The sequence below is a fragment of the Vitis riparia genome, chromosome 8 (assembly GCF_004353265.1).
Source record: "Vitis riparia cultivar Riparia Gloire de Montpellier isolate 1030 chromosome 8, EGFV_Vit.rip_1.0, whole genome shotgun sequence".
Classification (NCBI taxonomy): Eukaryota; Viridiplantae; Streptophyta; class Magnoliopsida; order Vitales; family Vitaceae; genus Vitis; species Vitis riparia.
Window position 1 is genome coordinate 16,884,222 of NC_048438.1, and position 120,859 is coordinate 17,005,080.

At 35.3% G+C, this 120,859-nt stretch overlaps 13 protein-coding genes across 27 annotated transcripts; 7 read left to right on the forward strand and 6 right to left on the reverse strand.

Annotated features, from left to right (window-relative positions):
* Positions 1-3,549: 3,549 nt before the first annotated feature.
* Positions 3,550-7,719, forward strand: LOC117920011 (cytokinin riboside 5'-monophosphate phosphoribohydrolase LOG7-like). The gene is made up of 7 exons (XM_034837352.1): positions 3,550-3,774; positions 4,744-4,841; positions 5,716-5,746; positions 6,109-6,208; positions 6,364-6,434; positions 7,145-7,288; positions 7,428-7,719. The coding sequence occupies exons 1-7, from the start codon at positions 3,667-3,669 to the stop codon at positions 7,524-7,526; spliced, it is 651 nt and encodes a 216-aa protein (XP_034693243.1). The 5' UTR covers positions 3,550-3,666; the 3' UTR covers positions 7,527-7,719.
* Positions 7,720-9,625: 1,906 nt separating this feature from the next.
* LOC117920744 (2-Cys peroxiredoxin BAS1, chloroplastic-like) lies at positions 9,626-15,451 on the reverse strand. Its single transcript, XM_034838351.1, has 7 exons — positions 15,148-15,451; positions 14,348-14,422; positions 13,521-13,602; positions 13,303-13,382; positions 12,201-12,326; positions 10,125-10,238; positions 9,626-9,988 (listed from the first exon to the last, which is right to left on the reverse strand). Exons 1-7 carry the CDS (start codon positions 15,373-15,375, stop codon positions 9,872-9,874), a joined length of 822 nt encoding a protein of 273 aa, XP_034694242.1. The 5' UTR covers positions 15,376-15,451; the 3' UTR covers positions 9,626-9,871.
* A 1,329-nt stretch (positions 15,452-16,780) lies between these two features.
* LOC117919811 (transcription termination factor MTEF1, chloroplastic) lies at positions 16,781-18,185 on the forward strand. Its single transcript, XM_034837073.1, has one exon. It carries the CDS (start codon positions 16,909-16,911, stop codon positions 17,914-17,916), a length of 1,008 nt encoding a protein of 335 aa, XP_034692964.1. The 5' UTR covers positions 16,781-16,908; the 3' UTR covers positions 17,917-18,185.
* A 3,281-nt stretch (positions 18,186-21,466) lies between these two features.
* Positions 21,467-28,480, forward strand: LOC117921166 (transcription factor E2FA). 3 transcript variants are annotated; one of them, XR_004652295.1, is made up of 15 exons: positions 21,467-21,846; positions 23,441-23,633; positions 23,853-23,906; positions 24,017-24,102; positions 24,180-24,268; positions 24,393-24,447; positions 24,666-24,718; positions 24,828-24,878; positions 24,978-25,026; positions 25,150-25,218; positions 25,313-25,389; positions 25,580-25,802; positions 26,538-26,604; positions 26,688-27,901; positions 28,091-28,480. XR_004652295.1 is itself a non-coding variant. In XM_034838975.1 (14 exons), the coding sequence occupies exons 1-14, from the start codon at positions 21,646-21,648 to the stop codon at positions 26,822-26,824; spliced, it is 1,404 nt and encodes a 467-aa protein (XP_034694866.1). In that variant the 5' UTR covers positions 21,467-21,645; the 3' UTR covers positions 26,825-28,059. The 3 variants fall into 3 exon arrangements, 2 of the variants coding, with proteins under 2 accessions (XP_034694866.1, XP_034694867.1); XM_034838975.1 differs by lacking the exon at positions 28,091-28,480 and having other exon boundaries at positions 26,688-28,059; XM_034838976.1 differs by lacking the exon at positions 28,091-28,480 and having other exon boundaries at positions 21,468-21,846; positions 25,153-25,218; positions 26,688-28,059.
* A 5,127-nt stretch (positions 28,481-33,607) lies between these two features.
* LOC117921304 lies at positions 33,608-34,961 on the forward strand. Its single transcript, XM_034839162.1, has one exon. It carries the CDS (start codon positions 34,132-34,134, stop codon positions 34,684-34,686), a length of 555 nt encoding a protein of 184 aa, XP_034695053.1. The 5' UTR covers positions 33,608-34,131; the 3' UTR covers positions 34,687-34,961.
* LOC117921303 (HVA22-like protein j) lies at positions 34,861-37,300 on the reverse strand. Of its 2 annotated transcripts, none has more exons than XM_034839160.1 (8): positions 37,135-37,300; positions 36,929-37,013; positions 36,762-36,805; positions 36,537-36,635; positions 36,002-36,058; positions 35,859-35,922; positions 35,565-35,780; positions 34,861-35,206 (listed from the first exon to the last, which is right to left on the reverse strand). In XM_034839160.1, the coding sequence occupies exons 3-8, from the start codon at positions 36,791-36,793 to the stop codon at positions 34,964-34,966; spliced, it is 711 nt and encodes a 236-aa protein (XP_034695051.1). In that variant the 5' UTR covers positions 36,794-36,805; positions 36,929-37,013; positions 37,135-37,300; the 3' UTR covers positions 34,861-34,963. The 2 variants fall into 2 exon arrangements, with proteins under 2 accessions (XP_034695051.1, XP_034695052.1); XM_034839161.1 differs by having other exon boundaries at positions 36,929-37,045.
* Positions 37,301-39,978: 2,678 nt separating this feature from the next.
* LOC117921049 (lipid droplet-associated hydrolase) lies at positions 39,979-52,465 on the forward strand. 7 transcript variants are annotated; one of them, XM_034838809.1, is made up of 13 exons: positions 39,979-40,014; positions 41,125-41,226; positions 41,323-41,396; positions 41,612-41,683; positions 41,787-41,815; positions 42,907-42,957; positions 43,460-43,510; positions 44,107-44,166; positions 44,279-44,361; positions 46,070-46,217; positions 47,809-47,859; positions 48,407-48,511; positions 52,065-52,465. In XM_034838809.1, coding segments are annotated over exons 1-13 (972 nt in total). In that variant the 5' UTR covers positions 39,979-40,012; the 3' UTR covers positions 52,209-52,465. The 7 variants fall into 7 exon arrangements, 6 of the variants coding, with proteins under 6 accessions (XP_034694700.1, XP_034694705.1, XP_034694699.1 ...); XR_004652283.1 differs by lacking the exon at positions 39,979-40,014 and adding an exon at positions 40,357-40,718 and having other exon boundaries at positions 48,414-48,511; positions 52,065-52,151; XM_034838807.1 differs by lacking the exon at positions 39,979-40,014 and adding an exon at positions 40,370-40,718.
* Positions 52,466-54,684: 2,219 nt separating this feature from the next.
* On the forward strand, positions 54,685-55,773 carry LOC117920859 (transcription repressor OFP6). The gene has a single exon (XM_034838522.1). It carries the CDS (start codon positions 54,837-54,839, stop codon positions 55,395-55,397), a length of 561 nt encoding a protein of 186 aa, XP_034694413.1. The 5' UTR covers positions 54,685-54,836; the 3' UTR covers positions 55,398-55,773.
* A 6,633-nt stretch (positions 55,774-62,406) lies between these two features.
* Positions 62,407-63,367, reverse strand: LOC117920024 (transcription repressor OFP13-like). The gene has a single exon (XM_034837370.1). It carries the CDS (start codon positions 63,240-63,242, stop codon positions 62,559-62,561), a length of 684 nt encoding a protein of 227 aa, XP_034693261.1. The 5' UTR covers positions 63,243-63,367; the 3' UTR covers positions 62,407-62,558.
* An 11,775-nt stretch (positions 63,368-75,142) lies between these two features.
* LOC117921275 (probable CCR4-associated factor 1 homolog 9) lies at positions 75,143-76,143 on the reverse strand. Its single transcript, XM_034839128.1, has one exon. It carries the CDS (start codon positions 76,050-76,052, stop codon positions 75,216-75,218), a length of 837 nt encoding a protein of 278 aa, XP_034695019.1. The 5' UTR covers positions 76,053-76,143; the 3' UTR covers positions 75,143-75,215.
* A 2,240-nt stretch (positions 76,144-78,383) lies between these two features.
* Positions 78,384-84,800, reverse strand: LOC117920531 (ubiquitin-conjugating enzyme E2 variant 1C). Of its 2 annotated transcripts, none has more exons than XM_034838128.1 (4): positions 84,594-84,800; positions 80,897-81,036; positions 80,112-80,237; positions 78,384-78,805 (listed from the first exon to the last, which is right to left on the reverse strand). In XM_034838128.1, the coding sequence occupies exons 1-4, from the start codon at positions 84,625-84,627 to the stop codon at positions 78,665-78,667; spliced, it is 441 nt and encodes a 146-aa protein (XP_034694019.1). In that variant the 5' UTR covers positions 84,628-84,800; the 3' UTR covers positions 78,384-78,664. The 2 variants fall into 2 exon arrangements, with proteins under 2 accessions (XP_034694019.1, XP_034694020.1); XM_034838129.1 differs by lacking the exon at positions 84,594-84,800 and adding an exon at positions 82,834-82,908.
* A 7,235-nt stretch (positions 84,801-92,035) lies between these two features.
* LOC117920441 (serine/arginine-rich splicing factor 4-like) lies at positions 92,036-101,554 on the forward strand. 5 transcript variants are annotated; one of them, XR_004652246.1, is made up of 3 exons: positions 92,036-92,209; positions 93,450-95,642; positions 101,473-101,554. XR_004652246.1 is itself a non-coding variant. In XM_034837976.1 (2 exons), the coding sequence occupies exon 2, from the start codon at positions 93,450-93,452 to the stop codon at positions 95,505-95,507; it is 2,058 nt and encodes a 685-aa protein (XP_034693867.1). In that variant the 5' UTR covers positions 92,036-92,215; the 3' UTR covers positions 95,508-95,733. The 5 variants fall into 5 exon arrangements, 2 of the variants coding, with proteins under 2 accessions (XP_034693867.1, XP_034693865.1); XR_004652248.1 differs by lacking the exon at positions 101,473-101,554 and adding an exon at positions 99,221-99,362; XR_004652247.1 differs by lacking the exon at positions 101,473-101,554 and adding an exon at positions 98,747-99,166.
* Positions 101,555-101,965: 411 nt separating this feature from the next.
* LOC117920442 lies at positions 101,966-103,233 on the reverse strand. The gene is made up of 2 exons (XM_034837977.1): positions 102,886-103,233; positions 101,966-102,784 (listed from the first exon to the last, which is right to left on the reverse strand). The coding sequence occupies exon 2, from the start codon at positions 102,725-102,727 to the stop codon at positions 102,365-102,367; it is 363 nt and encodes a 120-aa protein (XP_034693868.1). The 5' UTR covers positions 102,728-102,784; positions 102,886-103,233; the 3' UTR covers positions 101,966-102,364.
* Positions 103,234-120,859: the final 17,626 nt, after the last annotated feature.

Sequence of the window (120,859 nt, forward strand, 5' to 3'; positions counted from 1 at the left end):
GAATATTGGAATTACTTTAAATGAAGCAAACGACAAATTCTTATCATTCTTTTGAAAGTAGAGATTTAGACTTATATATATACAGTGAAATCTTATCATTCTTTGGAGGATTTTAAATTGGGTTTGACCTTTTTACCTTAAATTTCATTATTTTGGGCTATAAGAGTAAATTGGTTTGAATTTAATTATGGACCACGGGTCTAGGTCTAGTTTTGAATTTTCATATTGTTTGGGTTTGGGTCTGAGTTGTCATTTTATAAAATGGAGTTGTTTTATCTTGGTAGGTTTGTTTCTATTTCAATTAATCATGGTCCGTTTAGATTTGAAGGACTGACCTAGTTCAATTAGTGGATTTTAATTTAAGAGGCTTGAACTTGTTTATTTGATTTGGGTCTTGGGCTTTATTTGTGGATATTGGATTTATTTTTATATAAGTTTATTTGATTTGGGTCTTAGGGCTTTAAGATTTATTTGGACAAATTTGGACATGGGTTTTGGGCTTGGCATATGATTTTAAGATTGGTTTTTGGTTAATTCAGAGTATTTCATGTGGATAATTGAATTGAACATTGGGCTTTAATTATTTAATTTGCGATTTGGTTGTTGATTGGTTTTGGGTTGTAATTTTTTTGGGCTTTTCATATGCCCAAAAGGATGGCACTATTTCGAAATGGCCTTAATGCAAACTATCATATCCGAAAGGCCCGGCCCAATTTTGGATTGCCCAACCTAAATAATCTCTTAGCAAACTTAGCAAGTCACGGGCTGGCCTCAAAGGCTAGAAAACCAGGGCCCATAGTTCTGAACCCAAACATGGAGCCGCACGAGGAACTAACGAACCTTCAGAAACAGGACGGGAATCAATAAGTTTGTTCCACCGGAACGTAAGCCGGAATGGATTTGCAGACGCACAATTCGAATAGGTGAGCAATTTTCCCTTTTCAATTCAAACAAAATAACAAGTTATAATGAGTCTCAGATTCAACTTCAGGTGATGGGCTTTTTATATTATTAATATTATTGCTATTATAACATATGCGCATATTTGGAAACCGGGGATCAAATTTGGGATCTTGACCGCTGAGTATAACGATGTCCACTTCACTTGGAAGAAAAACCCAAAAATTTAAAGTTGGGGTGTGCTACCCAACAGCAGAATGTTATGTAGCTTTCATGTCCAATTGAAGGCCCCAGGGAGTCCATAGGAGCCACATTGCATGTTTTGCCTCGATTGTCCTTTCATTCTTGAACCACGTGTGAGGAGTGGTCATGTCGTCCCCTTCCCTTTCAAAATTCATCATTTAAATCACTTCACCTTTTCATTTTTTTCTTTATATTTGTGTTTAATATATGTTTTATAATTTTCCAAAAAATTGAATACGAGTTGGGGAATGAAAACACGGAATAAATGTGAAGAGATTGGGGGAGGAGAGGGGAGTTTCGAAGTGGATGCGAATCTGGAGAGAGAGAGGGTTGGATCACCACATACTTGAACGTTAATCACTGTAGAGGGTTGAGTAAGGAGATTAAGTGACGCAGACGTATCTGGTCTGATTCGTGTGGCGGCCTTGGGAGAGAGACGCGACGCTGTTCCTCACGTCGGTTGTCCCGCGGCGGCTATGTCGCACGTGCGGCCCCCAACCCCACTTTTGCGCCGCTTATATTAAATGCATGTACACATCACCCACCTGCTTAAAAGTAGAGCCTACTTGCTTCTACATTAAACAGTGTCGGCACCAAGTCCAGGGCATACTGGCAAAATGGTAATGGCCCTGTGTTTTTTCATTTTACTAGCTACATATTATTTTCACTCGTGTCCAACGTTATCAATTGAGTCATCTACATGTGTTCTCGGTGTTTGTCTGCTGCGCAGGTGTTTGGAACCTTCATTCGGTTATAATTCATATCCACCCTCCACACGCAATCTCCCACCGCCGTCTCTACCAACCATCATCCTCTGTTTTTATAGCAAGACCCTCTCCCTACAGCTTCTCACTCGGTGATATCCTCTCTCCAGATGAGGAAAGGCACTTTCTGCTTCAATATTGGACCCCCGTGGCCTATATGTCTCCCCCATGCTGCTGCTGTCATCTTCATTTTCTCTGCTTATTTATTTTTTACTTTATTAAGAAAACGTCGAATTTTGAATTTAATTTATAAAAAATTAGCGAAATTTGAACCAAATGCATTTTAAATTGAGTTAAAATAACGAAAGCAAATTGGGAAGAGGCTGCCACATCGTCGTTTGGTCCAATCCAATTCGACGTTTCAGTTAAAACAGTCGGGAGGAATAGAGAGTGGAGAATATAGGGGATAGGTCGCAGAGAGGAAATCAAGTGCTTCGAATGTGTTGAAAAATGTGAAAATGTTTCTGACTTAAGTGGTAGTCGGGTGAGGCGACCCATATTTGGCAGTTTTAGGATACAAACAAAAAAAACAAAAAAAATAAAAAAAATAAAGAAAAAAAAGGCATAGAAGAAATGTAAGGAGAAAAGGGGGAAGAACTGAGAGAAAAATCAAATCAATCAGTCAAAACGCATAAATCAAGCAAAAGGGAAATGATTACATGTCAGTTAAGAAAGAAGAGAGATCATTCTTTCATTTCCCAAGACAGGCTCGACTTGCTCAGTGGTTGTGTCTCACCAAATCCCCATCTTCTCCTATTTTTCCAACCCATAATATGAATAATAACAAAAATCAATCTAAGAGTAAATGGATACATTCCTTACAATTCAAGTGGGAGGGTTCACACGTGACCTGCGTGTCCTACAAAGAAGACAAAAACCAGCATTCTCAGAGGAAGTACTTATTTATTTACTTTCTAAGTGAAACCAACCAAATTCAACACAAAACCAGGAAAGCCTGGTTGATTATCGAATCACACCCTGCATTGATCCGTTTGGTATTCGTTTTCTCAACGGTATATCAAACACTTTCTATTTAATTATCATCCAACATGTGTACAGTTCAACCACACATTTTTATTATTTTTTTAATAAAAACAATTAAAAAAAAAATTTGCTTTCGTATTTTTATTGTTTCAATTTCAAGTGGGTAGCGCCACCCAAATAGGGGTGTTTACATGTGAGCAGCATGTTTCATAAATAACACCCAATTAGTATATCCTAATGAATAAGACATAAGCTAGAAGAAGCAGGACTCAAATCTTCTCCTTTTATTAAATTGCAATGCAAATAATTGTGATTATGGTCCAGCTTTAGAATTGATTTCTGTTGCCATGACAATAAATTTTTTTTTTTTTTTTCCCATTATGGTGTCTTAGAATTAAAAAGGTAGATCATGTGACACATTGCATGTGATGAGAAATGTGTCTTATTTTAAAAAAGGGAGTAGGATGGGGGTGTGGCTTGTAAAGGTGGAGTGCGAGACAGGGTATCTTTCCTCTTAAGTCGTTTTAGAATTGAAGGACTCCTCCCAGAAAGGAATCATATTTTAAATTTTAATGATATATAGAGGTAAAAAGATATATTAGGACTTAGGGGAGGGAGATTGGGATTAAGCTATAAAGGCTTGAAAGTAGGCTTTGAGGGGTTATTTATATATTTAAACAAACACTCCCTTTATTTTTCATTCTCAAACCCGCCCCTTCTTCCAGGAGTTTGATCGTTGAGAGAGAGAGAGAGAGAGAGAGGAGGAGAGAGGGAGATGGAGGACACCAGGTCTAGGTTCAAGAGGATTTGTGTGTTTTGTGGGAGTAGTTCTGGGAAGAAAGCTAGCTACCAGGAGGCTGCGGTTGAGTTGGGGAAGGAACTGGTAACAATGGGCTTCTTCTTTTTATTTTTTATTTTTTTTCTTGGTTTTTTGTTTTCCTTTCGTTCCAGTCTTGAATTAGATGGTTGGATGAGCAATGGGATTGATGCTTTTCCCTTTTTTATTACCCTCTTTGGTTTGGAAAATCCGGTGTTGTTTTTGAAGATATGGATTCAGAACTACCCTCCAAACAGGCTCGTATGGGTCGCCATTGATGATTTCTGGGACTCCATCACATCGTTCTTTCTTTGGTGTCTAGGAATAGATTCAATGAGAAATATTTTCGGAGAAAAATGTCGGTTCTGAATTGGGTGCAAATTGACTTCTTCTCTCTTTCTTCCTTACCTTCTCTTAAAAAGTAAGGAAAAAAAATTGGTTTACTGTAAACTTTTCTTCTCTTCTGCGTATTCTTCATATGGTTTTTCTTCGAAATGATCTTGTATAGTGTTTTGTCTTCCTTCTCAAGTGGGTGTGGTGGTGGTGTGTTGCAACAAACCAGCTTTGAACGTGGGCTTATGATTGTTGGGGAATTAGGGGGAAGGTTTAGGGTTTATGTTTGGCATGAGAGATTGCTAGCTGTAACCTGGCTGTCAGTTGAGCAGCCTTCTTGCATGATCTTTGTTTTGGTTTTTAACTGTTTTTTTTTTTTTTTTCTTCTTTTATTTTTGCCCCTCATGCTTTTCCCTAGGGAACCAAACGTGCTTCCTTGGTATAATGACTCACTAAGCGTGTTCTAACCTTGGGCACTTCCACAAGCCACCATCACCCTAAAACCTCCATGATTTTTGTTTATGGGGTTCCATGAAATATTTTTATACCAACCATTCACTCACCCACTGCCCCCCTCTATCACTGCTAGCCTTCTAATCTGATCTCACTCCTTATTGTCATCATTTTCATTTTCATTTCCTTGTTTCGGTGATGAGGTCTCTGACACGTGTGTTGCTTTTTCAATGTGTGTGTTTTTTTAAGGTGGAGAGAAGGATTGATTTGGTCTATGGAGGTGGGAGCGTGGGACTGATGGGTCTTGTTTCTCAGGCTGTTCATGATGGTGGGCGCCATGTTCTAGGGTTTGCTCTCTCTCTCCCTCCCTCTCGTGAAGTTTCAAAAGACAAGCATCATTTCATCCCATATTTCTCTTTCTTATCTGGTTCTATAAAATGGGTTTTCATTTTTTTTTCTTTCTCTTGAAACCATGCACAAGTTTTCAATTTTCTAAGAAGTCTGTTCTCATACCACTCAAAGGCAGACATCATGGGATCAAATGCCGGGTCCTGGTGAAAAGGGGATTTGTGCATTTTTTTTTTCTCCTCCTCCTTCCGGGAAAATACGCCTTTTTGGAGGATCTGAGCATATGTTTCTAATACATGAAAAGCATGTTTATCTGCTATACAGAAGAATCTAAAAGTATGCCTTTACTAATTGTTTTTGGAGCTTTTCTAGCAGTTTTGATCAGAAGGCTAAAGTGAATCCATTTGGGTCTTTGTAATGTCAGTACACATACTGGAATTCCTAGTTGGAAAGAATGGAATGGAAAAAGGAGTTAAAAAGTATGGAAACTTTTAGCCAGTGATTGGAGCACCTTCTATTTTGAATAAAAGGGGCACCCTCATATGTGAAAAGACATTGACCATTGGTTTGTCTTGCCTACAAAGGGAACCTTGGAATTTCTTTCTTTTTTATGCACTTCATTAACAAGTGGTGCCCACATCACTGTCCCAGGGTTCTTTGTTTCCATTTTCTCTTCACCCAACCTCTGAAACTAACACTTGATGCTTCTCCTCCTTTATTATATTTCTTGGGAATGTTATGTCTTGTTCAGTTCTCCAACCTTCGCATGTAGGGTGAATCCATTGGGAGTATCATCATATGTCCTAAAGCTATTAAAAAAAGATGATGTTGTATAGGATTGTGACTGAACGGTGTACCTTGGGTTGTTTGCAGGGTTATTCCAAGGACTCTAATGCCTAGAGAGGTATATTCAGAAACTTAAAAACAAATCTACCCTATTTTTTTCCTCTCTCGTTTCAGTTGTTGAATGCAATATCTTGTGATAAGACTGTTTCGTTAACTGCATTTATTTATCATTTTCTTTGCTTGTTATTCACTTGTCCTCTATTTTCTTTGCTCTTCTAAATTCCTTGAGGCACATTACAAAAACCACTTTTTTCCTTCAAAATAAAGATTTTTTTCGTTTATTGATCATGCTCTTTTTAAATTTATAGAGGGATTCTCTCTCTCTCTCTCTTCTTTTCCCTTTCTTCGTTTTCCTTTTTATTTTTATTTTTGGTCTTCATCTTCAGTTTCCCAGGTTCACGTTATGTGTTATTTTTGCAGATTACTGGAGAGACTGTTGGAGAAGTGAGGGCTGTATCCCATATGCACGAAAGGAAAGCTGAGATGGCCCGTCAAGCTGATGCCTTCATTGCCCTCCCAGGTATATATATATATATATATATATATATATATATATATATATATATATATATATATATATGATCCATGGATCAGAATTTTGAATGTAGAGCTCTGCAGTAATATGTCATCAGACTCATTAGACATATTTGTAACTTCTCCATTTGTTAATGTCAGGTGGGTATGGGACCCTTGAAGAGCTGCTTGAAGTCATTACATGGGCACAACTTGGAATCCACAAAAAACCAGTGAGATATATTCTCCTTGACTTCCATTCTCTTTTGGAAGTGAAGATTGACACATTTTTCATTTCTGATTTGCTTTAAATGGAAATTACAAAGTGGATGAGCCATAAGTCTTTGTAGCACTAACTGCATATATTAAGAAAAAAATTTGCTGGTATGACGCAAACTCTTCTAAAACCAGACTTCCAGCTGGTATTATGCATTAAAAAAAGTGTTCTTTAATTGATATAACTAATTTTTGTAAGATTGTATAGGAGATTTTACTTCCCTAATGAACTAATTTAATATCATAGGCAGTAAGATTTTTGTTTTTTAGTACCTCCAAGTTTATAATGTTGAGTAGGTTATTTTTAATTCAATATCCCTGGCAAAGCCAAGGAGGCAGGAGCTTTGGTCAATAGTGTGTTTCAAAGTGGATGGATAAGAAGGGGGAAACCACAGAATCGGTGCATGTGGGCATGCTTTTGGATTCACATGGAAAGATAGCACAAGATTTGCTACTCCAATCAAAGTCACGCATTGTATGATGTGGGGAAGTATCTCCGTTTGAATGGGAGAGAAAAGCTCTGAATAAAGGCTTAAAAAAGTAGAATTGTTGGTCAAAGATATTCTGTTTGTATCATTGGTCACCTAATGAAAATTAATAATAATAATCCAAGATTGTGATTTTGATATTACAAACTTTCCACTAACATAATCATGAACTTGTGTAGGTGGGTCTGTTGAATGTGGATGGATACTACAATTCCTTGTTGTCTTTCATTGACAAGGCTGTCGATGAAGGCTTTGTTTCACCAACTGCTCGCCGCATTATAGTGTCCGCACCAACAGCCAAAGAATTGGTCAGAGAACTTGAGGTACAGAGACTAATGCCTTTTTGTTTTGGACCTGTTGAATTCAAATTTAAAGGAGTTAAACGAGCAACTCATTAAAACTTAATGGTTGGGTGTGGATTTCAGATCTTAATTTTGATGTAGTTTGGATGTTTTATGGCAGGAATACGTTCCGGAGCATGATGAAGTGACATCTAAGCTGATCTGGGAAGAGGTGGAAATAATAAGTTACGCGTCAGAGAAGCCTGGTGTGGCCACATGATTGCTACACGGTTTTACTCTCTGTAATTTTTTTGGGGTTTTTAGCTTACTTGGTGTATAGGTATATACGGTCTATACCGTACAATTTCAGCACAGAAACCTTTTTTTGCCTTTCTTCGAACTGCGCCAATATCACTGTGACTCAGGAAGTTTTGATATACATGTTCACCTTTTCCCTTTTTTTTTTAACTTAATTATATAGCGTCTTTTTTTTTCTTTGTAATTTCTATAATTTTCTTTCATTTATTTTAGCTCCAAATAAGCTTAGGAAATTAAATATCAAATGAAGAGGCGAGGCGTATTCATAACTTCGAACAAAATATTTTTTATAAGGGGTTGTTAATCTTTGTTAAATGTGATGAAGAGGATGTCAAAGGGGGGCAGTTAAAGAGAATATGGCATAACTACTGCTAAAATACTGTGTTGGAAGGTGGGCCACCATGGAAATAGATAGACGGAGAGAGTGCAAGTGCTTTGTTAGGTGGTGGGTCACATTTGTTTCCACCGTCTGCTGTCTTGACCTCTTCCTCAAACCCAGTCTCCAGTCTCTTCAGCGTCGTCAGGGTATTCACTCCAATCACTCCCCGTATTGATGGGGAAAGCGTTGTATAATGAGATAATATAAGCATGACAAATGTTTCGACTTTCAACATCATTATCTCGAGTCAGCCAGAAAGCTCATACTCCTAAGTCTTCTGAATTTTCCGTTTCCACCGCAAGCTAGCATGGTTTCACAGGGCTCAGCAGTAAGCCTTCATGGTCAGGCCTTGCAGCCAAATAGACTCATCAGACTCTCGGGCCCCCATCTCTCTTTCCATGCCTGTTCCTTCTTGCGTATTTGATTTTGGTTCTCACCCTTATGAAAACGAAATATCAAGCTGGTCTTACTATTTCAGCAGATGCATTATTAGAGAATTGTAGGGAGTTGTGGTACCATGCCGCGGAATCTTGGGCCTTATATAGACACGTATCGATTATATATTTTCAATGAGATATATCTCCTTATCCTTATCCACCCTGATTTTTCTCCACATGAACCTCCTAGAATCATTAGCTTATAGTTTGCGTTATTATAAGATCTAAATAATTATTATCTGTCTTTTTTAAGGATTTGGACTTCTGAATCATAATAAGCAATGAAATGATATTTATACGGATTGAAAAGAAAGACTTGCATAATTGTTGGGAGTGAGAAAAGAGGTATTGTTTTCAAATGTCAAAAGAAACAGCGGCATATTGCAAGTTGTCTTTCTCATCCAATACTAGAATAAATAAAGATTCCACCAACTTATTGAAATTTTAAAAATGGAATAAATAACGGCAAATCCGTCTCACAATTTCAGTGCTCAAGCCTCAATAAAATGTTAATGATGACACTAATAATTATGTGCTTTATTTTATCCATGAGAGCCACATGGCGTGGACATGTGAGGAATCAGATAGGGCCTAATTGAATTTGATTTGCTTAGATCTGGCGCAATCCGCAGAGGATTCTTCAAAACCAACCAAAATACGATCAATCCAGCTAAATCTCCAACCTATATTTACAAAGCATCCACCAAGATACTAAAAATCAATCTGAAACAATAACAACTAGCGCCCTCGTCCTCTGTTTGATGACTTTATGATCGTTCAGTTAATTAGTTAATCAATACTGTTGAAATTGATAATTTTTCCAAAATAAGTGCACTAAATTGTCTATTTTTGCCACAGCCACCAGGGAGCAAAGAAACTAGCCAATAAAAGAATTCATGTTCAATTTTTCAGACAGTCCTTGAGAAGAATATCTTGGTATCATAGGTGATATTTATGGCCATTCAGATAGTATTTGAATTGCTGGTGTTGCATTTGATATATTTCTGCAATTCTGTATTTCAATTGATAGGGAAGAAAACAAATGCCTTACAAGATTTCTGGTCTGCATCGCTTGTGCCGTGCCACTAGTAGAAGATGCAACATAGAACCAAAACCCACCACCATGAGCCCCTCCCTCCTTTCGAAAAACATCAGCTGGCACATTCGTTCTGATACCGGCCATAAGATTGTATTTCAATCTGCAACTTGAGCTATAAACTACCTATACTACCTGCCAAAAACAAATACTCCAAATAGCGTTTTGACCTGCCTGGATTAGCCCAAAACATAGTTTAAAAAGAGGCAACAATGGGAGGCGATACTGTTTTATACATGAATGGATTAAAAAAAGAACAGGATAGATCATACATGCTGTCTGATATGTTCATTCCCAGGAAGTACTTCTCAAAACTCAACTAAATGAACACTACATGAGTAAAAAACTCTTTCAAACCTCTCCAAACGACAATTAATATGCTAACAATATCCCCTTTATATTGCTGCAAAATATTCCTTGCTGAGCTTGGGATCTGGCTTCATGGACTTCTCTCCAGGCTTCCACCCAGCTGGGCAAACTTCATCTGGGTTCTCTTGCACATACTGTAATGCCTGTAGGACCAATACACAGAAGACAAGGTAAGAAAACCAACTATTAAACGGTCAAACAAGAGAACACTTCCAAATCTTAAAAAAATGGTAAAAGCTTCAAATCTTTTATGCCTCAACCATCGTTGAAAATAAATACCTGGAGTGTTCTCATTGTCTCATCAACGCTCCGCCCAATGGCAAGATTGTTGATAGTGGCGTGCTGAATAATTCCTTCCTTGTCAATAATGAAAAGCCCCCTGAGTGCAACTCCCTGACACATCAAACCCAAGATAATCAGACTATAATACTGATTATAGTGACACCAAGTCCATAGCTATGAGCTAATATAATGGCAAAATGAAATGAAGCATCACTCCAACATTTTATCTTTGGATAACAGTAATATGTGTATTTCCCTGACATGTTGAAAACAACCTAATGACAGACAACAGCAAGGTTACAGCTATAAGCTAATAAGGCAAAAGCATAATGGAAAAATGGGGTAAAGAATCACTCCTAACTTTTTATTTCAGAAAAACAGTAACAAACATGCAAAATGGAAGTGTGTATAGCACTCCCTTGAAGCCACAGAAGCCCACCATCAGCTTGTTCATCCAGATTCATAACATTCCTTGCAATTACTCATAGGCTTATGAGCATCTGTGCACTGTGCAATGTGCAATGGTAAATAATAGATACCAAGATGAACCACACCCACAAAGTATAAAACCCAACACTTAGGAAATATTGGTGATTAGATGCCACGGAAACCCACTATCAGGTTGTTATCAATTTTAGCCTCTGCAAAACCATGACACCAGATGCAACATAGTTACATAATAAATTTCTTTAAGTACAACATTTGATCAAGAATGCTAGCACTCTACCTAAAACTAGATTTTAACAATCGCATCCTTAGAACCCTTGCAACCAATATTGTCTCATTAACAGCAATATAATCTTCGATTTTATGAACAGCCCATCATACTTGTATTGAAATCATAATACATATCTCTTCACAAATTCAAAATGAAATACCTTAGGATCAACCAATCAACCCACAATCCAATCCGCAGCATACTTATTAGATTCAAACTGGAAAACACCATATTATCTGAAAATACTCAAAATTCTCACGACCAGACAAACTGCAGTTCTGATTACCAATCACAGAGATTACCCATCCTTTTTTCCCCAAATATAACCAGTATGCTCTACAAATATAACATGCTGAAGATGGGAGGAAAAATCCCTACATATCACAAAATCTTTGGCTTTCACAGAGCTCCATTCCCAGCAGGCTAATAGCATCAACAAAGAGAACAGCTGGAATCCTCTTCTTCAGGGTTGAGGAGTTTATGGCTCATTTTTGTATCTGGAATGGATAAATAAATAAAAGATTCCCAAATTTTTCAAAACTTATATGTTTTTTATTTTGAAAATATTCAAATTTAGCCTAAATAGCAAACATGTGTGTTGTAATTTTAAAACTTGTAACTTCCCTTTTTATTTCATAATTGGAACTGCAGGGTATTCATTTTTTTTTTTCAGTTTTTCTTTTTGGCAAAAGAACCCTAACTATAGGCCATAGGCTAGGCCAGCCCACATCCCCTATATATGGATGCAAGTAATGCTTCTAGGATATATATCCAATTTCAAAATTTCTTATTTATTTATTTTAAAAGAAAAGGTTGGCTTCCAAGTACCATCCTTCCAAGCTTTGTCATCTCCAAAAAATTGCATCAAACACTAGACCAGCAACCCCCACATGTAGAAAAGGTAAATGCAATATAAATAATAATCAGGAGAACATAAAAGAAAAAATTACAAGAATATCAGTTTAGCTAAGCTAAGACCAAATTAATTTATTTTGTTTGTAAAAAGTAATCATGAAAATGATAGACCAAATGAAAGAATCAGGGGGGTCAACATCAGAAATCTATTGTACATGCTACTCTGACAGGAGTAATCTGCATACAGTACTTAGCCAGTATATATTTATTTGGAATCAATCACACTACTTTTTTATTTTTTTAATAGGTAAAAGATAGGCATATATAAATTAACAATAGAAAAAGTACACCAAAGTACACAAGATGTATACAAGGGGCACCTAAAGGAAGGCCTCAAAAGATAAGTCAATCATACTACATTCTCCAAATATAGTCTTTAAGATAAACAAGACAGCAATATCGTTCAAGGATAAAGTCATAGAAAATGAGTTAGATCATACCTGATCTGGAATCAGCACATCATAAGATTTTGAAATTGACTTAGTGACATCAGAGACCAGGGGATACTTGAGATCACCAAGGCCACCTGACTTTCTATCTGTTTGGACCCATGCAAGGTGCGAGAACTACAGCAAAGCTAATGTTAGACCAACAAGAAGTATAAACAATAACAGATCTAAGCATAATGTTAACCTAAATCATAACACAACAAACTAAAGTTCCAAACACGAGGACACATATCATTCTGACACATTCAGGTTGAATTCCACAGTAACTTGAGAAATTATGTTATAGACTAATTGATAAGCAGTAATTGCCTCAATAAAAACCACTTGTCGATTTGTCAAATAAAATAAAATCATGTAGATGATGGACCAAGGTCATAGCTGGATTAGAAATAGATTCACATTTGTTAGCATTATCTCCCTTCTAAATAGCACTTTCACTGTGTCACTGAGTAAACCTGAACCAAAAGAAATAACATATTTATTCCCAATCCCACCCCAGGTTCAACTGCAGTTAGTAGAGTCAAAAGTATGATGCATCCAAATCTAGTCCATTGATGCTCGACCATGTGAACAATCAAAATCTTCTAAGATGTCAATACCACAAAAGAATAATAATAATTTATAAAGTATAATTGAAAAATACAATTTATTATGTAGCTTAATGGGAATATAGCATGTGCATGTGAGTGTGTAGACATATACACACAGGGGCAATCTCAGCTCACATTTTGTGCCTATAGCCCCATGATACTGCAAGGTTTGGCAGGTCTAGTTCAGCTTCTCACTGGAAAAACATGTCATCAAAACCATGTATATAGAATGCATTATTAAGCACCAGCACTCAATCTCCCTTTCTAGAACCTGCAAACCAAGCAAAAGGGAAACAAAGCTCCAATGGAGACTAAACCACATCTATAGAACCTCCACCAACAAATTTCATCTGCTAAACTAGGCATATGACTTTACCATGTGAACAAAGACACATTCAAATTACCAATGCATCAAAAACTAAAATGTAAAAAGTGAAAATTATAAAGGTCACAAGTGTTGGGGCATAAACATCATAGAATAAATAGAATAGAAAACAACTTACCACACTGTCAATAGAAACACCCAATATTTCTGTGTTTAACTTCTCAAACTCTTCATAGCGGTCACTGAAAGCAGTGATCTCTGCAAAATGGTTTAGGAAGGGGATAAAATAGATTCAGCATCCCCCATGCGAATGCGAGAAAAAGAAAAAACAAAAAGACGAGATTCAGTGCCCACAACTATCAAATTTCAACTGACATTTTCATACATCAAACTGACCTGTAGGACAAACAAATGTGAAGTCCAGTGGGTAGAAAAAGAGAATCACATATTTCTTCCCAATATACTCTGAAAGTGTAACCTGAAAGAGCAAGTCCTTAGTCAGGAAAAAATGGATATATATGGTACTACCAACCATTTGGTGCCCGATAGAACAACTTGGACCCAACAAAACAATCTAATTTTCCCACAGCCAAAACTATTACGCAAATTCAACCAAATATCTATATTGCATTTTCAAAGACAGGTGCAGTTCAATACAGGTGTACAAACCTGATTCAGCTCACACTAGTATCAAGTGTGCCGAATCAACTAAAGTTCAGAAAATATGAAACAACTAATTCAGTTACAATGGCACATGTGCATGCACACACACTGCACAACCATATGTATATGTATATATAATGAAATAAGCTACAACAAAACTAAATTTCATTTTACCTTATAAAAAGTGTGTGCACGCTTATATCTATATGTGCATGTATACATAATGTAACAAAATAAAACGAAAATAGATATCGTGTTATCATGTGAATGAGTGAATAATTATTACTAAGAAAGTAATACTTTGTAGCCCTTAGTATGAGAATGAAATTGTAGATATGTAAGCTGCCAATGAATCTCTCTATTTATATTTACATCCCTCCACAAGCAAAACCTGTACCTCAGAAAGGAGATAGAGCACATATTTAATAATCTAATTTGCTGCAGACAATTCAATGTGCTTTCAATAAAAAAACACCCAATGTATAGAAACCTTTATAGTAATTGTGGCTTGCGACTTTAAATGTTACTATATTTTCACAACATTGCTCTTCTATAGATACCTTGATGAACTCCTGATCAAAAACAGCTTCTGCCTCAAAATCCGGTGCCTTATTCCCAACCAGTGGAGCTTCACTCTGTAAAACAAGAAATCAAATGGAACTAAAATAAAAATTAAAAATAAAAGTTACACAGTAGCCAAGTCAGCTGACAGATGTGATAAGGAAATTGAAACTCTGATCATTTAAGTAGATCTATTTTCCAATCTAGTTTCAAGTTACATTAATGATTAATGCTTAGCAGAGAAAATCAGCCATTATGTGAATGTGATTCACATATGATATGTAATCCCATAATTCGGAATATTAGGAGCCTGAGTAGCCACATAATTAACTTAAAACTCGTGTCAGAAACCTAATTTAAGGGTTTAGTGGTTTAGATCAACTCTGATGACACGCTGTTTTTTATCCCAATTAATGCAGCATATTAACACTGCAAAGTTGAATGGAATAAGCTCATAATGACATAAAAGTTATAGACCGAAAGGAAGTAACCCGAATGCATAAACGCATTCTACAAAACCTCGATTCTTTGTTTGTTTGTCGAGAAAGCGTAGGGAAACGAGAGAAACATAAGAAGAACCTACTCTCAGAGGAATTACAGATAAGATTTAAATTTTGACATAATATGGTTTTCAACCATCGTATCCGCAACCAAACAAGGGGCATTTTCACGAGAAGTACATCCAAATGGAAATCGCAAAACCTCGGAAGCTAGTGAGTCTAAACCGCATTGACGGAAGTACCAAAAATCCACCACAGGTAGTGAAAATAAGAGCAATAGAGCCAAAGAAAATACTTACAGCCCTGACAACGAGGCTACGTCTGGCGTGAGAGCCACGGGAGGAAATGGAGCGGGGGACCGGAGATTGAAAGGGCTTGCGCAGAGGATTGAAGGAATTGGGGATGGTTAGGGTTTGGGGAGAGAGGGGCTTGGAAAATGAAGCCACGGTAGATAGGGATTTGGAAGGAAAAGCCCTGGGGTTGGAAGAGAGGAGAGCGGTAGGGGTTGAAGGAGCTGAGCAGGCCATCGGAGATAGAACTAGGCAGTAGCTTCTCTCCTCTCTCTTACAGTTTAGGGATGAGGAATGGTTAGACGAGAGGATAAGTAGGCAGTGTGTCTGTGGTTTGGTGGGGGTTTTAGATGCCGGCTGACCCGCACCCTATGCTCTGGATCTTCGGCCCAACCGGAAATACAGCTTTATTCCTAATATTACCTGCCTTTCTAATTTACATTTCTAACCTCTCTCCGCTCCAATTATTTATGTCTACCATGGGAAGAGACAAAAAATTTCAAAATGCCAAAAAAAATTTTGGAAGAAAAAATATAAAACTTCTCTCGTTCAATTATGACCCAAAAAATAAATGGTCGCAAGAAGGGGAAAAAAAATCTTGAACAATAAAAATTTAAACACTTCTATATTTTTTTTCTTTTTCTTTAACATTTAATTTTCTTACCTTATCAAGAATCAAATATATTCAAAATTATGGAAAAAAAAAATGACAAGGAAAATATTATTTTATTTTTTTTAAAAGAGGTTTAAAAATATTTAAAAATAAAATTTTTTTCCAACTTTTGTTTTTTTTTTTTTAATAAAATTAGAAAGAACAAACGGTTGATTTTTTACACTGATAATATGAAAAAGGTATTTAATTTTTAAAATAGTAAAATTGTATTCATAAATAATATAATTATATTTCTCTCTCTCTCTCTCTTTTTTTTTTACATAAACAATCAAATATAAAAATTTGTATGATTTTTTCTTTCAACTTTTCATTCATTTTATTTTTCCTTCTAATTTATTTATCCTAAAAAAAAGTTTAAAACGTATTTTGTTTTCTTTTCCTCAATTTTTTTTCATAGCAAATAAATAAATTTATAATTATTTTAGTAATTTTCAAATATTATAATATTAAGATTATGATTGTCAAGCAATGTATATTTTACTTCATGGCATTTTTTTTCATAAGGCAACTAAATAAAATAAATAAATTTATAATTATTTTAGAAATTTTCAAATATCATAATATTAAGATTATGATTGTCAAGTAGTGTATATTTTACTTCATGGCTCATAATGTCTAATATTTCAAAGATGTGAAATTTCTTAGATAAATAAAATACATCTAAAAAAGAGTGAATAAATTTATATCAAATGTGTATTATTTATTTTAAATCGTATTCATTTGAATGGAGCTGAAATTGATTTTTTTTTTCAATTTATTTTTCAACAACAAAATTTCTTATTTTAATGTGAGTTGTTTTCTGTCACAATTAATCAAAACTTATAAAAACAATAAATAAATATTAATTATAAACTAATTTAAAGTTGGGCTGATCTCTAGGCGGCCCAGAGATGGAAATTGCAGGCCCATTAATTAGGAAAATACGGGCATGGGTGGAATCCTCAAATTGGAGATACCATTTTTCTCTCTCAAATCTCCAAATCTCCAGATCATCGTTGAAGCCTTATCCATCTCTTCTAGACTCACACCCACTTCTTAAATTTTCTTCAACCAGTATACAACACTTTCCCTTCAGCCAAACATGTAGCAATCAGACAATGCAAGAAACCCTCCACCTTTCCTCCAAACACAGCTCCTTTCCCAAATCCCATGTTCTCCATTCCCACCATGATTTTTCTACACTTTCCCGCCCCAGAATCATCCACTTCCCCACCCTTTCCTCAAAAACTTCAATCACCATCCCACCCAAACCCTCCAAATCCCCAGAACTCCCTTCCATATCCCCACCTTCCTCTCCCGACCCTCCCGACCCTCACTCCCAATTCGAAGAAAAAATGCTCTACCTCGACTCCATCGGCCTCGATCTCTTCTCTCTCATCAACGACCATCCTCCCATCGTCTGCGCATCCCTCGACAACATCAAATCCACTGTTGATTTCATGTACTCCATGGGCTTTACCGCGCTAGAGTTCTGCCGCATCTGCGGCATGTGCCCGGAGATTCTCAACTCCCGCGTTTCGGACATCGTTCCCGTTTTCACCTTTCTCCTCCGCGAAGCCCGAGTGGACGGCTCCGATTTGCGCCGCGTGGTTAACCGGCGCCCCAGATTGCTCGCTTGTAATGTCAAGAACCGCCTGCGCCCCACCCTCTATTTCCTCCAGAGCATAGGCATTTCAGAGGTAAACAAACACACCAATTTGTTATCATGCAGCGTTGAAGAAAAGCTGATACCCAGAATTGATTACTTAGAAAAAATTGGGTTTTCGAAACGGGACGCAGTTTCCATGGTCCGGAGGTTTCCCCAACTATTCAACCACAGTATTAAAGATAATTTGGAGCCCAAATTCAATTACTTCGTGGTGGAAATGGGTAGGGAACTGAGAGAGCTGAAGGAGTTCCCACAGTACTTCTCATTTAGTTTGGAGAGTAGGATAAAGCCTAGGCACCAGTGTTGTGTGGAAAAAGGGGTGTGCTTTCCTCTCCCTATAATGTTAAAGACCACTGAAGCCAAGTTTCATGGTCGATTGGAGGTATGTTGTAATTCTTCGGGGCCTTTGAGAACTTCTCCTCTGTGGTGTACAAATTGTGATGTTAATTCAAAATAGAGTCTTTCCGTTTATATGCCTTCACTTTCAGTAGTCTTTTCGCCATAGACTTGATCACGTGTTTTAATCCATTGATGATTCATAGTTTTTCTAGCAACAATTTTCAGGTGTTCACGTCCTGAATAAGTACTTTTCTTCCTTAGGTTGACAATTGCATGAATGTTGATGTCCCTCTTCCTTTTTGGTGAGATCGAAGGGTTCACTCTTGTGCTGATTTTTGCTTTTCTTTTTAGTTTAACCTAATGTTGGTTATTTAGCATTTCAGGCTACACTTGGTCTATCTAAGCACATCTTTACTAAGCTTTCGAGTAATGGAGAGGAAATGTAATCATTTTAATTAAATTATAGATTATAGATATGAAATGAAATGACAAAATTATCCTCCTCTTCGATCTTTCAGCCTAGCCAATCCAAACCGAAATCCTCTTCTTCAACTTAATTTCGTGGTTTTTATTTATTTTTTCAATATTAAAAAAGAATTTGGAAAGAAAATGGAGGGGAAGGAGAGAGTTAGGGTTTGGATGGGTGGGTTGAAATTTTTAAGAAAATGTTAGTTTTGTTATTTTATAGCTACAATTTATCGAAAACAAGAAGGTTATAAAGAGAGTTTTAAGTGCAGGGATGGAGCCAGAAATGGGATGTAGGAGGGGGCAAATGTAAACCAAAAAGTAATATTTGGCTTACTGATCAGTTGGTTTGATTTTTTTCAAAGTTCAAGTCATGTTTTATTTTTGCGTGTCCCATAGCTAAATCCGCCACTGTTTAAGTGGGTGTGATCTACAATTTTTTTAAGAAACATTACCAAAAAGAAGTTAATTACCTTAAATGCTTTTATAGCATTAATTTACTATTTGTGTGGAGGCCTCACTTTTATGATATTATTTAATACATGAATATCCTATATTTATTAAGAAAAGCAATGTTGAACCAATAAAATATGTAATAGGTGCATTAACGTACACGGTAAGAGAATTAACTGCTTTTATCATTATCTCATTATATTTAATTTTTTATAAAATATATTATTGTTTTAATATAATATTATGTTAAATTAATACAAATATATATATATATATATATATAATACAATCATTACATTAATCTCAGAGGTACTCTTGTCCCATTTTTATCAAGGAAGTGAGATGTGTTTGGGTAGAGGGTTTCAAAGGATTTCGTTATCAAGAATGTCAAAATTGATATTTTTTATTAATTTCAAATTCAAGTAAACATTTGGAAGGAAATAAAAGATAATCATTCCTATTCATTTAATTCGTCAGTGATCAATAAGCCGTAACTTGTCGAAGATATGATACTCTTGTCACATTGAATTTTCACTTAATTTTTTTTTTAAATATTCCTTAATTTTTATCTTTCACCTCATGTCTGTTTTATTTATTGATTTGTCAAAATTCTAACCATAAGAATACAACTTCATGTTCGCATTCTTATAAATATAATCTAATGGTTGTGCTTGAGCATGAACTCCTAATCGCGTTCATGAGAGCACAATCTATCAATTGTGTTATAAAGAACACGGTTTTTATTAGGTTAACTCATGTTGACATCCCCAAACAACTAGCTTATACTTCTTTGTATTCACTATAGTGTCTACTTGAGTGGTCAAACTTAAAAGTATTATCTATAGTTGGAACATGCAAGAGTATTTAACTTTTTACTCACTTATATTTTAGGGTGGATGTCGTATGTTTGTTCTTGTTTTCCATTTATCTTAATCATGTGTTTGATCTTATACCGACTTTAAAACACGAATTCAAAAGTGGGTTTTTTTTTAAATCAGTACAAAAGCAGGACATGAATACCTCAGCACATTCAGAATTTGACACACCCATAAGGAAGACATGCTACCGTGTTTATTCAGCCATTCCGTAGTCGAGGAAGGGTAGCCGCTCAAATACATGGGTATGTCGAAAAGATCGAGTGCTTGATTTGGATGCATTATCATGGGGGCTCTACGGAGGAAACTTCCTAAACCATTTTTATGCTTTAGAGTAACTTGAGTTAGGAAAAAGGAAATCCATGAAAGACCGGAGCTCCCACGTGACCAATTGCAATTTTTTTTTTTTTGAAGTTGTGCTAGATTGTCAACTTCACATGGATCATGGGTCTGTTCGCGCAACTCTTTCCCACTTCTCACAAACCTCCTCTTTTTTTTCCATGGTAATGCTCAAAGGTCGAGACAAGGTTATCGCTTTCATTTTTAAAAAGGTCATAAGCTGGTGTTACTCCAAAACAATTTTTTTCAATTGCATCAAATTTGCTTCATCCTTGCATTGCTTTCATCATAGTTAGAGAAATGCCAATAGTGGCATTTGGGTGGATGCCACGTCATGACCTGCGCAATCACTCTTACGCCTGAGCCGTGGCATCTTCCATCACTATCTAAGTTATTGACAATATGAATAATATGACTCGTTTTTAATCAAAGCCAAGTAATGCAACTTTAAATGCTCATGGTTGGAGAGACTCTAACAATGAAGGCGACAACTAACAAGGGCTTAACGCCACATGTCTCATATCGGAAGCGATGGCACCGTTTCTTTATATGCCCAACAGTAACCTCATTTTTAGGGTTTGATGGGACGTGGGGGAAAAGGAGGTGAGTGCCAAATAATCGGCAGCCGTTTGAGACAAATAGAAGGCGCGTATCGCCGATTCGAAGCAACATATTTTGTTTTTTCTACCCTTCTTTCTATCATTTTAAAACTGATGCCCCTAATTTTGCTCTAATTTTTATAACGTCACTCACTTTCTTTCCTTTGTAGTTTTTTATTTTTTATTTAAATAAATAAATAAATAACATTCTCTTTGAACCCATGCTCCAGGAAATCAACCTACACCAGGATTTTTATCCGTTTCCGACCATTGCCACATCCTAAATAAAAAATCATTTGCTAAGAAATGCTTGGATTTGACCGGGAATATTTGGCACAGATGATGGATGATTATGAGATAAACTACTTTAGACAATATGATACATTTAGTGAAATTAACCCTTTCACGTCCTTGTACTGTAGTTCTTTGTTCAATTCCATTTTTGTGCGTAAAAAACTAACTTGACAATACTGAAATTTAACGGTCACTTTTTTTGCTTAACTCTATTTAAATTACAAACAAAAATAGACATGTTACAATATATTGATTAATCAAGAAAAAACGAATTTTAGCCTGTAGTCCATCTCTAACGCATGAGAATAAGTGAAAAAAGTGTCAGGATAATTAAGTATTTTAATTCTAATTTAATCACGAAGCTTAAAATCAAAGAAAACTTACCTCTTATATTATAAAGTATGAGATGTTAAAATTAAATTCAAATTGCATTTGTCTTGTTAACACCATTGTAATGCAACAAACAAACCGAAAATATGTTTTAAAATATATTTTCAAATTTAATTTAAATACAGACCGCGGGGCAATACGAGAAAATGAAAGTATAAACGAAAGGCAAGGGGGGAAAGAACATAAAAACATGAAAAATAAGGGGCAAGAATAGAAAAGAGTGAATAATAGTTTTGGTCAGTGCTCCAATTCCCTCCACATCTATCCGAACTAAAATTCCCTCCTTCCCTCGTTTTCTGCTCTCGCTTCCCCTTACTTTCCCCCAAACCCCTCTCTCTCTCTCCTCCGATCCTCTCCAATTTCACCAAACCCTAGCAATCGCTCCTTCCTCTCTTCCACACACATCTCTCCGCTTCCATCGCCTAATCTTCCATGTCTGGACCTCGAGCTCCCACCCGCTCCGCGCCTCCGCCGCCTTCCTCTGGTCAGATCCTGCGGCCGATGAAGCGTCACCTCCCCTTCACGTCTACCAAGCCGCCGTTCGTCCCTCCTGACGATTACCACCGGTTTTCGTCTGCCGATGCTCACGGGGTTGCCAATCACGAACCTGAAGGCATTGTCGTCAAGTCCCCTGTGAGCTTGATGTTTCTCTTTGCGAATTGGATGTTTTTTGGGATTGTATTGAATTCTAATTTTGTTGACATTACTTTTAAATGTTTTGGTTTGATAATTTTATTATGATTTTCGAGTGCTTGGGCTTGCGCATTTCGCGATCTATGTGTTTCTTGGTAATTTCGCAGAGATGGAGTTTGGCGCCTACAAAAAGATTTGAGTTTGGTATTGCACCGAACAGCATGATATTATCTTTGTGCTAGTTTGATTTGGAAAAGCAACGGTTGTGAAGAAAAAAAAAACAAATGGAAAATAAGAAAGATGTTAAACAACTGGAGTGTCATCTGTGCAGAATGAGTAAAATTAGTGAATGATTCAAATTCAAAATATTTTTTATGTGAAGTGAGTTTATGGATGAACTTGCAAGCTTCTTTTAGATGTTATGCCTTATTGAACTGTGAATTGTAAGACTAATGCCTTTGTTTGTAAATTAATGTAAAGGATTGGGTTGGATATACATACCAAGGGTTCAGGGAGAGGTTGAAGATGATAGTTCTTTGGAATTTAAATCCGCACAAGGCTTAGCTGGCTTCTCTATTTTGGATTATATCATATTAAGTTGCATAAATTTAATTTCTTGTCCCTATCTTGCATTGGTGAAATCCGGGTAGTTGGTTTAAGAGGGATTTTTTTTCTTTTTTCCTGAAATCAGATCTGATTAAATTGCTGTGGCTTTCTCTTTATAATGACTTAATGAGTTGTTCAGGTTGGCTTTTATTTCTCCTTTTATGATTATGCATTTTTAATTCCTTAAATTTTTTTCATAAATTTGTGCAAGGTTTATGGTATTGTAGCACACAGAAGTTTAAGCAAAGTTTTACCATATACATTCTGTTTGAATTAATGATGCAATCATTGTCCTAGATGATACTTGTGCTTTCTTTGAGTGAAATCTTTGCCTGGGCACTTGAGATGCTGCCAAAGGGAATCACAAGCATATGCTTTGTTAACGGCAATTGGCTGTGAAGAAAGTTTATTGTGGATTACCTTGCTTGATGCTTGAATTGTTTTATAAAAATTGTGCTTGGTTTTTCTCTTTATCTTTTTTTTTATTTTATTTTATTGGATTTTGTTGAAAATCCTTTTATGATTTGTTGTGGTTGAAAATTGTCCTTGTCATTTTCCTTATTAGACTTAATGCATTCAAAATGATCTTCAGTAAAAAACTATATGATTCCTTTACCGTTTGAAGATCTTTTGATTTTAGTTTACTAATCATGAGTTAATTACAGGCATTATGACGTTGACTTATATGTAGTCTTGAAGCATAATCATGTACAGTTGTGTTGCACTTTCTGTTATAGTCACTAATATTTCTCAGTTCTATACACCATAAGTGAGGGTGTATGCCAAGGTCCAAAAGATATTGTGGTTAATGTGTCTCCTATATTTCAATCATTGTTAAAGTTTGCTGCCCAAATCAATGCTTGTACCCCATTATGTCATATCATCATAAACTGGATCTGTTGTGACAATTAAAAGAAAGAATATCATGGCCAGTTTGTCCTCTGTATGTCACTAATTTCAATTCTACAAACAAATTGCTGTTTCTCAGCAATTGAAGCGGAAAAGTGCAATGGATGAAAATGAAGTCGGATCTAGTGAATGGACTGCCAGTCCTGGATATGCTGATGCAGGTAACAGTCCCTTTCGAACTCCTGTTTCTGGAAAAGGGGGAAGGATATACAGCAAGTCAAAGGTCTCAAAGGGCAATGTATGTGGACCTCAGACCCCTGTGTCAAATGCTGGTGAGAAATGTTATCCAATATCTTTGTAGTAATTTCTCATTTGTGATCAGGATACTATGATACGAACTTTAGTGAAAAAATAGTCTGGGAAATAGATTGTGTTAGATGGTTCAAATCAGATGCTTTCCCCCAGCATAAATGTATTTTCAGAGTGCAGTTCATACTCCACAGGGCACAAAGGAAAAGAATCTCATTAGATGGTTTCTGTTTAACTTGCAGGTTCCCCTTCTACTCTTACTCCAGCTGGCAACTGCCGCTATGACAGTTCGCTAGGTAATATTTGAAAGTGATTGCATCTAAGATTAGTTCTTTATATTTAACTAGATGCTACTTTAAGCTCTCATATGTGGTGTGAGTGACAATAATGTGCCACAACTTCTCAGGTCTTTTAACAAAAAAGTTCATCAATTTGATCAAGCATGCAGAAGATGGTATTCTTGACCTAAACAAAGCTGCTGAGACTTTGGAGGTGTTCATTTTTCTATTTAAGTACATGTATAATATAAATTACATGATATTTTAATTTAAGGTCTTTTATACACACAGGTTCAGAAGAGGCGGATATATGACATAACAAATGTTCTGGAAGGAATTGGTCTCATTGAAAAGAAGCTCAAGAACAGGATCCGCTGGAAGTAATCCTGAAATATTTTATATCTCTAAAAATTTGACTGCTTTTATCTTAGGTTTGAGTTGAGATTTTAGCAAGCATTTGGAGAACATGTAACTCATCTAAGCATTGGTTGAATGATTGATTAGGGGGCTTGATGTTTCAAGGCCAGGGGAGGTTGATGATGATGTCACCATTTTACAGGTATAAAAATGTATATTGGTTGATTGCCATGTAAACGCTTGGGACTAGGTTTATCTTGATTTATGAAAATCATCACATGATCTCTTGTTCATTATGTAATATTAACCATGATATGAAACTAAAACACAAAACAAAACAAAAAAAAAAACTAGAAATGAAGGAATACAACCACTTTTGTGCTCTCCGGATGGTTGAGACTTCATCTTGTGGTTTGGCAGGCAGAAGTTGAAAACCTTTCCCTGGAAGAACGCAGATTAGATGATCACATCAGGTTATGGTTTATTAACTTTTTAGAATCAGTTCTGTATCATATTTTTAGAATCAATTCTGCCATCTTAAAACTATTGGATAATACTGATGATGCTCCCACCCTGTTACAGGGAAATGCAGGAAAAGTTGAGGGATTTGAGCGAAGATGAAAACAATCAAAAGTAAAATCTCTCCTCCACATGCCTACATTGAGTTATGTAAAGATAATTCGAATTTTTACTCACACAACAATACCCTTCTTCTTCTTCCAATTATTCTAGGTGGCTTTTTGTGACTGAAGATGACATCAAGGGCCTACCCTGCTTTCAGGTTAGTTATGTTGTAGCGATACCCTTTTTCTAGGGCTGCTGTAATTGTCTCTTATCTTCAAAGCTCACTTCCCCCTGATATCTTAGCTAATCAGTAATTCAAAATTTTATGATTTGCTTCTAGCAGAATGAGACCCTTATAGCAATTAAAGCTCCACATGGGACCACTCTGGAAGTTCCAGATCCTGATGAGGTAAGTGCAGCAGAAAATTTTGAAGCAAAGCTCATGTTATATTCTACACTTTGAGTTATTAACATATGGAGGAGCCTGCTTCTCTATGCACCAGGCTGTTGACTATCCACAGAGAAGATATCGTATAGTCCTTAGAAGCACAATGGGTCCAATCGATGTCTACCTTGTCAGGTATTCTTGCCTTTTCTAATGGGGCAGAAGTATTTACTTTGGCACATTTTTAATCCATATCCCATCTGCAACTCCGCATTCCTCTTTGTGTTGGTTGGATGATGGAGAACTTGGGATCCTTGCTAGTCCTGATATTCTTCTCTTTCTTCTCTTCTTTCTTTTCCCTCTTTCCCTGGCATTTGTTCTTTAGTCAATTTGAGGAAAAATTTGAGGAGATGAATGGGACTCAGCCTCCTTTGAGCTTTCCTCTTGCATCAAGTTCAGGGTCTAATGAGAACCCATCAACAGAGGTCGTCATTGCTGATAGCAGTGGGAAGGAACTTGAACCTCAAGATGGTTATCAAATGTGTTCTGATCTTACTGCATCACAGGAGTTTATCGGAGGAATCATGAAGATCGTTCCTGATGTTGATGTAAGTTTTGTTTTTTGAGTGATTTTATGAAAATATGACGTTAAAGTTTTGTTCTGGTCTTTTAGGTGTACTGTCTTGGACACTGCTTTGTATTTCTCATTGTACTGGGGTTGAGCCCTTTCCATGATGCCTTAGTCAATATTTTTTTACTTATCAAAAGAGAAAAAGGGTTTCTGAAGATAACTATGAATTTACCATTGGCATAATTAGACCATGGAAATGGATGTCTACAAATTTAACTTTTGAATGAGGACAGAAACATCATTCACATTTCTAGCATCTGAGCTTCAAGCCTGAAGAAGGCGTCTCTACCTAAGTTGTAGCTCACCTGGCATGTATTCAGTAACTTGAAGTCCCAGAACAGGATCTCTTTATATAATTATCGTGATCAAAATAAATTTTGAGATATTTCTGAGGCTTACTTTATAATAGACTACCTTTTCTTTTCAAAATTTCTTTTTAAAAGATAAAAGTATAGATCATCCAAACTAGTCTGATCATCTTAATTCTTTTGTATGTTAGACATCTTATGTGGAACCTATTTGTCGGTGAGACCTAACTATTCAAATGTGGACTTTGCCCTTAAGAAATGGGAACTAAGGAGCTTGTGGAAGCTCTGGATGAAAATTTGTAATTGTACTATTATTTTCTTGTAAAATTTCCAATAATTTATGATTGGATTTTCTGGAATTCAACATATGTACACTGGCTAAATGTTTCTTGTTCTTGTTACAGAGTGATGCTGATTACTGGCTTCGATCAGATGCAGAAGTTAGCATTACAGATATGTGGAAGACAGACTGTATCCTCCCTTAATGTTGCTACATTATTATTTTTGCATACTTTTTGCAGTGAATATGCTCAATTCCTTGACTCCAACTGTAGCGTATGTTGAATGGAATGGAGTGGATATGCTTAATGCAGAGTTTGGAATGGCTGATGTCAGTACTCCACTGCCTCAAACACCTCCATCTGGCCTTGCCGAGGGGCCGTCTACTGCTGTTAACCCTACACATAGGTGATTTCAACTGGTCCATTGAGTTTAATCAAGAAACTCAGGCACCTGCCTCGTAGCAACCTTCTATGCCCATCAATTTTCCTTTTAATGCCACTGGTTCAGTTCTTGAACTGGGAGTGGAAGATACCATTGGGTTGGCCATTAATGCATCATGCAGTGGATGGATGGTAAGCTGGAGGTAACTGCTAGTATACAGTTGAGAGATACAGTTGACCCTGTGGTTTAGTAATGAATAAAAAAACAAGTTGCTTTTGCTATTTAAAAGGAACATGGCAGCAGATAATGGAATGACTATAGCCATGTGTGCTGCAAACACATGAAATGGATGTAGCAAGGTTGAGCATACTGCATGGATATCCTTGCTTTCAGAGATTTCCCTCAATTTAACTAACATGAAATGTATCATGTATGTTCCTAGACATTTGGTATGCAGCCTTGTGTTCTCCCGCAGGAGAGGGGAAATGAGAGAAGGTGGTGGGTTGGGTTTTGTTGTTCCTGCAACTACTAAGCAGTATAGAATATGGTTATGGTGATAAAGGATGCTGATTTTTATTTGATACGTCTCAGTTCCGGGGATTGCATCCTTTCCTATAGTATAAATATTGTATGCAAGTTCTGAACTACAAGTTGAACTTGAGTCAACTACTTGGGGAAGTGGAAATGAAGTTCACAAGCAGAACCAGGGTGCTTGTGAAGGATTTAGCTTCATGTTAAATGTGGTTCTTTCAGATCCAGAATGGAAATAATTTGTAGGAGTCTATGGAAGTATAACACATGCTGCATAAGTACTAGGTATGTATTATGACATTTATTCATCAGTCTTTTTAAAAAAAAATTAAATTCTATTAATATCAAGGCAATTGTGAACATATTTTTTTGCCTGTCGGAGCCAACTGCTTGGCAGTACTGCAGCTCTGTTTGGTAGTATGTCATTTTCATTCCACAAAGCCTTGAAGAGAATGATACTCTTTACTTCAAAGTGGGGACCAATTTGTTTTGCCCTCTTAGAAGGAAGTGGATGAAGGGCCTTGGTTCCTCAACATCTTGGGCTCTTGACGCTGAGAGATTTGTCCTGTGTCAGGTTTGTTTTTAAAGAAGCTTCCTTCAATTTTAGATTAACATATTCTGGGGACAGCATGTGTATTTAATTTGTTTCTTTATTTGGTTTTCGACTTATCCTTGAGTTGGTTTATATTTATTTAGATATGTAATTTAATTGGGGTAGATGTAGACTTTTTATCTAAATTCCATTTCGATACCATGTGAAAAGGAAGCGGGAAGAAAGGACTCCTTAGCGGTATGAAAAACTATCGGTTGCCCGCTTGCACGTCAACCTCTTTTTATATATGGCCCATTTGTGCAGGCAGGTTGGATTGGTCAACAGTAGATAAGGTATGGTGAGATTCTAGAAGTGACCTTTTTTTTATCCATCTCATAACCACACAACTTTCAATCAATCCACACTGGATTCCCAATATGGTCCAGCCTGCAAGTCACTTCTCCGCTCTTCTTTTTCCAATTTTATCTGGTATACTTTTTCGGTGGCTCAGATGCTCCTGTGGTTCCACCTGCAGCAGCTACTGTGCTATTTTCCAATTTAGAATTTGAAAAGTATGTTTCAGACTTTTGAAAATATTTATTAAAAAACCCTTGTTCTTAATTTCAAATTTAATGTTTATGTAATTTACTTATCTACTTGTGTTTATGGTCAAAATGTTATGGAGTTGACCGGAAGAAGTTATAATGTTATTATTCTTAATTGATAGAAACTTCAAAATTTTGTCAAGCCGTCATTATCAGTTATAAATGGATGGTTAAGACTCATCGGTTCTTAGGTTTGTTTTAGTATAGTGCACATAAAAGGTGTAACATAAGCCTCTTGAAATGACTTTTGATGAAATTGAAACTGAAATATTTAAAAATTTAATAATAAATTATAAATGCTAAAAGTATTCATGAAAAAAGGGAAATTGTATCTTAGTTTTTAAGTTTTAATCATTGGATTTATTATTTTTGTTATTTTAAATGATCATATTTATATGTAAAATCTAGAGTTCTTTTATCTATGAAGCTGTAATTTGTTTATCTTGGTAATGAAAATTTTGAAAAAAGATATTTGCAGTAACATTCTTTTTAATATTATAATTTTTTAAACATAATTTAGTTTCTTTTTTTACTTAAAAAAAAAAAAAAAACTGTTTGATTATGTAATCAATTTTATTTCAGAACATTTTTTTATATATAAAATAAGATATATTTTTGTGAAATCAAATTAGATAACAAAACTTAATAATTGTGAGGGAGTAAATTTGATGATGATCGTTTCTCTTTGGAAAAAAAAAAGTTTATTTTGCAAAAAACCAAATTTAAAATTTTAATTATAAAAAACAATAAAGACAACCAAAATGAAATATTAAGGAGATGAAGAGATATAGCGAGAGAATGTGACTACAAGGGAAAGTGACTAGGACAAAATTGAATGACATGAAGAAAATTATTTAGTGCTACAATTTAGTGTTATGCTTGATGTCACAACTTATGTTACACTTTGATTTTGCAATATAAGTGTGAGAAGACCATTGCAATCATAACTCAAGTATTCTCAAGATGCTTAATTCAATATTTCAAATGAGTTTGGGGCATACAAAAACATTTTAGGATAAACTATGCAAATCCATGTGAGATTTTATACGGTATCCTTAAGTTTTCTTCTATTTATTTGACATTCATAGTATTCATTAGTTGATGTGAACCATGATAATGAACAAATAGACAAATTGACAAAAAAAAAGGCTTGTCTAATGGAAAAAGTTGTTTTATTGTAGTTTATGATTTATCTTGGCTATATGATTCATAAGAGAGAGAAATAACGAAAAAGTTTATCAATATACAAATGTATAACTCTTTAAGAATTTCAATTGTACATAAATGCATCATTATAGGGATTTGGTTTAAGTTTTCCCCAATAAGACTCATAATATATATGAAGGATGCGATTAACTTCACTATCTTATTAAAGTGACAATATCAAATGATGCTTTTGGAGGACTATTAGTTGAGTCATTGCGATGAGAGAGTTATCTACAAGGAACCAAGTCTATAAATAGGTTGTTTTTCTCCCTTATGAGAGCATTAATAAAAATAAAAATAATCCCATTCGTCAAAGTACTATATTCTTCTTTTTTATGTGAGACTTTCGAGTTAGAGATATACTTGATTGATTTTTGTTGTCTTTCACGATCGCAACATGGTTATTTGGAGTATTATAAGAACAATCCTCAATCTTTTTCTTATGTAGAAGGTTGTTTAAATTATATATGATCCGTAGAAAACATTATGTGCTATTATATTGCATTTTTCCGTATGGAACTATTTCTATAAACCCTCAACATTGACAATAACTATATTTTTTCATTTATTGAAGAAATAAAATACAGTTAAGGTATCTATTTTTAAACAAATAGAAGACTTAACATAAAAATTGTAACAAATCAGTAAAAGAAAAAAAAAATCTCAATTGTTTATTATTTTTGGAATAGAATATTTCTAGAACCAACATGAGTAGGATGCTGCCTTGAGTGAAATAATTAAATAAAAATATAAAAATAACATTACCGAACAAGTCAAGGATGACCATAAAAACCAATCACTGTTAGGAGTAAATAAGTGTCAACAAAAAGAATTGTGCCTTGAAACCAAAGTTACAAAGATCTAGTGGTAATTTTGTACATGTGCTTTGAGAATCCAGAGCAAGACATGATCCCCACCACAGGCTGAGGTAATGTCATGCCCATGGGTATGTTAGTTGAGACTCGAGGGGAGTGGCTGTGACTTATCCGACCAAGACTTGTATACGTGAGCTGCACAAAACACGGGAAAAAACAATACCTAATGAACAACCAGGGCGGGCCAGGTCTTCATACTCCGTATCATAAATGTTCACCAACAAACATATTGAAAATATACACCCACAAAATAATAAAGCCGAGACTGTCTCGGTCGTCGCTCATCTGTATTAGCTCTTTCAGTTGGTCTGCCCTCTCCTCCTCCATTCTTTTGTTCTTATGGTCAACATACCTATACTATACTGGTTGTTTGGAATCATTCCTCCTCCTCGTTTCCAAGGACGTGGGTGGGTCCATTTCCCTTAACCCAATTGCTTTTTGGCTTTTTTGGTCGATTTTACGAGGATTTTTCTCAATAGTACGGTAAATTAAAAAAGTTATGCTTAAATTACTGTAGTAGAAGAAGTTATTACAAATATACGGTAGTTTTTGCCACATAGAAGAGAGGATTTACCACTTAGGAGAGAGGAGAGAGGAGAGAGGAGAGAGGGTTAACGGATAAATTATTTTTAAAACCAAAATCATCTTTTCAAAAGTCAAAAGGAAAATCGTCTCTTCAAAAGACGAGTTCCATGAAAAAAAAAATTTAGTATTTAAAAAAATTCCCCATTTACAAGGGAACTCGTCTCTTCAAGAGACGAGTTCCATGAAAAAAAATATATATTTTTTTAAAAAAATTCCCAAATTATTATTTAAAAAAAAAAAAAAAAAACAATTCCTCAAGGGAACTCGTCTCTTCAAGAGACGAGTTCCCTTGGGAAAAAAAAATTCCCAAATTACAAAAAAAAAAAAAAAAAAAAACAATTCCCCAAAGGAACTCGTCTCTTCAAGAGACAAGTTCCCATGGAAAAAAAAATTTACGCAAATTAAAAAAAAAAAAAAAAAAAAAAAAAAAAAAAAAAACAATTCCTCAATGCCATGGGAAAAATTTTTTTTTTTAAAATATTTTTTTTATTAAAAAATTCCCAAAAAAAAAAAAAAAATATTCCACAAGGGAACTCGTCTCTTCAAGAAAAATTAAATTTTTTTTTTTTAAAATACTCAAATTAAAAAAAAAAAAAAAAAAAAAAAAAAAAAAAACAACTCCACAAGGGAACTCGTCTCCTGAGGAGACGAGTTCCTATAGGATTTTTTTTTTTTTTTTTTAAATACCCAAAATAAATAAATAAATAAATAAATAAACAATTCCTGAAGGGAACTCGTCTCTTGAAGAGACGAGTTCCCATGGGAAATTTTTTTTTTTTAAATACCCAAATTAAAAAAAAAAAAAAAAAAATTCCTCAAGGGAACTCTTTTCTTGAAGTCTCTTCAAGAGACGAGTTCCTTTGAGGAATTGTTTTTTTTTTTTTTTTTTTAATTTGGGAATTTTTTATAAAAAAAATATTTAAAAAAAAAATTTCCCATGGGAACTCGTCTCTTGAAGAGACGAGTTCCCTTGAGGAATTGTTTTTTTTTTTTTTTAATTTGGGAATTTTTTATAAAAAAAATATTTTTTTTTATAAAAAAAAATATATATATTTTTTTTAAAAAATATTTTCCCATGGGAACTTGTCTCTTGAAGAGACGAGTTCCCTTGAGGAATTGTTTTTTTTTTTTTTTTTTTTTTTTTTTTTAATTTGGGAATTTTTTATAAAAAAAATATTTAAAAGAAAAAAAAAAAAATTCCCATGGGAACTCATCTCTTGAAGAGACGAGTTCCTTTGAGGAATTGTTTTTTTTTTTTTTTTTTTAATTTGGGAATTTTTTATAAAGAGACGAGTTCCCTTGTGGAATTTTTTTTTTTTTTTAATTTGGAAATTTTTTTATAAAAAAAATATTTAAAAAATAAAAATAAAAATTTCCCATGGGAACTCGTTTCTTCAGGAATTGTTTTTTTTTTTAATTTATTTAATTTGAGTATTTTTTTATAAAAAAATTTTTTTTTTTTTTAAAAAAAAAATTTCCCATAGGAACTCGTCTCTTAAAGAGACGAGTTCCCTTGTGGAATTGTTTTTTTTTTTTTTTTTTTTTTTGTTTATATTCGGGAATTTTTTTATAAAAAAAATATTTAAAAAAAAAAAATTTTCCCATGGGAACTCGTCTTTTCAAGAGACGAGTTCCCTTAAGGATTTTTTTTTTTTTTTTTTTTTTTTTTTTTATATTTGGGTATTTAAAAAAATTAAAAATTAAAAAAAATAAATAAATTCCCCATGGGAACTCGTCTCTTGAAGAGACGAGTTCCCTTGTGGAATAAATTTTTTTTTTATTTTTTATTTTTTATTTTTTTATTTTGGGAATTTTTTATTAAAAAAAATATTTAAAATTTTTTTTTTTTTCCCATGGGAGTTCCCATTGAGGAATTGTTTTTTTTTTTTTTTTTTTTTTTTTTTTTTTGTAATTTGGGAATTTTTTTTTTTAAATATTTTTTTAAAAAAAATATTTTTTTTCCCAAGGGAACTCGTTTCTTCAAGAGACGAGTTCTCTTGAGGAATTTTTTTTTTTTTTTAAATAATAATTTGGGAATTTTTTTAAAAAAAAATATTTTTTTTTTCATGGAACTCGTCTCTTCAAGAGACGAGTTCCCTTGTAAATGGGGATTTTTTTTAAATACTAAATTTTTTTTTTTCATGGAACTCGTCTTTTGAAGAGACGATTTCCCTTTTGACTTTTGAAAAGATGATTTTGGTTTTAAAAAAAATTTATCCGTTAACCCTCTCTCCTCTCTCCTCTCTCCTAAGTGGCAAATCCTCTCTCCTATGTGGCAAAAACTACCGTATATTTGTAATAACTTCTTCTACTACAGTAATTTAAGCATAACTTTTTTAATTTACCGTACTATTGAGAAAAATCCGATTTTACGACTTTATGAGAACCTGCCTTGTCGCACATCATTTTAAACATTCAGCGTTTTCATGGGTTTATTTTTATTTTTTTCTAATAGATTTCTCATGATAGTCTCTACCTCGTGAATGTTATAACCAATAATTCTTTAGAGTTGTGTTTTGTTGACGCTTGAAGCACCATTCAGAAGGAGACCCTAGCATCCAAACGCGACTTTCTGGGAGATCATGATGACCCTTTTTTTTTCTTATAACGGATGGGTCCAGGGTGCAAAAGTTGTTGTCACAGTGGGGATAAATTGAAAATACGAAGGCAGAAATGGGATAAAAGCAAATTCAACAGAGTGGATGACATATATCTATGTGTATACATCAAAAACGAAAAACCACACCGAATAAGGACGTTTACCATATAATCCAATAAGCGTAAGTCATGTTGTAACGCAGACGAAGAGCAGCAAAAGGCAAGCCGCCGGAGGAGGGAAGCTGAAGGGCTGAAAGCCATACGATTCATTGGCACCACTGCGAGAAAAACATCCACAGGGTATGGTATGATCCATGACGGGTGATCTGGGGGAGAGCGAGTATCACTGAACCTCCCCACAACCACAACCATCAGTCCCCGTCTCTTCAACATCCAGTCAACCATGGTGGACGACTCCGCCTCCATCTCCCACCCGCCGCCCTCTTCCAATCTTCGCCGTAGAAACTCCATCGGCACAGCTGCTATCCCCACAAAGCTCACCCTCCCATCAAAGGCCCACTACAGCTCCAGCTTTCCACGCCCAAACGGCGTCCGCGTTTCATCCTCAACGTCGTCATCGTCCCCCCAATCCTCCTTCCCCAATGTCGATTTCGAGCTCATCTCCCTCAAATCCCTCGCCTACACTTCCCTCAAGGACCTCCTGCCCTCAACCTCCGCCGCCCAGTCTCCGACGGCTGCCGGCACCGGTTCCGGCTCCTGCTATGAGATCTCCATTCGCAACCGTCTCGTCAAGCAAGCCGCCTGGGCCTATCTTCAACCTATGTCTGCTTCTCCGGGATCATCCGGCAGCCGGCTCTTTGACCGCATGTTGCTCGGATTCTCCATGGAGTGCTTAAGGAATCGGGTCAGTACTTGTCTTGGATTCATCAACCGCCACATTTTTTCCGCTATAATCCGTGCTTTTGATCGGATTCTACGAATGATTGGGGTCCGATGACCCAAATTGGGCAAAAGGGTTGGGGTCCTTTACTGATCGTAGCGGCTAAGGCTGAGCCTTTTTGTTTCATTCATAGAATTGATTCCGTTACAAAGTGTATTTTGATTTGCACACGGTTTTTTCAGTGTGACTTTCGAATTGCAAAAGAAAAAAAAAAGCAAGGACAAATTTACATCTATAAAAGGAGATTGATATGTATAAAAGGAGATTGATATGTAATGAATTTGGAATTTGGACTAAAAGAAAAGGGAGCAATTGTTGTTTTCTTTTGCAAATTTCACTGATCCGGTCTTGAGTTTGAGCGCCTGAGTCTCAGGCGAACCGCATGTAGCTGATTTTCGCCATCTCCCTCTGGGCCGGCTTTAGAATCCGGACTGGTGATGAAGCCATTCTCTGCCTGCATTTGTACGTGTTTGGGGATAGAAGGTTGAGAAATATCGTGATTGATAGTGGTAGTTGGGGTAGCTTGTGCGCTCTTCTTGCTGTCTTGGCGTGTGGACTTTCCTTCTTCTACTTCCTTCTGCAAATTTTAGGTTTTAAGTTTGCAGTGAGGCAGAAGAAAAGAACCAAAAACCCTATTGGTCTAATAATTTGTTTTATGTGAGTGATTTGTGTCTATTCGTAAAACATTGAATTGACGAACCATTTGGTTCCATTACATTGGCATTGCATCTCTTTAGGCATATAAATTTACTTGTTATAAGGTCCCAGAATGTGGGAGTAGATAACTATAGTTTTATGTATTACTAATGAATTAGTGATGTCAACTGTCACACATTCCCAGAGGGGTGGAAAAGGGGGTAAAAGGAATTTGGTTCTACACCAAAACCACTGCAATTCACCTCAAAAATGTATTTAGGAGGAAATTTAGATTCTACCTCAGAGCCACCGTGTGACGGCATCCTAGCAGACTGGGCAGCCAAGAACTGGAGCATTTGGACGAACGTAGTCTGTCCGAACTTGGCGCAGTGTTGCCAATAAAAGATGGCCAAGTCCCACACCCTGGCCCTCAATTCCAATAGCTTCCTATCTATGTCCGTCTCATGCTTTGCTACATAAGGCCGCAACAACACTTCATACACATACCCTGTTCCCTGCATTAACCCAACAAGTTTTCTTATTCTTTCATCATAATCCCTTATTTTTGGTCCCTAAAGTCTCTCCTTTTTTACCTTTGTCTTGGGGTACCACAAGTAGATGATGAATGCCAACTTCATCTCGCCATACATGGGCAACCTTCACAGGAATAGTAGCATGAGAATTCAATGCACCCAAATACTACCTACAAATTCCTACTGGGGGGGATTTGGCATACCATGAAATAAAAATGTCAGCAAACCTCTCTGTGACAGTCAGCATTGCCACAATGATCCTGAAAAATTCGTGATAATTAAAATTCCATTGGTAATATATACAAGTTTAGGATGGGTAAGTGGAATGGGCCATGTCATCCTTTAATGCAATGGAGATAGTGACATTCCAATTTATTTCCACAAGGAAACATTCCAAATTGATCAAATGATCCTGCCAGCCAATTTATAAGAATTTCTCTTCAATTCGTTGGACAACCAACAACTTTTTAAGTTGGTGAGGTCCTACTCTGTAATTATCATACGTGTGGGATGTGGTTAGATGTTGATGTCATTCTCTGTTTTCGTGAATAATACTGTGCTGAAGATTTATAATGCTGAGATTAGATCATATGAAATAGGCATTAAAAAGATTAAGAAAAATCAAGAAATCATTAAAAGCCTCCACAGTTTAATAGAAGATCAGAATCAATTTCAACTACAACCATAGAACTCGAATGCTCAAAATTTAAGAAAAAAAGAAAGAAAAAGCCTTCTCACCAGTATTGACACCAGAAGCGGAGTTCTTCGATTTCAACCTTGTTCTTCTCCACGATTTTGTAGCACTCAAATGCAGGATATGCATATCCAAGAAGCATCCTGCCATTCCAACAGAATTAAAAATTCCAAATCTCGTCGGAGTCGACCGTGGAAAACAGATTCAAATAAATCAGATGAAAAGACAAAAAATGAATGAGTAGAAAAAAGATTGTTCGCATCACATACAAAAGACTTCTGGTGATGAAATCTCCCAACATCTTTAATAATCCCTGCGCAGCAAAATTCCAAACGCTCATTACTCAAATAATCGAATTTCTCCATACTCTCACAAAATTCATTGAAACAAAATCCAAGAACTCGAGAAACGAAAACAAAAAGGGGACGAATCCAACCTGTTTCTAAGAACGAAGAAAATCAATCGCAGAATCAAAGTTTCATCCAAGCCTCCAACAAACCTCCATTAAAAGGATTCAGGCGCTGCACGAGAAACGATAACCCATGGAAAACGGCTTCAAGGAAAAACGAAAAGAAAATAAAAATGCAAAATAAAGAGAATAAGATTCATTGAAGTAGTTTAGGAAGAAATGGTGTTATTAACCTATGGAAGAAAGGATCTCTGATTCTGTGAAAGATTAAGATTCGCAGAAACTTGGGATGAGAGGCGAACAAGTTCGTAACACCAAAGACCTCCAAAGACCTACAAATATATGTGTCAAAGGGAAGAAATGATTTGGAGTGATTGGATAGAAAGAAATTGGAAGGATTTCTTGGGAGGGACGCTTCCTTATTATTTTACACGAACGACTACATTTCAACTTTCAATTTTTCAATGAATTTTTTGGGATTCCAACGGATTTACCGTTTGGCAGTTAGGTTCTATTTTCCGGTATTTTCGTCTTTTTCTCATTTTGTTAAAAAATATATATATTTTACTAAAAAATTATTAATTTTGATTAAAATCATTGGCCACTTATATTTGCCTTATATATTTATCTATCTTTATAAATTTACCTTAATAAAGCTTATGGTATCTAGTTGTTTAATCATCCGGACCATATTTTATTTTATTACAAGTACAAAAATTACAGATTCTTAAAGTCTTTGGTCAACACTAATAAAAAATAAATTAAATTAAATTAAAAAAGAAGACTGTGCGGCACATGTGAACTTGTCCCGAGAAATGGCATGATCAAATACGGATTATGAGAGGATCGAAAGAAGACCGTCGGTTTCACGTGATGGAGCCATCCTTTTGTTTTACTTTAAAAAGCAGACAACACAGAATTTGCGTTATACTATGTATTATTAATCGCAAAAAGGGCTAGTATACAATGATACAAGTGGATTTATTATCTTTGTATTATAAGATAATATTTGTTTTTTATTCTTTTTTACTCTAATTAAGATATGTTTTCCCTTTGAGAAATTTACAAAAGAAATAATTTTTATTTATTTTTACTTTAATTAACATATTTTGTTTTCGAATATTTTTTAAAAATTTGTATTGTAACTAGAAGATTTAAGCATATTTGCAAAGCTAAATTTTATATCATTTCAAATTTTGTCCCTGTCAAATGTGTATAACTCATCACTTATCAAACCTGAATCTTGAAGACTTAAAACTCGTTTGAATTTTAGAAAACACTTATAATATTTTTAATATTTGAAAATTTTTATCATTCAACCATTATAAATATTACAAATGTTCTATAAAATCAAAAGAGTGTTTGATTATATTTTATGAAATATTTGTAACATTTTTATCGTAAAAATTTTTAAATGTTTATAAGGTTAAAAATGTCATCAAACAAAATGAGTCATAATTTTGAAGATTAATTTAGAAATAATTTAATCCACTAGATTTCCTTTATATCTACACCTTGTATGTAGATGGATTAATTCTATGTTAATATAAAAAATATACAAATTATGTGTATGATAAACTTATTTTTTAATTAATTTTTTATTTTATAAAATAAAAAAAATTATTATGATTTTTTTATTTATAAAGCTTAAACAATTCTAATCACGAATTTTGTTAAATATAAAAAAAAAATTACATTTTTTAAATAAAAAAATTGAAATATGATATAATTTTTATTTTAGATATGAAAAGATAATATATATTTCATTTTATTTTTATTAATTTTATAAATTAAATATAAAAAATATATATAACATTATTTTATTTGATATATTATCTTAAAATATTACGTCCACTATATATTAATATCAAAAGATATAATATCTTATTAGAAATCATATCATATCTTATTTTATCAATCAAATTTAGTTTAAGAGAATAACAATTACGTGAATAATCACAAAATATTATTAGATATTTTTATTTATATCATGCCAATCCATAGTTTAAATTTGAAAGGAGTTAGTACAAAGCCCACCGGATAATTAGTCTTGAGAATTTCTCTTATTAACCCATATGGATTGGCACAATATAACAATTCCTATCTTCATTTTTATTTTAATAGATATTGTCCATCTTCATTTGGCATTCACATAATTTTTAAAAACATTTATTTTATTTTATTTTTGTTGTTAGAAGGAATCCAAACATTTCTGTTGGTGTCGAGTTAACTGCATTCAAGTCCATCTAATTTTACTAAAGTTAGGCAGACTTCTTCCCTACACAAAAGGATGTCTGAACAGGTAGTCTGAGCACGTCCATCCGAATCTTAAGTCATAAGTCAATAACAAATAATTCTAATTATTTTTTTTGTGGAAGAGAATGCACATATACCTTGTTCATACTTCTTAAAGGATTTATATAGAGCTGATGACATCGTCATTATAACGTTGATTATGCATTATTGTCTTTCTTGTAACGATGATTGTCCTTAGAGCAGAAATTGAGCCTTGATAGGATAGTCAATGCTCATCACTTTACGTGGACTAGACAATCGCATCAAATAAGGGTTGTTGATTGGTGTTATTTGCCGATTATCGTGCCAAAATAATAGAACATGCAGTTGACAGTGCATTTAACTTGATAATGTTTGAGATTATGTAATAATTGATTGACATTGACTTTTGGGTATAAATGATCTCTAGTCCATAGCTCAGACATCAAACCTGATTAACCATGCATATTAGAAATAATGAGAAGTTGACTAAATTGATTTTCCCATTTGAAAGATCCAGTCGACTTGATTTGTCAATTCCATCTGGTCTTGTGGAAAAAGGAAAAAATTTCACTTATGGTGTCAGATGGAGCTTATTTTGGTCTGACTTAGACGGTTTATATATCTGCCCTGATTGGTCAAAATGTCTTGAGTTTGGGAAGGACACGTGGAAGAAACTTTCCACAATTTCTAATGTTAATTATCATGCAATAATAATATTTCAAGTTATATACTATAGATGCTATAATTCAGCGGGGAGTTCACATTTGGAAGCCTGAGTAGGGGTGGAAGAGGGGCTGAGGAAGCGTTCTAGTCAATGCACTTATCGCAGGGTCCATGTACGTTCTGCAATGTTGCGTTTTTAATCTTACGTCTGCAAGGGCGGCACCCATTCAAAATAGCATTTTATTTTAATTTTTTTTAATATTGTTATTAGTTGCATTCAATTGGTTTAACAAGTGGTGTTTGATCTCAAAAAAAAAAAGAGCTGGTAGGTTAGGTCAACCTTTTAACCAAATCCGTGCCGCAGGTCACAGCGGTGGCAAATATTAGCGTCTTTGATGAAGTTTAACAGGTCAATTAGCGATATGAATAATGGGGGAACTGGTCAGAGTCAGCGAAATCTTGAGTTTGGTTGGTGTGGGTTAGCCTGATCCGATTGCATCATCCACACTGGGTGTGATACGGATGGAGCTGTCTTGGCGCTGCACCCACTTGTGAAATCAGACTCTTACGACCGAATTCAAATACTGAAATGCTCACCACTATTTTTATGTTTTTATGACATCACTGTTGAATTGATCTTCTTATCTAATCCTTAGGGGCAGATTCATACAATTGTACAACTGAGACTGGAAACGAAATATTAGGAGGGAAAATTTAAAGAACGCTTATTTCTTAAAATCGCAGAAATATAAATTTAATTTAAATAACATTTTTTTAAAAGAAAAAAGAAAAAAAAAAAAAAAAAAAGGAAAATGCTCGAACGGTTTTGTGCTACCATACTCCGACCCATCTGCTTCTCACTCTCATTCCCTTGCAGGTAAACTATGAATCCCCAACATCCGCATTAATCCAACCTTTTTGCCCTAACTATCTTTTCAATTTGTTGATTTTTCTATCAATTTTTGCTTTTATTTTTTATTATTTGTTTCTTCAATTTTGTGCGTTGACTCAATAGAACAGACGTTTTTGAATTTGTTCCGCTCATTGTCTCTCAACACTTTGATTCTTGGAACGAGTGAGAGAACTGATTGAAAAATTGCTTGAACGGATTATTTTTCTTAGCATTTTCTTTATTCTTTCATATGAATCAAACAGAAGTATACCTCAATTTCTTTGTTGTCTGACAACTGGCGATACCCAGTCCTTGAATCTTTCTTTGGATTATTCTGATGACTTCATCTGACCCCTTACATCGCCTGTGAACTTGATTTTTGTAATGCTAGGATCAGGTATATATCAAAGTGTGCAAGTTGTTTGATGGATCATGAAAATTTACTTCCAAGTGGCAGGAGCCTTGCCAGTTTTCGACTCTGCAGTGTGTCTGGGTATACTCCAGTTTGCTATCTTTTTTCAGTTTTTGGTTAAGGATTTGTTGATGACGAGTATATGACTGATTTGATCTCTTAACCTATTCTGGTCAGTTATACAACCGAGTTACTTGATATTCATGCTGAAGAACCTAAATTGCATGTTCTATTCATCCCTGGAAATCCTGGTATGTGTTATGTGAACCCACATGTTCTATTTTGAGCAATACCGTACAAATTATGTGCTCCACATTTCTCCCTTCTCTATGAAAGGCAGAGAACCAAAATTCCATTAATTTCAAAAGTGTTCTTGTTACATCAGTTATATGGGTTTTAGTATAAATCATTAGAGATTTCCTTTGTATTTCATGATTAGAATTAGGAATTGGGGTGGTCATCACAGGTGTTGCTTCATTTTACAAGGACTTTGTGGAGTCACTCTATGAGCTACTTGGAGGAAGTGTATCTGTGACAGGCAAGGAACTGGTTGCTGCTTATACATGTTCTTTGCATGTGCATACCCAAATTTGGACCTTTAATTTTAGTGCTAATGGCTGTGTCTTTGTGTTCATCATCAGCTATTGGGCATGTATCACATACAAAAAAGGTACTTCTCATTTTGCCAACATAAGTTTAAACAGTGTCAATATCGCTGTGTACCCTGTTATTGACATTGCCTCTGGTGTTTCGAGTGTTTATGATTCTACATAGGTGGTTCCCTTTACCTTCTAAGAAAGCAGCATTGACCTGGTAGATAGCCAGAACAAACTTTTTGATCTTAAAAAGCTTAACATTTTGTGTGTAGCTAGTAAAAATAATTTGGAATTAAGCTTTTTCAAGCTGATTTGAGTTGAGGAGTTCTGTGACTCAATCAGTAATGGATAGATGTAAAATTTATATAGCTGATATAATTTTTAAGCATATACATAGCATTTGTATATACCAAAAATACTGGGGTTCTTAGCCTTTAATGAATGCTATAACTTTGTAAATCTTGTTAGCTAAAGATGTTCTGCCATTGCTGGTGCCTTCTTGATGCATCTAGAAATGTTAAGAGTCAGTCGGACATTTTGTTATTATATATTCTATTGGTGTCAAAATTTTCAAATAATACGGTCATTTGCTCATTCCTTGTCTATTTTTCCTTTGCTTTATTTTGCTTCTGTAATGTGACTCATATCATTGCTTCCACTTTTCATGGAAAATAACATGTACCAATAAATTTGTGAAAATTTTAAGTTTGACTAAATAGAAAAATGCAACAAATTGATTTTGACATGTCTTAGGTGCAAAATTGTAGATACTTGGAAGTATATGTCTTCGAACATCCCTACATCTATGTTAGATCTGTTTGATTGGCTGGTTGATTGGAAGTATATGTCTTTTGCCTTATGGTGCCCTTTGTGGGCTACCTGCGTACTTTGGTGCACCCTTTTTTTAGGCATTACTTATAAATTTTTTTCTAAATATTTTTTTTCCTTGTGCTTTTTCACTGTGCAATTGTGAATAAAATCTGTAGTTTTCAATGTAGTTTGGGTTTGAGACCATGAAGTGGTTTGCTATGTTTGCTTAATGAAACTAATTTATTCTTATCTTCCTGAGATCCATCCTATGCAATACAACTTGATTTGATATTTTATTTTTTGTTGTTTACTAGCTTGGCTCTTGTTCTTATATGAAGTTTAATCTTCTTTGTAGAACTGGGAACATGGAAGGTTGTTCTCATTACAGGACCAAATTGATCATAAGGTAATCCTGCTTGCCTTTTTGCCTTTTTTTTCCCCTTATTCTTATTATTAGTTGTGGTGTTAAGAAAATGTTTTGCCTGGTAAAAGTGATCATTATCTTTTTATCTTCAATAACATGCTGTTGGGAACCTTAATGCCTAGGAAGCAAGGAAATGTGGATAAGTTCATGTCATCTATATTTAGGGAGAACTGATATTGGCACCTGCTAAATACATTGAGCTGCATGATTTAGCAATCCACTAAAGCAAAGTGGTAAACTGCACTAAGGCCACAATTTCCAAATCGATTAACTCTTCCCCAAATAAAACCTATAAACTGTTGAGCTCAGTTTCCTTTAAGAAAGCCAATTCTAATATCTGTATCTCTATTGACTCTATTTATTAAGAATTCTATTCCTTCTTTCCAAATCTGTGTCCTTTTTTTCAGATTTGGTTAATCAAAGTGCTATGCTTTACCTCTATGTTGGTAAAAATTATAATTCCCATTTGATCTCCTTTTTGCAGATGGACTTCATCCAACATGAGCTAAAAAATATTGATGCTCCTATTTTACTGGTAGGATCATATTCTTTTTGTTATTAGCTTTAAAATGTTAATTATGGCTTATATTTTACTGAGGGGTGTTTGGGGCTGGGTTTGTTTATGTTTATGTTGGCTACAAAACTGCAAACTCTGGCCAAAATCACGTTAGGAACCTTGGATCTGAGTGATTTTTCAGACATATGTGTTCCCAGAAAATGCTTACAACAAAAGTAAAATAATTACTAGTTTGAGGGCACTTGTTAGTTTAATGGCATGGGTTGGCTTTGCTTTGAGATTCCATTTTGGGGAGATCAGGACTCAGGAGTACAAACTCCTTAATTTTTGTGCTGTCTCCATATGCAGTGATTTTTGTACTGTGATTCTCCTGTGCATGAGAAGTGCATACCATTGCTGCTTCTTTCCTTCTAAGCTGCTTTCCACAAGACACTTATCTTTGTTCTGCTTATGTCAGTGATTGGCCTTTAGCTGATTAAGCTTATAAGACAACATAATTAAATCTTTTCTGTGTGATTCATCTATCTCATCAATGTTTTCTGAAAATTGTGCAACTTGACCTATACTTTCTTGCTTGAAATTCTTGGTAGCTGACTAGTAATCCCTTTCTGAAGGTTGGGCACTCTATTGGTGCATATATATCTATGGAAATGTTCAGGAGATCCCCAGACAAGGTGATAACAAATTACGCTAGTTTCAGAGTATATCATGCTACTTGTCATGTGCTTCTGATGCAGAAAAATCCAGCTCCTAACCCCTTTTCCCCCCTTTTCAATCTGTGGATAGGTTATCTATTATGTTGGACTATATCCATTTTTGGCATTAAACTCAGAATCCAGGAAGCAGACTACCATTGGGAAGATTTCAGCGTAAATCTCTTTCCTTTTTATAAGCAATATCACTTCCCTCTCTTTCTATTTTATCCCATATGTATATAAATGAATCAATTTGATCTTCAATTGCAGTAATTTTCTCTTGATTATTAGCTTTCTTCTAACTTCTTTTTTTTTTTTTGGTTGACATGGTATCCTTAATGTCCTTTTGACATCATTGCAAAATCTATGGTTCATTTATCAGTCATTTTATATCTAGTGCAGTGAAAAGGTTCAAATCATTTCATTTTGTTACTGCAGGAAATTAATATCTTATATCAAATAAACATGAAACTAATATATTCTGAACTAGCGGCTTGTTAAAAAGCTCCACAAACATGTATTCAATGTTGGATGAGGCTGAGAGATTTCCAACCAGAACATTATTTTGGTTGTATTGAAACATTATTAATTTTAAAATGCTGTTAGTCATATTTCTATTATCGAAAATCTTAAAATTTCCCTTGGGTTCACAGGTTCCAATCAAACTTTTGCAGCCCTAGTTAATATTTATAGTTAATCATTATTAATTTTCGCTAAACAAGAATTTGAAAATGAAAATAGGACAAATTTCCCCAATTTTAGCTTGCAGTTCATTTTTTGGAGCTAGGTTACCCTGAAAGATTGCTATGTCTGGGAGATCTAAAATGTTTCCATTTCAGTCTTTCAGAATTTACATAGAGAAATTTCTCATTTGTGTGGTTTGAGACATTAGAGAAGAAAGGAAAAAAGAAAAAGAAAAAGTGGAAGCAAGAAATGAATAGTTGTAATGGAAAGTATAGAAGGAAAGGAATATGACAATGTTATACATTTTATAAGGCGGGTTTGAAAAAAAGGAGTATGCAATATTGGGTGAAAATTTTATTTTATTATGAAACATGCTATTTTCTTTTTAATAGCTTCTCAAAATTACCTTGGCAACACACTCTCAATGGAACTAAGTGTAATTTTTATACAAAGTGAAGGACATTTTGCCTATGCCTTTATTTGGTAATGCTATTCAACAATGCGGTTCAGCTTAAATAGCCGTGCTATTTTATTACTGTTATTATTTCTCACACTTACTGTGAATGAATGGAGGTATTTATTTTTGTTTTTTGGGAGACAAGCCATAAAATGTAAGAAGGAACTTTGGAGAGCAGCCTCATAAAAATGAGTATCTTGGCATAAAAAGCAATGGCCACAACAGATTAAAATGGTTAAAATGTCCTTGGGAAACACTGGATGGGAAAGGGGTAGTTTAAAGGTAATCTCTTTTAGTTTGCTTGTAGAAGTGAAAGAACTCTTTTGTATTCAGAACTGGGTTACTAGGTTCTAACTGAGTAATCTAAATGAGCTTGTCTGTATCATATCAAATGCAGTTGGAAGTGATGCTCCCCATTCCTGCTCTTGTTCCATGTACCATATGTAACATCTTTCAAGTAACACTTTTTTGATGTCTCAACCTCTTTGGACCTTTGAGCCTCTGCTTCAGGAGAGAGGATCCCTGGCTTTGGCTCTACAGTTTAGTTTAAGTGACAAGAATGGACTGTAACCTTATCTATTTCAGTTGGTTCTATTATAAACTTTGTACTCCTGCCTATTATTGTCAGTATTATAATTTTACACTTTTTTTTATGGACTATATAACACTATTATCTTATTGTTGTGGATGCTTCTGTTAAGGTATTTAGTGGGATTAATTTTGCAAGTCTATGATATTCAGGTCCCCAATTCTATGTGCTGCTCTAAGTTCCATTGTGGCATTTTTGGGATTATTACCAAGATGGGCTTCTGGGTTTATTGTATCAAATTCTCTTGGGAAATCATGGTCTTCTACTGCAGTTGAAGCTCTTTGCTCCCACCTACTGAAGGTTAACCCTTGTTCTTGATTGTTGGAGTGTGGATATGCTTCCCATCCGTAATGCTTAATGATGAAATTTTTTTTGAAACTACTTTTCACGTTAGTTGATATTCAAATTGTCGGTTTTGAAGATCTGTAATCTTTCTTGCAAACATGATGGTCCATCATCATTTTTGCAATGAATGACAATACAGAGCTGTTGAACCAATTGGGGATGTGACATCCAACTCAGAATATTGAGTTTTGTTCTTGGTTTTCACAACCATGTTTTGATTATCACTGTGGGAAATCAACAATGAACCATCGTGCTAGATGGATTCATCATCAGCACTTAGGTTCAGTTGTCTTCTTGAGGCTTCTGTGCATTATTCCCTTTCTTTATTACAAACCTTATTCATGGCATTGCATTCATGTGATTTTTGGATGCTCACTGATAGTTTTAGTAAGCTGGTTTTATCTTCTTTATGTTGTTTATAGAATAATAAATTCAAACTTTCAGTAAGGGATATGTGACTTTCATTTGGTAGATGACTCAACTGTTCTCAGAAGTGTACATATTGAAACCATGTGTCATCACTCTTTCATGATCACAGAAATCTTCTCAAGGATTATTTTTAAGTGAGTTAAAATTTCTCATGTTCATTGAGACAGAAACAAGGCAGCTGGCTTAGCCAGTTTGGCGTATACTTGCAGAGATTCATTGATGGGATAGATTGTTCTCTAAGGACCTGTCCATGGGAAGGTCTTCTCTAAGGTCATTGTTTTCAAGTTCTCTTCCAATTCTACCTGTGGTTTTGGTCAAAATAGAATCCATTTCTCTTTTTTAAAACTACAACCCAATGTGAACTCTTTGTTCCATGTCAGCAGCCATCCCATGTTACCGCCTCTAAATGTTATGAGTGACCATCTTGACAAGTTATCAGTCAACGCCTTGGAAAGTTACTAGTTACCACTTTAAGGAGTTATAAGAAAACCTTATAAGTTGTCAGTTTGAAGGTCGTAGTCCCACCTTGTAAGTAATTGGTAGTTACCTTAAAAAATATTAATAATCATCTTGAATGTTATCAAATCCTCACCTTGAAACCTGGAAAATTACTAGTCCCTGCCTTGAAGGTTATTAGTTGCCACTTCAAAGCAATCAATTCCAACCTTGTTGTTTGTGTCCACCGTGACAAGTTATTAGTCATCATCTTGAATAATTATCAGTCACCACGTTGAAAGTTATTTTAGCATTTTATCCCCACTTTGAAATTTTTTTATGGAAGATGGTAAAAGTCATCTGAATAGAATTTTTTCTTTTTAGCAGTTGAGGCAAATGGGTGAGGGAAAGAAGTACAGAAATTTAGACATGTTTACCGCCTGGTGATGATGGTGAAAATTCACAATATTTGTGTCACCAATATTATTGATATCTTTATCCTTGCATAAGTTGCAGTTTGGCCTAAGCCCTTGAGGACAAATGTGATTTAGAAGATAATGCCAGCTATTATGGTACTAGCACAGGCATCAAATTTGATTCTTCAATTGTCAATACAAGGATGGGCATATTGAATGTTGAATTTTTTGTATTAATTTCCATTGCATATTTCATTTGTTTGCAGTACCACACAATTCGGAATGTGCTCTATATGGCAATGACAGAGTTCACAAGGGTAAGACTTCTTTACCCACAATATATATGTGGTGGAGAGTTAAAATTGCTTAATCATGGTGATGTTTTGGACTACATCTTGAAATATCACATCAGGTCATCATAATTGCCAACCCAGCTTGCACCCTCAACTATTTTTTTTCTTTATCTATGTTTTTCACCCAGTTTCAGTATTTCATATTTATTTATTTTTATTTTATTTTTTTTACTTTTGAGTCTATATCTATGTTTTTCTCCATTATCTTATGATCAAGATTTGATCCTATGATTCATTTATGAACAACCATTGCCTATACATTCGCAGTCTAGCTTCTAAGAAGTTGAAGGCAATTTTCTACTACCATTTTCTCTTAATCATCATTGGCTTTACATGATTTTTATTTTCTTTTCTCCTCGCTGATTCTTGAAAATTTTATGTGGTATATTATCTCTATGGGTGTTGGTCTTTGTTTGCATTATAGCTATAATATTAATGTCTTCCTGTTCAGCATTGTCTGTATGCGATTACAACATTCAATCTTGTATTGACCATGGTCCATGAGTATTAGCTTTCAGAACCTCTGGATTGGGTATTTATGAGAGAAAAGCGAAGCCAGATAGCTTTTTTATTTGGTGTTGATGATCACTGGGGACCGTTGCAAATGCTTGAGGAGGTAAATGTGTTTAGTTTGGCCCTCCAAATTTGACTCCGATATCCTTTTCCTTTTGCTCCTTGACATCTATTTTGCTTTTGAGGTTAGATTTCTTGTTATGACTTGTTTGGCTGATATTTTCAAGCAGTATTTTCTATAACATTTCCATCTAGATCAATATTCTTCAAGGACTTGTTTGATCTTTTTTGGAATTTAAAACCTAGGTGGATACACTACTAGTGCCATTTACTCTAATGTTCCCAGCTAGGAATATCCTGATTTTGTATTGATTGATGGACTCTGATCTCCAAGTTTGCTTCTAGACTTTTGTTTTTTTGATAAGTAAAGAGAGGTAATAATATATTATAAAGAGACACCAAAACAGTGACTGATAGAAAACAAAAAAGATACACTAACCCCCACCCAGCTGAAATAAAAACAGCTGTGAGCAAGGAGGTACAAAAAAGACCTCAGCTTCAATAAGAGCTTAACCAATCAATGAAGCCAACTAATGTCGAAGGACCATCTTTAATGAACAATTTCATCTCCGACCAAAGAAAACGAACAAAAGAACTTTTGAGTTTTTGGATGGATAACATATCATCTTCAAACACAGTTTTGTTCCTTGCCTTCCAAACCGTCTAAAAAATGCATAAGGGACTTACTCTCCAAACTTCCCTCCTCTTCTTACCCACAAAGGACCCATCCCATCTCAAAAGTCACCCTAACTGATGCAGGCAGCACCCATTGCACCCCAAAGAGAGTGAAAAACAGCTCCCATAAGGTCCTTGTCTTGGCACAATGGAAAAGAATGTGATCTATCGATTCTTCATGCATTTGACAGAGGTAACATCTATTTGCTCACAACCATCCTCTCTTCTGAATTTGATCCAAAGTGAGAGCTCTACCCCATGTTGCTTCCCACCCAAAAAAACTCACTTTGGGCTACACACAAGATTTCCAAATGATATTCGACGGGAAGGAAATTGTAGAGCTTGGTTCTAAGGCTTTGTATAGGGATTTAACAGAAAACTTCCCGCACTTAGTCTCCTTCCAAAGCACCCTATCCTCCTCATCCCGCTGAACACTCTTCCCATTGAGACTCAATAAGAATCTGTCCACCTCATCCACCTCCCAATCATTAAAGGATCTAGAGAAATGCGGGCTCCAACTCCTCCCTCCGTCAGTGGAACTCCACACATCATTCACCCAAGCGTCCTTAGAGACGGCTAGAGCAAATGATGAAGGAAAATAGACACAAAAAGGTAAAGCCCCACACCAATTATCCTTCCAAAATCTTACCCTCCGTCCATTACCCACCATAAAGGAAAGTCTACTACTTACCAAGTACCTTTCCTTCCTAATTGCTTTTCACCACCCCACACCATGGCCATCCCTCACTTCCTTAGTACATCATCCCCCTTGCTCCTTCCATACTTTTCCTTTATCACTTGATTTCAAAAGGCCCCTCTCTCAATTGCAAACCTCCAACTCCATTTGTATAGAAGAGCCTTATTGAGGATAAATAGGCACTTCACCCCCAACCCCCCTTTTCTTTTGTCTAAGCAAATAGTCGTCCACCTTACAAGATGAGTTTTCCTCTCAAGAGCCCCATCTCCCCACAAGAAATCCCTTTGAATCTGATCTAACCTCAATCTGACTGTCCTGGGTAAATAAGGTACAAACATGAAATAAATGGGCAAATTAGGCAAAGTGCTCTGTATCAAGGTGATTGTCCCTCCTTTGGAAATTTACTGTCTTTTCCACATTGTCAATTTCTTTCGAAACCTCTCCTCCACACCATCCCAAGCAACCACAGACTTAAAAGCCGCACCCAACGACAATCCCAAGTAAAAGGAAGGAAGACTCCTTACTTTACAACCAAGTTCTGTAACCAAATCCTCCACATTTTCCACACATCTCATTGGAATTAACTCACTTTTCTCCAAATTAATTCTCAACCCCGAAATGGCCTCAAACCACATAAGTATTCAACATAAATACGTCATCTGATCCTGAGAAGCCTCACAGAATACAAGTGTATCATCCGCGAACAATAAGTGGGACACTTGAGCCCCTTTGCCACCTCTACCCCTCACCTTACAAGCTGTCAAAAAGCCCCCATCCACAGCTCTCTTTAGAAGACAACTAAGTGCCTTCATAGCAATCACAAACAAATACGGAGAGAAAGGATTCCCTTGCCGTAAACCCCTAGAGCTTTGGAAAAAGCCTGAGGAAGTCCCATTAATCAAAACGGATAACCTAGCTGTGGAAATACACCACTGCATCCACCCTAGCCATTTCTCCCCAAAACCCATCATACACAAAATTGAAAGCAAGAATGACCAGTCCACATGATCATACGCCTTTTCAATATCAAGTTTGCACATCACTGCACACTCATTGTTCTTCAAAATCAAGTCTATGGTTTCATTAGCAACAAGGGCAACATCAAGAATTTGTCTACCCTCCACAAAGGCATTTTAGGCCATGGAGACCACCTTTCCCACCACCAGTTTCAACCTATTTGCTAGCACTTTAGCCAACCACTTATACAACCCTCCCACCAAATTGATTGAACTAAAATCTCTTAAGTCTTTCGCTCTCCCTTTCTTTGGGATCAAGACTAAGAAAGTTGCATTCAAACTTCTGACAAAACAGTTGTGGTCATAAAACTCCCTAAAAAAACCCATGACCTCTTTCTTCACAAAGCCCCAAGAAAACTGCCAGAAAGCTATAGAAAAACCATCAGGCCCTGGCGCTTTGTCCCCACTAAAACCCTTAAGAGCCTCAAAAACCTCCTCCTCAAAAAAAGGCTCTTCCAGCCTGGCCGCTTCAAGAGCCTCCAGCCTTGCAAAGGAAAGGCCACTAATGTCAGGCTCCAATTTCTTGCAGTAGACAACAGAACCTTAAACGCATTGACCACTCCATCTCTGATCTCATTCCCTTCTGTTAACCAAGTACCATTGATTTTAACTCGAGCCATTGAGTTCCTCCTTCTGTGAGCGTTAGCCATCTTGTGGAAAAAACTAGTATTTCTATCCCCTTCCTTCAGCCACATTTCCATTGATTTCTGTCTCCAAGAAATTTCTTTTAGGAGGACCCATTTTTCAAAATCCTCCTTTGCTTCTCTCCTAGCTTCCATCTCAAGAACAGCTAGTGGTTGGACTATCTCCTCTTTGTCCCAAAATTCCACCTTCTTCAAAGCCACAACCTTATTGACTTTGACTTATTGTTTGATTCCAGACTTATTGTTACTTAATTTAGGGTTTTTGGCCATAGTAGATATATGTTCCTATGGGAGCCCTTGCAAGAATGGGATAATGGGAAATGAACTTTGGGGCTGGTTCCAAACATCTTGGAAAAACAGATAACTGTGGTGTCTATGGAGATTTTACAACAATATTTTTATGGCAATATAGAGCGTTACAGTGACAATTATGCTGTTGTTTTCTCTTCATGTTCATTTTATCTAGTGATTCATAACTTTGCACTGCCTTCTTTTTCCCATTTGCTTTGCTATTTCTTCGGTTTGACATTAAGCTGATCTTTCACTTGTATTTTCTGTATACAGATTTCCAAGCAGGCCCCAGATGTTGCTCTATCAATAGAAAGAGAGGGCCATTCTCATGCTTTCTGTTGCACTGAAGCTGGCTCATTATGGGTAGCTCAGCATGTTGCAAACTTGATCAAGAATCAAATATCAAGTGCAGACTAGAAGGGTCAGACTCCAGTCTTGCTACCCTTTTGTTTTAGTGACTGAGTTTAATTGGTTCATGATGTGGGTCAAGAGGGTGTTGGTTGTTGGTTAGCATCTGAAATTAGTCTCATTTCATTCTGTTTTTATTCTGAAATCAGATTATTTTGTTGTCTAGCTGATAAACATTGTGATTTGTTTTGTGAACACAAATTTCTACGTTTCTTGTTAATTACCATTTCACAATATCAGTAGCAACCCTGTTTTACTTGATCTAACTACTTTTTTAACTCATTGCTATATGATTTCCATGTTGTCATTAAAATGTTCCAGTGGAAAAACATTTTCCCCTAGTAAGCAGCCATCTTTGTTTCTTTTATGCCTGGTATAAGGACTCAAATATCTTTGTACTACAAATCAGATTCATCAAGCAGAAGTTGATTCTACTCAGCAACCAGGAGTTTATTCTCATAGACACTCAATGGTGATGGATATGAGCCTTTGCTGAGGCTATGATCCTTGGAAAAGGTCCCAGCTCATTATGTTAGTTACTTAAATTAGGTGCAGGGGCACCTACTGCTCTTTCACTTTATTCTTTAAGATTTATTTCGACTGTTAACACAAGTTGAAAGTCTGGAAAAGGGACTGCCAGTTAAGGATGTTATATAAATAGTTTCAGTGTTTGTATTGGTTGCCCATATGTTTGATACTGTTACCTAATCTTGGTTCTTTATAAACACGGATGGAACAGGTTTAATGCTTGTGAGGAAAGATAAATGACATCTTTTCTTTAGTCACAACTCTGTTCTCTCCAATAACTCTATTCTAGAATATGGGGTTGTCGCTTCCAATGCTGCAGAAAACAGAATCCAATGCTTAACTTGCATTTGACCATTTGTATGTATTCTCTTCCTACTCAACCCCGCCTCTTCTAACTCTTCTTTTAGCTCATTCTTCATTTTGCTTGCAATCAAAATCTAATGGTTCTGCTTGGCTGAACTTGCTTGAGCCGCTCAAGCTCGACTCTAGCATGATTAGCCAACCCAGCTCAAACGTGTTCATGAACCTAATGCAACATTCATTTGCGTGCTAAGTCCACTTCAAAGGAGCTTGTCATGACCAATGGCGCTTGGTTGACGGCAGTATTTCGTGGATAAGCATTACCTCTACTTTCCAACTTCACGTGATGCATCTGTAGTACAATGGACTAACGGCAACCGTTGCAAAGGTGGTAGGTCCAATATTTACGACCATGGTGTTGTAACTCTTCTCTGCACATTTATACCTTTGTCCTCTTCCATGCAAGCAGAGACTCTCAGCCCACAGTTTATCTTCAGTTGGATAAGGAATTTGCTTGGCTTAGATTTAGCTGGGTTGAGTTTGTTTTCACAGTAGACATAACAAGCTTATTTATTTATTGCTATTGTTGTTATTGTGACACTATGGTGGTTATTACTCATAAGGACTGAGATAAGAAATTATGGTGCTCACTGTATCACACGTGTAACGCCTTCTATTAACATTGTAGAGTGGGAACAGAAAAGGCCAATTCTGGCCGCAGAATCACAAAATCGCGGCAGATCATCGGCTCATATTGGCTTCTATCGCCCCGTGAGGGCACGGCTCGTGATATGTGGCCCAACCCATCCACCTTCAACATAAATTTCCCACTAGTTGACTGACATCGCCCAATACATATCGTATAATATGGCATATGCCGAGGCCCATTAACCCTTAAAAATAATGTGCTCCTATAGCTTTATAGCACTAGCGGGTTTTATCATCCAACGTGCCTTCATTAAAGAATAGTCGCTTTTATTCTTTCTAAATTCCAAGCTCAGCAATTATCGTGTCGTTTTCCTTTTTCTGATTAGAATGCAAAATCCAACTTTTCCGTACTGTTCTCTTAATAATATTGAACACAAATTCCAATTATTAGTAAAATTGAGGAAGTCTTGTTTCATAATGAATACTCATTTCCGAATTTGGAATTACCCACTTGGAAATTTTCGTAAAGCGGAGGGATTTGTCACTACTTATGAGTCGGCTCAGCGAGTCTTTTGAGTGAATTATCACAAGACCTTCCTGTTCATAACAGAATTTTTCCAATCTATAGATTTTGTATATTTTCCAAGTGGGAAGAATCTTGAGGGACGTACGTATAGATGTGGATGAAGAGACCTGCATTTGGGGGATCTGAACCATTGGTATCAAATCAAGGGGCCAAAAATATAGGTTGTGATCCCCATATCATTCCTAATGCTCATGTCAATTCCTTACTCTCAATTTCTTACTTTGAGGGACTTCTAGTATATAAAGCACAATTGGTAAAGACCATGACTCCAGCTGTCTGACATTTTTTTATTAATGACTGTGCCTCTAATGATCATGCTGCCTGACGCGTCTCTCTTAAAAACACACGGTCAAGATTGGGCTGTCACCACTTAGAGCAACAGATGAGTAAGGATGCAGTGAGGGACCCTCATCCCTCACATGCAGAATTTATAGAGAGCCTTCGCCTCCTGGCCTCCCCCACAGCCTGAGTCAAATGCATCACTTGCTCTTCATCTAATCCAATTTCCTTATTTCATTCGGCACGCCTTTCGCGACAAGCCCCTCTCTCTATCTCTCTCTCTCCCTTTGTCTGCAATGCCCACCAATAGGAGGAAGCTCCGTCTCAACACAGTGACTGTAAACCTTGGTTGCCGTTGTCGGAGGCCGAAACTCTCCGATATCTTCAACCCCAAACCCAAAGCCAAAACAACTCCCGTTTGCCGCAGGCCCGATACGTATCGTTCCTCTTCAAGCTCATGGGAAAAGGGTGGCTGCTCCACCGACCAAGACGACACCACCACCACATTCTCTCCCAACGTAGGCACGTCGTCGGATTACTCCGAAACCGATTACGAAGCGAAGAGCTCTAAAAAGGTCCGTGGGTTCGGGAGAATCGGGGGGGAGAGCATGGCGGTGGAGAAAGACTCGGACGACCCATATCTGGATTTCCGGCACTCCATGCTTCAGATGATCCTAGAGAAGGAAATATACTCGAAGGACGATCTTAGAGAGCTTCTCAACTGTTTCTTGCAGCTCAACTCGCCCTACTATCATGGAGTCATTGTTCGAGCTTTCACTGAGATCTGGAATGGGGTCTTCTCTGTGAGGTCCGCTTCTCCAAAGCCCCATGGTTCCCGCAAGTCACGTGACTTCTAAATGCTGCGCACGTGGCCTCCTAATTTCTATTAAAAAAATTTATATATTTATGTATGTACAAGTACAAGTGGATGAAGCTGTGGCCAACGTTGGTGGGAAAATACATATAAAATCCAAAGGAGGTGGAGTGATGATTTGTGGGAGACCGTTGGTTTGATGCATTTTAATGAGTGACAGTCATGTGTACAGTGTATTTCATATTTGAGACTGACTTTGCCTACATTTTCCAACACTCTCTCATTAAACCACCGCTGCCATTTTCGTTTACTGCTTCCTTCAAGTCCAATGTTGATGGGTCCTTTCTCTGAATGGATTTCAATGTTGTTAGGTATGTTTGCATTTTGAATTCGAATCCAGACCTTTCTCCAATTTGGCATATGCTTCGTCTTCGTCTCCACTATGATTTTGTCCCTAATTATTTCCGCCATCTGTTTTTAATTTTTAATTTTCGGATTAAATGCAAAGGATGAGATTAACCTCACCCTAATGCAATGCAAATTGCACTTCGACATATGCAACAACTAGACGAAGAATAATTTTTTAAAAAAATTATTTTTTAATTCAATCGGTCAGAGGTTTTTCTTATATTATATTATTTAATAAAAAAATTTAATTTTAATCACTTTTCATCACATTTGAATTAATTACATATCTTTTTTTATTGATTTGAAGTTTTATTAAATATCTTTTTTATTTTTATTTTATTTTTTTCTTACTCAAAATGAGAGTAAAGAATTTAAAAATATGTTGAATTAAATCATATTATTTATATATTTAGATTTTAATCCCATTGGTTTTGTCTTCTTATTACCTTTTTTTCTGTTGGGTAACTTTGATGAAGAAGTTGGGGAGTGAGGTTGTTTCAATTTTACCCTGGTAGTAGTGCTGTCGTAACCTTTCGAGATTAGATGGGTCTAGATCAGGGGAATGATGAAAGGTTGAGATAATGGGGGCATACCAAACAGCTAGCACTGAGGGCAATTAGGGAGGTACTGGGCTTGCAGCAGTTAAATGATGGTTGGGTGTAGCTAATGAATAAATCATTCAATCCTTCTGACTCACCCCCACACATAATTACTTCATAAATGTGGGTGTCAAATCAATACGAGAGTTTAAAATGTGGTGTTCTTTCAAGGGTTGGTCAAATCCATAGGCCCCATTAGGGAATCTTCAATCCTAGTGGAAACACCCTGCGAGGTGGGTCCTTCCCTTCTCTCATTTAAACAGACCAAGATGGCATTTGGCCATTGGCAGATAAAAGATCTTTAACTAATTAACTATAAATCTATAACCCCATCCCATTCCCATTTCCCCCTACCCAAATTTTAGAAACAAAGTGCTCTACAAAGAAGTACTAATCTCTTCTGCTGCATTTCTAAAAGCTATGTCTAGAGAAATCTTCCTTTGTTTTCAATCTTACTCTTCCCGTTAATAGAGCCAAAGATTCAAATCAATAGAAAATTTTCAATCTTTCCTTCTCAGACCAATCAAAGTGGAGATACTTGCTACAAAAAGAGGAGTGTCTTTTCTTCCTTCATTTTCAATAGCAAGCGTTTCTCTCAGATGTTTTACCAACCAACAACTTGTTATTGCTTCTGATACTTTCGAAGCAAAATCCAGCATGTGGTTATAAAGGAAAAATATCAAATCATCCTACAGTTTCAATGCTTTCAACCAAAAGAAGAAAAGAATAAAGGTACAGTTTCAATAAGAAGACACCAGGTCCATCACCATCTAATCCTTTGGTAGTGGGGGACATCTTTCTTCTTTTGTACTCATGAAAAAACCACGTTATCTGGTTTTGCCTCATCTTAATCTAAGTTGGGTTATGTGGAGGAGTGAGGGACAGACGAAGCAGAAAATATTCTGAAAAAGCTCAAATGAAAATTATGAAGTTTTAGTTTACCCCACCCCATTAAAAACCAAAAATCTGAAAAACACAGATGTCCAAAACTTGGCATCTATGCCGTTCTGGGTTTGGGTTTTACAAGTCTCTCATGAGCGTTTCATGGAAGAAAAAAGAAACATGTGGTATGGTCTTTGTAACTTCTGGATGACATTGTGTCAATGTGAGAAAGTAATATATTGTTTGATAAAGATGAGACAAGGCATAAAGGTTCAAAAATCAAACCCAAAGAGTACTTCGATTTGGTGAATGGAGATGGGAAGATATTAGGAAGTGAGGGGATAGTTTGTTGGCCAATAAATTGAAATGTTTTCATTTGGAGCATCAAGATGTGAGCTTACGGATAAAGTGGTTGCGGCAACCCATGACAAAGGGCGTAAATGCTAATCAAATCAAACAATTCATCACGCCACAATCAGAACACCCCAACCCCATTTGCTTCAACCTTGTCCCTCAATCAACGACGCACTTAACTTGCTTATCCTCCAAAGGTTTGCTCCCAGGCCCCAAGGACCCTCACTTACCATGCTCCCAGCCCATCAACAAATGTGGGGGTCCTCGTGCTTCCATCTCAATGGAACATGTATGGCGATTACACATGCTTTGCTATAATGGGCCTACACAAGTTGTGCCCTGCCCCAAATAAGTATTTGGACTTGATAAATCTTGACTTGGGCTTCTTATCCCGGGGCTGATTGGGTCCATATACTCATCATATTATCAGATGTTGATCACATCCAGGTGTGACTTTGAGTGGAGGTTGTAATTTAAAAAAAAATAAAAATGGGAGCTCAAAACAATGACCAAATCCAAGGGAGCAAACACTCCCCTCCCCTTGAGATATGTACCCAAAATCTGTTCATCATTACAGCCATATAGAAAGGGGTGGCGTAGTGGACGTGAGCTGAGAAAAGGAAAAAAACAAAAGAAACAGAAGAACATTCAATGCACAATGACACAAAGTAGTGCACTGATTTGGGACATAAGTCATAACCCTCCCTCCCAGCGAGTTTATTGATCTGGGCAGAGTAAGTCTGATTCATGAGTCACTTTCTCACTATTTCCGAAACCAGGCTGGGTGTGGTAATGATTTTAGACAATTGACTCTGTCTCATGCATTCAGAGCTTGCTTCTACTGTGGGAACAAGCAATCGATGTGGCCGTGGCTATTAGTTCTAGGCTCAGGCGATACTAATGAAGAAGAGGTATTGAATGCTCAGGCAATATTGATACTAATGAAGAACAGGTATCAATTCAAAAGATTCCTACTAAAAGTTACAACATGCCACGCTTGTTTTATATGTTTTATATTTTAGTAGTGTTTGAAACTTAATACTTATCATTTAATAATATAAATTAATTTTTAAGTTAAATTATATTTAATTTATTAATTTAAAAATTATTATTTAATTTTTATTTTAAGAATTAAGGTTTTTTGATCAAATTAATTTAAAATTTAATTTTAAATTATTAAATTAATATGTTTAATTATAATTAGAACAAAAAAATTGAATAATAGTGAAAGTCATAGAGTAGCAAAAACTATCATGGAGGTAATTAGGGAAAATGGGGATAAAAAAAGTAAAATAAATATGTTAATTTAAAAATAAATTAATTATTTTTACTTATTATTTAAAATTATTTTTAACTTTAACTGATACTATTCGATTAGTTTATCAAACACACTTAAATTACTTAATAACTTAATTTAAATTGATTTATCAAACACCCACTTAATCTTATTCATATATATCATTTTTTTTTTATTAGAAACGATTACTCATATATATCTTAATTAGATTTATTTCACTGGATTCAATTTTTATATCTTGATCTTATGCTTTCGTTCAATCATCTAAATTTTTTCATAAACCTTAAATAGTAGATATTGATGGATTGTAAGTAACTCTTTGGACCTTAAAGTTTTGTAATTTTTAAGGTGGTATTTCCCTTTTCATTTATTAAAGAATAAATAAGTTACTCTTTACTAAAAAAAAAAAAAAAAAATATTTAAGTTATGTTTGGTTTTAAAATTTTTTTAGAAGTTATAAGAAAAAATATTGAGAGAAAAAGAAAAAGAAAAGTAAAAAAGAGAAATAAATCAATAAATTATATATATATATATTTAACTCATATTACTTATTTCTCTTTCTTTTTAAATTATTTAACATTTATATATATTATTTTATTTTATATTTTTTTTATAGTAAAATCAAATATAGAAAAATAATTTTTTATTATTTTTTTCTTTATTGATATTTTTCGAAACAAACACAGCTTTAATATATTGTACTTGACCAACTAGGGATAAGGAAATATTGCAATAATAAACCGCACGTACATTTTATATAGCTTATAGCTGTGCAATTTTTTAAAAGCTGCATCAAATCCTTCTTTAAATACAAGTTATGATAACGCCCACGACTCAATTTCTGACGTTATGATTCCTTAAGGCAATGGTAGCTGGGGATCACTGATGCAATATCTCATGGGATGGGGGCGTGTTTCCTTTTACAAATGCAATATCTCATAATCTTCTAGTTTTTTGAAGAGCCCACATTGAAAGCGCAATAAAAACAAGTTAATGCTTTGAAGCATGGGATGGTGTATTTGGCCACGGAAGGCAATTAATGCAAAGCCCACAAAAAACCACGAACAGACACCAACTTCAATATTGTTTGGTCACAAGCCACAGAGGAAATTAAATTTTCACGGAAAATGAGGATCTTAACAAGTGGTGATTAGTGATTAAATATACTGCTAATGAGCAAACCAAAAATTAATTATTTAGCAAAAACTGTATTGGTTTCCTCCAAACTTTTGACAAGTTGAAACCTGCAGAGGGAAAGACCGTAGGGTTTGTTTGCTTGTCTCAGATAGAAATGATCAGCTGTGGCTTTTCTCATTCTGATTAACACTGCGGACTCATTGCCTGATGACTATATATCATCACCGTCCAATAAGTAGATGATGCGATTCCATTCAAGAGATGAAATGGTATTTCCCAAACAGTACTCTACGCCTGTTGATAATTCCTCCAAGCATCATACTGTGCACTACCACTACACCCCTTGAGATTTGCAATTTGGAGAGGAAAACATAGCCAGAAATTTCGAGCCTCTTGGTAATTAATCACAACGCTAATTGAACTCGAAAAACCAACCCCACTTGCCTCAAACTAATCAACCACTGGAATATTGTTATGTAGTCATTGACTACTGCCCACATGAGATCAAATCCATTAGACATATATAACAAATGGAAATCCCATCATTAGGAACAAGCCATAACTTTGAAACCTAACCCGCCACCTAGCATTAGTTTAGCATTATCTTTGCATGGCCTATAGTGACGTTGCGTTTCAAAATAGAGGGTATGGCACAAGGTTTAGAAGCTTCGCCACCCGGGCAAGAATCTGGGCTCATAGATTAATAAAGCCTAGGCGGCCCCCATGGGGAGCTACAAATTCTTGAACTTGGCGCGTTGACAATCAATTTGTTTCTATAGATATTCATATAATATGCTTTATTTTATTTTTATATCACACTAATGCTAGTAATAAAGCTTGGTTGGCTCCATAAATTTGCTGCTTTTGCAGGACTGGGGTTCAGTCAGCCCAGTTTTAGGAAAGGTAATTATGGTGGATTAATAGTATAGGATATGGACATACACAGTGCTGTTTAGGGTTCCAACTTTTTCTTCAAGGGTCTCGACCCAAATTGATAAAGGATAACCCAAAATAGTCTACTTTCAAATTAAATCATGTGAGGAACGTATACCTGTATATATAATTGCATACACAGACATACCAGTATTTAAATTTTACAAAAAGGAGCAGATGTCACATCAAAGAATATGCCCATGTTTAGCAATTGTATTTTTATCATACATTAGAGTTAGCTGACATGTGAAAGAAATTCTTAATAAGCATAATGATGTAGAAGAATTAACGATTTGAAGTGGAGTTGTGGAAGGCTCAAACTCCTATTTGTTGAGGAAGAAGGAGAGGAGGAGAGAGTCTTCATCGTTTCAAAGGAAGCCAAACACTATAGACTTGTAATGAAAGTTTAGTTTTGTTTTATAGGACAGATTCTGCAATTAGATATCACAAGAAGTGAAGTGAAATAGCAATCAATCAATTATAGCAGACAGAATTTAGTTGTAGATCATGGAAATCACCATTTAGGGCAACAAAGAGTGTAGGCTTTATCTGCAATTTCAATTTCTCCGAACTTCCTGTTTAGGCAAAGTGGATCCACTAGAGGTTGAATTTCCAGCTGGCTCTTTGCTCATCACCGGTACCACCCATCACATTTCTGGAGGTGACATTCTCCCTTCACCCAACAAGAATATTACGTTTTCTTGTTTTATCCTCCAGCATTTAGTTTGGCTTTGAGATAGAGATCAGATTCAAATTCCTTTGGACGCTGAGATGATAAGGTGCCCTACCAAGAACAAATTAAAGAGAGAAAAGAAAAGTATTGAGTATTGATATTTAAAAGTTGAATGGCAGATAGGGTTTTGTTTCTATTCTAAAGTTGTGGCCATTTGACCCAGGATACCTATCATACTAAACACGAGAGGCAAGGTAGCAGACCAAAATGAAATTCTAAATTTTCTTGAGGATACCGATAAATGGTGCAGGTGCAGGGATATGAGGGGTAAGCACCAGGCCAAAATTCTGCGCTGGAATTGTACCTATCAGTTGACAATGACTGTCCAATTCAAAATCAATGGCTGTGATGTGTGTCATCAGCTCAGCTTACTATCATTTAATCAGACTGGTGACACGTGTGTGTTTGTGACTTGAGATACATGGGATCATCCATCACTGACAAAATTCAATTACCAAAACAACTCATAATCAACCCATTTGGAACTCTATGCTGCCATAAATAATAGAATGCCGTTGAAGCAACCTCTCCCACTTCTGCTTGATTTTCAAACTATTATTTTAATCCACTTTGGGATTTTCTCTTCCAGAGGGTGGTTTTTTCCTTCTTTCTTTTTTTTTTTCTTTTTTTTTTTCTGTTTTCATATTTCATTCTGGGGGAGATAACAAGTCTTCTAAAATGGGAAAAATAAGCTTAGGAAATAGGAATATGTCGATGGCAATTTCCATTTCACTTTCTCCAATGCACATAAAGAAAAGGAGGTGATGTCCTACACTTGGTAGAAAGGGAGAAGAAGAAGAAAAAGGAGGTTAAGTGGAATATGATTTCTTGAACTAGAAGTATACATATATATTCACTGATTCAAACATGTAGAGATGAACCATTGTCTTCTTCAATCTCTATTGAAGAAGATAAACAAGGAGTAGTGGAAGAACAGGAAGAAGAAGCAAAAGACAAAGGAGAGGAAGGAGAAGGAGAAGTAGAAAAAGAAGAAGAAGAAGTAAATGCAAAAGCAACAAGTAAATCGACAAAAGCTCCGATGATGTAACCATGATTCTGCTTTTCATTGACCCTCAAATACCAACTCAAAAGCTCTTCAAGGGACTCCCAATCCTTCAACCCATGAGCCTCCGCCATCTCCTCCATCGACCTCCGAAAGTCCACGTAAGGGTCCTCCGACTCCATGGACAAAACCACACTCTCCTTGAATGGAAACCCGCCTCCCTTCGCCTCCTCCAATATGGAACTCGTCTCACCTGGCTCGAAAAACAGCCTTTCCGACCTCAGCCCACGAATCACAGTCTCTATGCACTCACCTCCAGACTCCTCCGAGGATCCGGAGAAGCTTTCCGACTCGGATGAGTTGGTGGACCATAACTCCTGCGTGTCAACGACATCAGAGTAGGCGGAGTTGAGGGTCTTGAACATGTCGCTGGTGCCAACTCTGAAAGACAGGGTTTTGGGCTGCGTACAGTATGGCCATTGCCATGGAAACCTAGCATCTACGTTCTTCAACAGAAATGGGAACTTCGTCCTCTTCCCCATATCAAATTCTAGGGTTTGACAGAGAAACAGGGTTGAAGCTTGGGTGGCATTAATGGGGATAGCCAGAGAGAGAGAGTGAGATTTTAAAAGGAGTGAAGAGAGACGAGTGGAGGTGGGAGTTGTAAATTTGGAATCAAGGAAGGAGAGGTACAGTTTTAGAGGGGAGTGGTGGGGCCTTTTCATTTATAGTATTGAATCAAAAGCTTTCTTATTAAATAAAAGTATTCCAGTTGAGACCATTTAATACCATGGTACTTTTGTTATTACCATAGCTTTTTACACAATCTACCCACCCTCTTCAATATACTTATCAATTATTTCTCTTTTTATCACCCTGTACTCCTGTAGGACTGCCATCTTTACGTTCACATTCAATGATACAAACAGTTTTATTAAGAAAAAATCGTAACATTTCTTAGTTTTTAATTATCCTTTATCATTTTTGTTAAATTTGTAAAATATAATTTTTTTAAATATTTACGTTTCGTAATATGACTTATATTTTATAGGTTTTTGAATAATTATTTTGTTCCAAATATTTTTTCCTGTAAATCACATAATTATAGGAAACGATTTGACAGCATGTTTTCAAGATCTATTTCTAATTTTTTTTTTTCTTTCAAAGTGAGTTAAATATTGTTTTATTTATTGGACAAAAAGGAACAGTTTAATAATTAAAATACCACAAATAAATTTTATTTTTTATAAAATAAAAACAGTTTTAAAAAGATGTTAAAAAAAATAGGGACGATTTATTAATTAAAATATTCTAAAATTAAAATATATATATACATCATACTTCCTGTTTTTGGTTTTGAAAAAATTAAAAATATTTTTTAGAAAAAGATGTTCTCATTTTTCTTATCAGTCTCAAACCAAAAAAAATAAAAGAAGAAGAAGAAGAAGCAGAAATGAGATGGAAATGGTAAAAGTTTGAAAATTAAGGAAAGTAGAGGAGGAGGGAGAGATGGGGACCACGTCATTTGGGACTGCTATTAAATTAGGGAAAACAAGATTTATGATCATTCTCTTGAGCATTGTCACCATCGATCAAAATTAGGATTGAAAATGACGAGGTCCAGCATCACATTATTTAGAAGATAATAAAAGAACAAAAAGTCATCTTTATGTATATTGGACCGCAATGATGACGGGCCATTTAACCATTCGACCATGCTAATTTGTGTAATGTCTAAGATCTAATAATGTCAAACCATCGCACCCACTCATCAAACATCAGCTAACCTCAAATGGCTCTATAAGGTTAAATTGATTCCTCTTGGAAGGGCAAAAATACGTAGGGGAGAAATTGCCCCCCTCTCCTCTTCTCCTCCCCCCTCCCCCCACCCCAACCCAACAAAACGAAAGAAAGAAAGACATGGTGGGGCTGAGGTTCATGTGAAGTATTAATTTGAAAAGGATCCACGGGTCACGTGGCTGGATAGACGTCCCAGAGTTGCAGTTAAAAGATTGGGACATGGAGAGAGGGAGAGAGGATGAGAATGGGTATTAAAGGCTTGGTGTGGATGGAGTGGAGTGTATTTTGTGTTAAGGAGAAAATGGTTGTAGGGGTGTGTGTCACCCTTTTGTTTCCTTTTTGTATTGGATGGGATGCTCCAAGAATGGTGTCAGATTTGGATACATAGATTCAAAATTATCTCACTTCATTCTATAGACATGATTGGGACACTGGGGGTAAATGAGAGGGTTAGGATGAATTTGATGGTGGAGGGGTGGGCGGTGGGCCCATTATGCTGGCGGATGAAAGTGGTTTTGGTTTTGTAGGCTACTTGAGAGTTGAGACAATGTTATCCACAATTTATGATATAATGAGATTCCATCTATAATGCAGTATCCCCGCTACTACGTGGTCCCTTTCCTTGTTAATTACGTACATACCCATGCCCTTTCTTTTCAACTTCAAGTTCTCTCTCTCTTCCTTTCTTGCCCCTCTGCTTTTACTTTGCTCAACTCCAAATTTCACCGAGTTAATGATTTATTTGAAAAGGGATTTTGTAGACATATGAACTCAAATTTAACAAGAATAATATGAAAGGTTGACAACCCCAACATAATCATAAAGTGAGAGATGAAAAACACTATGCCGGACAGAGAGATTATATTTACGGGGAATCAGAGAACATTACAAGCATTTACACACAAGGAAAAAGGGAGTGTGGGGAACAAAAACCTCTTCATCCGTCAACATTCTTTGAGGGATTTCCTAACCCAAATTCCAATCTAATTTTGTTTACACAAACAATCTTCTATTTTAATCCATATCCCAGATAGATTCAAGGCGCCACAATAGGCTGGGCTGCCCGCTGCCCGCTGCCCCCTTCAACACTCAACAGCTACAAGTTAAAAACAAGGCCCAGATCAACAGATATTTACACGGACTTCCTTGCATAAAATTGTAAACGAAACCCAAACATACGCTTTCATTCATCAAAATACATGGAATTTTTTATTTTATTTTCAAATACACATGAAAAAACCAAACAAAAAATGCAATATATCTTAAATTTTCAATAAATAACCATAGAATCTGCGCCTTTTCTTTTGTAATATAGACTTTTAAGAGAAATTAACAGTAATCGATTTAAATAACCAAATTAAATAATTTAATCCAATGTACTGGATCAGAATATGAGGCCAGCATGCCAGGCCCCAAGGGCTAGTCCATCCATCGCATTCACTAGAACAGGCTGAACCGAAGCCAGCCAAGGGCATGTTGAACCCTGTCCAGATTTAGACACTGATGAACTAATTCGCCAGTATGCTGCATTAGAGATCATCCACTCAGTAGTTCAATTGATGGAGACGGACTAAGAGATCAAAAAATGTATTACTTCCATGTGTGTAATAAGATAAATTGCCTGTTTCAGGGTACTAGAAACTACTATTATCCATGTGTTAGAACATAGAAGTTCCTGCATGGTGCTCTTATTTTTGTCTCCATTACCTGAGAGGGCTCAGGGAGGATGTGGTTGGCAATTTAGCTAACAAAACTTCCCCGAGTAAAATGAACAATCTCGCATCTGTAGAGAAGTCCACACTTGTGGGCAAAAAAATTAAAGATCAACAATTGAGGATGCGGTTCCCAGTCTCTTTAAGGTTCAAAAGTTTTTTTAAAGTCAAAAAATCAGTAAGAGAGTCCATGTATCAAAGAGAAATGACCACAAAGATGGAATAAGTTGATTATACATAGTGGGAGATAACATGAGAAAGAACAAGCGACCTCGGAGAACAGTATAAGAGGGAATAAGCTCATTACAATGCAGAAAGGGGCACAAACATGAGACAGAATAATCAATGTGGAGGATAAAAGGGTGATTAAATACAATGCAGGCCACGACCAACTTGTGTCTTCTAGTTGTATTCAGAACTACAGCAAAACCTAAAGCCACCAAAATGTCATGTTACAGCACCATCTAATCACCACCACCATGTGACGACTTCCCCTCTCCCTGAAACAGCACCACCACATTCCCAGTGATATCACCATCAGAATCAACCAATTCCTAACTCAACCCTCATATTGTCATTCCCACAACTGTCATAGCTACTGCACTGCATGCAAACCTGCACATTTGCCCAATTTGTGCTAGTCCTCCTCTAGGACAAGGCTACCCTAAGCCTTTAAATCTCTTAAACTTTACTAGTCAAACTTTTTTTCAAAATTTGAGAACCAACTTAAATCTGAAATGTCAAAAAAACAAATGATATTTAACAAAGGAAAAAAAAAAAAATCTTCAGCATGGATGCATGAAAATATTCTTCGACTTCAACAAATCAAGAACTATGATAGTCTTCTAGCCCCTCGAACTATTCTCCTCTAAAGCCAACCCCCCCCCCCCCCCCCCCCCCCACCCCCACCTGAAGGAAGAGAAGCGACTTGCTCAGAACGTACAAAAAAATTCCTTCTCACTAGAGTTCACTACTGGACTTCTGATATATCTCCTGTTATTTCAAGTGAAAATTTAGATTTTGCCCCTTCACTTCAGAACCCAACTACTCTCTTCAATAAAATAAAAAAAAATAAAAAATAAAAACTCAAATTCGGGATCGATAGCACTGTTCACAGTGAAAACTGCCTTCGCCTGCTATGCTAACAGGGAAAGGAGAACTTAGCACAACTGAAAACTTCTGCTTAAACGTCTAGAAAGCAAGTCCCTTTGCTACATATACAGGAGTTGAGAGCCACAACAGAATCAAAGGAATTCTGTGTGCAATTTTGGAACCCGGCCCGCTGGACTCTTTATACCACCAAAGTAAAGGAGATACCACTGCAGCCTTCAAACACAGCAAGAAAAACACTCATCTCATACCTAATGACTTGATTCGGAACAAGTCATTTAATATTAGAACTACAATAACTATATAAAATCATTAGCTTTGGACTTCTAACACCTAACACCGCCTAAAATTCTAAGTTTTAAGAAGACAAACCACACTTGAAATAAATTTTTCACTACAACTTGGTTTCACTTATTAATCACCTAAGAATTCCCAGACTCAGCCTAATGGAAACCCTTCGAAATATCATATTCATCTGTCCCAACTAACCTAAACCCACAAACAAAATAAAGCCTCCACCTTCATTAACTGAGTACATGTCCCAATGCATCTTCTTCACCAGAACTAATTAAAATTTTCCGGACTTGCAGCCTTAAATTATGAAACAGAAAATGTTCCTTGGGAGTTTTTTCTTGTCCCACTTTGACCATCACCTATTTCTGAAAGTCTTCAAGCCCCTTCATAGTTCCTTACCAAACTACAGTCCATGAATTTCTATAACCTCAGTGCATGGTCATCTTTACCCAGATTCCTAAAGAAAAACTGTCCTAAAGGCACTGCAGCTTCACACTAAACCTCCAAAATCAAGCAGGTTTTCTTCATTAACCCAATAGGCTAAATGCCCAAGTCCCCTAAATAACAAATTTTAGCATTTGAAAATTTTGATTTCTTTCTCTCCTACATATTCTCAACTGCCAAACTAAACCTATTTTCACATCCAAAGAAGTTTACTTGTGATCAAATCATGTATTGCTTTCCTAATTTTCTTCCATCATATAATGTATCGTAAGCTTTTTACAAATATCAAAAATGGGTATGAAGTGAAAAATATCAATATACAAATCAAACAGATACTTATTACAAGAATGAAATGAAGGAATAGAATAACAATTTCATGAAAGATACTAATGTAAAAGGAAAATATGGGCATCACATTTAAACCTTGAACATTGAAGTTCAGAGAAATCAATGTAACAGGTACCGCATTTTAATTTATAATGTTATCATAAAATCTATTAAATAAACTTCATTAACCTCCAACTTTAAAATTCTTTTTATAGGCAAATGAAGACTTGTTAAAAGTAGGGGTGCAATCGAAGAACACACAATATATACAAGCAGTGCATTGAAAGACAAAACAACACTACACCCAAGCTAACTAATCTCCAAACTATTAGCAAAGTCTAGCATGGACAAAAATGACCCCAAATCACCATGGATTGTGAAATCAAGTAAAACCAACCTAGTAATACACCCAACAGGGGAGATGAATTGGGTTTTCACCACTTTTTAAGTTTTTGCCCAAAAACTAGCAAGAACAAATAATAGCAATATATGGCAAAATGCAACAAAAAATAAGGAGATAGAGAGTGAGAGACATTGAAAAAGCTATTTATACTAGTTTGGTAACCGCATATGTCCGCTCCCTCCAACTTCTTCCTAAGCTTGGAAATATATCCACTATACTAAGAGGTTCCTCAACCAAAGATCTTAATGTTCTTGTAACCTTTAATTGCTACATCTACACCCTATAGCTTCTCCCCAAGATTGGAAGTATATCCAACATACCAACAGCTTCCTCAAACTAAGCTCTTAATGTTTTTGTACACTTGAATTCCAAGGTTCCAATGGACCTTTACATTCACAATTGAGTATCCCTCAACTCCTCACACAAAAAATATTTTTAAATATAAGGTGTATCGAATAGGAACAACTCTCACAAAGGGTAGATTTTACAAGTTAAATGGCTTGAGTACAAGTGTTCGTAATGAGGATAAGCAAGTCTGGGCTTCAATACAAAAGAATTTAAGGCGGCTAGACAAGTAATAAATGGAGTTTGCAAGTTGTCTATCTATAAATACACCTAAGGTCAGGTTTATATAGGTTTTGGGGTCAAACTAACCATTAGATATAAATTCGTAGAAAAGGCCAACCATGCGGTCAACCACATGACTAGCCATTATATCCTTAAATGCATTGCAGGTTACTGTTGGAAAGTAAAACTAAAGAGGTCGATCACATGGTTGACCACATGCATAAGAAGTCAACTACATGGTCAGCCATAGTAGACAAACTTTGTTTCATGATTTTTCCATTTTCAGCATGAAGCGAAGCAAGAGGTTGATTGATAGAAGAAATCTTGTCTCTTCATGATAAAAAAATAGCTTCTTCTTGAATTAGCACTTTTTTCTTGCTTCTTGGAGATATGGTCATTACTTCAATTATACACACAAAATATTTGATTGTGAATACCTATGCACCTGGACCATAAATGGATTACTTTCAGTAAACTTTCTTTTGTAAGCATCAAAACTGGGATTACTCAACCCCTAAGCAAACATGGGTCCACAAAAACAAAGTCCAAGAAACATATCCTTCATCTTCAAACATGATCTCACCCCTCCTTCAAATGTTCTCCTATTCTGCTAGTTCCAAGTAATCCAAAAGACACCTAAAGGAATCAGCTCCCACACTTCTTTGTGCTTGGCTCCGAAGGTGCTTCACCAATTAAGGGGGAGATCCTCAACCGAACAGATGACCCAAGAAACACCGAACAAAGAGAATGTCAAAGCTCATAATCAGCAGTCCATTTGCAATGGATGAGGATATGATTAGCTGATACATTTTCTTAATTGCAAAATCAACACCTATTGGACAAGCTCCATCCTTTTCTCATAAGATGGTTAATAGTTGGACCTTTCTCCCAAGAAGCTTTCCACCTCAAAAGACAAACCTTGGAAGGCGGTCTTGCATTCCAAATTAGCTTAGCAGGGAAGTTGGGGACTTCACCAGACACTAGAGACAAGCTGTAGGGTCTGATAGAAAAGAGGAACCTTAACAATTTTCTATACCAATTTATCCTCCACATCACTAAAAACAGAAAAAGGAAACAATAGCTGCAAACAAGGACTGCACTGCATTCACTTCCCTATCAGAAATTTCTTCTTTGAATATGGGATTCCAGCAATCCCCTCCCAAAAATCTGCTACTCAACTATCCCTGTTTACTGTCATGTTGAAAAGACTCGAATGAATCAATCCTTTGGAGAGTACACACCACATCAAGAATCATGACAAAATTTGACCCTTGCTACCGCCTATGACAAACCTTGTTCTTGAGAGAAAGTGATGTAGGACAACCCTAGGATGGTTGCCTACACTCAAGGGTAAGTGGACTAGGGTTTTACTTTTAGGGTGTAAGGAGAGGAACAAATAATAAATTTGATGGTAGAGGAAAATTATAAGATAAGAAATAGAGAGAAAGAAGAAACAATGAAGAAAAGATGGAAAACCTTAGAGTCTCACTAAGGCCTTCTAGGAGTCTCACCTAGAAGAAAATCAATGGAGTCTCACCATTGAGGGTTGCAACCTTACAATGAAAGAAAGTATAATATTATTCATCAAAATTTATTCATTTGATTTACATTGATTAGCCTATTTATAGGCTTCTCTAAGAAATTCAAAGTCTACTAGGATTCTAATAACCTATTATGATTCTAATTCTAATTATAACATCCAAAATCTACTAAGACTCTAATAACCTATTGTGACTCAAATTATAATTATATTATAACTCAACTAGCTAATCCTAATTAGACTCCAACAAATACCAATCCCTATTCAATTCTAATTAATATTAATCCTACTTAAAATTTACTTAGGTCTTCCCTTTCTTCCTTGAATAAACTTTAAAAGGCTTTCCCCCATCAGAAAGTCAGTCATATTCTTATTGATGGTTTTCCATAAAATAGACCCATATGTCTTCCCAACCTCCCTAGTCCACCTGCCCCCTTCCAACTCTTCATTCTTTCTTGCAATCGCCTTTCTTCATAAGCTTTCACACTCCAGAGCAAATATCTGAAACCATTTTCCAAGTACAGGCTTGTTGAGAGGCTCAAGCCTCTTAATACCCAAACCCCCAGCATATTTTTAAGCACGTGCAATAGACCACCTCACTAAATGAATCTTTTTCTCCAACTGTCCTCCCACCAACAAAAAGTCTCTCTGAATCATTTCTAGCCTGCTTATCACCTTCCTCAAAATTATAAAAGCTGATAAAAATATATATGGGAAACTGGAATGCCTGCCCTTCAACAAAATAAGCCCTCCACTTTTGGAGAGAAATTGACATTTTCACGAGATCAATCTTCTCTCGAATCTTTCCTCTACTGAGTCCCACACCAATAAAGACTCACACTCAACACCCTAAGGCAAACCTAAATACTTTGTGGGAAGACTACCCACCCTAAAACCCAACTCATAATATCATCTGATCTCCCTATCAAATTAGCTTGAGTTCTCTAAGTTGATTTCCTAGCCTCTAAGCATAAAGAATCCACCTTACATCAGCTAATAGATATTGTAATTTTCCACCTCACAAATCAGCAAAGTTTATTGGCAAAAAGGAAATGGAAGATGTTGATCTCCTCACCCCTGTCAGGTTCCAAGTACTCTGCTAATAGATATTGTAATTTCAAAATTGTCAAGTTTCTATAAGTCTTCAACCAGTATAGACGAGTCTTTGGGCAGTGCTTAAAATTTAAACCCAAAGTATTCAGTAAAAGTTCTTATATCTATTTGATTATCATTCTTTTAAGTCAACATACAAATCATCTAATTGACACTGCTTAAATATTTGTTGGAAGTTGTAATTTGCCACACATGCCTTCACAATAAGTGTATAACGTTTTTAGACACCATCATTTTTTATACACAAACAAACAGAATATATTGGAAAGTGCCAATCAAAAAGGAGGGCACCCTAGTAGATTGAAAGTAACAAATGGTGCCAAAAGGCTAGAAAGGCAAAAACAAAATATTACCAGGATCTCTCTCTTCATGCCTATCAGTAGCTTCTCAAATTTAAAAAATAAACAAAAATATCACAATTAATTTTTACTTAAAACTATTAAAGATAGTCAATTGTGATCACTGAGATATGTATTATTTTACATGAAAAATATATATATATATATATATATATATATATATATTTCAAGCATCTACTACCATGAATTTTTGACAATTACAATTACATCTTAAATGTAACCTAAAGTACTCAACAATTCACAATTTAGAAGCATGCACAACTATTCTTCATCTCATACATCTACACTATTTTAGAATTTCAAGTCCTAATTATTTGAGTCATGTATTGGTTGCAAGAAAAAGAAAAAAAAAACATCTACACTTTATTCATCCTTTGACAGAACATCTCTTGCAAATATACAATTATGTCCAAAGCACCTTCAAGAAACAAAGGGAAATTACAAAGAATAATGATGATGATGATGATAATATCACATGAGAATAGAATAAAAAGAAACCATAAAATACATATCAAAAATTAATTGTCAGAAGAAACCATAAAATTCATGAAAGGTCATTCTCTTAGTAGAAACAGATTCGTATTCGATTGGTGGATGCCAACAAAGGGATGCTCACATTTGGATGTTCAACGGAAGGAATCCCACGTTAGATTGCCAAGGTTGCCCCTACAACTTGGGGGAAGGAAACTTTAAAGGAGTTAGAGAATGCTTGTGGGGCTTTATCACAGTGAACACAAAGACTTGAGCTGCATTGCAACCTGAGATGGGCATGAATTTTGGTACAAAAAAATAATGGAAGGTAAGTGCCAGGAAAATTAGAGGTGTCGGTGGAATTTGTTCCTTCTCCATGTCACTAAAGTGGGAAAACTCAGTTTGGTATTCATCATTGAAAGTTGTAGTTTCAGTAAGAACCCCATCCAGAGATAAACAAGAGGGTACAAGGAACCTTATGAAAGAAGAAGTGGTATCAAATTCGCACACCTTGGTGTGCATGGGCAACAAAAATAGTGGCACTAGCAACTTCCCATGGGTCTCTGATGGCTGAAGGGACCCACAACTCTCTTGAAATGATCCCTTTAGATCAAGGTGCAAAGAAAAAGCAAAAAGGTAGCTTTGCCTTCTCTGCAATGGTCTTGAATAGGTTTACTAGGGGGGCTATCAATGATAAGGCCGTGACTGGTGGGGCAATGAGACTAAAGTCCAATGATGATGATGATGGGGGCTTTAGGGCTAGAGGCCCTCGACTAAGTGGAAAGGAGGATGGGGGCAAGTCAAAATGGTTGGGCCAAGTGTAAGGAGTTTGGGCCGAGGGGAAAGGGCCAAGTCTTTGGAGATGGGCAAGAAGTCAAGAGGGTGAGATGTCTAAAAAGGGTCCCAAAATAACCTGGGCCTTTTTTAAAGGAAGGGTGAGAGTGGGCTGCCAGACATTAAATGGGAAAGGCCTGCAGGTGGAGACATGTGTTGAGCCTAAAAGGCCTAGCATATTTGGATCAAAGATAGGACAAGGGAGCTTCTCTCATAATCAAAATGTCCTGCCTCATTTGGTGAAGAATGAATTATCGAGGAGTAGCAATCCAAGGTTGATGGGGCTATTGTGTGGAGTAATGGAGAGTGAGAGGGGTATCACAACTCCTCCTAATGATGATGGATTGTCTTCTCCTTTGGCTTCAAAGATGTTAAGAGTATTGCGCTAAGAGGAGGAGGAGGAGGGGGAGGGGGAGGAGAAGGAAGCTGAGGGTTTCGACAGGCGGGGAGGGGGGAGCCTAACAAACCCATATGGCAAGTGGGATTGGGGGAACTAAGCATATGGTTCTCAAGGATATACAATCCATTGAATTTCCAGAAAACCCTCAACTCTCTTTTCCAATCATGGTATCTAAAGAAGTGTGGGCCTGCAATTTTCTTTTTCTTTTTTGATAGGTGGAGTGTGGGCCTGTAATGTCATTGGTTCTGGTCAGTGAGGCAAGAGATATGGGAGTAAAGTCCTCTGTGGATGAATAAAAATTCCCTTGGTTCTGTAAGAAGGTGGGGGTATCATTGGAGGGCTTCGAAGAAGATATTCTGAAAATCCTCTCAGAGATTGAGGATAGGATGTTCTCCAATAGCCTGGTTACATAAAACAAAAGCAAGTGGAAATCCAGCTCGATAAAGGACAGAGAACTTAGAAAAGTATTCAGCTCTGTTATTATGAGTAAGGTAGGTAGATAAGAAGATGCGGGTGGAAAAGGTTGGTCTCTAATAACGATAAATGAAATTGCATATCCTATCCTAGAATGTGAGAGAAATGCAGGATTCAGATAAAAGGAAGGTGATCAAATCCGTGGTTAGGAAGAAGAAGCTGGATTTGATTTCAGAAAACCAAAATAAGTGAACTGACCATGGGGATTGTAAGAAGTTTGGGAGTGGGAAAGAGCTTGGAATGAGCTAATCCTGATGCTAGGAGGATAACGGGAAGGGTACACTTAATGTGAGATTCAAGAGTTCTGAAGTAATTGAACAATGAAATGAGGTCCTTTTCTATTTCTGTTCATTTTAGAAACTGTGAAGATGGGTTCATTTTAATGTTTATGGGGATTTATGGCACGCTGAAGGGAGAGGGAGAGAAGGGGGTTGTGGGAGGAGTTGGCTGCAGGTAGAGGTATACACTTCCTGCTTCTGAATCCCAACTCCTTCAAACATCAACAACATTATTGTTCCAGTAAAATTATTAAATCAGCCTTCACCAAGTAAGAAGCAGAAAACAAGTAAAAGAGCAATTAAGAGGAACAAAGAATGGATCAAATTGAACTAATATTATTGATATGCCAAGGATTGTACATAACTACGATATGCAGAAGTTTAGACATTCAAGAAACCTCTAACCCATAGAGCACGCCGGCGTACTTTTCTGGTCCATCTTTCCCCAAATAAACCTCCATGATCCTCTTAAAGGCATGCAGCGTCAGCAAGCTATCTGAACCGGCCTGGTGAGACTTTCCGATAACCCGGTCCACCCCCAGAGACTTGGCAACACGGTCTAACCCACCATACAAGCTGGCACAGAAGCGTATCATATGCTTCACATCATAAACATTAGCGCCAAAAAAGGTCCCCACCAGAGTTAGAAACTCGTCTAACTCGGATGGCAAATCACGCCGAGTCAGAATCTTAACCAGGTACCCGAAATCGTAAGGGCTATGGAATGTGATCCAACTGACTGACTCATTGCAAACGAGTCCAGACGACATCATCAATTCAGCGAACCGGAGAGAGTCGATCCCGAGCTCCCTGTTCTTATCGAAATCAATCCCTTGTTGCCTAAGTAATTCGATCGAGTCTGGGGCGTGAAAGTCACGGGCTACGTCAAAATCCCTGAAGTTGAATTCCCAGATGTAGCGCTTGCCGGTGCCAAAATCGGGAAGATTACCGTCGGCGTCAGAGATTGTAAGGCCGATCTGGATGAGGTTAAGGACGTCGACATTGGCCTTGAGGAGGACGTAGTTGACGGCAGAGGGAGATTGAGGGGGGTCAGGAAGTCCAGAGAGGGAACGAACGATGACGCCGGGGAACTCCGTGTCCATGGAGACGAATGGAAAGAGATCGATTACAGAACTGATCAGCTTGAATTCATGGTCGAGATTGGAAGACCAAACGCCCCGGACTTCAACGGGGGCGGAAGTCCGAGGGGGATCGTCGGTGGGCATGGCTTGTGAGAGGGGATGATGTGGCTTGAAAATGGAGGATGAAAGCGAAAGCAAGACGAAAGCGAGGGTTTTGTTTTTTTTTCTCTTTTTAAAAATTATTTCGCTGGAAGGTCAGAGAAAGAGGAAAGAGGGAAAAAAAAAAAAAAAAAGGTAAGAAGACGTGGCGTAATCAGAGAGAATAGGCAGGGCGGTTTGTTTTTCGTCACTTCGTCTCTTTTTTTATTATTTGATGATTGATGATGAAAACAAAAGCGTGGTGGGTGCTAAACTTAAGCCTGTCCCTCTGCATCCTCCTATAATAATTATATATTATAGCAACATTTTATGGATGAGGAAATAAGGCCAAAGGTAAGTGTGCGAGTTTTTGGACCCTTTTTTTGGACGGATCCGTTCCCCGTTTTCCCAAGGCCCACAGTTTTTTGCATTAGTCGTCAACTCGCGTCTAGATCGCGGGACGGCACCGGGTTTACACGCTTTTTCAGGTCGTTGGTTGGTTTTATGGGGACTTGTTTGGATGTTATTGCTTGCAGCTTATAAAGTGCACAAGTGGATGTGAGGTTGACCTTTCTTTTACCCTCACTAAGGATTAAAATATCTGGATATATAGTCGATATATATCTTTCAAAATTCGGGAAGATATATCCATTAACTAATATTTTTAGATATTTTACTGATATTTTATTAATTTTTTGATTTTTTTTATGTTTCAATCAATATTTTTTGATATTTTATCGATATTTTACTGATTTTTTGATTTTTTATTAGTAAATAAATAAATTATAATTATTTTATTTTTATATTTGATTTAATTTATTACTAAAAATATAAAAACATAAATTTTTTTAATAGGCCTTTTATATATATTTATTAAATATAATTAAAAAAATATACATATATTATTATTTATTTGATATTATTCAATATATTTAAATTAAAATGATTCATAATTTTAATATTAAATATATTTTAAAATTAAACATATTATCATAATAATATTATAAAATTTATATTTTTTATTTGTAAAGGATATTATTATCAAATATGACAAATTATATATATATTAAAAATAACTTTAAAATATATATTTTTACTTCTTATATAATTTTTATATTTTTAAAAAATATTTTTAAAACTTTTATTAATTTTTACGTCACCGATATTTTATATCAAAATATTCTTCGATATGTCTTTGATCCATAAGATATATCAAATATATCCATAAAATCGAACAATATATCTATTATTACAAATATTTTCATCATTGTTCTAAGACTCAAGTGTCCCTTACATATGGAAATTGATAAATTAAAACCAATAACACATGCAACTTATGGGCAATTGAAACTAGAAAACGATAAACGTATGCATCTTCCGTCATGTCATGGCTTATCAAATCAAATGAATTATTCATAAGATTAATCTTTGATTTTGTGAGGATGAATAAGATTATGCCAATGGGGCCCGAGGGGCAAATCTGGAAAAAAAAAAAAAAAAAAAAGAGGCAAACAATGGAATAGAAGCTTGGGTCATTAAACTTTATGAGGGTCGTGAACTGTAGTCAGCTGTGAGAGCCCACTCGCAACCGAATTGGTAACCTGAACGGGCTGAAAGGGCCCAATTAGGGATCCTGGGGCTGGGACTAAATTCCTGTTCAATCTCTTTCAATCAATTAAAACTTAAAGCGCACATCTCTAGCACAGTGTTGTCCCCCGGCACGTTTAGCATACGCGGCATAACTTCAAAATCTCTGTTACTGGATTTTTCAAAATCAATTTCCACCATTAAAATTAAGTCTTAACCATGCTGCCCACCTCAGAATGAAGGTTTGGTACCATGAAAAGAAGCATATAAATTCAGCCTTTAGAAATCTCAGATAGATACAAGAGTTACATATGACTTGCCTTTGAAAACAATTTGTAAAAAACAATTTTTGTTTGAGAATGCAACATGTTCTTAACATGTTTTCTATGTTTTAAAAGTAATTGACTTTTATATGTAATATTTTATTTTTAATCATATTTCATACTTATATAATTATTTTTTAAAAGGAGCTTTTAGAAAACAATTAAAACGTTTTCTTTGAAAATACATGTTTTCTGGTTGTCTTCCGTGTCTTTCTGTTTTCAAAAACAATTACCAAACAGGGTGCGCACATATATTTTGGAGGTCGTTCAGATGATACTACTGGAATCATGCGCCAACTCTGGCTAAACTCCACTTACCTACCTCATCCACATGTTTTGTTGCCCTGAATGAAATGTCACAAGAATTTCTGGCTCTTTTTTTTTTTAACTCACTAAGAGGAAAAGTTAAAGCCATCGAAATAACAAGTTTGAACACAGAATAAAGAGCTCAAGTTCTAATTAAAAGGTAACTTAAATATTTGACACACAAGAAATCCCATTAATCAAACAGCATTGCTGCAGCAGAGTTTAATAAAGGAAGATGACAAAGCAAGAGGAGAAGCCATGGAGACGTTATAGAAGCACATGCGTTTTTGGGGCATTCTCCATACGTTTTTAACTTCCAACAGGATCAACACATCATTACAATACTATATATTGCATATCCCACATGCAATATGGTTCAAGATATCTATATGATCTTAAAAACTAGAAGTAGGTACCTTCAGGAGGCTGGACCAACTTCCGGTTTTGTGGCGCAGCCATCTCCTTCTTCAGCTGTGTCAGTATATCCTCCATGGTGTACTCCCGCTGCCAATTTGCCAGAATTCCAAACTTCTTAGGTTCCACCTGTAACAAATGGATCCCATCAGACCTTGTCACCCAATTCAATTATCCATAAATCAGATCTTGTTCCTGAATTTAACTATTTATTCACAAATCGTCCAAACAGGCAAGTCTAATAATAATATATTTATTGAAATGTTATCATGTAGATAATTTCTTGTCAAGATGAATATTCCATGATCCAACATGATAACTCTTTGATCTGTTTGATTGGTATTGCTTATAAATAATATTCTATTTATAATCCATCGATGTGATGGGTTCCATTTGTTTCTCCTTAGGATGATAAATGACCTACTTAACTCAGTGGTTAGAGTATTGCTTTCATACGGCGGGAGTCATTGGTTCAAATCCAATAGTAGGTAGAACTTATTAGATACCAGAGTCAATGGTATCTAATAAGTTTTCTACCCACCTTCTATAATAATAATCTGCAGAAAAAACCAAATGGAAGAACAGCAAGCGAAAGGCCTAAGGGCACTATATTTAACACTGAATGCACAGGTAATGCTAAAAGAGCAAAAAATAGAAACGCACCAGGCCTAATAGTGATAGTAATAATATTACTAGTACCAAGAATACTCCAAAAGAGAGAGAGAGAGAGAGAGCATGAGGCGGTGGTGGTGGAGGTGGTGGCAGTCAGCATAGCAAATACATAGAAAGTGGTAAAAGGCAAAAAAATACAAGGACACCATAAACCAAAAACCAGACGCCAAACACCAGCGCATCAGTAACAAAGCAGTTGCAGTGGAGTTAGTTGTGGTTAAAAGGATAGAATAAAAGGACACCAACCCCAAGCATCAAACATACCAACTCATCAGCAGTGGTGGTAGTGATGGTTGGCAAAGCAAATACATAGGAAGTGGTAAAAGAGAGAAACTACAAGGACACCATACACCAAATCCCAAACACCAACACACCAATACCAATGGTGGTAGCAGTAGCATTAGCTGTGGTGGTAAAAGGCAAAAAATACAAGAGCACCAACCTAACCCTGAGCACCAAACATACTAACTCATCAATAATAATAGTAGAATATTCACTAAAATGATGATCAAACAATTCCAGGATAGTCCTATAACCAATGATTACAGAACTTTAGTCCCATTCCCAAAGGACATAAGACAAATAGAACATGCACAGTGAATCAAACCAGACTATACCCCCACCATTTTTAACAATTGGAAGTTGCAATTGCATAGCTCAATACTGAGAATCTGGAGATCATCAACTACAATGAGCATAAACACCACCCATGCAACAACTGCATAACAAGACCAATTAAAATGTAAAGGGATCAAAATTTTACCACTCCAGTTTCATGGTTAACACAAGTCATGTTGATCCGTGAATGAAAACGGACACTTGGTGGCTTCTCTGGATAATCTTTGTCACAGAACAGCTTCAACTGATATATGCGACCTTCATGTACAGTCTGAAAAAAAAATAAAGGAGAAGATTGTAATGTGCTTGTAAGCTATCCATATCAGCAAGAAGTCAAAATCCAAAACCTCAACAATAGTACATTTCATTCTACAACAGAGTTTTTAACTCGCTAAATCTCAAGTAAAACTCATTGACACACTGTTGTTTTGGGAAATAATTACTTCACACTTTGGATGCTTCTCCCTTGTATTTGAGAGGATTGAACCAAATTAGCACACCCCGACCAAAATTGAATTAAATTTAAATAATGAGGAAATGCCTGGAACCAAGCTTAGGAAGAAACCCCACATCATGCAAAGAATTCTAGTATATACTCACCACAATTGGCCATAGGTCTACCAGTCAAAGCATTTTCTGAATAACATGCTGAACTTAAATGGACAACATGCCACCAGGCTAGAAGTACCATCTACCTGATTGGTTGATGCCTCCTCAAGTGGTCTCAACTTCAAGACCACCTGAGGCATATCCTGTAAATTGAAAACCTATTTCACAATTTAAGTAGGCTAAATTTCTCTTTTTCTTTTTGGGTTAAGACCAAGCCATAACAACATGTAGTATATCAACATATATAAGAGTGATGCTGATATTTGTCACGTAACAAGATCAAAGAATATAAAGCATGTTGTTCTTTAAAAGGGCACTTACATTATGAGGGCCAATGATGGTGCCAGTCCAAGAGCGCATATAAATGTCATCTCCATCATCCATTCCATAGCTGACAGTACCATCTCCAATACCCTTTTCTCCACGTTCAAGTTCCTCGAGCAATCTGAAGTTTCGAGGGACTGCATGGAAATGCAGAGACTTAAAAGTGCGCAAATCTTGAAAATTAATAAAATTGTCTGAATAAGGCGCCTTAAATATCAAAGGCTAAGCTTCAGACCAGAAAGTTCAATTGGCAGTCACCCTCGCTTAGGAACAGGAGATCCCAAGTTTGAGTTCTAGGGTTACACGATACAAGGTTCTTGGCAGTGGGGTTGTATATAGTGGTTTCACTGGTCCAGTGAAGCTAGGCCTGTGGATTTCCAATTTAAGGTTCTGGGAGGAGGGGTCATGTCTCAATGGTTCCCCCGGTCTTTCTTTCCCAGGTCACATGAAGCTGGGCCTGTGGGTTTCCACATCATAGAAAAAGTTCCAAGGTAGCTGTTCTTACCTTCTTTCTTTTGATTTCTATTTTATTTTATTTTATTTTATTTTTTTGGAGATTCACTGATTCACAATTCATTAATTACCCTCTTGTTGACATTCTAGACACCTAATCCCAATTAAAGGCATGCCAAATGGAAGCATTAATAGAAAAATAATGCTAAAAACACATTGAAATAGACAGGAAGTATCATGGTTGAAGCTTCCATAGAAACAAGTTCAACTTCATTCTCCATTAAACATTCTCATTAAAAGAAAACAGATAAAAATGACTAGTCAGTTAAACATACTGTTCAGGAAGAGATTTCTGACATCACATTTGTATCTTCTAAAAATCAAATCAACCAATGTGAAACTATGAACATGTATCAGTTAAGCATACTGTTTGTCCCCATTTTATGGCTACAGTTCAAAAAAAAAAAAGGCAATTCTATGTGTGGTAGATGCCCAGAAACACAACCCATGAAGTATGAAGGGAACAGAAACACAGTCCAAGTTCTAGCACAAGTCAAAAACTGTTGAGCAGAAATCGCCACTTGTAACACATTTTAAAAGCTTTTGTTATCTTTTGTTCCTGAAAATCGGGAGTATTTGTAACCATCACACTAGTAAAAATATAATAAAGGGCTGAAAGGATAGATCACATTTGAACTCCTACACTACGTAACATCTAAAATTACAGGCAGTGTAGCATCAATAGCATCTAAGAAGATTTCAAGGGGAATAATTGCAGTGTTCACAAATTTGGCAACTAATATGAAACATTTTATTATGGCAATTAAAAAGGCATGTGTAGAGCATGATTTTGCTTCATTTCCCACACCAATAAACTTCTAGAACTGCAAGAATCCTATTGAGCATCCATGCATTTCCCTTTTTCTTGGTACAGGATAATAACTTCATGAATAAAACATTATCTAAAGATATATGATTTTAACATGGAGATATCATGTAACTTTCCTCATCCCAAAAATAAAATCTAAATCACAAAACCAAGAGGCCAAATGGAGTTTGACCTGAGAAATTGAATCTGTTTAATCTTGAATGTATCATACACACAGCCTTGGCCTCCCAAGCACAACAAGTGCACCCAACTACCAATCTCTAAGGGTCATAGGCATCAATGAAAGATATACTGAGAGGGGCCCAAAAAAAGGGCCAAATAGCATATGTAGAGGACCACAGTAAACCCAAGTGGTTCACATTATTACACTCCAGCTCGCATGCCAGCCTTATTGCTACTGAGTTCTCCCCTGTATAAAAAATAAAATTAAAAAGAAAATGTACCATAGGCAGATATATCGGTGAAACCACGCAGACAATGTCATATGCATTCCAGGGATATTACATTGCCAGTGATTAAGGTTGCTTGAAAAGTTGGAAAGCTATTAATCACATTTTCTACTCTTGAAAAACAGCAACTAAAATGAACTTACTCATTCTTGAAGGTCTTCAACATATCAGGGTGTAGTCCTTGACAGAGGACCACATCCTTCCCAAAATAGAACCGCAAGCCACAACTGCAAGAGGTGACTACTCTCAGCAAAACCAACTATCCACCTCAAACTTCATTACCACTACCATTCTACACAGCCTTCCATTTGTGATCCAAATTTACTAATCCATTTTCCCTAAAGAAGATCTACAAAGCCATCCCCCCCCAAAAAAAAAAAAAGCGCTACTCATGGAGGATATAAGCTGAATTTCCAAACTAACCCCATCATAAAAGCTCATGAACATTTTTTCCCCATTTTATTGAATATTAGATGAACTCCTGCCTTCACCAACTCATGGAAAGTGCTTTTAAACAGTTTCAGTCTGGTTGAGTAACCAATACTAGAAACATAGTGAGTGAAAGATATGGATAGGCGTCAACCTTTCAGTATAGAGACCAAATTTTGAGAGAGAATTGCTAAGTATATGAGTAACCTAATTTGTAAGAAGTACACGGCATGACTAGTAGCATATTGAAACATGCTTAGACATGAAAAAGCACTGGTAAGCCTATCAGTGGCACCATTGTGAGATGCACCACGAGTACAAGAATCTTCTCATACCTCCAAAAACTTCTTAAGGTTAATTTTTCTGGAAAAAAAGAAACGAAAAGAAAAAGAAAAAGAAAGGAAAAAAAAAATACACATGGGCATACAAGTAAACAAATATGTTAATATGACCAAAATTCTCATAGATCACAAAATATAAACTCTAATCCAAGTTGCCCATACGGGAAATCATGAATAAACGCCCATTTATTCCCCACATTTCATTGACATGAGCAGAAATAAGTGATGATTCAAAAAACAAGCTTGTGTTATTGAAAGATTGCTATCCACGCAATTCAATTCAATTAAAATGCATCCCCACAAATTTTGTTTCAAAGATTCCCACTTTCACAACCTAATTGTCAGCAAGCTTGATACAATCAGAAAGTGCAGATAACAATTAGTATTTTTCAAGTCATATTATCAACTAGTTGTGATAACTTTAAGGCTGGAAATAAAAACTAAAAAAAAAAAAAGACAAAGAAAAAGATAATTGAGAATCTGAGATGCATTTCCACCTAAATATTTAAATCTTTGATGGACAAACCAAAAGAACAAAAATAAATAAACAAATATACGAAATTCATGGAAACTCAAGCATTTTCCAAGAAAAAAAAAATCACATGAGTAATCAAATAACAGCCAAACACAGAAACAGATACTTATTGTATTTAGACAAACTTATGTCCTTTAGCAGGAATGCCTAGACATGATCGAAGAGGATCATAGGAGGACTCCAGATGCTACAAACTAAAGATGGCTAAACTTACACCCAAAAAAGGGAATCTTGAAAAAGTATAAAATAGAGAGTTAAAGAGAAGACCCATGGAGATTCTCATACCATATAGAAATTCAATTTCGAAATTGATTTTTTAAAAGAAACCCATGGGCAGATTTGCACAAAATTGATGACAACCCATCGAATCCACTGAAAACCCAGATTTTTCAACCAAAATCCATCAAGATTGCAAACTAAGTGGAAGGAAGAAAAACCCTCGAACCCATCACAGAATCCAACATACCCACAACGAATTATACATCAAATGTTGAGAGAAACAACAAAATCTAACAAGCCCATAAGATTAATCTTAGAAAGATACAACAAAAATCAGAGGATCAGAAGAAGAAATTGAAAACTCGGGTCGGACACTCACCCACAACACTCGATCCTCCTGAGCCAAGCGTCATGGGTGACTCTTCTGTGGGGAGCTTGTGGAGATCTGCTTGAGGCGGGAGGGATTCCAACGATAGAGGCCAGAGGGGTGGAGAATCGGGTATGCGGAAGGCGACGAAGGCAAAGGTTGGAATAAAGAGGAAAGGCAAGGCAGCTATAGAGAGAGAACGAAAGAAATAGAAAGAGAGGCCTGGTGTTTTAAAAAATAAAAAATAAAAGATTAAGGATGGAGAATAAAGTCGACTGTGGACTCGCGACTGTTACAACTTGTTCTGTGTTTGCTTGTGGTTTCCCGATTTGGACCCAATCCATGACTCTCTCCCGTCCGCCCTCAACCCATCCTCTCGAGGGCCTCAACCACTCACCTCCCATTAATTTTTCTAAAACATTCGCATTTTTAGAAGCTTTGGTTGATTAAATTTATGCTTATTTATTCACTTAAACACATCACATATTTAAGTATATATCCATCTTTCGTTCGTTACAACCAACACCAACCCATAACAAATTTACATTTCATGTTTTTATAAAATATAGAAAGTCCATGATTCCATTTTAAATATGAGGGAGTAATGTGAAAAACACGGGTAAAATGTAATAAATCTTTTTTTTTTTTCAAATATGTGATTATTTTGACCTTTGTATGCAAATTTTTTTTTTAATAAACTGCAAAATTTTGTTTTTAATTCCATTAATACTCATCTAATGAGACGGGCAATTTGATTAGGAAGGCAAATAATTTACATGGTCAATTCAATGCAATAATAAATAGTCGTACCAACTTTATGCAACTAAGATGTGACAAATGATTTGTTGAATTTTAGTGGGGCAATAACTAGGGGAAAGAAGCCCACTTCTCATTCATTTTTCTTCAATACCAATTATAAATTTATATATGATTGAATATTCATTTACTGTTTTTTTGTTTTGAATTGCGAAGACTAAGGCTGTTTGCTTTATTTTGTGGGCATTTCAAACGTTTTATTACCAATTTGTTTTATAAATTAATATTTATTTTCGAGTGTTTTTTAATACAAAATATAGGTTATGTTTATACTTGAAATGTTTTCGATGAAAGTGTTTTATTATAAAATATTTTTAGAAAAATCATAAAGAAATGTGTTTTTTCATAAAAACCTTATAAGTGGTTTTCAAAATTTTAAAAGTGTTTAGTAAATTTTGTCAAATACTTACAGTTTTTTTCTAAATTTTTTTATTAAAAATACTTCTCAAAATCACTGTAAAATGAACTATTGAGTATGTTACGATGGTTATTTTATTAAAAATGGTTTTTTTTAAATATTTTTAAGAGAATTGTTTATCAAATATTTCTTTATAACATGTTCTAAACGATTTTTCAACATTATAAGTGATTTTTTGGAATTTTTAAAGTGTCTTCTAAAATTTTTTAACATCTATTTATTTTCAAAAACACTTTTTAAGCTAAGAATACATCCCTACAAAAGAATGTTTACCATTAATTTTGAATTCCCAAGCAAAATAAACAAACAACCCCATGGCAAAAAAAATCTACATTTTGATTAAAGGTGAAGCCTCTGTTGTGATCTTCAAAAATGAATAAAGAAAAAAAAAATTCATACTTAATTTTATCATAAAAAAATTTTTAAATTAAATACGATTAAAATTAATAAAATAAAAGTTTATATATGTTTCAATTATTTAATTTATATATATAACAATTAAATATATAAAATGAATCTAAAATAACATATAAAAAAATTATTGGTATTAATTTTTTTTTTTTCTCTCCTTTTTTTTTTCCCAAACTTTCCATGAGCGAAACTTAGAATGCTACCACCTCTTGACATATTGGTCATTTATTTTCCTACACTTGTCACTATTATGACCCTTTTTTTCTCGATTTTTAATGGACCTCGAATATTTCAATACTATTTTTTAAAGTCAAATATTAATTTTTGATGTTTTATCTAAATATAGAAGAAAAGAAAAAAATACTTCATGGAGCGGTTACATCGTCATAGAATTATTGAGGAGGTGGAGGACAGGGTCTCTTGGAATGAAACTAAGAGTGGTAAATTATCGGTTAACTCTCTATACTTGGCCCTTGAAGCAGGGGGTTCGGCTCGGTTTCCTTCAAGCCTTATTTGGAATGAGAATGTGCAGCCCAAAATGAGTTTTTTTGCATGGGAGGCTACGTGGGGCAAAGCTCTAACTTTGGACAAGGTGCAGAAAAGAGGATGGGCTTTGACAAATAGATGCTTTTTGTGTCTTGAGAATGAGGAGACCATAGACCATCTCCTTCTTCATTGTTCAAGAACAAAGGTTTTATGGGATCTTCTCTTTACTGTTTTTGGGGTTTCTTGGGTGTTGCCTTCTTCTATTAAAGAAACACTTCTAAGCTGGCATGGTTCTTTTGTGGGCAAAAAGCGTAAGAAGGTATGGAGAGCGGCTCCTCTGCACATTTTTTGGACGGTTTGGAAGGCGAGAAATTGCTTGGCTTTCAAGGATGATATATTGTCAATTCAAATATTGAAATACTCCTTTATTCTTTCTCTTTGGGCTGAAACAAAATTGTTCATAGTTGATTGCCCTCTAACTATAGCTAATTTCATAGATTGGATGGGCTCTAATTAGGGTTGTATTTTGGGGCCTTGTGTTTTGTTTTTTAGCATTTTCTTGAAGGAGGGTGTATAGGTTTGTAATTCTTGAGCCGCCTTCTTGGTGTCTCTTTCTTTCTTTAATAGAATCTCTTTTACCGATCAAAAAAAAAAAAAAAAAAAATAGAAGAAAAGAAAAAAAAAATCACATTTCTCTTATATTTGAAGTCTAATGACATATTTCCATTAATTTCCATTTTAATTTATATAAATTTAAGTAAAAACAATGCAAAGTCGCTTTGGAATCTAAAAAATATAAAATAAAGAAGGAAAAAAAAAACCCATTTGGATGGAAAATTTATAAAAGGAAAGGAATGATACAAATATTAAATTAGGTTTGTCCTTCCTTTTTCTTAAAGGTAGATGCGGAGAGTAAAGGGGAAAAAAATATAAGGGTTCTTTCGATTCTATCTCCTTCCACCATGCCTCGCTTTCAAGAATGTTATTATTTTTATTTTATTTTTTTGGTTTTTTATACGTCTAGCTTTTCTTATAGTCAACACATCCCTTCCTAGCAAGTAGAGATTGTGAGATGTAGGCAAGTTTGGAACATCTTTTTCCATCTTCTCTTGCTATAAGGATGACAATTTTAATACGACGTGAATATTAGTAAGTTGAATTAAATGTAATCATGGATCATAATCAAATAGTAAAATTCATATCAAAATCGTATTGGTTTATATATCTTATTTAATAAACAAGTCATGTTTTGGGTAATTTTTAATTCGTGTAAATCGTTTAATTTATTTATTTATATCAAAAAAACAGGTTCATGACTTGTTTAATTTATGTGTTCCTTTGAATGAGATGAACTAGAATTGGACAATAATGACAGTTTTCAAAAAATAGTTAACAAAATTAAGAATATTAAATAAATTTATGCTTATATATATATAAAAGAAGTATATTCAATCGGAACCTAAGTAAAATTTTGTATGTATTATTATAAAGATTTAAAATATCTTATAAATAAAACAATAAAAATTATAAAATTAAATTTTAATGACTTTTTATATTGCAAACATATCATAACTAAATTTAAATTAATTAAATTTAAATAATTAAATTAATTAGATATTAAAAAATTAAACTTGAAAGTTAAAGTAACAACAAAATGTTTTAAAATGATAGATTTTTAAATTTAAAATATTACGTAGATTGAACATTTATAATCATGTTCATAAGTTTAATGGATTAAAATCATATTAAAAGGTTTAATAAATTTGAATCGTGTTACCAGGTTTAATGAGTTTGAATCTGTTAATAAGTTTATCAACTTCGAATCATGTTAAAGCTTAAGAAATTGTAACTATGTTAATGAGTTATTCATATCAATTTATACTAAATTCAAACTAGCATATTCATTAAACATGTCATGTTGTGTTGTTGATGACAAACAAGTTGTTCGCGTGTTAATACACAGTTATTCAACTAGTTGAATTTGAGTTAAGTAAATTTTCCCAATTTTTTGCACAAATCATATATATAACATAGCCTATTGTTATCCATGTTCCAACTTTTCTACAAACATGATATCCAAAAAAAAAATAGAAGGGTTATTGGATACCAAATTAGCCACCTAAAATAAAAGGTTTATTACATAAATGAGCATGAGTGGATAACATCATGTTGCTTAAATTATTATGGGTTACTTGTGTTATAAATGCATGATGATAATAACTCGCACTCAACCATGTAAGTGTTACCCGTTCTAAACCCAAAGGATTTTCACAACTTTAAAGCGTGTCTATATAATTAAGAGGAGCTTAAACTTATATATTCTCAATATCTTTTTCATTTATTTGATGTAGGATATCACAATCACTCTTTCCCTTCCTAGGCAAAACACAATGTTCTCATTGCGTCATACGAAATTATAGGACCAAATAAACAGATACTCATTACGGGGCCAAACAAACCCCTATACTAGGATCGAGGTTTAATTATTATACAATTTTATACTGATTTGCACATAATTATATAGATATTATCTATTTTTAACTTAAAGAGGTCCTCATGGCTTTGAAACACATCACGTGATTAAGAGGAGTCTATACTTATATAATGTCAAAAAAGTTATCCTCTATTTAATGTGAGAGAATATAGTCACTCCCTCTTATGTAGATACAACATTCTCATTATATTTTATGGGATCACAAAACTAAATAGAGTAATAATTCACATTTGATAGGAAAAAAAGTGTTTAACACTATATAAATATGAACTTTTATTGACTTTATAGACGTGTTTTAAAGTCGTGAAATCCTTTTGACTTAAAATGGATAATATTTATATAGTTAGGTGTAGATCGTTATAAACGATGTCAAAACGGATTTATAACCTCAATGTGAGAGTTTGTTTGGCCCCATGAAGGGTGCCTATCTATTTAGCTTTACAATTTCATGAGACATATCGATGATATTGTGTTTATATAAAAATGGGATTGTAATATCTCATATTTAATTTTTTGACATTATATAAATATGAATTTCTCTTAATTATATAAACGCATTTTAAAACCTTGAGGATCCATTTAAACCTAAAACAAACAATATCTATATGGTTAAACACGAGTTGTTACAATAATTGTCACTTAATTAATATAGACATCCCTTGTTATAACATCAATGCTCAAGATGACTATTCAAGTATCAATGGGATGACCATTCATTGATGCATTAGATATTTGTTAAGGGAACTTGTGTTTTGATGGGGTGATTTGGTAAATATATATTTTTCAGAACCCAATTTTATAAAATCTGGAAACTAGCTTTTAATGTGAATATTTTTTTTGTGCACTCTGAGCCGGCTCAATTTTTTTGTGCCGAGATTGCCCCTTTTTTTTTCTTTTTTTCCTTCCGCGCCTCTCCCTCCCTCTCCATTGAAACTGGCCGGCCAGCATCATCACCGGCCAGCAGGCGAAGGTTGTGTTTTTCAACCTGGCTCAAAAATCGTGCATTTAGGGTTCGTGAAATTTAAATCCAAAGGCACAAAAGCAAAGAGACCCTAGAACAGATCCAGAAAACACGAGGAGCAAAAAAAAATTCCAAATCGTGGATTTAGGGTTCGTGAAATTTAAATCCAATGGCACAAAAGCAAAGGGACCCCTAGAACAGATCCAGAAAACATAGGGAGCAAAAAAAAAAAAACAATTTTTTTGGTTTTTCTTGGGGGTTTAGTATGGATTTTCTGGGAAATCAAACGAAGATGAATTTTCCCCGAAATCGTGGATTTAGGGTTCGTGAAATTTAAATCTAATGGCACAAAAGCAAAAAGACCCCTAGAACAGATCCAGAAAACACAGGGAGCAAAAAAAAAAAGCAATTTTTTTGGTTTTCCATGGGGGTTTTGCATGGATTTTCTCGGAAATCAAACGAGAATGAATTTTCCCGGAAATCGAATGGGGGTTGGATTTTCCTGGGGATCAAATGGGGATTTTTTTTGCTTCAGCCGCCGCCGCCGTCGATGGCAACCAGCCGCGCCTTCTTCCCTCCGGCCCTGGTTCTCTACCATTGCCACCGCCTTCTTCTCTCTTAGTGATGTCGAAAGAGAAGGAAGAGAGAGAAAGAGGGAAGGGAAAAGGAGAGAGGGGGAGATTGCGCAGCCGATGATGATGCCGGCCGGCCGGCAAAAAAATTGAGCCGGCTCAGAGTGCACAAAAAAAATATAATTTTCACATTAAAAGCTAGTTTCCAGATTTTATAAAATTGGGTTCTGAAAAATATATATTTACCAAATCACCCCATCAAAACACAAGTTTCCTAATTGTTATGAACATTTGCTACACGACAACTACGTTTCGAATGAATTGTCAAACGCATATTTCTCGATCATTGCAATTATGAGGAAGGTTAGTTCACATTAATTGCGTTATGATGGACACGGCGCTATTCTTGTAGTTACATAGCAAAGGTTGTTTGGGCATAGAGCGTCACCTTCGACTTTTTTGGCAGGTGTCACTTGTTATATACCCCAACAAAACTGAAATATAAAAAACAATGTTTTTTATTTATTATATTATATACTCATATACAACAATCTAACAATTCCTAATGTATACTTCACATTTTTTATTATTGCTCAAAACAACCAAAAACATCTCAAATTTATTTTAAAAACTTTGTTTTCAAACTAAAATACAAACAAAACCCATTTTATATAAGACGTTTTCAAAACATGTTTTCCAAGTTAGAAAATTGCTTTTTGTTACAAAGAACATAAATTTGTTTTTAAAAATTGGAAACATTTTCAAAAACCAATTTTTGAGAATGATTTTTAAAAATAAATTTATATTATTTTTTTAGAATAAAAGTTTATTTGGAACTTGAAATAGCCTTAACCTATTATTTATTTATTTATTAATAAATTTGTTCTCAAATACTTTACTTTCAATTATTTTTTATATTTATATATGAAATATAAATATTTTTAGATACATGTTTCTAGAAAAACATATTGTTCAATTTTATACAATAATTAAAATATATCATCAGAAAATATCAAAATTTAACATATTTGGAGAAAAATTTATAAAGATATGTATTTTTTTTTCCCCCAAAAATAAAATATGTTATTAACAACGCTTCCAAACATAGCCTTAGTTTTCCACAAAACTCATTGAACCACGTCATTACTCATGAGCAGCTCAAATTGTCGAAACTTTGGCAGTCGGTGGAATCCAATATCCAAATGCCACGTGTCCAGATAATGTGTCCTATGCCGCTTTACCTGGACGCTTGGGTATAAGTGAGAGAAATTGGAAATGTGTAAGCAGTTCCCGCTTTCTTCAGGGCTACGCTGACGCGAGAGCGCACTGGATTCCGTACCATCAATTCCAGATTCTTCCTTCAATTCGATTAAAGTCTCCAATTCAGCTCAATCGAGTTATTAGGGTTTCTGATGAGCTTGTTCTTTTGCTGAATTACCCGCCTTTGCTTGTCAACAAAACCCAGAAAAGGTGAAGGTAACGAAATTCCGAATCTTATGTTTACCCTTGTTTCGTTTCGCGCTCTATTCAGTCCCAAACAGCGACAAATCGCATGATTCCCAAAGCATTAGCTTCTTTTCCTTTTATTTTCGTTTCATTTTTCTCGGCAACCAAACCGAGTATTTGAACGCGAGCCTTTCACGGGTTTTGGGATTATTGATTTTATACCTGTTGAAATTTGAAAGCTAACCCGTGTATTTTGAACCAGCGATTTGTATTTTAAGTTCACGATGCACTCGTTGGGTTTTAGGTTTTGTTTGAAATCACCATTTAATCTAGTGATTCTTTGCACGGTCTTCCCAGGACTACATTTCTTTGGAATTTAACGTTTGTTGTCTTTGTGGTTTATAAGCTGTGAACTTTAAGCTTATTGGCACAATGGTGCCAATCGTGGTCTGTTGGCATATGTATAGACTGGTGTTAAAAGACTGGCTTGTATCTTCTATAGTTTAATCCATATTCGTGCAATTAGTTCATTGGTGATTTTTAGGTTAAGATATTCTATTTGCAGCTTTTCATATTCCCTCGATTACTTCATTTATATTGCAAGGCTCACATCTTATGGTTCATGCCTTGCCCCATCTTATGGTTTTTGGGACATTAAATTGAATTATCTGGCAGATATCTGAAGGGAAAAACGCAAACCTGAGAGTGATGAAACTCGACAGCACCTTTTTAATTTTATTTCAGTGAGCACCTCGGTCTTGAATTATATCAATTTGATGAGTCGTGAAAAGCTTCTTTATTTAACAAAATCCTAACAGAATAGCTAAGGAATGAACCTAGCTACTAACGGAATAGTTGAGTTGGACGCATAAATTTAACTTATCATCTATGTGACTGAACTAATTCAATCTAGGCTCCATTTGACGAGGTTTTCTTTTTTGGGGGTTTTTTTTTATGTCCTCCTGGATGAGAGGTTTATTATTAGTTATGTTGGAACTGTCGATCTTTGAATCATTAGAGTGATATAAGATGAATTATGTATGTAGTCAATATGTTTTTCTTTCCCATTTTGATGTGCCATAGAATTTGATGGTAATGAATATGAATTTTCTTCTGCTGTGGCACAAGTGCACTGGAAATTTTTTAAAAGCATATTCTAGATCTATCTTTTCCTAAAACCAGGCATTGTCTTAGTTGTATATTTGTGTTTGATGGTATGTTTGGTTTTTCCTATCTCTTGAAAGGTAATTTTCACTTTCTGCAGATGTCTTTGTATCTTGGTAATCTATCATCTCACATTCGCAGAGATGATCTTGAACGTGTTTTCTGGAGGTTTGGGCGATGTAATATACAGTTGAAAGATGGATATGGCTTTGCAGTCTATGACTTCCCTTCTAATGCGGACAAAGCTATGAGAGCAATGCGAGGAAAGAACATTTGCGGGGAGCGAATATCTCTAACATGGTCGAATAAACAGCCTAGAGGTTTTCAAAGAGGTGCAAGATCATATGAGCTGCAACGTGGAAGGACTTCTAACAGAAAATTGGGTTCTAAAAGTCAACGAGGTTATAAAGTGGGTGTTAAAAAACTAGATAGGGATGGATATAGGTCTGATGCTGTTGAGATGCTTGATGAAGAGAGAAGCTACAATCAAGACAATATCAAAGATTATGGAGAAGAAAATCATCATAATGCTGGTGAAAATTTGTCGTATGAAGGTGGTAGCATAGAGCCTGATGCAGTGGACAATGATAGATGGGGTCAGCATGTTGGCAACCTGTCAAATGGCAATGGGCTTGAAAATGGAATGGAATTTGACAGGTATGAACCTTATCATGGTGAGGACAGGAGCAATGAAGATGACAATATTCAGATGACCTATTCTGGTGGCTCTCCTACTCTTAGAAGCACTCAAGAGAAAACAGGGAGAGAGCAGATTGGTGATGCAATTTTGCTCCCATCTAACATTCCAAAACCCCAACTGGCATGCTATCATTGTGGCAGACCAGGTCACAAAATGCGGAACTGTCTGCAAGGAAGTGCTTCTCAGAAGAAGTTCTCCAGGTTTGATCTTAAACGAAATGATGAAATCAATCTTAGAGGTAGTGGTGGAGGTGAGCTGCCAAGGACTGGTTCCAAGCCCCATGAAAAGGGTCAGTCAGGTAGTAGAGATACTATATCATTGAGGTGGCATACAAATGATAGGAAGGCATCTGGTTCAGGAAAATATCGAAGGTTGATAAGGAGTGGAAGTTCTGCTGCAAGAAAGGAAAGTCATAGGGCTCAGGGAAAGGAGTATGGAGGAAAGAAGCAAAGCAGGATGGAAACAGGAACTCCAAAAAGACATATCAAGAAAGCACGAACTTCAGTTTCACCTCCTATGCCTTCCGATTATACCACATCCAGATCATGTTCTCATTCAAAATCCTTGAAATCTATACCAGGGTGTAGTTCTCCTTCTAGATCAAGATCGGTTTCTTCGAAACATTTTCTGTCTTCTATTCCAAAATCCAGTTCAACATCACGGAATTCTAGGTCTGGATGTGCTAAGTCCAGGAGGTCAAGTTCTCCTACATCCCTGTCTTTGTCTGTCTCACTTGGTAAGCCTTTGCTATCCTCTCCAAATAAGGTGGAGAGGAAGCTGAATGGCTCTTCTGTTGATGTCACTAATCCTGAGTCCAAGGAGGTTTTGGCTGGGCAGGGACAACGGGTAGAAGGTGATGCAGGGTCAGAGAATTCTAAACAAGAAAATACAATGGCGGCAGTGGAAAATGAAAATGCAGTGTCATTCATCAAAATGGAAGATGATATGAACAAAAATCAACCTCAGCAGAGGGATGATCACGGAAACTGCATCCCATTGACATCAAATGAACTGAAAAATCCATGCACTGAGAAAGGTGCTTTTACTCCTACAATTTTGTCTCCTGAGAGTCTGAGAGAAACTGCAGAACTTCAAAATTCTGGTGCCTGGATGATGCAACATCTGTTAGCACCAACCAAGAAGCCTGATTCAGAAGCTATGGCTGGTTCCTTTGCTGGTAATTCAACATGCATATCCTCGGAGGAGGTTTTCAAGATTCTGAAATACTATGGCCTGGAACACTCAGAAGACAATAAAATGCATTTACCTGTAGAGGATTACTTTGGTTCTGCTCGCCTGTGGCCTTGGGAGATCATTTATTACAGGAGGCTGAAAAAGGGTCCTATTTCCACTGAGAACTATGCTAGGCGGATTGCCCAGAATAGAGAATTTGGTATTGTTGATAAGTATATCAGAAGCAGCAGTGGCTGGGGAGAATTGGTTCAAGACAACGTTTGAGTGGTTTTATCAGTAGATGTGTTTTGGTTCTTGTAGAACCCAAGCATGTTTGAATTCCTTTTGCTTGTTAGACTGCTTTTCTTGAACATCACATGAAAGTTCTCTAGCAGAGCTCTCAGGATGAAGCTTTTACAGGTAAATTCACAAAATATGTTCAATTTTTTAATCTTTAATGCAACTAAATTGCTGGAGTCTCTATAGCCTCAATGAAATTTTGTTTGGTAAAGAATGTTTTTTATGCTTTAAAGAGGAGACAGTATGCTGGGTATTGGTTTTAGTTCCTTTGGAATGATAATGAATTTGTGAAAACAATTAGGTGTTGATCTAATGTGGCTCTTTGAATCTGCCAAATAAGTCAAAAAAGGAAAAGGAAAAAGTAAAAATCTTTGTTGTTGTTGTGATGCATACTGCACACAGCATTCTTTATCATTATGGCTGTCAAGCACCCTGACTCTCATGCTCCTGGGATTATGCATCAAGTGTTGCTTTTTAACATTGTGAAACCCTCATAATGTGATCATTTTTTGAGACTTCATAACGTTGTGAAACCTTCATAATGTAATCTTTTAAAACTTCATCGTATTCTCCATATGTCATTGCTTCGTTGAATGTTCCTCCTCCGAAGCTCTTGTTTCTGGATCTTGCCAGAATATATCTTACTTGATGCAACGTTGCCATAAGAACATGATACATACAGTTTCCCTGATCTTGACTGAAGAGAACATGTTTCAAACCTGATTGTAGCTTTATAACTTCTTCATGACAAGAAGAAATTATTTTCAACTTCATTATTTGGCTAAAGCTATATTGTGACATAAATTTCTGACATTGTATGTCATGATGGGTTGCTGGAAATCATATTATGTTTTGCACCATGCTGTATGCATCTTGAAACCTTTTTCTTATTTCATTATCTGCTTACAGTAATTGAGTGGAGGAGCCTATTATTCTCCTCCAGATCCGGTTAGAAACAAGAATGGAATGATTTTCCCCTTAGGGAAATATAGAATTTCTGATCAGTTTTTTTCTTTTTTGGATGGTCAAATAATAAGATTTTATAAGCAAGCACTAAAGAAATTGCATATCAAATGCACAACCAAAAAGGAGATAGCACAAAAAACAACTCCCTCTCTTAGAGAGAACCCAACCAATCAACAAAATCAATTAAAGACATTGAACTTTTATATACATACAACTTCACCCACAAGAAGAGATTTCTAAGAAAAGAGCTTTTCCTCATTAACAAATGACCTATAAGACCTTTCTTTCCATATTGTCTAAAAAATGCACAAACTTGCTAAACCTACTTACGTCTTCTTTCCTAAAGGATCCATGTCATTCTAACAGTCTCTCTAATTGTGATAGATAGATAGTGCCCAAGAAACACCAACCAAAGAGGAGCAATTGCTAAAGGACCCTTGTTCTGGCACAATCAAGGAGGATGTGATCAATGAATTCTTGATTCACTTTACCAAAGAAAACATCTATTGACCAACGACCACCTTCACCTTTGAAATTGATCTAGATTTAATACCCTTCTCCAACTAGCTTCCCATATAAAGAAAATGCTTTAGATCGAGTGTATGGATTCAAAATTACACCCATTGGAAAAGGAATTGAATTCCTCAATTCCAAGGCAACATATAGAAACTTAACAAAAATGTGTCATTTCTTGAATCCATCCACACCACCTCATCCTCCTGTCTTTATTCACCAACATTCCTTGTAATCTAGAGAAGAATTGTTCTATGTTGTCCAATTTTCAATCATTCAAATGTCTAGAGAAGCAAAAATTTCAATGATCTCTCTAACCTTACTGGTCCCATAAATCCATCACCTATGCCTCTGGTTAGGCTAAAACATATAAAGAAGGGAAAGAAACACACAAAGGCTTGTTTTTACACCACCTATCCTTCTAAAACTTCACATTCCTTTCAATTCCTCCTAAAAAAATAGGTTCTACCATTAAAAGTGTCTTAATCATTTCTAATAGTTTTCCATAATCCATCCTCATACCCATCTCTCACTTTGCAAGATCACCACCCTCCTTCTTCCCTATATCTACTAGTTATAACTTGTTTCTAGATACATCCCCCTTCATATGTGTATTGCCAACTCCACTTTAGAAGAGCCTCATTAAGTGAATAATGGCATCTAACACCTAAGCCCTCCTTACACTTATCCAAGCAGATGGTCAACCTCTTTAGTAAATGGCCTTTTCTTTATAGCCCCACCTTCTTAGAGAAAATCTTTTTGAATCTTCTCAAGTTTCAATATGACTTTCCTTGGAATATTAAGCAAAGAGAAAATATATGGGCAAATTGGATAATGTACTTTGGATCAAAGTAAGCCTTCCCCTCTTTAGATGAATATTGTCTTTTCCACATAGACAACTTTTTGCGAAATTACTTTTCCGCTCCATCCCAAACTACCATTGATATGAAGGGAGCATCCAATAAAAGGCTTTAGGTAAGTAGATGAAAGCTCACCTTCCCTACACCCAATTCATAGTTTCTCCTGCACATTATCCGCCCCTCCAATTGGAATCAACTCACTATTTTCTAAGTTAATTTTCAAACCCAAGATGGCCTCAAACCACATGAACAACCACACAATGAGACCTTTGAAAGGTCCATCCTCATCCTTGTGTATGAACCTACTAGGGTGCTAATGAGTGTGATTGAAAGGACGATGGGGAATCTCTGAGGTCCATCCTGGTCCTTATAAATTTTTGGACTATGTTTGGTTTGGGCTGTAAGTATGTCTTCAAGAGACATGTTAAAGAGCTACCTTGTATGGGGGCTCCTCTATTTAATGGGAACTTCAGTGGTGCAGGTTTTGATCCATCAGTGAAGTTGACAAGATTGTCAAAAGGGTTTTCTGGAACTAGAAGGTGGTTTGTTTTAGATTGACTTAAACCAGATATGCCAAAGTATTGAAGTTGGCACATTTGTGTGGATGTGATGAACTATGAAATTTCAAGAATGAAATGAAGTATTAGCTGGCATTATTAAGTTGGGACATGAAAGCTGGTGGTTTGTCATTGCAAAAGTGTTTTCAAACTGTTTTCTTTTAATCTACTATTTGAATGAATCTTTTTAACAACAGAGTTTAGGATGTGAAGCATTGTTTTAATGTTTTAAAAATTAGGCATAGATCACTAGCTGCATAGAACTTGGGATTGATTGAAAGCAGTGGGATTGTTCTCGATTTAATTTTTTATTTTTCTTGCTATTAAGCTTGGATTGTTAACCTCTGATTGGATATCGAGAGTCAAGTGGGGAGGGAGATGGTTTGTTGTACTCTGAAGGTCAACATATGGTAATGGTTTTTGTTTTTTAACCTAATGTAATGAGTGAGGATGTTTCTGTATATGTTGTTTGAGTGTAGACTCTTCTTTTGTCCTTACATTTGCTAATGAAAATTAGCAAATTAGGCATGGATCACATGGCTACATAAATCTTAGGATGAAAAGCAGCAGCAGACTATTTTAGACAGAATATTGTATGAGTTTTCTTAAGCATGAATTGTTACAATCTGGAATGGGTGTTGAGAGTCAATGAGGGGGTTTGTCCTATCCTAAAAGTCATCACATAGTGACGATTTATGTTGTTTAACCTATGTAATTAATGGGGGTGCTTTCGTATTATGCACCTTTTGAATGGAGACTCTTCTTTTGTTCTCACACTTACTAGTTAAATGTCTTGTGTCAGATATTCTGATTGAGAAAGCGATGCCCCAATTTGTGGTTTTTATGTTTCATGGTTTTTTCATTTAACGATAACTTGGTGAAATTCCTTTTGTTGGAAGCTTTACAGGTTGGTTGAATAGAAATATAACATGATTTGTCTTTCTTTTCATCCTCCCAAATTACCAGCATTTATTTGATATGCTTTGTTTTGTCCCTCTTCTGTTATATTGTCTGGTCAATGCTGAAAGTCTGGGGCTTCCAAGCATGAATTTACAGATTCAAGCTTTGAGAGTAGCCACTTCATGCAAAAGAAAAAAAATGCTGGAAATTAGGACAATATTCAATTCATCGCCCTAGAACCACTTGGCTGGATCTGCACTCTGTAATGGCTTTTGGTCTTTGATTTTGTCGTTTTTTCTTTTTCACATTCCCATATCTTGAAGATTGTTAGTTCCTCTTGTTCCATTTGCTACTTTACTCCAATAGGATATGAATTGTATGCCTTGCGAAGTGAGTATTCAACTTGGGGTTCTGTTACTGGGTCTCTGTTTCACTTGGTTCCTCAAATTCTTTTTTCTATTTTCCTCAGACCTTGAGCATTCACATCTAATGGATAATCTCATCTGAAATTAGTTTGATTTTCTGAGCTCAAGTAGATACACTGACTAAATGATTGCACACCTCCACTGTTCCAATTTATGAGGCTCTCGCCAAAGAGACATGTTGTGTCAACACAACTCTCCCGCTCCTAATCATCTGGTCCTTAAAAACCAAAAATTAAAATAATTTAAAAAAGGAAGAAACTTTTGGTCAATTCCCTAGTGTCGGTATCTTTCAAACATGATATGTAACACATATATGCATGCATGACGCGTGTATGCACCCAGAGGGTAAAAGAGAGTGCCAATAGTACATTAGTGTGTGACCCATTTTGATGCCATTTATAGAGCGCCATGGCATGGATCATAGATCGACTGCACTTTATAATTGAAAGGTGATGATGATAGGTACAAAGTATTTGAATGTTGAATGCTGTGTGAATATATGAATAGGTATTATCCATATTTGGGGAAGAAGGGATAATGGATGTCATCAGATTCTGAGAGTGCTATTTATTCTGTAATTATCTTGGACTTAGATCTTCCATTGCTGAGAGAATTTAATGGCTTCATTTTTATCTTTAGAGCTTTTTAGCAAAGGTTCCGTGTACCAGCAGTCTGCATCTAAGCTATTGCATGAGAACATGATGGACCCATATCCTTGAATGGAAAATTAGTTGACAACATATCCATTTTTTTCCAGGTATTTACTATTCAAAGTGTTTGTAACTAGGGAGATAACAAATGAAATATGTAAGAGGGTCAAAAGAACTGTTGATCCTTGTTCCCAAGTTGGTAACCATCAGATGAAGGTGGATTTAATTCACTAATGTTCCTCCTCCCAAAACCGACCCCCAGCAAGGCCCACAGCCACAAATAGTGGTTTTCAGTTCTTGCCCCACGTTAATAGCGTGGAACCGTTTCCCCCTTTTCCCTTGAGCAGTCAGCATGGGCTGCGTCATTCTCCTGGGTTCTTAGGTTTAGTTTGCTTCAACAATACACTGTTACTATAGCAATTTTCAGACAACATAAGTTGGAACACCTGGACCATTCTTTCCCCCTATTAACCTTTTTATTTTTATGTTTCTTGAAAAAAAAATTTTGCGGATTCTTGGCCTTCAAGTGGGAATGGTGGTGGGCTTTTTTTTAATTCCCTATGCTTTTGAATGCAAAATTTCAAAGGCTAGTAGTAATGAGAGTGAGAGAGAGTGGTAGGTGCATGTGTGTGAGTTAAGGAATGGGGTTGGAAAGAAGGAAAAAGAGTAAAAACAGAATTGAATATGAGAACATGGAGAGGTAGAGGTGAGGTTGCCCAAATAGAGAATGGCAACAGAAGATGGCATTTAGTGACGAGAGAGTGAAAGAAAGGCAAAGATGGGAAGAAGATGAAGAAGAGGGCCAAAGGTGGAATTAAATTTGTATTTATCATCTGACGTAATACCCTCATTATTCTCAACTGTCTCAATTACTCTTTCATTTATTTGTTTTTAATGGTTTCTCAATCTAAAATACACCCTTTTTTTCAATGCTCGAACTACCCAACCCCTATCCCTTCCCTTCCTCCTTTATTTTCCTTCATTACCCTTCCTTTTCTTTCTATCCCAGCTTCAATACTGCTTTCCATCTTAATATTTTTGTACAACATCTCACCCCAAAATATTTCCTTGTTTTTTAGGTGTGTACTACTCCATTGAAGGCGCCTTTTCATTGACAACTTCTCAAGCCCACTACATAACTTAGCTTTTCTTTCGTAGGAGTTCCATGGCCATCTGAATTTCGAGTTGGCTTGGCTTGGCTTCCCTTCCTTGTTGGTGGGTGTGTATCATTTGGTTTGGTCCATTGGTTCAAGTGGTCAAGTTGATTCTTTGCCCCATACGTTCAGGGTAGTGGGCCCGAAGTCAACTCCTCGCATTCTTCTCACAAACTCAGTTTTTTTCCCATGTTGTTCCCCTTAAAAAAAGCTGCTTTCTAGGACACACAATATACTTTCTTCCCCCCACCCTTTTTTTTTGGCCTAATGTCACTGGTTTTCCATTTTTTTTTTCTTGGGTATCAATGAGGGTAATTTGGGGACCATGTGTTTCATATATTTTAATTATTAGCAGTTTGACCACTGGTTGTAAGGTCTAATGTGGCATGATGTGAAGGGCAAGAGCGAGCAACGGAAATGGAAAATGAAAAGCAGAAGCTACCCAACAATTTGATAAGAAAATTTGGGCAGTTGCAGTTAGCCCCGTTTACATTGACTGAAGAGGGAGGAAAGGAGAATGAACCCCAGGGGGAGCAGGAACATCAACGCTGCCACTATACCGATATTACCCATATTCTATGGTTAAAAATAAAGCAGAAACCCATTAAGATAAAAAGAGGTAGTGCTATTTGCGCTCCACCTTTTTTTATGCATGGTTTTTTAATTTCCATGCGGTTAAAGTGGAGCGCCAATAGCACTGCCTAGTACTAAATGAAAAGAGAGGAAAAAAGGGGAAAAAAAGGAAGAAAGAAAAAAAACTGACTGACTGTAACATGAGTCCTAGGAAGTGCAGCATAATCAGAAGAAGCTTTCTGCTCTAACCCTTCTTTGTCTTCTTGGTGGTGCTGGTGGCGGTGGAGCTGGTGGTCGTGGCGTTGTTGTTATCATGGAGGAAATCAAGCAAAACAGTGCTCTTGCATTTGGGACATTTGGGGTCATCCTCTGAAAGCATCACATACATGAGGCAGCGTGGGCACCCCACCAGCACCATGGATGTGGCTTCCGGGCTGTTTGAGTATCGGAGAGTCTCGTCCTGGTTGAGCTCCGACGACACGCACGAGCTTGGCGGTGATGTCGGTGACAACGTCACCGATCGGCTCGGTGATTCGGCGTGGCGGTTGGCCCTTGGCGGCGATAGGTTCAGCTTCAAGTCGAGTTTCGGACCGTTCCTGCGGCTCATCCTTGTGGCGTCTCCCAAGTACCTCTTGCCTGTACTGTTAGAATAATAAATCCCCACCTGTCCCAAAGAAATACATAGTTGAAATAACAATTGAATTATACTGAAATAGGGTTGATCTTGTAATAAAGAAGATTTGATAGGATTGTGATCACATGTACCTTGAGGCAGAGGGTGCCTTTCCCAACCAAAAGGGAGAGCAGGAGGAGGAGGGGAAGTAAGAGTAGGAGTAGAACGAAAAGGGTCTTGTAATTGAATATGAGCGGATGAAGAGAGGAAGTGGTATGAATGGAAGAGATGAACAGTGAGAGCGACTAGCCGGGCTAGCCTTGTGCTGAGGACTATACTATGGGCACCACCGGTAGCTCCTGCAGCACCAGCATGGCCTTGTTGGTGGTGGTTTTGAAGCTGCAAGGGCATTATATAAGGGGGAAATTGAAGGGAGAGAGATGGGTTTTCTTTAAAGCTTAATTTAATTAGAGGGAGAGGTGGAGGGTATAGAGAGAGAGAGAGAGAGAGAGAGAGAGTGTGAGAATTGAATTGAAGAATTGGTAGGGGAGGAGTGTAAATTGAGGTGTAAATTGGGGAGCAGGAAATGTATTAATTGTTGGAAAAAATCCCAAGAAGTATGCAGAAGGAGGAAAATTGCAGTAAATATTTCAATTACAAAGTGCAGGAGGTCTTCATTCATTGCTTAAAGAGTCGGTGTTTAAGTGTTTGTGAGAACAATACAAACTCAGCAAAACCCCAACAGCTTTTAAAGCTAAACCCATTTTAAAAATCCCAACACCAACCCAAAAATAATAACATTCAATACTCTCTCCCTCCCCCTCTCTCTCTTTCTCTCTCTCTCATTACCTCTGTATCAATTGTTTTCAACATGAAAATAGGGTGCTACTGCTCTCCTTCAGACACCTTCAGAAATTAAAGGCCGTCGATTCTCGTCCAGGAGAATAGTGTCTTCCATGTCCATGCTTGCATCCTCCACAGTCCCCCCCTTTTCTATAAAGACAAATTTAAAACAATTCATTTTCATGAAAGTTATAAGCGTCGAGTTTCAAAACTTTTAGAAGCCTATGATCCAAGAGAAAAAGTGACTGTTTTTGATGAAAGTTTGGGATATATGTAATGATTTATAGCATAAATTCTGAATTTTTAATTGAACTACAAAGCAGATGCTGATCAGCTTTTCTGAGGCTGCTCTTCAAAATGGCTTTTTAAGTTATAATCAGGTACTGGTAGACCCCAACTCTCTATGTTCGGCTTTCTCGCAAGATGGGCACTTGATTCTAGACACTAGGCAAGATAAAATCGTGCTACTCGGTTTCTATGTGGTGTTCAACTTAATGTTCTCCTAGACTCCTCTCAACTCTAGAAAAGGGGATATATATGTGCATTATAATTCTACATCATACTAGCATCCCAAAATAAATTGCATTAAATAAGAATATAAATGCTAAAATATCTTACAAAAAAGGAACAAGATGTTGGGCACTTCAATGTTCAGACCTATTTCTTATCTTGACAGCTTATTCCGTATACATTAAGCTAGTATTAATAAAAATGTCAACTATACCTTACTCTTTCATCGCTCCCCTGAATAATATTTTTTCGTTTGAAAAAACTGAAAGCTTTATAGCAATGTCAAAAGTCGATGCCTAACCAGGCTTTGAATGTAATTAAAACCCTTTTACTGTGCTTACTGCTTTCCTTAGGTTGCAGTAGGAGGGATTTTGGCGTGTGATTTGGGGTAGACGTCGAATCTCTCTATCGACCTCCATTTTCTGTTGAAAAAGGAATTGATCAAGGGGGAGCTTGCAGGCCTCTTGCGCATTTCAAGCTCATAAGAGGGTTGATTTCATGGATTCTCTCAATTGTGAGGAGTCAGTGCATTAATGCTAGTATCAATGTCGCAACCCCCATTCCCATAATACTATCAAATATATTTACAATTTGTTTATGAAGACTGAAGAATCTAGCGAAAGATTAAACCCTAAAATAGTTGAGTTGATACATGACACACCAGATATGGATGGAGTCCATGTGATGAAGATTAGTTGACCATGCTTTAAATGATAATGTAACCTCGCTACATCTAAGCAATCCAATTTCCTTAATAAACCACCTCTCATCACATGGGACGGTGAAGGCATGATGAAATCATCCAAAACAAAACACAAGCTAAAAAACAGCTTCAATCAATCTTTTTCATTCTGTTTATAGCACCTGAGCAGTCTGAACTTCCAGTCTATGATCCCACCTCTCTCTTGGCTATGGCTGATATAAAAGACACCTAGTCTTTAGTCTTTAGCTTCTCTTCATTCTCTTAGGTCTATTTATGTTGTTAAACTGGTCTAGCTGCCCATTTATTTTATGAATGGGGTCCTCTTGATTAAGTCTATCAGAAAGGCAGAATTAAGCTTTCTAGTGTATAGCAAAACAACTGTTTTAGTTGCCAAACTTCATTACTCATAGGGCCCGGCCCTATTTATTGAACCTTTTGACCTCCAAACAAGTGAGATATTAATATTGCCCTTTTAAGAACCTAAAAGATACGCTGAAGGCCTAGAATATTAAAATCTCTTTACAATTACCCACCAAAGAATTAATTTAAACTACATATATAATACACATCAACTCTAGCCAAGTTAGCTCAAGAAATGAGTTTCCTCCTCCTGGGAAAACCTTTTTGTCTATGTCAAATCTTTGCTGAACTCACTTTGGTAATTTGAATTTTTAAACAAGGGTTTTGGGAGAGAGGAGCCCTTATTGGTAAAACAATTTTTCTTGCAACCAAGCAGCTCCTTCAAGTTTTGAGTAAGGAAAAATAGAATTGATGAATGATCCGGTCAATACAATATATCATAAACTGATTTCAGTTAATGGGGTGTTAAGTTTGGGGTCTTTAATGAGGTCACCCAGGCCCATAAAGGCAAAATCTCTCTGTTCATTTCAACTCTTCTTGGTCTTGGATGAGTATGTGTTTATATCAAACCTCAAGATTTAGAACTGTAATTTTTATAAGAATTTGTCTTTTCTTTACCTGGTTTAAGAAGTAAGTACTCCAGGAAAAGGTTATGTAAGTATTAATAAGGCAGTGGTATACAACTGGGCCTGTAGTACAATGGCAAACTTCTTCGGCCTGATTTTAATGCATTTTGGACAGACCTTTCTTCTACAACTGTGCTTATGCACCTGCAGATTCAGCTAAAGATTGACCTGGCGTCAATGGGTTAATGTCTCAAGATGACTAATGCTTAATTAAAAAGATAAAAAATTTCCTATAGCCTCCCCTGTATGATACAGTTATGCAGAAAGCTAACAAAACCGGGGCGGGGAATATTAAAACGAGTGAGAGGCTTGTCATGATGGGGAAGGATTCTTGGTTTAATGATCTGGATGAATGGATAATATGGTACTTGGCAGGGAGTGGCGAACATGCAGGACTTGGGTGAGGGTATTAAATTTGGTAATAACCCCACTCCCCCACATCATAACCCCAAGCAACGATTCTCTGGATCGATTTATTCATCTCATTCACTGTACAGACCACATTAACAAGTGGCACGCACTTTGTGCGCCCACAAACCATGAAAAGAAGCTGAAAAACTTCACGGACAAAACCTTTATTAAATTTGAGACACTAACACTGCAGAAAGAGTGGGCACATATAGATGAAATGTCTTGCTCACCAGAAACCATATCCTCTAAATTCAGAAGCTAACCACGAAATCTCATTGTGTCAAAGACCCAACTCTGGAAGCAGAGGACAGAGTTGGTAATTTATGGTCTGACTCCCTCTCTATCAGAATCAGACTATCACAGGGCTCGCATGACTGCATTCCCCTGCTGTTGTGCCTCCACTCACTACCTTTCGCACCTTTAACTTTGAACCTGCTCTACAGTCTTGAATCCCTTTTTATTTCTTGGCGTTTGAATCAGATTTCAATGCTTTCCAACGGTGAACAGAGGGTAGTACAGCAAAAATGAATTTGGAGGGTGGTTGACTAGTGAATCAGATACATGAGACTCTGTTATGTGAGGAGGAACGTGATTTCGGTGTTCCACACCACTCTATATCAATAACCGAAGTACCGTACACAGGGCTCGCATGACTGCATTCTCCTGCTGTTGTGCCACTCACTACCTTTAGGATCTTTAACTTTGAACCTGCTCCACAGTCTTGATGCCCTTTTTATTTCTTGGCATTGAATCAGATTTCAATGCTTTCCAACAGTGAACAGAGGGTAGTACAGCAAAAATGAATTTGGAGGGTGGGTTGACAAGTGAATCAGATACATGAGACAATGTTATGTGAGGAGGAATGTGATTTCGGTGTCCCACACCACTCTATATCAACAACGTAAGTACCGTACGTTGGTGGTTGCTAGTCATCTCCACATATTGATTATGGCCTGTTTGTGCAGTCCCAAGTCCCAACATCCTAACTGGCTGGACCCCAGGCTTCTCCAGAATCACACTTGGACATCCAGAACACATGATATTGGGTCTGTTTGTTTTAGTAATTAGAAAACAAAAATCAATTTAAAAAAAATAAAAAGTATGATATCCTTTTAAAATATATTTTAATTGTTTTCACTTATCTGATTTTCTGGATTATTTTAAAAAATAATAGGATAAGTATGGAAGAATAATCAACAACAAAACACCATATATCAAATTAATTTTCAAAATTAATTTTGGAGGATAATTTTCCAAAACGTTAATGATAGACTCATTATTTTCGAATTCTAAAGGTTGGACCATGTTAGTAGCACTATCTTACGACCTTCTCTTTCAATTCTCATTTATTATTTTTGACCCTTATGAAAATTTAATTCCTTAAGGCTATGTTTGATTGTTAGCAAATTTTAGGGAAAATGTCAATGAAAGAAAATAAAAATGAAAAAGTACAAGAAAAGAAAAAGTAAAAATTAATAAGTTATTTTTATTTATTATTTTATATTTATTTATTTATTTTAACTCATTAATATATAAATTAAATAATTTAAAATATATAATTTTTTTACTATTTTTATATTTTTCATAGGAGAATTAAATATGAAAAAAAAAATCATTTTAGTTCTTTTACAACCAAACATATCCTAATAGTTTTTCCTTCATATGGGACTATTGGGACCACGAACAAGAATTTTGGCCCCCGCAAGTAAAATAGATTCATTTAAGGGAAAAGTGAATTAAATCCCGTCTTTTCACAGCAGATTTTCTTGTTCTAAACTGTAAATATCCTAAGATTTACTTTCTGTGGTTGGGGGTAGTCTAATTGATTCCTTGATGGATATTTATTTAGGGCCTGTTTGGATAATGCAGAAAGGGGCCCACCGATCGTAGACGGACAGCTACGAGAGCAACCTAAGTCCGTAGTGGCAATTTATTTCCTTGCAGGAATTAGATTTAGGAGCCGATTGGACTTAGAACTCATACCTACCCACGTTCAACAGGGCCAAACCGGAAGGTCATGTCTGGTTCAAGTGGGTCGAATGATCCTCAACTCCTCAAATTCTAGCGTAAAATTTGGACCAATTGGGTTGGTTGGTGAGAGATTATAATACATGAAATGGATCAAATCTTCCGACCCGGCGTCGGAAATAAATTCACATTGAATTTTTACTTTGTAATATTCTTCAGCTCAGCGCCTGACAAACCATTTTAAACTTCACCTAACCCTCTCATGGACTCAGGGGTCAAACACGGCCATTGAAAAGAATATAATCCATTGAATTACGAATTTAAAACAAGGGGGAAACAATAAGCCGTAAGTGTAACATCATGATAACTGAAGGGAATTTAAGAATAATATTTTAAAAGGATTGATTGGAGTGTCCCGATAGATTCATCGCATTTAAAAGGCAAAAGTAAACCACCAACTTAAACTTATGGGGGGAATTGGGATCATTTATAGAAAGATTGGAAGGGATGGAAGCAGTTGAATGTTATAAATTTAAACACAAAACAAATAAAACAGGAATTGAATTTCTCAACCTCCCCACATTGAAATGCATGCAAAGCATTTAGTGAGATGGATACAGATTAGTCTCTAAATATGGAGAGAGAGAGAGAGAGATTCTAGCGTACAGCGCAGCGAAAGCATTGAACGCGGGCATTGAACGGGCACACATCAATATATCATATGCCAGCCAAACTGCCACCAAGCAATTGAAATACCTGCTGTTAACATCATTCTACTTTCCTCTGTGTAAGTAATCATATCAATATTTATCATTTTTTTGTGAGATGATATTGATAACAGAGAGAGAACTTTGGATGGCGTCGTTTTTAGAGCAGCCCATCTGTAAATCTTGTTGCATTTTCCTATGTGATTCTTCAATGCCATTAAAATCTTAAGCAAGATTTGAAATAGACGACCCAGATCCGCTGTACCACGTGACATGATGATGCAGCACATCTCTCACATCACACCATCCTCGGCTTGGTTAGATCTTCCAGCTTCAAGTATGGTCCGGGTTAGTTTTTTCCGAAATAATAATGTTTGTCTTTTCTCGTAGAAGTAATATTATTTTTCAGAACTTACATGAAAGTAATTTGAATATTTATATCAAAAATGAATTATTTTTAAATTAAAGCATATAAAAGGTTACTTTTATAATATCGGTATTATTTTATCCTTTTTAATTAAATAATTCAAATTTTCTTTTATTATTATATTTTAAAATATGCGAAGAAATGGACTGACTTAACATCGTGGGTCTCACTCTTACTAAACCTGGAAAAAAGTGAAATGGCATATGAAAATACACAGATATTAATGATTACAATTAGTGCCATAAAGATGCGTGGGAGGAGATTAGCACTAAGGGCAAATTTGGTTAGGAAGAGATTCAACTTTTGGTGAGAATTGCATTTGATTTGAATAGAGGGAGAATGGAAGGTTTGGGGGAGCACATGCCATGTCTGCCGACAACTAATGTAATTGGATAATACACATTTTCATTAAGACAGTGCTTGGGAGTTCCGAAGCAAAGGCCCCGTACATATCAATTCATTAAAAACCCATCTACAATGCCAAACGCAGATGGGGTGGATAAGCTGCAATTTATGGCTGATGTTGTCAAGACATGGATCTCATCATTAACCCCATCTCCATGCCTAAATTTCGTAATGGGATCATCAGTGATTTGATTTGACCCATAGGATAAACTAAAGTGAATAATTTAATAACCTAATTAGGTTGGATTATTAAATTTATTTCTTCTCTCCTTTCATGGACATGTTCACGTGTTAGTGTGTTACACACTCATATTCCTTTGTGTGACTTAATTTACTTTGAGAGGCACAACACCAGATGGACATGCATATATGTGCATTCACGTCCTAACAAAACTTTAGACAGGTTGGATGGTAAGAGCCACAATTACTTCTGATTTCTGATTCTACCGAGAATTCATTGAGACAGGACCGCACGACTCCAAGAATAAAAAACTTACCACGTTCTGTCACCAAACGACATTTCCTCACGGCCCTGCCACTGTCCCTCACTTCATCCACAATGGAAGCCACCAACTCATCATCTCTTTTACACCCTTAGGCCTTAACAACGACGTTCAGTCTCCGAGGTCTCAAGTATTCGAGTTATCGATCGTTTGTTTCTTTTCCTGCCGCTTATCGACAATCCATGTTAAAGCATGTGAAGACTACGTAGATGTAATTCTATTTACGTATCGCCTTCGGTAGGGATGCATGGGAGAGTGCTGTATGACGTGACTCCGACTCACCGCGTAACTGATTGTGCATGGTTTTTCATCAATCGTGTCCCATGAGAGGGTATAAGAATATGGGTGGAGGAGAGGGGGTGAGAATAAGAAGAAGATCAATCATTAATTATTAATCTCAAATTGATTAAGGTTTTCAAATCAACTGTTACTAAGAGAATTGATTTTTCAATGTCGTCCAAGTCAGTCGGCCTGAATAAAACATTCTGTCAAGGCAGTACCATTCGGTTTTAGGACGGACTATACAAAATCAACATAAACCACCTACTACTTATGGCCCCACCACCAAGGAATTTATGGAGACCGAATTGAGCGAAGAAGAGACCAAACTCCTTACTACAGCTGATTAATTATGATGAACAGTTGTGACATTTAATCGACTCACCCAATCCAAGTTAGAGGATGGACCTGATCATAAGTTATGCACGTACAGAAGCCTAAAAATGAATAAGAGAGGCTCTTGGTCCAGGACCCCAGGTCCCCCTTCATAGATACCGTATGTATAATTTGAAAACATGAACAGCACAGAGAATCCCCGTACCATACAATTCATGGTACAAAAGTTAATTTAAATGCCTCTGTAGGATGGAGAGGGAAAAAGATGCATATGGGCAAGAGCCCAAGACAGCCCCTGAGCAAATTATATATGCATATGGTGAGAACTGCCATTAACCATGGCGGCCCTTGCTGGAAGGGCCGGGTAAGGGTAATATTATTGGATTTTAAGGGTATGAAAATGAAAGACTAATCCAAAAGACACAAACAAATAATATAATGAATAAAAGGAAAAACTTATCGGTTGAAGCGTAACAAGTACTGTCCTTGAAATAAACTCTCTCTTCTCGAAGACGAACTCGGTGCATTAGGGTACTAATGGTCTACCTCCAAGATTTAACAATCATATCTCACACCGATCTCGCCTTGGGTTGAATAAATTCTTCCAAATAGATGTATGAAAATACTCTCTGAAAAACTCTCTGAAAAATTGGTATTCAAGTGTAGAAAGAGGTGACTTGCTTTTATAAGTCATTAACATGACTCTAATGAGAATTTACTTGTAATTAGAAGATGACACAAAACGGGAGGTGATTCTACTTATAAAAGGAATGAGACTTTATTAGCACAATCTTAATAGGACTGTTCCAAAAAATATAACACTAATAAAAAAAAATAGAAATTATTTACACTCTTCCCATAAACAGTACACCGACAACCATTGAAAGCTGAAACTAAATGCTGCTGTTTAGCGTAATAAATTGAGACACGGGTGAATTAAATTGCCAAGACAAGTACATTTATGCTCATTTTAGCTACCAAGAAAAGGGAGTACTGAAAGAACAGGAGCCTGAAATCTTACAAGAAGTCTATGTGTATATATATATATATATATAGCCTTAAACCCCATTATTTTGGATGGAATACAGCAAGGCTCGGTATCAAATATTCCTTCTTGGAGAATAAATTCAACGGGAATCCTACAATGTTTTCTTCCCCGTCGACAGAAGCTTAAAAAAGACCTTCAAGAATAATAGAAATGAACATCCAAGAAACTGGGTTGCAGTATATTATCCCATGTTTTACCTGCCAACAAAATCTCCCACCCACCTACAGGCTATTTCTTTCAACATAACAAATTTATTGCAATTATAAGGTCCAATCGGCATGCAACTTCTTCCCAATGCCAGAAACCAGATGAAACCGAAACTAATCCCTCGTACACACATACACCCATAATTATTGTTTCGTATCTAATTGATATTTTCCATTAGACCTGTGATTGACTGAACTTTGTTTTTTCACTCTGGACCTCACATTATCTTTCTTACGAAGATCCTGTGTATCACTAAAAATAACAGAGGAGAAAACTTTAGTGGTGACTGTTAAATAAACTCTGGTGTCTCTGAAATATTTACCACCCTGCAGAGAGACAGTGCTCAGAGAGTGGCATGTAAGGCGGTGGTTTGATGGTCCACAGCAAATGGTACAGAAAATTGTTTACGGACGCAAAAAACACATGGGTTATGTCTGGAGGGGGAAATAAAAGCCCTAAAGTCAAAAGTAAGAAAATTAAATAGTTATTTTTATATGTTATTTAAAAAAAAAATTCATATAGAAATTGAATAATTTAAAAATATATAAATTTATAAATAATTTTTAATTGTAATTGATTCTTTTAGTGTTTTCCAATAATACAATCAAATATGAGAAAATTATTATTTTTTTCATATTTTTATTTCATGAAACCATATATAACTTTGGTAATTTTATTGATTGAAAATAGTTTTTTTGTAGATGAAAATGATGTACTTTGTGATAATATGTTTTAATTAGTTTCAATTGTTTTGTAGAACTAATTTTAAAAAATAATTATATAAATATGATGAATGTTTGAAAATAAAAAATTTAAGATAAAATTTATTTTTAATAAATATTTGAAAACACGGTGTTCAAATATGCTTTTGTTTACTCAATAATTTTTTTCAAAAAAACTACTTTTCATAAATTAATCAGAGATAGAAAACAAGAAGGTTCTCACTTGTAATTACTAATTAATTAAGTTTTTTGTAAAGTTAACTTAAAATTTATTTTACTCAAATTAGCATATTGACTCTTATTAATGTATTATTGTTGGTACATTAAGTTATGTAGTTTAAGATTAATAATTTTGTTCTATTCATTTTGACGGATCATGGCTTACTCTTTATCAAAGACTCAAAGTTGCAACATGATTAATTAGGATGACACAAATAAGTATAAAAAAGTTTAGAGAATATGATTTAAAAGCATGGTGTGGAGCACATGTTTTTAAAGTAAGTGAAAATATGTTCAAAAATGTTTTTGATAAATGTTTAAAAAATTCTCGAGCATTGTGCCGAGGAAAGCATTCAAGAAGTAGTGCTCAAGTACCCCTTAAAACATTCAAGCACTCCCAAGGGCATTTAAGTGCTCAAATCAAGATCCAATCTCCGCAAATATCCTATTTTCTATATTTTAATTGATTATTATTTTGAAAATCCTAATTTGAGTCTACCAGATATTTATATCCTATAAATACTATGTTAAAAATGATTTCGAGCTTTTGATGGGAATATTAAAGAAGTTTAATTTCCCTTTTCTATCTCAAAATTCTCAAATATTTTTCACTTTTCAATTGTTTGGGTTGAGAAGGAGAAGTGCATTTCTTTAGACATTGAGGTTAGATCCACTCATAGCACATATAGTATTAAATCATAGACGTGAAGTGTAGTATAGTTACTGCATAATAATATTTATGGATAACTTTCATAATGTAAAACTGTGTTCTATACTTTTGAATGGTCGATTGTTAATTAAAGATTTTTGATTTCGTAGTTTTTACATCCCAATCGTGTGAATGTTTTCCATATAAAAATCCTTTATGTTTTTATGTTGAATATTTTTATGTTTTCTTTAAAAAAAAATAAACAAAAGTATTTGTTATAAGATTAAAAAATAATTAAATTTTGGACTAAAAAGGTTTAAACACCTATTCACCCCCTCTAGGTACTGATAGAGCTAGATCAACTATTTTTCAATCCTCATTGATGATAACTCATGTTTATTTTCATTAATTTTAAATAATAAATTTATTTATAAAACATCCATATTTATAATACTATAGATATATAAGATAACTATACAATATTTATAATAAAAAAAACAGTTATAGATGTAGAATCATAATTCTAAAATATACTTTCATTAGTGTGGATAAATGAGATAAAAAAAATTGAGATTAAAAATAAGTTAATTATTTTGACAATATATTTAAAGTTAAATATAATTTTAAGTAATAATATTAAGTTATTTTATCAAATATACTTAAGTGGTGTTTTTTTTTTTTGGATTTTTGTTAAAAACAATTTGTTTTCAGAATTTAGGTCGTTTGTTTTTCTATTTTTTCATAATTCATTATAAACTTTTTACTAAATAGAAAAAACTAAAATATGTAGCTTTTTCTAAATAGAAAAAAATAACATATTGATTTTTCTTTACTTTTTAATACTTAATAGAAATAAAATACTACAAAAATAAACAACCTAATATTTAACACTATTAACCATTAAGATTCTATTTAGAATTAAAAAAAAAACACCACCTTAATCTATTTAATAATATAAATTAAGTTATTAAGTCATATTAAATTATTAAATTAATTTATCAAACACTTCCTTAATATATATATATATATATCTTAAATAGTATTGTAGATGGATAACTTAAACTTTGCTTATTAGAAGATCCTAAAACCTCTAACCTTAAGAGTAATTTTCTATAATTGAAAAAATCTAAAGACGATAATGAATTTTGTTAACTATTACAACTAAAACAAGATTAAGATGGACTTATATGGACTTACAGATTGAAATGTAAATGATCTTTCCTTTGAAAAAAAAAAGCACTGAAAAGTCCAAAGCACCTCAATACTTTAAATCTCACCTTTCCACGTGACTAAATTCAATATTCAATGGAAACCTAGACATACTAGCTAGGCTTTTCAAAATACTAAAGTTAAATATTCTAAGTATTCCAATGACCTAAAAGTACTTCAATACTAGAAAATATTTTCCTCCATCTTGTCATAAGGTTTCTAAAAACCTAATCCTTTGCAACTAGTGTTGATGCCAAGTCAACTGGGAGTGATGCTTCTCTCTTCTTCCCTGTAAAAGATGTTTGGACAGGTTGTCCGGACACATCCTCTGAAGCTCAAGTCAGATAATCAAAGTCAACTTGAGAGGTTGCCCCTTTTTAGGAGCTAAAAAGGAGTCTTTGTTGCGTGTATATGCTCGTGTATCTTGATTTTGAGCTGGAAGATGACTTTTATAGTGTTTGGAACAGTGTCACATCTATACTGAGATGGTCTCTTGACTTTCATAATCATGACGACAACACAGTTGGTGACAGAGCAATCATCACTCTTTAGGCGGCTGACAAGGATTGCTAGTAAGGGTGACCTGATGGTTCATTTGTTACCTCAATCTGCAGGTGGTATGGTGCAATGTGTAGCAAGCCGCCTGCGGAGACAGGATGACGTCCCATCGAGCGTGCTCCTAACATAGGGAGAATGATTGCTCGTGTGAGTAGGTTAGGAGACCTATTCGGAGTGCATTGCGTAGTTTTAGAGGAACATCGCGTAACTGACTACTGGTACTTCTAATTCGGATTAGATATTCGAATCTGGTTACATTCGTCCGGATAGAGTTATAAGGATGCCACGTGGAGCCAAGGTGGCCTGCCGCGTGGTCACACGGGGAAGTCCACTACAACTAGTAAATAACCTTTAAATATTTATCTATTGATGCCAACTTCATGCACTTAATGTGCATTTATATGCCTTATCTCCACATGTTTTAATATGACATGTTGGATCACTAGTAATGTATCATTATGCATGTTAGATTATTCTTCATTTACATTGTTACACATGTCTTGCTTTATTGCATACACACTCATGTGCCTCATTTTAGGCTAGAATATATCGATTCCTACATTAGTGAATACCCACATAAAAATATCATTTTAGGCTAGAATATATTGACAGATATTTTAGAAAAAAATATCAATAGACCTAAAATTGATCAAAATTCATGGGAATAAAAAAAAAAACCTTATAAAAATATAATAGACATTTTAAAGTTGTTTTGTTGAAGAATTTGATATATATATATAATTTATTATATTTGATAATAATATCTTCTACATCGATAAAAAACATATATGAATTTTATAAGTACACATTTATTATTAAATTATATCAAATATTATTTCATAATAATATTGTGATATTTGATTATAATATGTCTAATTTTAAAATATATTTAATATTAAAATTATGATTAATTTAATTCAATTGTATTAAATGATATAAAATAAATTGTGAAATATGTATAATTTTTTAAATATTTAATTAATATATTAATGATATTAAAAACATTATGAAGAAAATTATCATGATAATTTTATATTTTTGGTAATCAATTAAATGATTTTTTTTATTTAATTATAGAATAATTATAATTAATTTGTTCTTTAAAATATTCTTTTAATTTTTTGTTTATTTGATGATTTTTAATATAAATATGTTTGGTGCAACATATTTAAAAAAGGGCATACTTGCCCTAGTGGTTCACCACCCCTTAGTTGTAACTTTTGTTTCCTCAACCTCAAGCTAAAAGGGATTTTTATCAAGCTTTCATTGTAGCGGCACTTCACTCCCTTTTTTTGTATCGTCAATCGTTGAAACCTGATATTTCACCAAAATTTTGACGAAGAAAAAAGAGAAATTTTCAACCATGTACCCACCTATGGGGGATGCAGAGGAAGTGTATCATTACCTTTTAATTAGGAAGATACTTACTTTTAAGTGAGACATTACTCTTTTGTTTTTATGGGAAGGTAAATGTTAACATTTTTAAACTTATAGAACTGGTCTTATAATGTTAACCAATATAGGCCCCATAAGATGATATTAACTTGATCTCTCATGCAAGGTTGGTGTTTGCCAAGTTAGAAGTAAGACATGCGAGATCCTATAGAAACCCAGTGTGCCTTGGTGATAGGCGTAGCCCTCCTACCATCAAGTTATTGGGAAATGCTATGGACCTTGGTTTGGTGGATGAAATTGAAGACTCATCAAGATGAGACAAATTGTGTATATAGCTAGCACTATGAGAACTGACCATTAGATTTGATTTACTATTAAACCAATGGTATATAGTTCATAGCACATGACTATATCATACTATGAGCCAACATAAAATTCTTCGTCAGTAAATAACTCACCCTTGAGTTTAAACTATATAAGGGCTTTGATAGTGACTTCATTTTTAGCAAATGCATGAGATCCATGAAATAATTTTCTATCTTGGTGTGTGTGTGTGTTTTTTTTTAATCTATATCAACCTAAGGAAACAACCAAAAGGGAAGGTGAATCAAGTGTTGATATTTTTTTTTGTAAATTTACACTTTAACTTAGATGAATAAACAACAATATCACATATGACAATAAATGAAACAATTGCATAAAGTAAATAGAGAAGGGAAAAAGATAACACAAACATAAGATTTTTGTGATGATTCGATGCAACTCAATCTACATTCACTTTCCTTATACTCCAAGTGAGTTGAGGGTTCTACTAGTCTAAAACTTTCAAGCCTCATGAAATGCTTTACTTTTGAACAATCCCTTGAATGATACCTCTGACTTAAGAATCACTATATGATAACGAACATTTAAATTTGTTTCCTCAAGTCATGCTTTACGCTTGAGCTCACCTCATAAGTTTTATGAGAAATGAATTTTTCAATACAAATTCTTAATTTCCAAATTTTTACTCAAGGATATAAAGAAAATTATGATTGATTAGGTATGCGTAGAATAGAATGCAAGTTTAAGTTCAATACACTTAAAATATATTTTCTAAAACTTAAGAGATGATTAAATTATAGTTTGAAACTCCTCTTTTTTTATAAATGAAGTATAAAACCTTTACATATGAGTTAAAAAATCAAGTTAATAATTACAAATAAGTTCCTTATAAACAGATGTCCTCTTCGTCGTCCACTTACTAGCTATTAGAACATTTAATGAGTTGTAGGAACCGTTGGAGGCTAAAAGACAGATGTGGACATTCAACTGGTTATCCATATTGCCAAGTGGTTGTTCAGGTTTTGTTCTTCATTCTTATCGATTCTTTTTTTACTCAATTTGTTTTTTTCTTTATATATCTAATGAAGTCTTCTTGCTCTTACACTTAAATATAAATATTAGATTCAAACATTATTTTATTATTATCAAACTGAGATTAATCAAATCTTAGTTTCATTGTATTTTTTTAGGGTTGTTTTAGAAAACAATTATATAAACATGTAGATGGTTAAAGATAAAGCATTAAATATAAAAAATATTTAAAAATATTTTTTGCACCCAAATAGACTTTTATCTAACAAAATATTAGAAATTAAATTTTAAAGGGGATAATTGTGCTTTACATCAACTTGGGCTTAAAAATTGGCCCAAGATCCTCATATATCTTATATTTGAGCCTCAGACCTAATGGAAGAGTGAAAATTGAGTTGAAGGACATTACCTTTCAAATTTCCGTGAAATGTCCTTCATGGTAAAAAGAAAGAAGAAAAAAAAAAAAAAAAACTTCCCATTTCTCTCTCACTCTCTCATTCTATTTCTCTCTCTTCATTCACCTTACCTTTCTTTCACATATTAATTGGTGAGACTATGTAAATTAATTCATAACTAGAGAGGTGTCACTATGTACATTAATTATTTTTCTCTCAAAAACCATTCCTAATAAATTGGATATTATAAATCAATGGTTAAAAATGACTATTAATACATTTTTTAAGTAAATATTTTTTAAACACCTTAAAAAATGTTATTATTCTTTTTTATCTAATATATATGTATATATATATATATATAAACTATTTTTTTTATATAAATATTTTTAAGGTTATAGACAATTATTTGAATATTTTCTCTTTTTTATGGATAATATATAGACATTGTCTTAATATATTATTTTGTAACATGACTATCCTTTAACTAATGGTGATAATTATTTTTAATTGAATAATGTATTATAATTTAATAATTTGAAAAATATTAAAATATACTTTTAAATTTGAAATAGATGTGGACTTAACATGATTTAAATTATTAAAGTATGATGTCATCAAGTCAAACAAATGTATCATATTAAGAGATGTACATGTAATTATATTATAATTTTCTCTTCTTTTTTTCCTCATACATGATATCTTTTGTATAAAGTTTTGTAGATGAAAAATGACAAAATCTTTTGTTATGAAAAAAAGTATAAAAACACATTAAAATCGAAAAGAGAATATAATAGAGCATAAATTAGATGAAAATCACTTTAAAAAGAGATATAATAGAAAACATGAACATACGGGTAAAAACAAGTTTGGATGAAATTTAAGATAAAAAATCAAAGAAAATAAATTATAAGTAATAATATAAAAATGATAGAATCTTCAAAACTACAATTACAACAAAAAAAAATTCTTTTAAATTAACTTGTTAATTTTTTTTTAATTACAAATGTTACAAAGATAAATTTTTATTATTTTTAATTATATTTAAATCTGATTTTTTAAATCTTTACTGACATTATGTTTATAAGTGGTAAAAATATGTATTTCATTCGGTTTACTTATAATAAACACTTTAAATATGATTAATTTTAATTTTATTTCCTATGTTTTAATTTTGGTATGGAAGATCTAAATGACGTAATTTGGTAAAAAAACATTGATAATTTTTCTTAAACAATTATTATATGTTGTTTATATTGTCTTTGAGTCATTTGAAACAATGACACTAATGCGTTATCCATTTATATTAATTTGATTTCACAAAAAAATAGTACCTAAATATTGTGGTTAATTTTCATTTATATGAGATATAAATTTCCTAAGAAAAAATATCGTTAAAACTAATCAAATGAAATATGCAATTATAATTTTTGAATGATGAAATTTAAAAATTAAAATTGAAATATTTTTTAGGAGGAGGAATGTGTAGGGGAAAAGTGTTCACTCCTTAGGTGACAAGCAAAAAAATGGTTGAGAATTAATTGAAATCTTGCATAAAGGGTAACCTTGTATAGTTAGTACATCTTTCTTATATAGTTAATACATTTGTCTTGTACAGTAAGTGTAACACATTTGTATAGTAGCATAAATTTCATATACAATCCGTGGGTGATAAGGAAAATAAAGAAGTGATTCAAAATTAATTAAAATCTTTCACAAATGGTAGTTTTGTACATCCTTGTACACTTAGTACATTTCCTTTGTATAGTTAGTTTAACACCATTGTACAATGACGCAATATATCATTCTTAAGTTATGCGTTCACATAAGTATGTTAACTATATTTCTAATGGTTTGATTGATAAAATAATAGATGAATTAGGATTAAAATTTTTTCCCCAAACATTATTACTAAGGAAAATATCGAAATTTCCATGTGAAAGTTAAATAAAATGCATGATATAGGTATACAATCTGTGAGTAACAAGGAAAATGAAGAAGCGATTCATAATTAATTAAAATATTTCACAAATGGTAACTTTGTACACTTGATACATTTCCCTTGTACAGTTAATGTGATATTATTGTACAATGGAGCAAGATATCCCTCATAAGTAATGTGTCCACGTTCATATCTTAACCATATTTCTAATGGTTTAGTTGAGAAAAAGGTGGATGAATTAGGGTTACATTTTTTTTTTCCCCAAACATCATTATTGAGGAAAGTATTGAAATTTCAATTTGAGAGTTAAATAAAGTGCATGATATGTGTATGTAATTTGTAAGTGAT

Coding starts and splice junctions, on each gene's coding strand:
- LOC117920011 (XM_034837352.1), top strand. CDS start 3,667: ATGGAGGACACCAGGTCTAGGTTCAAGAGGATTTGTGTGTTTTGTGGG. Junction 6,209..6,363: donor TGCCTTCATTGCCCTCCCAG/GTATATATATAT, acceptor TGTTAATGTCAG/GTGGGTATGGGACCCTTGAA. Junction 6,435..7,144: donor TTGGAATCCACAAAAAACCA/GTGAGATATATT, acceptor GAACTTGTGTAG/GTGGGTCTGTTGAATGTGGA.
- LOC117920744 (XM_034838351.1), bottom strand. CDS start 15,375: ATGGCCTGCTCAGCTCCTTCAACCCCTACCGCTCTCCTCTCTTCCAAC. Junction 13,383..13,520: donor CACATTTGTTTGTCCTACAG/GTCAGTTTGATG, acceptor ACCATTTTGCAG/AGATCACTGCTTTCAGTGAC. Junction 10,239..12,200: donor ATGTGCTGATTCCAGATCAG/GTATGATCTAAC, acceptor TTGATGTGTCAG/GGAGTTGCACTCAGGGGGCT.
- LOC117919811 (XM_034837073.1), top strand. CDS start 16,909: ATGCAAGAAACCCTCCACCTTTCCTCCAAACACAGCTCCTTTCCCAAA.
- LOC117921166 (XM_034838975.1), top strand. CDS start 21,646: ATGTCTGGACCTCGAGCTCCCACCCGCTCCGCGCCTCCGCCGCCTTCC. Junction 21,847..23,440: donor GCATTGTCGTCAAGTCCCCT/GTGAGCTTGATG, acceptor GCTGTTTCTCAG/CAATTGAAGCGGAAAAGTGC. Junction 25,027..25,149: donor AGGGCCTACCCTGCTTTCAG/GTTAGTTATGTT, acceptor ATTTGCTTCTAG/CAGAATGAGACCCTTATAGC.
- LOC117921304 (XM_034839162.1), top strand. CDS start 34,132: ATGGTGGACGACTCCGCCTCCATCTCCCACCCGCCGCCCTCTTCCAAT.
- LOC117921303 (XM_034839160.1), bottom strand. CDS start 36,793: ATGTTGGGAGATTTCATCACCAGAAGTCTTTT. Junction 35,923..36,001: donor GCTGACATTTTTATTTCATG/GTATGCCAAATC, acceptor ATTCCTGTGAAG/GTTGCCCATGTATGGCGAGA. Junction 35,207..35,564: donor CGTCACACGGTGGCTCTGAG/GTAGAATCTAAA, acceptor TAAAATTTGCAG/AAGGAAGTAGAAGAAGGAAA.
- LOC117921049 (XM_034838807.1), top strand. CDS start 40,654: ATGCTCGAACGGTTTTGTGCTACCATACTCCGACCCATCTGCTTCTCA. Junction 41,397..41,611: donor ATTCATCCCTGGAAATCCTG/GTATGTGTTATG, acceptor TGGTCATCACAG/GTGTTGCTTCATTTTACAAG. Junction 41,816..42,906: donor ATGTATCACATACAAAAAAG/GTACTTCTCATT, acceptor TCTTCTTTGTAG/AACTGGGAACATGGAAGGTT.
- LOC117920859 (XM_034838522.1), top strand. CDS start 54,837: ATGCCCACCAATAGGAGGAAGCTCCGTCTCAACACAGTGACTGTAAAC.
- LOC117920024 (XM_034837370.1), bottom strand. CDS start 63,242: ATGGGGAAGAGGACGAAGTTCCCATTTCTGTTGAAGAACGTAGATGCT.
- LOC117921275 (XM_034839128.1), bottom strand. CDS start 76,052: ATGCCCACCGACGATCCCCCTCGGACTTCCGCCCCCGTTGAAGTCCGG.
- LOC117920531 (XM_034838128.1), bottom strand. CDS start 84,627: ATGACGCTTGGCTCAGGAGGATCGAGTGTTGTGG. Junction 81,037..84,593: donor AGGAGGATCGAGTGTTGTGG/GTGAGTGTCCGA, acceptor ATTTCCATGCAG/TCCCTCGAAACTTCAGATTG. Junction 80,238..80,896: donor CCATCATTGGCCCTCATAAT/GTAAGTGCCCTT, acceptor TTTTTTTTTCAG/ACTGTACATGAAGGTCGCAT.
- LOC117920441 (XM_034837976.1), top strand. CDS start 93,450: ATGTCTTTGTATCTTGGTAATCTATCATCTCACATTCGCAGAGATGAT.
- LOC117920442 (XM_034837977.1), bottom strand. CDS start 102,727: ATGAGCCGCAGGAACGGTCCGAAACTCGACTTGAAGCTGAACCTATCG.